General features: G+C 38.5%; 6 protein-coding genes across 7 annotated transcripts in view; 2 read left to right on the top strand and 4 right to left on the bottom strand.

Annotated features, from left to right (window-relative positions):
* Nucleotides 1–31,108, top strand: part of n4bp3 (NEDD4 binding protein 3) — a 38,105-nt gene extending 6,997 nt beyond the window's left edge. Inside the window, exons 1-6 of one of the 2 annotated variants that reach the window (XM_053485213.1) lie at nucleotides 12,613–12,757; nucleotides 26,922–27,368; nucleotides 28,020–28,541; nucleotides 28,718–28,981; nucleotides 29,960–30,157; nucleotides 30,265–31,108. In XM_053485213.1, coding sequence (XP_053341188.1) covers nucleotides 26,958–27,368; nucleotides 28,020–28,541; nucleotides 28,718–28,981; nucleotides 29,960–30,157; nucleotides 30,265–30,624 — 1,755 coding nt within the window. In that variant the 5' untranslated portion in view covers nucleotides 12,613–12,757; nucleotides 26,922–26,957 and the 3' untranslated portion in view covers nucleotides 30,625–31,108. Of the gene's footprint in view, nucleotides 1–12,612; nucleotides 12,758–26,921; nucleotides 27,369–28,019; nucleotides 28,542–28,717; nucleotides 28,982–29,959; nucleotides 30,158–30,264 lie in introns of those variants that run through there. The other variant, XM_053485221.1, reaches the window with a different exon arrangement.
* Nucleotides 31,109–43,174: 12,066 nt separating this feature from the next.
* rmnd5b (required for meiotic nuclear division 5 homolog B) lies at nucleotides 43,175–56,661 on the bottom strand. Its single transcript, XM_053487869.1, has 10 exons — nucleotides 56,569–56,661; nucleotides 55,086–55,288; nucleotides 53,616–53,758; nucleotides 52,709–52,846; nucleotides 52,517–52,617; nucleotides 52,162–52,328; nucleotides 50,614–50,779; nucleotides 50,426–50,528; nucleotides 48,338–48,492; nucleotides 43,175–47,144 (listed from the first exon to the last, which is right to left on the bottom strand). Exons 2-10 carry the CDS (start codon nucleotides 55,222–55,224, stop codon nucleotides 47,081–47,083), a joined length of 1,176 nt encoding a protein of 391 aa, XP_053343844.1. The 5' UTR covers nucleotides 55,225–55,288; nucleotides 56,569–56,661; the 3' UTR covers nucleotides 43,175–47,080.
* A 3,443-nt stretch (nucleotides 56,662–60,104) lies between these two features.
* Nucleotides 60,105–96,093, bottom strand: nsd1a (nuclear receptor binding SET domain protein 1a). The gene is made up of 24 exons (XM_053478352.1): nucleotides 95,656–96,093; nucleotides 93,442–94,259; nucleotides 90,374–90,515; nucleotides 90,017–90,189; nucleotides 88,036–89,851; nucleotides 81,215–81,327; nucleotides 77,330–77,543; nucleotides 77,142–77,233; nucleotides 76,972–77,037; nucleotides 76,775–76,823; nucleotides 76,502–76,659; nucleotides 74,785–74,916; nucleotides 74,500–74,623; nucleotides 73,372–73,572; nucleotides 72,885–73,064; nucleotides 72,015–72,171; nucleotides 71,690–71,895; nucleotides 71,430–71,542; nucleotides 70,651–70,920; nucleotides 69,803–69,919; nucleotides 69,541–69,682; nucleotides 68,155–68,261; nucleotides 64,388–64,589; nucleotides 60,105–64,194 (listed from the first exon to the last, which is right to left on the bottom strand). Exons 2-24 carry the CDS (start codon nucleotides 94,240–94,242, stop codon nucleotides 63,548–63,550), a joined length of 6,222 nt encoding a protein of 2,073 aa, XP_053334327.1. The 5' UTR covers nucleotides 94,243–94,259; nucleotides 95,656–96,093; the 3' UTR covers nucleotides 60,105–63,547.
* A 2,041-nt stretch (nucleotides 96,094–98,134) lies between these two features.
* On the bottom strand, nucleotides 98,135–101,967 carry si:ch1073-44g3.1 (uncharacterized protein LOC797133 homolog). Its single transcript, XM_053476395.1, has 2 exons — nucleotides 101,714–101,967; nucleotides 98,135–100,053 (listed from the first exon to the last, which is right to left on the bottom strand). The coding sequence occupies exons 1-2, from the start codon at nucleotides 101,716–101,718 to the stop codon at nucleotides 99,447–99,449; spliced, it is 612 nt and encodes a 203-aa protein (XP_053332370.1). The 5' UTR covers nucleotides 101,719–101,967; the 3' UTR covers nucleotides 98,135–99,446.
* Nucleotides 101,968–107,259: 5,292 nt separating this feature from the next.
* ppp2caa (protein phosphatase 2 catalytic subunit alpha a) lies at nucleotides 107,260–116,033 on the top strand. Its single transcript, XM_053476394.1, has 7 exons — nucleotides 107,260–107,670; nucleotides 109,860–110,069; nucleotides 110,153–110,326; nucleotides 111,794–111,883; nucleotides 113,291–113,452; nucleotides 114,822–114,940; nucleotides 115,800–116,033. The coding sequence occupies exons 1-7, from the start codon at nucleotides 107,569–107,571 to the stop codon at nucleotides 115,870–115,872; spliced, it is 930 nt and encodes a 309-aa protein (XP_053332369.1). The 5' UTR covers nucleotides 107,260–107,568; the 3' UTR covers nucleotides 115,873–116,033.
* A 2,528-nt stretch (nucleotides 116,034–118,561) lies between these two features.
* snrpg (small nuclear ribonucleoprotein polypeptide G) lies at nucleotides 118,562–121,615 on the bottom strand. The gene is made up of 4 exons (XM_053484531.1): nucleotides 121,464–121,615; nucleotides 121,208–121,230; nucleotides 120,127–120,251; nucleotides 118,562–118,732 (listed from the first exon to the last, which is right to left on the bottom strand). Exons 1-4 carry the CDS (start codon nucleotides 121,493–121,495, stop codon nucleotides 118,682–118,684), a joined length of 231 nt encoding a protein of 76 aa, XP_053340506.1. The 5' UTR covers nucleotides 121,496–121,615; the 3' UTR covers nucleotides 118,562–118,681.
* Nucleotides 121,616–121,896: the final 281 nt, after the last annotated feature.

Below are 121,896 nucleotides of genomic sequence, written 5' to 3' on the forward strand. Positions count from 1 at the left end.
TTCATGCAGTTAGCAAGATATCAGGTAACAACTAGCAAATAGCTAGCATGCAGCTAAAGGAGTTTAAAGGAAGAAAGAAATATCTTCACAACAATGTTCCAATGCTCTTCGTTCTACAAGTGTGAGGTGGTTGATACATGAGCCAGGCTACAATTAAAAAATGTACAAACTCATATACTGGATTACATCACTTCCTGGTTCGCCTTCAGAGTTTGTGGACCTGCTTTAGCTAGCTACTTTATTGAGTCATTATTTTTACCTTATCTTTTTTTTTAAAGATATTAATATTTTTCACTTTTTGTATGTGTGTGTTTAACTTATGTTTAAGATACCTTCATTTTAATTTATCATCTAAACTATTAAAAGTTTATTAGGTAATGAATGACCCTGTAGGTAATATTAATACACATTTAAGTAGATAAATTTATGAATATTAATAAATAAGATTGTTTCTTAGAGTAGAGAGATAGTATGCTAAATACTGGAACATGGCAACCCAGTCTTAACAAATTTCAGCATCTAATAAATCCTCAGTTTTAAAGGGCACCTATTATGCAAGAATCACTTTTTGCCCATTTTTAGACATTCAGATAGACATGAGGGAAAAAAAATAATACCTGCATTTTTATTATTTTTTTCCATTGTTGATTTGCCAGGATTTAAACAAACCAATTAGATGTGACCTCATATACCGTAAAAAATTAACTGACACTTTAGCGGAGCCCTGAGATCTGAGTTAACTTGGTAAAGACATAGTACAAGACATAGATGTTCATATCAAACCGAAACTTGTGATGTAATTTCTCTGGACTTCAAGCACAGTACGGTGATGAGACTCTTAGCCGCAGTAAAACGTTTAAACAGGGCCGACATTTTAAAGAGGGCCAGAAGGCTGTGAATGATGATTCTGGACGAGGTGGCTCTGAGCCCACTGCAGTCGTTCATGTGTATGTCTAGGGAGCGGAACGTCTGATCCTTGAAAACTGACAGATAACTCGTCACCGGCTTAAGCAAGAGACACATCTGTCTGTGAAAACTGTACACACAATCATTCAACAACTCCGCTTACACATTACAGGAACTCAGGCGGTAGTTATTGCCATGTCCTGACCTCACACCAAGATATTTTCACAAGTTTGAGACATTAAAGGAGTTTTAGGGAGGCCAGCGTTTTAGACGAGAAGCGGGCAGGCCGATCATGTGAAGAAAACTTTCTACCTTTATGGTATCCAAGCACTAGTGAAGCGCTGGGATACGTGCATAAGTGTAGCCGGGGGTTATATAGAGAAATAAAGTGGGTTCTGTTATTCTGCGCAATCAAAAGTCCTGGTTTGACTTGAACACCCCTTGTAAAATTTGGGACCATTAAGGAAGAAGGAATATACTTTAGCTAAGGTGTTTTTGCTTCACTTGACACTCCAGATACTCCTCCAGGATGTGAGGAAAGTTGACAAGGCTGTGTTTAAAAGGGTGTGTTGACATGGGTGTGATAAAAAAAAAACGAAAATCCTTGGTGACTTGTCGGTTTCTCATATATAGCATCATCATGCAGCATACATTTTCTCACAGAAGCATTTCCTCACCGATGAATAAATTCATCATATAAATACTACGTGAGCAGGAGTGTCAGCAGGAAGAAGTATCGCGTGTTTAGTTCATGCCCTCAGGGATTTAATACACGCACCTTTCTGGACTTGATGACATTCCTCTGTGCTACATCACTATGTGTACTTAACTAGTGTGATAATTAGTTCTAGGCCAAGGCCAATACTAAGATATGTTACCAGCTCTGGGAAACGTGTTGTGTCTTATTAGATATAATTAAGAAAATAGCACCCCTGTGCTTCAAGTATCAGCTGATATACAACACCGATCCAATACCGATCCTCTTAGTCACAGAGTGACTCTCTGTAACCCTCTAGCAACTTATGTCTAACATCAGAGGCGTGATTGATGTTGAGCTGTGTCCTGTGTTGACTGACAAGACTGTAAGCGCTTGCATGTGAACACAACATGCTCTTGGCATGAAATCACTGAATGAGATGATGTCTCCAAGTGCTACCTATATTGTAAAATGGCAGCATTGTTAATAAAACTAATACCAACAATGTATGTATGTATACATGGATAAAATACAATATACATGTATATACAATAAAAAAATTATATTTAATATATGATATATAGTAATATATATATATTTTTTGTATAATTATAATTAGTACAATTGTATAAAATTATAATTGAGAAAAGACAGGAGGCAGAGTTGGAGGTAGCAGAGCTGAAGATGTTGAGGTTCTAATTGGGAGTGACAAGGATGGATAGGATCAAGAATGAGTTCATCAGAGGGACAATTAATGTTAGATGTTTTGGAGATAAAGTCAGAGAGGCCAGATTGAGGTGGTTTGGACATGTTCAGAGGAGAGATGGTGAATATATCGGTAGAAGGATGCTGAGGTTTGAACTGCCAAAACTGGAGATTTATGGATGCAGTGAGAGAGGACATGAAGTTAGTTGGTGTGAGAGAGGAGGATGCAGAGGATAGGGTTAGATGGAGGCAGATGATTTGCTGTGGCGACCCCTGAAAGGGAACAGCCGAAAGACAAAAAAGAAGGAGTATAAAATTATAATTGAATTGAAATTGGAATAAACACAAGTATTTTGTAGTAAAGTGATAATGGATAAACGACCCGATAATGGGTCCTTGAAGCGTTCGTAGTCTGATCTTTACTTCCAACCTAAAACTACTTCCCATTTACTGTTTGCCACAGTAAAAAAAAAAAAAACTCAGAACCATTGGTTTATTTACTCCAGTCATCCATAAGCTCTCATTAAAGATGAGATGCCAATGGCCAATGCCAATGGTTAAGGAATTGGACTACGGTTCGGAAGGTCCCAGGTTCAAATCCTGTCAAGGCTGGCAAATGCCTAAATGAAAATCTATGAAGAACATCGCTTGGAAGGAAGAACTGGAGTGTGTTAATGTATCTGTTGAATGTATGTATGCCTAAACCAGGCACCCAATTTACACACTGATTAGTGCGGTACTTAATTTGTTCTTCAATTATTTAGCTTTAAAATCTACACTATATGGCCAAAATTATAGCATTGGAAACATGAAAAACACCCATACTGTAGTGCTGGGCGATATGATGATATATATCATGGGGACGATAGAAAAGTGTCTATCGTCCTAGTTCTCTTCTATCGTTTCTAACCTAATTTTATCAATTACTAAAGAAAATATTGCATTAAATTGGCTATGACAAATGTATGATAATGTCTTGTCGCTATGCAATGCATACTCTACCCTTTATATAAGTGATAATCAAGAGTAAAAATGAAATTTTTCGAAAAAGAAACTCCGTCTTATGGATTTGCGACATAACTCTTTAAGTTGTTGCGACATACTTTACGACATGCTTTACGCTAGTTAACTCATGAGTGGATAAAGATGGAGACGCAAGAGGTTGAAGATGAATGCCTGGAGTCGCAACAAACTAAACCTGCTATGCAGGCAGCAGCCCAATAAGTACTTTTACCGAAACGTGGGGGTACGTCAGTGATTTGGTTGCATTTTGGCTTCAAGAGCTCTGACACGGAGCAGAAGACAGTCATGTGCAAACTCTGCCAAAAGACTGTTGCCGCGCCCGACGCTAACACAACAAACCTCTTTTACCACTTGAAGAAGGTCCACGAAAAAGAATACGGGAGAATCGAAGAAATGCGACGTAAAGAAAGTTGTGAAACAGCCCGGGCAAGTGGCGAGAAAAAAGATAGCCAGCCTAAATTTAAAGATTCTTTCATAAAAAGCACACCGTATGAAAAAACGTCCCAGCGCCATAAAAAAGTCACATGTGCCATCTTGCATTACATTTGTAAAGGCATGACCCCCGTGTATGTAGTTGAGAAGGATAGCTTCCGAGACCTCGTCAAAGTCCTTGACCCTTGATGGGTGATATACCGTGATATGTCTCGTTATCGTAATATAAAATAATTCATATCGTGATATATGATTTTTCCATATCGCCCAGCACTACCATACTGTATGTGGTGGTTTTCCAAACTGTTCCCCCAACATTGGAATCACACAGTTATATTGATGCTCCATGAAGACATGGTGTGTTAAGGATGGATTGAAAGACTTTGAGTGTGCAGAGCCTTCGTGTTTTATACCCTTACTTAATGGATCAAAGAAATCATTCTATTGGCCACACCCACACTTGAAAAGAGTATTTTTTTTCCATTAGGCTTTTTCTCTTCCTCTGGGATTCCCAATCAAATCATTCAAGCCAGAAGTTTTTGGTGCAGGGTATAAGCCAAATTCTCTTCATGTCTTCAGGCTTGGGACTGGCACTGAGGATGCCTTGCATTGGCATAGGGTTCAGGGCCTTGCCCAAGGCCCCAACAATGGTGGTGGTGGTGGAGCTGGAGCTCTGCTACCTCCCTGCTCTCTTATATCACATAAATGAGGATGTGTTCCCTCTTGAGTCTGGCTCCTCTCAAGGTTTCTTCATTTCATTAGGAACAAACTTATCATTATAATTTATACATAATTCCTTATACTTTTTTTAAACTCATTTCCATAGATTTTTTATTCTATTAAGCTGCTTTGCGACAATGACCATTGTTAAAAGTGGTAAATAAATCAAATTTCATTGACTTGGGGTTTGAACCCATGGCGCTCCAATTAGCAACCCGTAGCCTCAACTGCTTGAACCAGCACCACTTCACCCACAATAAGAGTTGCTCATTTTTTGTTGCTTCAAAAGCAGAAGTTTCCCAATGGTACAGTTAAAGTTGCCTTATTATAGACCTTAAGTTAGACTTTTACTGTTCTGCACAACCTGAACTCTAAGTCTGGCCTGGATTTTGATCATCCAGATCGCAAGGAGCCACACTTAATAGCCGAGACGAAGGTCTCTTCTGTAAAAGATTAGGATTACATGGATTTGTCTCCCAGGACATCACAAATAAACACAATGACACACACTGGTACTACATTTAGATAATCTCATCTGTTGAGACAAACATCTGACACTGGAATTAAAGACTCAGAGGATAAGCCTGGCATTTTGATCATGAACCTTTGATCATTCAACACGTATACTTAGCATTCAGTTTCTAAAATTACAAGATATTCAGCGAGATATTGTTCCATGTGTGGTCTCGCAATAGTCAGGTGACGCAGGAATGTATACTCTGGAAAGCGAGCCATTCTTTGTTCCAATCTCAGCTATCATAAAAAACATGCATATTCCCAAAATAGATTGACTACCATTGTTTGGGGAGAGGCGGCACGGTGGTGTAGTGGTTAGCACTGTCGCCTTGCACCTCCAGGCCTCCAAACCTCCTTTTCTCCCACCGTCCAAAGATATGCAGATTTAGCTAATTGGCGTTCCCAAATTGCCTGTAGTGTGTGAGTGTGTGTGTGTGTGTGTGTGCCCCGCGATGGATTGGCACCCTGTCCAGGGTGTACCCCGCCTTGTGCCATAAGTCTCCTGGGGTAGGCTAAAGCGGTATAGACAATGAGTGAGTGGGTGAGTGAGTGTTTGGGGAGAGACCTGCTGTAACGGCTGTTTGTTTCAGAGACTATTGTTCATTGAAAAAGGTAAAATAGGCCCAGTTGTAGTTTAACCTTCCTATATAAACCTGGAGTCGGGTGACATTTTCGTAACCTTGACTGTTGTTTATCTCCTCAAGTCTTGAAAGTCTTACTTGCAAATACGACTTTGATATCTTTTATCCAGGGTCGTTCCTGCATCACATAATCTTCTTTGTGGCCAAACACGTTGTAATTCTGCACCCGCACAGCAACAAGTGTGTTTTTATGGCTTCAGACAAAGCCCATATTATTACTCAGGGATTTCTCTCTCAGAGCAGATTTGCAGAGCACATCTTGAGGTTAAAAGGCGAACTTCAGCCCTTAAAAGCTGCTTTATATAGCCTAATAAATGGCCGCTTTTCAGTGGTCAACACCACAGCAGTATGAGTCACTATCTCTAATGTGCTGCTGACTAAAGAGTCATCAAAGTCCCTGACTGACTGACCGACTGACATACTCTGTTGTTGATCTGAACGTTACGAGAATTTCATAAAACTTTGCCATTTTGGGGAAATTTTTAATTAAATGCTTTATTTTCCATAAGTGCAGTAACTCCAAATTTACTTTATTAATATTTCAATACTACAGAATAAACCTAAACTAAACCATGTGCTTTGGAGAAGCCACATTTCCATAATTAGTTAATCAAAGATAAGTAGTTATTAACGCTAGCTAGCTAAGGTATATCTTTATATTGTCCTATAAATGTTATAACAAATCAAATAGTACACAAATGGTAATAGTCAATATAGGTTAATAGGGGTGACGCTAGTCTGTTGATTTGAATTTTAATGTACTACTGGAAAGAAGCGTACTAGCTAAAAGTACTAGCGTTTTTTTATGTACTAATATCATTACGAGTTCTACTGATAATCTAGGATTTATAAGTATTGTGTACACAGAAATATACTAGTTTATACATACTATAATTTCTATATACTAGCATTTATTTATGTTTTGGATATAATTAGTTTATTTGTGATATTCTGGTATTTATCAGTATACTGTACATGGATAAAATGTTTACTTTTGATACACTACAATTTATAGGTTTACTTCTACTGGTATGTTGAAGGTATACTTGAGGGAGACATATACTAATTTATTTTTAATACTACTCTACTTTTAATAAACTATAATTTGTAAGTGTAGTTGGACAGAATTACTACTTTCAATATACTAGAATTCATAAATATATTTGAGAGAAATGTGTATATTCAGATATACTGTAAGTATAGTAATATTGTATTTTTAAGTCTATTTGGTGAGAAATATAGTACTAGTTTTTGTTTGATGTATTAGCATTTCTAAGATTAAGGATAAAACTGTACTAGTTCACTTTTAATATACTGGCATTCCTACAGTATGTGTACTTTGAGAGAAAGATGCTTTATAATATCATAATATATATACCATTTTAAATTATATCAAAAGTAGGATATCTGGGATAAAACTGTGCTGGTTTACGTTTAATCTACCTGCATTGCTAAGTATGCTTGGAGACAAGTATATTAGATTACTTTGAGTATACTACATTAGTATTAAAAATTCTTTGCATATTTAGAGATAAGTTTACTAATATTTATAAATGTATTTGGTAAGAAATATATTAGTTTACTAATGATATACTGGCACCTATAAGATTAGGATAAAATGTTCTATATAGTTTACTTTTGATATATTAGCATTCTTAAGTATACCTGGAGAAAAGTATACTATTTTACTTTCCATATAATGGAATTTGTAAGTATACTTGGAGAGACGTATACTAGTTTGCTTTTAAAATACTAGAATTTGTGAAAAGTATACTAGATTACTTTTGATATATTATTATTAATTAATATACTTTTGATATATACAGTATGCATTTCTGTGTATGTAGATAAAAGAATAATAGTTAACTTTTTATATACTTTTAATATTTGTGTATATTTAGGTAAAGGTATAGTTGTATAATTTCGATATGCTAGTATTTATGAATATACTGTATTCTATGAGAAATATAGTAATTAAAGAGATAACATAAAATAAGAAAAATCTTTATTTATCTCGAGGGGCTCCTGACCATTAGCTTATGCAACTGACTCCTGAGTATACCAAATACCCAGATCTTCTTGTATTACCATATGTCTTAAAGTAATACAAGAAGACCTGGAAATTTGGTACACAAATGACCTAGATTAGTTTAGCATGATAAACGTGCTCATGAAATATTTTCATGAATATTTTGATTCTGACATAGACAAATTTGTATATCACGTTTGTTCACAGCAGACAATTTAAACTTGACCAGAAGCCAATAATAAAATTTATTTCCTGTTTCCTCATACTTGGCTTGATGTTGTACCATAAATCACTGTCACAGCAGCAAGATTGGACCAGCCTCTTCTTATCACAGAGTTCTTTCATTTCAAATTCCAGGTCTGCATTATTTCTAAGGAACTCTTGGTGTTTTTTTTTTTTTTAAGTAGTTTCCTGAAGAGTATTGCATTTCTAAGTGTCAATCCAGCTCTTGCTTTGACGACACGAGTCTGGCCCTGGGACTTACATAGTTTTTTTCAGTCAGGAGCGTACGATGGAGCAGGTTCAGACTCGTCTGACCCACCGCACGCTCGCACTATTTCTTTCTTTCCTTTTTTTCCCTTTTCATTGTTCCTGTCCGTTCACTCCCTCAGGTTTTCCTGTGTTCTGAATGTTCAAATGAAAAGGTTAAAGACATTTGGTTCAATCTAGATGAGTCATTATGTGGTTGAATAGGTGTGAAATTGAGCTAATGTAAACACTTTTGTTGGTGGAAGAATCTTTTTTTAGCACTCAATGCATAATGTTTGTTATTGTCAGGAAACACTTTCGAAGCAAACATGTAAGTTGAAGGTCAACTCAATTGTATCATAAGTTCCTTAACCCTCGAGTAAAGCATAAAGAAGCCAAATAGCGAAGGAATAATGTATGAACACTATTACATTTCCCTCTTTCCTTAATCTTAGGACAGAGTTATACTTGGTTATGCAGATTCGGAAGCTAGTTTTGTACATCCGGAGTGATTTTTCACACCAGATTAAACGGTGAGGACCTAAAGGCACCTCTATGGTGATCCAGGTCCTGGTGGAGTACTCTATGTTTCAGGCTGAAAAAAGTGTGTTTCATGTGTTGTTTCTAGATTTGATAATGTGGTGCTAAAATAGATGGAATATACAGATGAAATTTCAGACTACACAACAGTGGATAGTATACCGTTCGAGCCATAATTATTGACACCCTTTCTAAGAGTTTCCCTGTCAAACAATAGGAGAGACTATCTTTGCTCTCACAAACACATTAAACAAATGATTTTGTCCTCTCAAAATATATGTGCATATGTAAATATATGTGTGACACCTAAAGAAAATATTTAAAATAAAGGTAATTAAACTTTCATTTATTATTCATTTCATTTTGCTTAATTATATTGTTTCCATTGGGTTTCAGTCCTCAGTAGTTATAACCAGGTGAACAAATATGATGTTACACGTATGAAAAATTTCTTTGTTGTCCATTATCATGGGGAAAAAAACAAAAAACATTGTTATTGACCTGCACAAACCTGTAATACCCAAGGTGGGATAAGTACACAAAGGGAATGTACAAGTACTTTACAAATTTATTACTCAAAGTAAGCTAATTTTTTGGGCATCTGTCTGACTTAATTACTGAAAAACTGTACTTAAAGTATTTTAAACACAGTCATAGTTGATGCTATTGATAACATGAATGTGCAAGTAGAAGAGTCGATAGCAGCAAGATTTGACATTAAATGGCGGATAGCATTGATAGACTCAATTATTACTATGCTAGCTAGTTAATATAATTGTTATACTGCATAATCTAAATAGTCTAAACAATTTAATATGGGCATACTGCAAGCAGTCAGCATACAATACAGTTAAAGAACAAGACAAAACATTATAATTATAGGTGTATTATAAAAAGAATGACATTGTTAGCGGTGTGAAACAAAAACCAACTGTGTAAAAATTTAATCTTTAAATCTGATCTTACCTTTACAAGTGCACGTATTTAAGAGGCTTGAAAAAAGAAACCAGAAGAATCCGCAGCACAAAGTTTTTTTAGCAGATAACCATCAATGACTTTGGTGCGCTAACCAATCTGCACTTACAGTATAATGACCTGCCTGTCAACTTGGACTGCTTGGACTGGTGGAATTGTTTTGCTTCTGTTCTTTCCCCTTTTGTGGTGTAGCTCAGTCGTGATATGGTACGAGTGACGGTGTAAACACTTATGATAGATTAGAAAATAAATCCACTTTTTTCTGATCATCATCTGAAAAGTAGCGAGCCTCCTTTTATAATGTTGTAAGTAAAAGTACAGATTTTGATCATACTGTACAATGTAGTAAGTAGAAGTAAAAATTATCACAGGCAGAAAATACTCATGTAAAGTACAGATAAACCAAAAAAACTTATGTACAGTAATGAAGTACAGTAAGTCCCCTACATACGAACTTTCAAAGATATGAACAAGCATTCATGCATGTTCAATCGCAGCATACATTGTCACATGCAGGCAGCGTGCATCCCAGGATGTCGAGAGCGCTAAAAGCAGCGGCAATGAAGCTGGTACTACTAGAAGTGCCAAACAATAATGATCGAGACAAAAGTAAAAATAATTGAGGGAATGGAGCGAGGTGAAAAGATGGTAGACACTGCTCGTTCTTTTAACATAAATCATTCAAACTTCAGCATGATTCTAAAGAACACTGTATTTGTAATATACTGTGTATAGAAAATTGTGTCTATAGTATCCTTGTACCTAGACAATGACCGTTGAACTTATGAACAAATTGGACTTACAAACGAGCTCTCGGAACTGAACTCGTTTATATGTTGGGGACTTACTGTGTTTGTATTTCTTTATTTGCCAAGTTGACAAAATACACAAGCAATTACCCATAAGCACAATTAGGACTGTAAAAAAAAATGTTATATCTTTAAAACAGTTTAAACTTATGAGACTTATGAGTTAAAAAAAATTGCAGAGTTTAAGTTTATTCTTGTGGTTGTCAGGTTGAAAAATCAGCTATTAAACCCTATTTCCAAAACAGCACTCAATTTTAGTAAGCATTGCAAGAAGTTTTTTATGCTGGTGTTGTAAATCATTTTGAGGACATACATAATTAATGAATCACATGACCAGAGTGTACACATGGCAGTCACTGTGTGTAATGAAAGGCCTGGTTGGATAAGCAGGTCTAAAAGTGTTTGTCAGGACTTAGCCAGCACTAATTCCCACTGAGTGTTTGGTCCAATCTGATAATGCAGGCGACTGAAGGCATTCCAGGAGGTGTGAATGGCTCTTCAAGGCACTCCAAGTCTCACTTTTGCACAGAGACAAGAAGAACATAAGTCCACTCCATATTTATGAACTGGGGGCTCGCATTGTTATTTACTTTTCAGCATGTTTTTCAAATGGTATGATGCCCAAATAACTGCATCATCATAGCAAATGTTTTTTTTTTAATGCTGAAATTCACGACTGTACAAAAAAATCTTTTACATCAATACTGCTACTTCTACATTGCAAATCAGATGTGGACCATGAATCTCATTATTTATTCCTTTTTTTTAAATAAATATTTGTCCGAAAATATATTTTAAAATATAAAAAAAAAAATTGGGGGGGGGGGGGGAATTGGGAATTGGTGGGTCAGTGGTAGGTTTCTCACCTGCCATGTGGAAGACTTGGGTTCAATTCCCACCCAGCGCCCAAACCCCAACCACTGAATGCAGTGCCGTTCCCAAGCCTGGATAAAATGGGAAGGTTGCATCAGAAAGGAGATCCAGCATACAACCTATATGACAGGTTGCATGCAGATTGGATGGTCCTCTCTGACGACCCCTCTACTGGGGCAGCCGACAGACCTACAACATCCTAAAAAAACAAAGTCTGCTACATGAAAAAACATTACAAAGAAATAACTCATTCTGCAAAAAAGAGGCCATTTGACTGTAATTACAAATGACCAGCCAGGTTTATCTTTTACTAACTGATTTAAAGTCATTCCTAAAACTCAGCAGGCTGTGAACTTTCAATATTTTTATATGGAATAGTCATTTTAACTAGCAGATGAAGATTAGATTTTAAATTGCCCCGAACAGGGTTAGGGTCACAGCAAGTTCAAATTGTTTTTCAATAGCTTTCTTACTGTTAAGGCATACAAATTAGTTACAAGACATGTTGGCGGCAGTCGCATCCCAGTCAAGGCCACTGGCATGGAGTTCTCCTTGTTTCGACTCAGTGATTATATTCGGCTCTAAAAAAAAAAGCTCACTGTGTTGCAGTATTTCCCCCAGTGTACAGAATTGTGTGTTTATAGAAGTATGGAAATCCAATCAGACTCCAAGATTCTGGAGCTAGTGGCCAGAAAAGTGAACGAAATTATAGTATGATTTATGATGCTCTATCCACAAAGCAGAAAATCAGGAGCAAGAACTAGTGCGAGATCCTGATGGTACATCCCGTCGCAGCTTTCAGCTGTCACATTTCGTTGTACTTTGTGCATGGAAAGAATGTCCCACAAGAAAACAGGACTATCTTCCTGTTTCAAATAAAGTGTTTTTTACCAACATTGTGTCATTTGATACTGCAGATGAATAACCACGACTGAATGTAAGAGTATCACGGTTTTAAAAGTACAAGCACTGCAGCACAACAAGTCTTTACAAGAAGGCACAAAAGCTTCATAATAGTACCTTTTTCAAAGTAGTGGTCATTTTCAGTGCAGAATTATAAAGATTTGAAAAAGAAAAAAAAACCTGTATACACAAAACAAAAGCCTTGTGTCAAGTATATAATTCATTTAGAATCGCCGTCCTGTTGGTAATCCTGCATCCACGAACAAGGAGAACAGGTCCTGCCACACCGGCGCATATAATGGCATGCTTTGTAAACAAAAGGGCCAAGAAAGTTAGATAAGAGTAATCCGAGACGCTCGTCGGCACAGGGAAGGTTCTCAGAGAATTTTTTTCCAAGCCGAGGGGGACAGTAACTCTGCGAGATTAATGTGAGTGCAGAGCGTTTAGAGCACTAAAGCAGGAGCAGGTGTAAAGAAAGAGAGAGAGAGAGAGGAGCTGGATATAAAACAGTTTTTTTCAGGTAAGTCCCATATTTTATAATTTTTTTATTTTATTTTACATTTTAATCTCTCAAATACAAGCTTGCTGATTAAATCTAACATATTTTTCATAAAAAAAAAACATAATTAACAAACATAGAAGAAAAATAAGGTTGTATATTATCATGATGATTACCATTGATATGTTAGAATTTGGATATTATCATAATGGATGTTAGGTTTAGGGACATGTCATTTCCAATGTACAGTACAAGTCATACTGTATGTTGCTTTTCTGGTTTGCTGGATGCACAGAGTTTCGGAAACCTTATTTGTTTACTTCCTTTATGTTCGATTCCAAAGCAGAGAGAATAGATAAACACATATTTAAGTTCTCGTGAAGCCGATTTGCAATTGAAATACGTTCCACAAACACGGCGTCTCTGACACGGATGTCAGACTATAGCATGAAGCTTGCTCACTTGTTGACCTAAAAATAGCGTCAGAGGCAGAGTGTACAAACGCTAAACCACAGGTTTAGGTGTAATTCATGTGACAGCTAAACAAACTTATTATCACTGAGGCAGTGTGTCTATCTGGTCATGTGACCTTTCAGAAAAATGCAGACTGACATTCGTAACATGCTGTACATAGTAAATAAAATGTGCATGTAATTGCAAATAAAATGTGCATGTAATTGATTTTTATTCCAGACGAACCACTCAGTAAATACATAATAATTAAATAAATGAGAAAGTAAGGATAATAATAATTAATACATTTATTTAATTATCAAAAAATTGGTAAAACATTGCCCTCGTGCCTATGACCACATCACAGCAGCGCTGATATTTAGCATAACAGCTCAACCGCAAGTGTGATATTGCTTTTATACGACAGTTTCACAAACAGCATTTATTATCAACAGTTTAAGTTCATTCGTTTGTTTATTTAACCTTTTATTTTGCTCCGTCAGCACATAACCGCGACCAACAGTATTGTAATTAACATGGTTGAGAGTAGTTTTTCCCAGTACTATGTAGCCTAAAGTTAAGAAGAATAAACCATGGCGGTGGTGGACGGTCTCCGGATTTAGTTTATATTTCCACTTATTTCTCTTTAGAATATCAGCTAACTTCCAGGTTCTGGGGTTAAATCTTAAATAGTGTTAATTGGAAATCTAGTGTGCAAGAATGTACAATCCCTTGTTCCACACAGCAAGTAGGGCTCTTGATCAGGGGTTAGAGAGGGATTAGGGATTCAGTCTTGTGTTAGAAGCTATTTAGGCGTAAAAAAACAACAACATGGCTGCTTCAGATTCAGTTCTGAACAACTTAGAAGCAGTTATCAAGGCGACAGTGTTGTTTAAGATGACATAACGGTGTTAGATGATGCTTTCTTGCTGAAAGTGCTTTTGTGACTCATTTTGAATGCGTTTGGATCGGTTCTGGCTGACAGCTCACCTCCACTCTTCACCCAATGCCGGCGACCGAGGGTTAGAGTAATTATTAGAACAGGGAGATATATAGTTATAAGTTCCAGTGGTGTTAACGTCTTTTATCACCAGTCGTGAAATGACTTTCATCTAATCAGATTGCACAGTCAGAACGAACTGTTGTATAATACAGAATTATTGTTAGTGTTGTACGCTGTAGGAACGAAGGACTTTAGCAAATTGCTATTCGCTGTATGTAACAAATATTAACCGATAAATAAAGGGAAAGCAAAGAAACCAGCAAATACTGTAAATGGTCATATTGTAGTCTGTATTTGAAAGTTCAACTTACTAACTACATTAAGTTTTATTATCACACATAGTAATCCTAATCCATAGTTGTACTATAGTTACTGAATAATAAGGGATTACGGTTAAAAATGTCTGTGAATGGAAAATGATTAACGCTGATCCGATTTGTTTGGTCATATTAATGATTAGCGGTAGCCTCCGCATAGCAGGTCGTTTATATGGATGTAAGAGCCAGTTTGGCTGGTTTCGTTCCTCTGCTTATCTCAGCTGTACAGGTCGTATTAATGATTACCCGAGCTGTAATGCGAGGAATGCCATTTTTTCCCCCTCACTTATCTTACTCTCTGCCCATAAAGAATGCAGCTCTCCACTCAGACGCAGTGGGAAAGGGAGACAGACGTTTACTTATTTCTGTATGACGGGTAAACTGAACGAAATCAGCCTGCCAAGCTTCTCCTTACAGCATCCTGAAACTCTGAGCCAGAGTTTTGAAATTAATCTAGGCTTTGAGTTTAAATTTTAGCCTAGTATAGAAGCAACTTAGATGCTACAAGAAATTTGCCTGGTTTTGAGCAAACGAAGGTGATTTGGTTGGCTCTGAGTAACATTTACATGAATTTACATTAGAGATGGCATCTCTGACCTTAACTTTAACGCTTGTATCATTACATTCATTTGAGTCTTGTTTGACCTGTTTACTTTTGCAAAAAAATATTTACCTTGTTCTTGATTAAAGATTCAAAATGAAACAGGTAGAAAATTTGGATCTTCACAGAATGCAATGCAATGCCGAAATATCAACACAAAAGTATCTTTGATGGAACATGCTAAGAGCTGATTGGTTGGAAGTTTACTTGGGTGACCATTTTGAGATCTGTTTGGTTGTGAGTTTATTTGAGTGACCATTTTGAGATCTGATTGGATGTGAGTTTTGTTTGAGTGACCATCCTGAAATCTGATTGATTGGGAGTTTATTTAAGTGACCATTTTGAGATCTGTTTGGTTGTGAGTTTATTTGAGTGACCATTTTGATATCTGATTGGATGTGAGTTTATTTGAGTGACCATTTTGAGATCTGTTTGGTTGTGAGTTTATTTGAGTGACCATTTTGAGATCTGATTGGATGTGAGTTTTGTTTGAGTGACCATCCTGAAATCTGATTGATTGGGAGTTTACTTAAGTGACCATTTTGATATCTGTTTGGTTGTGAGTTTATTTGAGTGACCATATTGAGATGTGATTTGTTGGAAGTTTAATTGGGTCATGATACTAAGAACTGAGTTTGCTTTTCTGCTTAAGTCAAGACCTAATATGTTCAAAGTTGTTTGATTGAACATCTCGAGACGCAATTTTGTTTGGGGTTTGCTTTACTTAATATGTTGATATCTGATTGGCATGGAGGTTACTTGACTAAGTACTTGACTTAACAGTGGTTAAGAGACTGTATGACTAATATTGCAGCCTGGTTGGTTGGGGGTTTACGTGACTGAACCTGCTGAGATCCGACTGGTTAGGAGGTTGCTTGAATGCTCATTTGACTCATTTGACATGACTTAATTGGTTGAGAGTTTGCTCGACTGAACATACCTTATGCTGATTGGGAGTTCACTTGACTGAAGCTGTATGACTTCAATATCGCAGCCTGGTTGGTTTGGAGTCTGCTTGACTGAGCATAGTAAAACTTGCCACTTTTATTGTTCACATATTTTTGTAAATTGAACAATCACAGCATTAGATAAATGTAAGTTACACACATCAACCATCTCAGATGTACGTATACATATCTAGTGTGTGAAGCAAGTACAACCTAGGCCTTATTGAGAAGCATGAAAGCGTGGTTTGAAGACTCTATTCAAGACAATAGCTTGAAAGTCTTTTTACTGACAGGATGAAGTCCAGAATGATTGATTGTGTGATGAAGTTTCAAAGCCTTAACCACTTAAACTCCCAGGAGCCGTCCACAGATCCAGACTCACATGCTTGCGCTTGTTACGGCACACTGTCCCTATCAGTTTTACTGAATAATGTGTTGTAGTGTTTTATGATGAATACCTGAATAATAATTCGAGTTATCCGCCTGGGATCTGTGAACATAACACCTGGCAGGTCAGTATAACATTTATTATCACATTTGCAGTTATCTTAACAGCAGAGATATTTGAACAGCAATGATATAGTCATTAACAGACGCCGAGTGCGTGTGTGCTTTTCTCATATATGCCCTAAATCAGTTTTCTGTTTAAACATGATATAGCAGGCATGCAGTTTACACTCGGCTGTCTGGAAGACGTACTTGACAACACAATCCATTTCATCAGACTTCATTCGAACAGTGATGGATGTACCGTGTAGCTGCCAGAGCTTCACTTTGCTGAAGTGTGAGTCGATGTACAGGGAGGGATAAGTGCTCCTGCGCTTCGGCCTGCATTTGAGTAATGAAACACGTGAAAAGCTGCTCCTGGGCAGATTTCTCAGCTAATGTTAATTAGGAAAATGGCTGTGCATTTCATTAAGGAACTGTTTAGATCACCAATGTGGAGATTCGATACTTGGATCTTTGCAGTAAGAAAATAATGTATAGTTTGTACTGTGGAGCACTGGTGAGAAATTATTGGGATTTTATATATATTTTGGTGCAATTCGTGTTTATTGAGTAAAACACTGTATATCTGTGTGAGGTTGTGTGGATATAGTTTATGCTATGATCATATACTGTAACATGCAGATCTGAGAGCCATTGGTTAATACTGACTTCAGCTTAGATTGTGGTTTTGTGTGTGTGTGTGTGTGCGTGTGTGTGTGGGTTTGATTCTCCTAGGTGGGGAGTGGTGACATGGTATTAGATTTAATGTGTTGAAACAGCACCATGGTTCCTCAGGGTCATGGCGGGAGTGTGTTAGCTGTTAATAGGTTTAATGGTCTCAGGGTGGCCCTGTCACGCTTAAATCAGAACATACACAGATACACTAGTCTACCAAAGCAAGTTGTGACGAGCCAGCATCCAGGGCAGTTTCACCAACTTACCAACACCTAAACACACCTACCGAACTTGCTAATTAACAGTTTAGTTAGATCTTGTAATCATTTCAATTATGTATTATGATCAGGGAAAATATGAGCGATTAGCTCAAATTTAGCCTAATATGCATGTCTTTGGACTGTGGGAGGAAACCGAAGTACCCGGAAGAAACCCACCAAGCACGGGGAGCAACATGCAAACCCTACACACACAGACCCGGGCTGCCAGTTGGTTCATTATTTCACTATATATATATTTTATAATTCATGCGCCTTCAGGGAATATACAGTACCTTAGTCTGCGTAACATATAACCTCAGCCGAAGTGTCCCAAAAGTAGAAGATATCAGCCTTTGCATGAGCTCTCTTTTATGATAGTCAGCCCTCCTTCTTAAAGGTTATCTCATACACAATCAGCAGAAATGGTGTCGTTATCTTAGCTGTTTCAAAACTACTATGGCAGTACCAGCATTCTGTTCAGCTAATTTTAGTAACATGTGTGGGCATTTGGCGGCACGGTGGCTTAGTGGTTAGCACTGTCGCCTTGCACCTCCGGGTTCGATTCCCATGTTGGGACTGTTCACATGGAGTTTGCATGTTCTCCCTGTGCTTGGTGGGTTTCCTCCCACAGTCTAAAGACATGCAAATTAGGCTTATTGGTGGAACCAAATTGCCTGTAGTGTGTGAATGTTCACTACCATGATTGCACAAATGGGAAGAAATACAATGGCCTCCATTGTATCCAACAGGGATTCAACAGACCCTAGTTGGACTACAGAGGTTCCTAGATGGATGGATGATGAATGGTGTGGGCATTTGTTTCTTCTATTTTGTCATGGACATAATTCATGAGATTTTACGATCTGAGGATAATTATTGTTATGTGAAAATGACATATGTGCTGATACGCTGTATATCGTGTCCTGTGAGATTAGTTTGAAACACTATTTTCACCAGGCAAACATTAACCACCACTAACACTAAGCTCACACGTAGCACATGTGACTGTTCAACTTAATTTTGAAGACCCCTACAGGTCAAGTCAGATACACGTGTATGTCATAACGTCTTAGATACTTACAAGCTCGTGTTTTTTAAATAAGAAGCCCTCGGGCGGCGGACAGGATGCTGTTGTCTGGTTGTCGCATAGAGACAAAAATACCACGAAAATACTCGTCCTGAGTATCGCCATCATGACCTTGTGTTAATTCCAGGGAGGGGAAACACACACAGCAACACAATGAAACTCGACCAGACATGTAAGATTTGTTGAGACACCGTATGAGGGTAGAACACAGAGCTAAACCGTAACTCTTTCAGACTCTCACATATGGGCAGTCAGTTTAAGGCTCACCTCCAGATCACATGAAACTATTTTATATGTTAGATTACTCTAACATATAAACAAGTAAACTTTTTTTTTTTATTTAAGATTCATTCTTAGTATCAAAAACATTATGCAAACATTTTCTTCAATCTATAAATAATATATAAATAATGTAAATAAGGGTTATGGACAATTTTTTTTTTTTATACAAAAGGGGTAACAAAAACTTTTAATTGTTCTAGTATGGAACGATAAGTTAAGGTCTTTTACTATCCTATGATGTTGCACTAATTATATTGTTCTCTATTTTCCCCCAGCGTATTTGTGTTTAGTTTTTAGATGATACATAGATTTCTGATTAAACTTTTGTGTCACTCCGAATCATGATATAAGATAAATAACCAAAACTCATGATATTATCCTAAATCTATAAATTTACGGTATGTCATTTATCCATCCCTGAGTGAAGAAGCCTTCCTTTTGACCACTGTTAGATGAATGAAGGTGAGACTGTGATTCCTGTAAAATATTTTGTAAGTTTAAAGCCTTGTTAGGTTAAATATAGCTAAAGCTTCTATGAAGAATGTTAGACCAAATGGATGAACCTTTCAGTGAGAAAAAATAAGAGTATTAAGACTCCTTTCGTTGTTGTTTTTTCTGTTCAGTTGGGAATTAAGCATTTATCCTGAAATCAGTGGACAGTGGTCATTATCTAGACATTATAGATTTATAAATATTATAAATACTTTATTTACCATGGTGAGTAAACTGCCCATAAGTCATGACCCAGATAGGTTTGTCCTAAAAAAAGGGATCCATTCTACGATTCGTATCTCCGTCATGTTTTCTAGTTTGACATCAATCAATCATCTGATGCCTCATTGGCTCTGGAAAGTCTTTTCTTTCAGTGTCGGCAACCCCACTCCACATAGTTTGCCCTGTCAAACATACCACAGTCCATCAATACCTGTGGCCTTTTCCTTTCTTTGACTTGCCGAGAGTCAACAAATTAGCCCTGGATTAATCTCGGAGCTGAGTGACGAGCGCCATTTGCAAGCTCTCTCATGCATCATTTGTTCTGGGTCGTTTTGACTGAACGTATTAATCGGTAAATGTTTCACTAAGCTTGAAGCCAGATTTCAAGGGGTGTCACGGATTTCAGAAAGGAAACCTCATCATGTAAAACCACACCAGGAAATGAAAATGGTGATATTTTTAGAAGAATCCGACACCAGAAGGCTGTGAAGCGACCTCGCGGCGGCAGGTTTTAACTCGTTCTTTGGAAGCATGTTTGGAATTTGATTGGCTTCATGCACCACTTAATTTCAGGTACTTCTCGTGCAGGACATTTGGACCAAGAGAATTGGTCTGGATTTTTTTTTGTGTGTGTGTGTAATTATGGTGCTTCTCATATAGGAAGTGTATTTGAGAATATTAAGATAATGTAGTCGGATATTGAGACAAAATCTGTCGAGGCAAAAACTCATGTTGGAAAAACCTAATTTTACTTAAATCTTTTTTCAACTTAATGGGAAAAAAAACATTACCTAAGTTAATTTACCTAACGTGTACCTACAGTAAGAGCTGTTTAAAGAGATGGATGCAAAGATGGTTCTCGCAAAATCTGCCAAAGTTGATCTATTATTACATAATTAATTAATTAACTAACTAATCAATTAAATAAATAACTAAGTAGAATTATTTTCTATGCAGTTGATATATAATCAGATTTCTTTCTAAATACATAATGTGCACCTCCACAATTATCCCATGCAGTAGAATGTCATAAAAAGTCTCATTTCATGCCGTGTTTTTTTTACTGGTATATACTTAATGCTGATGCCCTGATAAGTGCTAACACTGCAGACTCCTTCCATATTAATCAAAAGACATTCTGACCAAACCAATTGAAGATTAAAACAGCATTAAAGTCTATAATGACCTGCGATCAGACATTGTGGTTTGCTCAGGTGCTCTTTAAGCTTTCTTTGGTGCGTAGCCCTTTTCCTCAAAGCAGGTACACAATGGGGTGTGGGGAGTGGTAGAGAAGTTTGTCTGGGTTATAAATCAAACCTCAGCCACTGGCAACTCTAAAGAGTCTGCAGCATTTACAACTAGATGCAGCATTTTTGAAGTCATGAAAGATTTGTGGCAGCTCTTTAAAAGGCTCCCCTCCTCGCTCAGATCTCTTAGCTCCAGCCACAGACTGAGACATTTACACTTTCCAAAGAGCCTTAGAGTTTCAGTCTGCGGGAATTTAATCTGACCGGTCCTGATTCCACCACCTCAATATGTGAGTCAAAACAAAAGACAACATCAAACAACATTTTGATTTTCAAGTTGATAAGTTCAAAAGGCGTTTTGGCAACACATGGCTTCATTGTAGTTTTACAAAAGTTTTGATAAAACTGTAAATGCAGATGTTACTTTAACATTGAGTAAGATATAAACTTGATTTTTTTTTTTTTACACCTCTTGGCTTTAGGGAATAACACATTTTAAAAAGTTCAGATTTACCCGGTGTTCATTGATTTTACAGAATGACAGAACACAGTTATGAGAGAAAAAACTCCCTTTTATTTTTCTGCATAATCCGCTGCTACACTAATACACTGATCCCAGAGTTTCACTAGTGCTTGGATCCCATCAAGTTAGAAAGTTTTCTCAGTACGCTCGAGCCATGATTGGACTGCCAGCTTTACATCTGAAACGCTGGCCTCCTAGGAACTCCTTAAATATCCCGAACATTTGGAAATGGCTTGGAGCGAAGTCAAGACAGTAATGTGCAAGTGGTGTTGTTGACGAGTTACTGTATCCGTCTCTGAGTTTCAAGGATCAGGTGTTCCACTGGCTGAATGTTCAGGGAACGACTGCAGTGCACCGAACCACCTCGGTTGGAATCATCATTCATGGATGTACGGGCTTCATCAAAACTTTGCACCATTCAAATAGTTTACTGCAGCTAAGAGTCTCATTGCCGCACTGCGCTTGAAGTCTTCTGTAAATGTCAATTGGTTTTACAGCTATGTTCAACAGAAATGTCATCAAGTTCCACCGGTTTGACTTTGCATTAGACTTTTAATTTTGTATTGGAAGTTACCTTCTTAGATGTGTGGGGTGGCCTGGGAAATCTTTTCACTTTTAACATATTATCACAAATTTAGTAATAAATAGGGAACATTTTTTATTATTTTTAATGGTTGTGTGTAGAAAAGGGGAAAATGATTTTCCTAAATAATAAACAGGTTGACTATATAATATACAGGTTGAATAATGTTATATTTTTATGGGTATAAATCGGAAGTGTCTTCACATGTGTCAGAAATGCAAGAAGCATTAGTTTGACAGTAACCTAACCAGTAAAGACGCACTCTCCCTCCATCACACACACTTACTGTTTACTCACCCTCGCTCTCATAAACATCGAGCAAAACCTGAGTCACTTTATATCAGTCATGTCTATCAATACTGACGCCGTCTCGTCACTGTATCTCTTCAGCTAGACACGCTCTACTTCTAACAGTGTCACCGTACAGCCACGTCCTCTTACTTGTCAACACTTTCTCCGCACTGCAAGTACAGACCTGAAGAACCATCCATGTCCAGAATGAAGTGCACAGTTTCACACAGAGTCATTGCCTAGAGTTCTCTCAGGAATTAAATCATTAGGTGTACGTGCTTTCCCTGGAGCTGTTTGTAAGGAGAGTATGTTCCACATGCTGCACATGATCATTGCATTGGCCTTGGTTATGAAAATACAAAATAACATAATCAGTAATCCTTATCTGAATTGAAATATTGCCAACATGGTTGCACAACAGACTGGTTCTCACTCGTTACTGCCATATTGTTGGCCGTGTGACACTGGTCTGTTGGGTATGTAAGGCTGCAGTGAGCAAACAGTGTTAGACATTACTTAAAACATTAACCAGGGAATGATACCAGTGATCCCAACCCCTTCTCGCCTTTCGAACCCATCTGACACATACTGGTGCCCCGGTTCTAGTTGGGGTTCTAGGATAGCCCCATGTGGTGACCGTGATGATGTGTGCTGACTGAGGACGGTTCTCCTTACATGAAGATGGTCTTGGACTTTGCACAGTTTTTCTGTGATTCCTTGTGACTGCAGTTGCACAATAGTTTAGTAACTATATATAACTTTCCTGTTATATCAAACTTTCAACCATATTGCACAAATGCACTAGTTATGGACAAAAGTATTTGGCCAAACCTGCAATAGCGTTGTATCCAAATACACACACCTCAATATGGAGTCTGTCTTTTTTCTGTGGGAATTCATGCCCAGTCATTCTGTAGAGCATTTATGAGGTCAGGCACTGATGTTGGATGAGAAGGCCTGGCTCACAATCTCCATTTCTAGTTCATCGTGAAGTTGCTAGATGGGGTTGAGGTCAGGGCTGTGTGTTAGGGCCAGTCAAGTTCTTCCACACTGAACTCATCAAACCATGTCTGTATAGTCCTTACTTTGTGCACTGGGACGCAGTCATGTTGAATTGAAAACGGTCTTCCCCAAACTAATGCCACAAATTTGGTAGCATAGCATTGTCCAAGATGTCTTGGTATGTGGAAGCATTAAAATTGCCCCTTACTGGGGATAAGGGCACTGATTGAAACACCTGGTAACAGGTTTAGCCAAATACTTTTGTCCAGATAGATGTATATATATACCAAGGACTGATTTGTAGTCCTACTATCCGATATAGGCTAATGAGGATGCGTTCCGTGTTGAGTCTGGTTCTTCTCAAGGCTTCTTTTCCTATTTCCATCTCACTAAGTCCTTGCCACCGTCATTCTAATTTTACATATTTTTTTTCTAATTTATATCCATAATTAGTTGTTAATCTATAAAGTAACTTTGTATTAACATACATTGGTACGAGCTCTATATAAATAAAATCGAGTGGCATTAAATTGAATTAGGTTGCATTATCTGGCATCAGCACATTAGGTACTTAGCTGACATTATGCAGATAACACTAATGTACCTCTCTTACAGAGACAAGAAAAAAAAGTTGATTGAGTTATGTATCATGCTTCTTTGTTGTGGCAGTTCATACATCGGCAAACTGTCTCCAAAATCTTCAAAGTTCCTCTAAAATAAAAATCTATAAATAAATCTTTTCATGCTGTGCATGCGGTGTGGTAAAAGTGAATTATTTGCCTAGAACGTAGGTAATGTGATAATATCGTATTGGGTGACCCCTGGTGATTCTCAACCTCACTATCTAGCCTTAGCTCATTAGCTAGTGAAAGTTACATATCTGACAATAGCTAAAGAGCGGAACTCAGCTGAGATTAGCTAAAGAATGGTACATATTGACATCAACTAGAGAAACTCGGTAGCTATGTGTGATTAGGTAGAGAAAGTTGCCTATCCGACATCAGCTAAACACCTTACCTTTGTGACATTAGCTAAAAGACATTACCTCTCTGACATTAGCTAGAGAATCGTACATACCAATTCAGGATCATTATGTCTCCTCAACCTCTAAAAGCCTGCCTAAATGAAGTCATTCGACTTTGTTTCAGACTTCCGGATGCTTTAATGTCCTAAACACATGTCCCAAATCCAAATGAAAAGCAGTCATTATTTTCTGCTGACTCACTGCAGGTCCAAAAACCTGCTCAGTCTATGACGATGAAGCTTAATCACCCAGCTCTAACAGTAAGCGCTTGTTTTAAATAGTGTAAATGTAAGAACCCCTACAGCAGATGGTCAGGATGCCACCCGGCTCTCCGAGGGCAAATGAAAATGTTTTAGGGTTGGAACAGATTCAGGTCATGTTCTGCAGAATCAGCTAAGCGCTGTCTCAAAACGAGTCTTACAGACCTGCTCAAACGAGGGCATTATATTATTTATGAACACATTTGCAGGGGTGGAAAAAAGGATTGAGGAATGATACTTAAGTTGAGGGATAGATACTGAGTCAAACCCTTACTCGGTTAGAAGTGGAAGTATTCAGCCTGGAACTGATGCTAGCATAAGCAAGGAAACCGAGCTGAAAGATTAGATGCTAAACTGAATGATTAGATACTTAAGAGGAATGATTGGACACTTGGGGGAGGTGATTGGATGCTGTCCTGAAACAATTGAACGCTGAGCAGAAATGATTGGACACCTATAAGAAATGATTGGATAATAAGCTGATATGATTGAAAGCAAAACTTAAGATGATTAGGCTGAAATGATTATCTGCTAAAGGGAAATGATTAGATACTAAAAGGAAATGATTAGATGCTAAAGGAAAATGAGTAAATACTAAAGGTAAATGAGTAAATGCTGAGCTCAAATGAGCTTTTACAGGAACAAACACTTTATTTATGTATGTATAAATATATTGCTTTTATGGCCTTGCAGAGGCATTAGACTATATTTATAGAGCAGAGGAGAAGAGAGCGATCAAAGTGAAATCAATACATGGCCATAATGAGGTGCTCGGTGAAAATGTGTGGGTGTGAGAGAGAAAGTGAGAGAGGGGTAGAAAGGGAATGTAGGGTTCGAACTCCTATATGGGATATATAGCAGTATGAGGATACATGGACTGTCCATCTCTGAGTTCTCATCAGTAATTATGAAGAGTTTCCTGATTGTGAATGAAAGAGAAACTCGGACTACACCCGAGCGGCAGTACACATATTGAAGCTGTCCTTGTACAGGCAGATCCTCTGGTGTACTTGTGGGTTTGTTTCTGTTTCAGGTTCTGGGTTTAAGTGGGTGCTTAGCTTATGGCATAGATAACACTTAAGTTTCTGCTGTTCATGGAGAAATAATGAAGTCCAGGGTGGTGATGCGGGTCGGCGCAATGCAGAGTCATCGTCTCCACCAGGAAGTTTATTATTTCATTACGTCATGTATTCTTCTATTATGGCAAAACAACTTGTCAAAGATTTCACTTATCTTTGCAGCAACTTATCACCAACTTATCAATAATTGTATTTTTTCGTTTAATATAGTTACTTGAAAACATGAAAACATTTATTCGTAGGAATAAACAGGATTATACAAAATAAAAATAAAAAGTTGTATCTTGTTTTCTGCCAAATGGGCTGTTTAAATTTTTCACTAAATAACTAGCTAATAACTGTGTTCAAGTGATCTGTCTTCTTACTACCAAAGAAGTGTTTTATTTCTTGTTCAATTCAGAACACAGGACGGTGACTTAATGATAGATGACCGAGGTTTGTTATGTGATGATGATGATGATAGCATTCACGCAGCCCACGCAAGTTAAAAGCTCAGAGTAAAACAGGATGAAAATGCCATCCTCTCCATGGCAGGAATTTCAATGAACAACTCGAAATAAAGAATAAAAGGGACAAGAGGTAAGACAGTGGGTGGGCTTAGATAGCTTCCAGCCATAAAATCTCTCTCATCACGAATGTGTGGGAGACGTGTTTGCTCTCGGGTTCAAACATTTTAGCGCCGTGCCGATCGGGCCACTTTTTTTCTCCCGTCTGGGTGGGATTTTGATGTATAGTTGCGAGTAATCTAGGAGTGCAAGCAGCGGCATGTACACGTACACGTGGCCTTGCCGTTTTGTTTTTCTCTCGTTATGTGGGTGCCACTGCAGCGCTCTTCATTTCAGAGGTCTTTACTGCCTACACAGATGTGGTAGATCAAATCCACCTACATGCTGCCCAGGTTTTCGATTACCTAATAATTACTTTTATTTGTGTAGCACCTTGCTCGCACCCAAGGACGTGTTACTGTATAACACAGAAAGGCATTTCCAAGAAATAAATCGTGGGATAAAGTACAAACTGATACAATATAATTTTGTTCTGTAATCATAGTTTGTGCTTTTTTGATCTGTTTAAATCTGTTCATTCATTTAAATGATTCATTTGAACCTCTGGGAACGAGTATACAGACTTGAGGTGCCTTTGATGTAAAAGATTGCGATCATTAACCTTCCAAAAGGGCTGATTTTAAATGCATGCTTTCCATTTTTGCGGTTAGTATGCACTTCGTTGGGGACGTGCTCATCTTCTTGTCTTACTAAGTCAAGACTGAATTTGTGGTTTTTAAACATTCCACCACACATCCAAGAAGAACCAGTTCCTCATAACCCTTTACATTTTTTGATTTCAGACCTCCCACTGTTGGAGCCACCTGATCCTGTAACCAATGGCAACAGTCCAGGCGCTGCCTTTGACCCACGATCTCAGCAAGAGCCTCAGTGCCATTTACCCAGCATCCTCCCTGGCATCTTCTGACTGTGTCATGGGTAGCGTGGGCAGTCTGATCGAGAAGCACGACGTGTCAGCCCCCAGAGGAAACAAAGCCGTTCCTCAGGTCCCGCAGCGCCAGAACAACGGGCAGAACAGAAAGCACTTCAGCCAGAGAGAGTTGCTGAACTACCTGAACATCACCAAGAAAGAGCAGAAAGCGGGCAAGCACATCGTCTGCAGCAACTCGTCCATCAAGAGGGAGCATTCCAGAGAGGAGGAGAACCTCTACGCCAAGGTTTATCAAAAAAACGGCAAAGAGGTGGACCTGGGGAAGAACTCGCTCCCAACAGGGGGCAAGTTTGACAAGGTATGAAAGGGATAAATAGATGCTTTAATTAATGGTCTTCTCTTCTTAATAGGTGAAGAGTCTTTACGTGATGCTAGCTCTACCAATTAATGGGAATGTTTGTACTGCAAAGCTTTTAGGACTTATTAGATTGTAATAAAGACATACAGTGTAGCCTTAGGAGTATGCACAGGAATTGTGCTTCCAGTCACGTACACTCCCAATTTCATCCACCTGCTCAGTCAGTAAAGAATGCTTCTTTAAGCGGGAAGGTGACACAACTGGCACTTTCGTTATAGTCGCTTCCAGAGGTTGTAAATGAAATGTCCAATCTAACTGCATAAAAGCATGAAAATGCTTCTGAGGGGAGTCCTGTTTATAGCTGCTACAGCAGCTACCACATCCTGCATCAAATGCTTGTAAATCATGTAAGGTCTGTGCAGCCAGTATGGCAAGGGTTTGATTAAATTTAGCCTGCAGTCGAACACCGTCACAGATTTATTAAGTGTCCAATGCGCAGTAAATAAAGAAATATACTGTACTGTACATGAAGAAGATAAGCTATAATGTCTGTAATGTCATTCGGCACAATTTTAGGAGGTGATCTCTTGACATAATCACTGTTGAGAAAGAAATATTCTCAAACATTAATGGCTTTATTTTTCTCCAAAGCCTCGTTTAAGGTCGTCCGCCTTTAAGCCAGTGACGCCAAAGAGCTTTAGCTCCGTGCAGAACCTTTTCCCATCTAAATCTGAGGACCTGGTGAATAACAAGCACACATTCTATTCCAAGATGACATCCAAATCTCTATCCACTTCCTCCTCGTCCTCTTCACCTTCGCGAGTGGGTACCAGTGCCAACAAAGGCGTCCTGGCAGTGCCCCATGAAGAGGAGACAGCCTCGGATTCAGGCCATAACTCTATGAGCAGCCTGCCACCATACCGCCCTCCGTTCCGCCCCCAACTGGGGAACATCAGCGCCTCCATGGGTCATATTGAGCACATCGGTTCCCTCGAGCGCACCTCCGCAGGCACAGTTGGCTTCGGTGGCCTTAGTATGGCTGCCGAGTCGTATGAGCTCTCGCACTCTTTGGAGGACGTGGTAAAGGACCTGGAGGAGCGACTACAGGAAAAAGAGCACGAACTGTGGCAGATGAGGAGGAACCTGGATGAGAGCGAGGATGCGATTGCACAGGTTAGCACGCACTTTCCGGAGGTCCGATACAGTTTTGTAATATATCATAATATATAGACAGTAAATGTGACTGGATACTGTATTGTGTAAAGACTTATGAACTTGATTGATTGATTGATTGATTGATTGATTGAATGATTGATTGATTTTAATCCCTTGTATGATCGTGTGTGTAGGTGTTTGAGGGAAAGCAGCGGCTTTGGAAGAAGGAGGTATCTGAGCTAAAGCAGCTCTACACCACTAAGCTGCGTCAGGTATCCCAGCAGTCCCAGCGCTCCCAGCGTGCCCTGCAGCTGCAGCTCTACAAGGCTCAGCACGAGTGCAGTCGAGTACAAGACGAACTGAACACATTGCAGCGCAAATACCAGAGCTTGCAAAAACAGGGGGGAGCCGGGCAAAGCCACGAGCTTCAACCACAGCTTGAGGAGAGCCAATGGGAGGTACATGCTGAAATCTGAACACCAGAAAATACAAACTAAATCAATTTTTTTAATAAACTGATTTCTGAACTAAAATTATTTGGCCCAAGCAGGGGCTTGATAAATTTACATTAAGCTTACCTAAGTGTAGTTGTCAATGCCTTCCTGGATTGCAGAAAACATGTACAGGATGAACTTTAGGGATGGGAATCACCAAAGAACACTCAATACGGTATTATCACGATACATAGGTGTCGATTCGATTTGATTTTATAAATATCCAAATTTAATATTATTTAATTTAGATTTTGTTGATGATGTGCTGCCTGCCATTCTACAAGTACGGTAGTTTAGGGTGCCCCCCCCTGCAGGACTATAGAGGAATGGCAATAATTTTTTTTATTACACTACCGCTCAAAAGTTTAGGATCACTTGCAAATTCCTTAGTTTTTCAAAGAAAAACACATTTCTATGCAATTTACTAAAAAAAAGATCTATTTCACAAACAAATAAAGTCCCAGAATCACAGCACAGTCTCCGAATCAGAACTCTATTAAGCTGTTGTGGGAGCAGCTTGACCGTATGGTACGGAGGAAGACTCCATCAAGCCAATCCATCTTGTGGGAGATGCTCCAGGAAGCATGGGGTGAAATCTCATCAGATTATCTTGGACAGCTAGAATGCCTTTGGTCTGCCAGGCTATAATATCTGCAAAAGGTGTTTTTTTTTTATGATGTCAAAGTTTGAAGAACACATTGAGCATTTCTATCAAAATTATTATTTTTAACTCTGACAACGTCAGCATGTCTTGTTCTTTTGCTATATTTTTCTATTCAGATAAATTTCCTGTGTTTCCTTGAAAACAGTAACATTTTTAAGTGATCCCAAATTTTGATGGGGTAGTGAATAAATGTAAAAAAAAATATTTATTTATTAATTTTGCTGATACACAAATTGCTGCAAAAAAAATCTCTAATGAACCTGTTTGTGTCCATAAAGGTGTGTCAGAAAGCAGGGGAGATCTCCCTGCTGAAGCAGCAGCTCAAAGACTCCCAGGCCGAGGTGACCCAGAAGCTCAGTGAGATCTTCCTGCTGAAGACGCAGCTGCGTGAGACGCGCCAAGAGCTCTGCACCAAAGACGGTCAAGTTGAAATGCTGCAACTGGCCCTGCAGGCCGCGCGCCAGAAATGTGCCCTGGTAAGAGTGGTTTGGAATGATGATGACGCTCAGGATACCATGATGACGATGTAGAGGACATGAAATGGTGGTTTCCCCTCTCTGAATCTCAGATCTCACTTTTGCAGGGGAAGTCGGTGCAGAACCTGTCCACCCACCAGACTCCGGCTGAGGACAGCGGGGCGAGCGGCACAACAGAGGAGCGTCTCCGAGCTGAACTGCTGTTGGAGCGGCGTCAGAGCGAAGCCCAGGCTTCGGCCTTCGACGCAGAGCGTAGCACGTGGCAGCTGGAGAAGGAGAAGGTGCTTCGCTATCAGAGAGAGCTGCAGGCCAGCTACCTGGAAATGTTCCATAAAAACGAAATCCTGGAAAGAGAACTGCAGCAGCTCCGAGGAGGCGAAGGTGGAGGTGGAGCCGGTGCGGGCAGGTCTCCAGCCGAGCCCTCGGGTCTTCCCTGGATTGAACGGATTGAGTCTTCTGAAATCTGAAAATATGTATACGATATATGTGTATATGTGAATAACAGACTAAATGTACAAAGCTATAAGACTTTAAAATAAGCCAAAGGATAAAAGCAATGCTTTTCTTGATTTTCTTAAAATGTTTCTATGAATGTAAATGAATCAGTTTTGATTTGTGACCCAATATGAGAATGAATATCCCACAACATTGTGTGTTCCAGATGGATTCTGCTTTTTGAAAAAAGATTTTGATCTCATTAACTTCTTGGAAGAATTAAGACTTAAAACTTCCACTGACGCAATGGTTTATTAGATACATTGCACCATACCGTAAAGTACCATTAGAGTTGGGATTGTTTTTCTCCAGAGGAGGTTTAATGCACATTTTGTGATTTGAAAGTGATTCACCTTGACAAACCAGTTGGAATAACACGCAATTTACCCCATATTCCCACCACCAACACGTCATGTGGCAGATGTCAACGAATGAATAAAACATGAATAAGCATGACTGTCTGTTACTACATTTATCTATTAATATTTAATTACCTTATCTGGTTCTTTACTTTGTCATTATCTCCGAAGTGTGTAAAATAAATGGGTTATGGTAGAACCCTGTAAGGAAGTGAATAAATCTCTTTGGAAAAGAAGGAAGGCATGTCAAAACATGACTTTTGTTTTTATACCAAGTGGTAAATCAGAACCTTATAAGTGGTTCAACCTGTACATTTCTAGGAAAATTCATAGAGAATGACACTGTAGTTTGTCAGTCTGTGTCTAATGTCACAAGGTTTGGCATTTTAGATTTTAGAACCTTCAACAAGGATTCAGCAACTCTCAAAACATTCTACAACATTTTCCCAATAGGTTTCAGAACCTTCTTCAAGCTTCCCCAGCATTCTAGAACCAAAACATACTGAAATATTTCTCATAGACAGAGAACTTACTTCAGACAAACAGATATTCAAGAGTCATCTTCAAGACATTCTAGAAACTTTTTCCAAAACATTCTGGAACCTTCCTAATGAGACTTAGAACCTTTTTTCTTCATCAAGGAACATCAAGGAACATGTCCAACATATTCTAGAACCTTCCTAGCAACTTTGAGAACCTTTGTATAAAAAAAATGAGAAAAAATGGAAACATTAAAACATTACAGATCGTTCCTCGTAGATTCATCTGTCATCTTCAAACATTCTAGGATGTTTAATAAATAAATAAATAAATCAGGGGGAAAACTCCAAAACATTCTAGAACTTTCCTCTTAGATTTATGTGTGATCTTTGCGACCTTCAAGACATTCCAGACACTTTATATATATATATATATATATATATATATATATATATACAGTGGTGTGAAAAACTATTTGCCCCCTTCCTGATTTCTTATTCTTTTGCATGTTTGTCACACAAAATGTTTCTGATCATCAAACACATTTAACTTTTAGTCAAAGATAACACAAGTAAACACAAAATGCAGTTTTTAAATGATGGTTTTTATTATTTAGGGAGAAAAAAAATCCAAACCTACATGGCCCTGTGTGAAAAAGTAATTGCCCCCTGAACCTAATAACTGGTTGGGCCACCCTTAGCAGCAATAACTGCAATCAAGCGTTTGCGATAACTTGCAACGAGTCTTTTACAGCGTTCTGGAGGAATTTTGGCCCACTCATCTTTGCAGAATTGTTGTAATTCAGCTTTATTTGAGGGTTTTCTAGCATGAACCGCCTTTTTAAGGTCATCCCAAAACATCTCAATAGGATTCAGTTCAGGACTTTGACTAGGCCACTCCAAAGTCTTCATTTTGTTTTTCTTCAGCCATTCAGAGGTGGATTTGCTGGTGTGTTTTGGGTCATTGTCCTGCTGCAGCACCCAAGATCGCTTCAGCTTGAGTTGATGAACAGATGGCCGGACTAAAACCTAAAAACCTAAAACCTTCCTCATCGATTCAGGAGCTTCCTATGAATCATTCTGAAATTTTCTTTAAAACATTATGCAAAATGCCTTATAAATTCAAGAGCTGCCCTTTTCCCCTTAAATTGTGGAGCCTTTTTCATCCTTCTACATAAAAGATTCTGTAACCTTCTTTAAAGATACTGGAAAAGTCCAGGACAAAGATTCTGTAACATTTTTTAAAGAAGTATGTCTAGTACATTTATTCAGTGCACAACTAAGTGTCATCAATATTGATTCCCCTGACTCAGCAATCCACAGACAGCATTTAGGAGGATATGCCTGCGTGCACCAGAGTGACTTATAGCCTGAAAAATACATCACATAACGTTGTGTCTATTAAGGTGAGATATAGTTAATGAATAGGGTATAATAAATAAAATGCTTGTAAACAGAATTTAGTATCCATGTCGCATCACTGCATTCAGGCTTCATCTTTATACCTTGTGTTTTCATAATGATTGAAAAAAAACTCTCAAGGGGAAAAAACCCTCTAAATATTGATTTTTATTTAATAGTTCAGGAAAGTGCAGCGTTGAAAAGTGATGCATCATGTTTGGAATGTCACATGACTGGAAACCATAACGGTTATAGAGCAGCACTGGGACTTTAGGGTTGTCTCTAGACGCAGTTTATTTTTAGTCATATCAAATGATTTACCCAAAATCTGTGCAAATGAGAGTTAAATGAAGTTGTGTAATAGCATAATGCATTATACATAAAGAGTTGTTTAGATCTTCCCAGACTAGCTGTATTAACATTTTCGCCTGAAGGGCTCCTTTTAATGCAATGAGTTGGAGCAAAGAATGTAGGAATCCATCACTTCTACTGTATTTTCCTGTAACAGCGCACCTGCGAGTGATTTATTCTGCTTATTGGTTTAATGTGTAGAAATATATTTAAATATGGTTTCAGGAAACTAACGCAGAGATGTAAACCAGTATGAGCACAGGGTATTGTTCGAGACACTTGAATGGAGAAATCCTGATTGTACAGCTCTGCAAAACGTGTGATCTTAGAAAGGGAGCATATCTGGAATCCTGTTAAGTGTATCTAAAATTCCTTAAAACCAAATATGCGAATTTCCACTTGAACATGAAAATGATCCTGGATCCTACTGATGCAGACAGTTTTCCTCTGATGACTCTTGACTGTTCAATAGTTCAGTGATAAATTCCAGCAGTTTTGTACCCAAGCCTCCAATAACAAAAGTGGACTCCATATTAAATTAAATTAAACACCTTGTCTATCATACTAAACTTCCAGCTTTATAGCATGTAATATGACTGCAAATCAATAACCGCTACAAAACCATTCATAACCTTTAATCATTACCACGTTTTGTCACATCACATCACAAATGATATATGGTTTTAAATTTTTTTTGGCAAATTAAATCTAAAGTATGGGGTGCATTTTTCTTCTCCCCCTTTACTCCTAACTAAAATCCAGTGGAATCAACTGTGACTTACAAATATAAATACAGCTGTTCTGTGAAGCCCTCAGGTGTTTGTTGGGGAACATTAGTGAACAGAAGAGCATTGTGAAGCCCAAGGAAATCACCAGACAGATCAGGGATAAAGCTCCACAACTCAGGTGGGAGAATCTATAACTATTCGTCATGCTCTAGTATAATTTATATATAAATTTTCTCACATCTTTTTTTAAAGTTTTATTTACATACTAGTTTTATTTTCCCAATTTTTCTATTGTTGTAAAACTGCTTTGCGACAGCGACCATTGTTAAAAGTGCTATATAAAAAAAGTTTCATTTAATTTTCTGGTAAAAAAAGAAAAATTCTTGTTCTCTTGACCAATTATTTTGCCTTTTTTCAATAAATAAATAAATAAATGGCTAACATTAAAAAATATATATATCTCACACTTAGAAATTCAGTACAATTTGTCTATAAATATGTTAATAATCTAATAGTTGGTTAGTTGTAAAAGGAAATATCAAGAAAATAAAGTTTGACTTAATTAAAGGTACGATCACTTGCTAAGATCTCTCTCTCTTTGTAGTGAGCCTTCTGAATCCGAACTCAGGACTAATTTTTTAAGTATTTAGTTGAGCCTTCATGTACCTTCTGACCCGGTAGTGCACACTAACTATGACAGAATACAGACTCATAACGTACTTGGAAAGGAATTTACTCTACGCAGCATGCTTTCTGACTAAACTTTAACTGTTTACTAATTGGTCTGTCGGTTATGTTAAAAATCTGCCACAAGAATCTAGGATATGGTGGCTATACACTGGGAAAAATCTTAGCAAGTAAAATAGTCTGTAATCTAGAAAAATATATGTAATATATAATTCCATAAAATAAGTTTACAACAAATTAAATATACCATTAATTACGCTTATTCCTTGTCAAATGTTACTAAAAGTGCAAGGGAAAAATGTTTTGTTCTATTGGCAGAAAATTTTGCTAGTTTTTAGAAATTGAAGGAACCAATTCTTTCCATTTTAGTAACATTTGAGTGGAAATTAGCTCAATTATCCTATATTTGTCTTATTTTAAGAAATTATACACAGTTTGTCTAGACTAAAGAACATTTACTTGCTAAGATGGTTTTCAATATAGATATTTTTCTATTGGTTGTTGTAAATTCTTATAATTCCCGTTATTCCAGTTTTTTCAACAGAAGCTTTATTTCGATTGTGCATTTATGCCTTGATATACTGTAAGTGGTATGTACAAAAAGGCAAGGGTTGATATCATCAAATCATAAATTACACCAATTGTACACTAAGTGTAGCGATCGACTATGGGACACATATCGTGATTGATACCTTTTTTGTTTTGTCATTTTACCCCTTAAACTTTACATCGCCTTCATCGGCCATTTTGCCAGCATACTTAGTGGTAAGGAATCAAAAGTGGCTTTTTTGTTGTTTTTTTAAAGTAGCCTTGACCAAATTAAAGGATTTGCAGGAAAATGCATGATCAAAGCAAAAAAATTATTAATTAACTTAATTAATTTTATATCATGAAACAAAAGCATTGATTAAAATAGCATAGACCTTGTCTCATAATACTGCCCAGTTTTTAAGGGGAAAATTGGTATTAATACAAAGTTGATAATTCTGCCTGGCATCTCCAAATAAAAACTACAGTCAGTAATTAGATAGCTCAGAACTAAGAAAAGCTACTACTATAGCTACGGCTAACGGCTGGGATACACAAGAGTTCACTTTTCCGTTTTTAAAACATCAAATACAAACAATAAACCAATTTCAGCTTCTCATCACCATCCATAACTTCATCTTTCGTGATCAGGTGATGACAACGTAAATTATCTGGAAACCTGACATACATGCACGTAGATATTTTCTCTCAGTCTTTCAGGCGTCCTCACATGAACACTTCATTTAGACCGTTTTGTCCTCCATTTAAAGCCTGAATTTTTTTGTTCAGCCTATGAGGCTCCACTTAGCTCAGGTTTTTTTTTTGAGGCAGGAACTGAGGGCATCTTAAGCCCCACATACACACCTGCACATTAGCTTAAGCCTCTCTGGAGGATCTTTGTGCTGGGTAGATCAGGACGCGACGCTCTCAGGAGGACAATGAAACCCCTTATTGGGTCTCAGAAGGAGGCGTCTCGGTTTTCTTTACAATAGTGAATGAAGAAAAGCTGCACCTCTAGTGACTCCCCTTCTATAGTCAGGACTTTGGTGAACTGCTTTGTTGCAAGTAACAGATTCCAGAAACAGGTTTAACTTTATCTTCAGAGTAGCTACAACCTTAGTATAAAGATAGGAAGCAAGCGTTTACAATAAAGGTAGCATTAAAGTAGTAAATACCATATATTGTTATTAATATATAACTATTAATATTGCTGTAGCACAAAGGTTGTGAATTTCTCATGATATCTTGAAGCGATTCTTAAAGGCTGATACAAACGCACCATATCATAGCAATATTTATCATGTCTAATTTGACATCAGTGCACATGATTTAATTGGGTGTTTGGTTTCTCCCTAAAGCAAAGGAGAAGAATTCTGGGCGCTTGAGTGATGTATAGAAAAGCATTCATGCTCTTCAAGTTTGAATCCTGGTGATGCAGCCCTCCATGGCTAGAACAGTAAACTGGTTATATTCTCTCTCTCTCTTTCCCGCTCTCCCGCTCAATGACACTAGCCAATCCGGGATGTTAGAGCTCATGTATGCAAACAAGGTGGATAGCAAAGTTTCATCCCTCTACTGCGGCTCCCTGTGGTTTTGGGATATAAATAATGCGTATTTAATTTAAAATAGTTTGTTAGTTTTTTAAAAAAGTAATTCTAAATTTGAAGATCATGGTAATCTTTATTAAAATAAAACGTGTTACATTTTTTGTCATTCAAAATATGCCAGTGCGACACCCGCCGGCACGCGATTTACCTAAATAGTCCTTTTTTATTCAGGTTGACTGCTAACTGCACGCTCCAGGACACGTGATAAAAGCATGGCGGCACACAGAAGCAGACAACATTTTTGGTTTGCTGCAGGAGGATAAGTTAAGTTTGACTTTTTATTTCATAAATACGAGGAGGACTCAAATATACTGCATTACAAATTATTATGCAAATGATATATTTTTCTGATTTTCAGAATTAGTCAATGCAAATTACAGTTAGTGTAATTTTCGAGGCATCAACCATTAGGGTATAATTCAAATTGTATTGAACAAACCTCCTAATGATAACAATATTTATTTCAAAAATAAAAACACACTGTTCCAAATTATGTACAACAGAGTTAAAACATTTTATAGGTTGTAAAGAACTGAAAATAGGCTTTTGTTGAATTTGCAGCATTGATAGGGAGGTCATATTTACTGAAATCAAAAGCTATTTAAATCAAAAACATCCTAACAGGGCATGTTACATCCTAACATAGGACCCCTTCTTTGATATCACCTTCACAATTCTTGCATCCATTGAACTTGTGAGTTTTTGGACAGTTTCTGCTTGAATTTCTTCTTTCCTCCCAGAGCTGCTGTTTTGATGTGAACTTCCTCCCACCCTAGATCTTTTGCTTGAGGATGCTCCAAAGGTTCTCAATGGGGTTGACGTCAGAGGAGGATGGTGGTCACACCATGAGTTCTTTATCTTTTATGCCCATAGCAGCCAATGACACAGAGGTATTCTTCGCAGCATGAGATGGTGTATTGTCATGCATGAAGATGATTTTGCTACAATTTGTTTTTTTCAAAACTGATTTTGCTAGAAAGTCAAAAACTCTATATACTTGGCCAAGGTGATTTTCACACCTTCAGGGCCTACCAGCTCTCTTCCCATGATTCCGGCCAAAAACATGTCTCCGCCACCTCCTTGTTGACGTCGCAGCCTTGTTGGAACATGGTGGCCACCCACCAACCATCCACTACTCCATCCACCTGGACCATCCAGGGTTGCACAACACAAGACTAGTCTTCATGTATGCCTGGGCCCACTGCAACCGTTTCTGCTTGTGGGCATTGATTAGGGGTGGCCAAAAGTCTCTGAGGGATCCTACACCTTGAGGTTGACGGGACTCCAGAGGCACCAGCAGCTTCAAATACCTGTTTGATTTTAGCAGCTGCTCTCTTAATCTGATAAATTTGTTTGGTAGAAACCTTCCTCATTCTGCCTTCATCTGCACGAACCTGTCTGTGCTCTTAATCAGCCACAAATGTCTTCACAGTACGATGATCATGCTTAAGTTTTTCCTGAAATATCTAATGTTTTTCTACCTTGTCCATGGTATTGCACTATTTGATGCTTTTCGGGAGCAGAGAGATCCTTTTACTTTTCCATATTGCTTGAATTCTGTGGCCTGCTTAATAATGTGGAACAACATTTTTCAGTACTTTTTCTTTAATTGGGCTTATCTGGCAAACTAATTATCACAGGTGTCTGAGACACAATACCATCCATCCAATAATTTGGAACGCTGTGTAGACATTGTGTTTTATTTGAAAGTAACCTTCAACCGAGCGTTTTTTTATTTTTTCTAAATTTCAAAATGTTTTTGTTGCATGCAGAAATAAGATTTCATTTTCTCTGTTGCAGTTCATTAATTTTATAAATGCAACACACTATAGTTTAGGGAAAAATATTATATATGCAGTTTTATCTCCATTTTGGATGTCAAAAGTATTTTGTGGCTCCTGGTGTTTTCTTTTCTGTGGAAACTCTTGATGGCTCTTTGAGCGTTTAAGGTTGCCGACCCCTGGGTTAGTGTCGTAGAGGAAGCTATTGTGTTCCAAGTGAAAAATAAGCTCCATTAGAACGTCAGATAGTGCAAGGGTATTTCAAGAAGGAAATGGATAAGAAAATGAGATTAACCATCTAATTTATAATCCATGTTTAAAAATAAAACTAGAAAAAAATCTATTAAATAAAATTTCTAATTTATTAAATAAAAATAATAACTGTCTCAAACATCATGGAATTTTTTTTAACTGTTTAAAATAGTGTAAAAATGTATTAAATAAACATATAAAAAAATACATGTGAAAGATCATTTATAAAATACTGTATATATTTTTATAAAATGTTTAACATGCACCTGTCTAAATTTAAGTAATACATAGTAATCTATATAATAGATACTATATAAATATAATCCTGCGCATGCATCAAACTGTGTCTTAAATCGACTACGGGACAGAATTTAATGGAATTTTTGCAGCACTTCTGCCTGAAGTTTAACCTGCACCATAAGTGAAATCAAAATGTTGAGTAAAGCGATGTTAATGCTTAATGTAAACAAGTACCAGTATATATTAAATAGAATAGATAGGTAGATGAAGCTACACTGAATATTTTTACTTTGATTAGTTCATGATTTCATTTGGCTGAAATAACAGCGCTGAAGTGAAATAAGTGAATTTTAACATGCTGGAGTCATTTTAGGACAAAACTTCATTTTTATCCGATCTACTGTTTCCATTTCTCATCTGTGATTCTGTCTCCCATTACCGAACAGGGAGTGTATTTGTCTGACCACCAAAGAAGTTCAACTTAGTGTAAACAAGGCGTAAGATACTCAACCTTACAAAATGTGATTTCTTTGTATTAATTATTATTATTAATCATAGATGCCCCGTGGAATGCGTCTGGTGTCTGGGGACGGTTTCACTCTACCATAAAGACGGTTCTGGCCTCGACTGTTGTTGACAGCTGTTTCTCTGAGGACTTGACTTGGCTGCGGTTGATCGATAGTTCAAGATTGCATTTGTTTCCAATAACTACCTGGACTCCATATTTACATCAATTAACATCAACTGCCACCTAACACACTGTATAATCAATCCCTGCTTTCTGTTTCACCCAGATGAGGATGGGTTCCCTGTTGATGGGTTCTGGTTCCTCTCAAGGTTTCTTCCCATTACCATCTCAGGGAGTTTTTCCTTGCCACTGTCGCCCACGGCTTGCTCACCAGGGACGATCTGCTCATCTTGATTCATGCACACTTACATTCCATACAGACTTAAATAATTCTTTTAATTGTGTAAAGCTGCTTTGCGACAATGAATTGAATAGAATTTTTCGATTTAACGTTTTAACTATTTCTACAAACTTTTTAACCATCAATGACAAATACTAGCGCTAGTTCAGCTATTTAAAAAAAAAAAACACAAATAAATCTAGAACCAAGTTGCCCCCCCACCAAAAAAACAGAAATTCTCAGCTTTAGAACCTCATTAGCGAACCAAAAACCTCACCCTAATCATGAATTAGAACTTCTCCAACATCTCCAACATGGTGGTGTTTCATCGCTTCCCTGAATCCAGCCCTGTGCACTCATTCTTTCACGGCTCCTAATTCACTTTAGAATGCAGGGTCAAAGGTCATGTAACTCCTCACAGGAGGGTTTCTGTAATGGCAGGAGGAACAGGCTTTTCCATAGAGAGAGGGTGATGGTAAGTTGTGGAGTCAGGTGTACAACACAGAAAGAGCATACAAACCAGTTTGGAAGAACTTCTTGTGGAGGATTTTAGCTCAAGACAAATGGAAAAAAGCTAAGAATAACTTCAAATGTAATGTGAAATGTACAAATTCTGATGCTGACGGGAAATCAGAAAGACCTTTAATAGTATCGGCAAAAATGTTGAAATGTTGAAATGTTCGGCAACTTGATGATGATTGTCGGAAAACAATCCACAACATTGCTGCCATTGTTGGTGTGTCCTACGGAAAAGTCCAGGCAATCCTCATGTGTAATTTGAACAATCACCTTGTTGCTGCCAAGTTCGCCCTCAGGCTGCTGATTCAGAAACAGATGGAACATCACGTTGAAGTCTGCCAAAAAACCATGCCGTAGATCATTACCGGTGACTAAAACTTGAGTCTATGGGTACAACCCAGGGATGAAGCAACAGCCTTGCCTTGTCTCCACAACCGAAAAAGGCAAGGCATGTCGGCAACTTGATCAAGTGCATGGTCATCGTATTTTTCGACATTCGATGCATTGTGCATCGGGAATTCATCCCCAGACTGTTAATAGCGAATTCGATGGCAAAAAAAAAAATTTCAAGCCTTTTTGATACCCTATTGTGGCAGCTATAAATTGCAGTTTCTCCACTACAAGTCTTTTTGACGCTCTTTGAAAAGTTAATAAGGCACTGAACCAGGGGTTATTACAAACCTCAAGCAAGAATGTGTTGTTTTTTTCCTCCTTTCCATCATTATCAAAAGCAATTTAGTACATGAACAGCATCATCACCTTGGCCTCAGAACCGTTAACACGAGCACAAGGTCTAACACACCGATCCTCTGTTTATAGCTTTACATACACGTCATGAGGATAGCTTTATGTAAGGCAGTACTTGACGGGATGAGAGCAGTTATTATGATCATGTGTGAATGTACAGCAATCAGTAGCACGTCTGTTTATACTTCGAGTGCTTTCCATTTACCGAGGCGTGTTGTGTAACATAAACATGAACAATAAGAGCACATTTGCACAGGGAAGTCGCACAGATCTGCTGGTGTAGGAGGGATAAAATGGAGCGAGGTATAGATCACTGTGCTAAATAGCATCAGGTAGAAAACCTGTGAATGTGAAAGCTCAGGTAGGAAGTGTTGATTTGAACCGAAATAATGAGTTTTTTTTTTAATGAAACTTAAGATCAGGGTTCTTTAACTCCAGTCATGGAGAGCCGCATTCCAGGTCAGTTTGTAATTCACCAACACCTGGTGTAGATGATGATCAGCTAACATGATTAACAAAACCAGGGTGACAAGCATATCTAAAGGGCGACAGCATGAATAAAAGGGGAAAATCTATAAGCTGTTAAAGGCCCCATATAGTCTCATAAAGTGTGTCTGCTCCCGCTGAAATACCCCTAACGTACGTCATACTCCCACCGTTTCAGCATCTATGTAAATGATCTACTGCTTAACCTGCACGCCCTACCAGAGAACAGCAGAGTTGAGCAACCTGCTAAGGCAGGTTTCCCTTAAATTAGGTCATATTACAGGTAAAATCTGATTAGCTTGTTTAAAACCCAGCCAAAACAAAAATTAGGAAAAAATAAAAGTACAAAAAAAACAGCAAATAATATGTTGCAGACACCCATCAGCATGATTGAAAAGTGAAGTTTGCATAATAGATGGCTTTGTGTAACATGAAAAATGTATATAAACTTAGACTATGATCTTAATGATCGGAATGGTATGGTTATAATACATTACCACCGCTTCACACAAGACTTAAGATTAAAAAAAAAAAAGGTTTCTTATATCTTCCAAAAACGGTGGCGATAATAAGAAAAAGCAGTGCAGAGCTTTTTGTGAAGAGCCACCATGAGATAAAACGCAGGTTGTTAGACCAAACACATCTAAACATTAATTTACAGCCCAGCAGCGTACAAATAAAGATTCCCTAAAGATTAATTAAAGACTGCTGTTTGTATTTCATACAAATATAAGGAAATGTACATGGCCATAAAAGTTCAAACTGTCCACATGTTTAAAACGCAGTTACTGAAAACTGACAGCTGCTCATTTTATGTATAATTACAATGACTTTTAAACATTAAATTTGGTCTCCGGCTCACTGACCGGACTTTCAAAGAGGACGTCCAGCTGTAACAGTAATGCACCAGTATGGTGTCCTAAAACAAATTTAAGGTATATTTGTTTACAGGAACTAGTGTGTCTTTTAGATGTCCTACAGCTTTAGATGTTTAACTGTTTAACTATACACTAAAATAAAACTAATCATAATTATTGGGAAGTTGTAAAATGCTTAGTTAGTTAAGAAAATCTGTAATATACATATATAGGCTATGTATTTGTAAACAAATGGGACAAAAGCTCCACTACAACTTACCCCGCTCTACTCTACTGTATAGGTGCATTTTTGTACCCAAGCAATAGTGGACAATCAGTGGTCTGTCCAGTTCTCTCATTAAACACACATTTTATAAAAACAACACTGCATGTAGTAACACTGCAAGTGTATTACACTAAATATTCAGGAGATAGCTTGAAAGTAAAGGACTCAACATTAACAACACTGCCCCTTGGTGTACAGATGAAGAATTAGATTGAGTCATAAATAATAATACAAAATAAATAAATAAGAGAACACATTTGTTTTTGGAGAAACACAATTTAGAGGCTTACAATGAAACAGTAGAGCTGTGTATAAACATCATTTTTATTCTGTTTTTAATTTTAGATGCAGGTTTAATAAACATACTGTGATGATAGAAGATAACTATTTACAATAGAAGTAGCAGGAAATGCAGATTTGTATTTTTTTTTATATATTTATATAATATATTGCTAAAACCGAAATGAAGCTTGAAGGCTGCGACTCCCTGATGCCTCTGTGATGCGTCTCAAGCCAGAATTAGAGGGGATTTTCTTAAAGGGTCGAGAGACACCCGTGTGTTTTGGTGATGACTAGGTTTAGTTTAAAGTCGGGGTTAAGATTATCTAGGTCAGATTAGCACACTGAGCCGCCGCTTTATCAGACACACACCAGCTGTTAAGGTTATGCAGGAGGTGTAACAGACAACCAGTGTAGCACAGGGGGAGCAAAATCATTTAAGGTAACAAAGTTTGGTTCGTTAATATAAAGCTAAACATTAAGTTGTTTTTCTTTATATCTCAGATCCAAGATGGCTTCAAAACTAACAACAGAAAGTGGAACAGAATCAAACCCAACACCAATTGACTGATCTCTTCTTAGGGCTGAAACATTTAGAACTTTTCTACCTTCTTGCCTTGTCCGAGACTGTCAATTTAAGCATTTGCCTCCAATGTAAACTTCTACACACACATCTTTGACTATGGATCAAGACTTGTGGAACCCTGTATAAAATTTCCCTTAATCATATAAATATATAAACTTTTTGGGAACATCATACAAATTTAAGCTCATAGCTGTTTATTGCTCTCTTTTGCCCCCTTGTGATGTAACCGAGACTAGCATCTATTGAAGACTACTGTAGTAGCAGAAATTGAGAACAAAAAAAAAGTACATTAAAAGTAAGTAAATAAAACATCTGTACATCTACGACAAAACCTACAGTGCAGGAGTGTGTAATAAAGCGACAGCTGTACAAATACACCCCTATAGTGCGTTATAGAGGATTACAGAATCACTAAATGGTTTATTAAAAAAAAAAAAGAAAAAAGGCTTGCTTCGTATTACGCTTCGGTGAAGAGAGGTTCACAAGGAGATTTTAAAATCACCGATAAATCAAGCTCCTGAACAGTTTCTTCATCTAGAAAACACCCCTGATTTAGCACATAAATGGTTTTAGAAATCAAAACAGCTTCATTTCATCCAGCAGGGCGAAAACTGAGAGCAAAGTCGAGCTAACTTCGTGGCCTGATCTCATGCAGGCCTGTCTGACTCTGAATCTGATTGTCTACTGAAGCAGAGTAAACCAAAAGAAAAAAAGAACACACAAATGGGGAAAGACAAGGTTGTTTAACTCATGGGTTTAGGATATCTTCTTAAATCCCATCCATCAGGTTTAGCTTTGCTGGTTGTCAATCGGTTGACACGTACACAAATTTCCCTTTGATGTTAATGATCAAACATAACATCTGATGGTTTATGTACCAGGCTTTAAATAAGCCTGAGTCAGTTTTTTTTGACGGAAATCAAAGTGGTCTACAGGGATTTACACTAGTGCTGATCAGTTTTAGATCAGGTAGAAAATAATGTATATCACATTTTGACAACTTCGCATGCAATATGTTTTTGAGAGGGGTAAAAAAAAAAAAAAAGTCTATTTGTTGAGCGGATGCAGCTGGGAGCCAGGACCGAGATTGTATCCACAAGATGATATTTCAGCCAAAAGAAGAAAATATTTTCTGTGATTAGAAATAAAGATACATCTGCTCCTGAGCTAGTGATGGATCAAATCAGCACCAGGCTGCTACCAGAGGAAAGAAAAATAAATATGATGCATCATGTTACAAACGTAAAAATGGAACAGAAGGTTAAAATACCCACGTATAAAAGAAACCTGACGGGATATACTAATCATTTCTTCTATACATGTAATTTTTATGTGAAAGCTGTGGTTTCGTGCAAGTTGTTACTTCACTATGTATTTTTTGCCCTTTTAATTGCCTTACTAATAATGTAACGTTTAAAAGGGAAAGGTTTTATATATTTAAAAAAATAAAATGATTTAAAAAAACTCGCCAGTACTGTGCAAAAATTACACTAGAGCAAGGATGTCTAAAAAAAAATTAATACATTTAAACAAATACTATAAACAGCAGTAAACTGTAATTAATGAAACAAAGTGAAGATTTTTTTTTAAATCCAAAAATTTATGTTAGTCTCAGTTACAACTTTAAAGTTTTATAAGGAAATGAGCTGCTTAGTTTTAACGAACATTTTACAGAACCATAGTCCTAACGAGGACTTTATCCCAACTGCTTTTTATTTCTTTCCATGAGGCAAAACCTAGTCCTAAAAGTTTTTTGGTCTGAAGTGTTTTTACATATGCTGCTTTCTTTTCTGGCCTGCCAGATTTACATGTTTTGTTGAAATACAAGTTTTAGTCAATCGGAAATATTTTTTTTACCTCACAGTGAAGCATACATGTTTAACAAAGTTTGTATTGAAAACTAAAAAAAAAAAAAAGAAAAAAAAAAAAAAAAAAGGGTGACTTTTGCACAGCACTGTACATTTTAAGTATCTGCATTAATACTGAAAAGATTATTACTTCATACAGCAAACATGTCTTGGCTGATCATCTACATATGTGGTTAAGGGAAAATTGTGTACATGTCATTTTTGTGGAATTTGCTTCTTTTGGACACACACACACACACACACACACACACAAAAGTAGCAAACATGCACATAATCCCAGTTTAAAAGCATAAAGCAAGTTCATTAGGTTAATAACCCTGAGGGCTAAAACTGACATTTCTTCTGCATAAAAAAAAAAAAAAAATTGAGGTGCAGACCAACTCGTGAAGCATTCAGTGCAGCAACTTTAACTTCCTGATGGAGCCAGTCATCTCTTTAAGGCTTTACAACACTGCTTTGTGTCCGTAGTGGGTTGACGGAATCCCGTATTACACTGAATTACTTTATAACGGCATGCCGATGAGACGGCATGCTTAAACTATTGAGGGGGAAACAAATTTAAATAAAATAAATGAAAAGAGTCACAGTTCACAGTAGTATCATTTTTTTTTCCCTTTTAAATATTTCCTTAAATATATACACAAAGCAATACACATTATCTGTTACTCTGAGGAATCCGTGAACGTCAGATCGATCTGCTCACTTCACACATCTCCGGCGGATATTTTAACCAATAATCCGACAGGCTAAATCGAATGTCAGTTTTATTATTATTATTATTTCTTTTAAATCATTACACCATCATGAAGAGTGGCAAGATCAGGCTTTTTTTTCACTAACAAAAGCCCTCCACCAAACACCTCCTGTCCTCATTGAATACGTCTCTGTGAATATACTTGCTGAAAAGCCTTTTCTGTCATGTACACCGGCTGAAAGCCTCTATAATATAGTCATTTAAATATCTGGTAAATAAGCAACCGTGAAAAACATACGATGCAGGAAGGGCACACCTGTTCACAAGCATACATCCGGCTCTCTTAAACCATACACTGGAAATTAACTAAATTAAAATATATTAATGAGAAAGTAAGTAGGTGTGAGAGACAGAGATAGATAGAGAGAGAGATAGATAGAGAGAGAGAGAGAGAGGAGGGGGAAAAAAAAACAAAAACAAAAAAAAACACACGCATACTTATAAAAGCCTGCGAGTCATTAATGAGTGTATCATATATGAGCGGATGATCCGTGGAGCTCGGTCCTCGTAACATACACTTAACTTGACTCAAAATCTACAGGTGCGTGTCGTCATGACCACCGGCCCGCGCCAACTAAAAAAAGGGGGTTAGGGGAGCGCGGCGGCGCCACGGTTCGAGCCGCCGCAGAAGGCCGTGAACGTGGATCATTCCGACTCAGCCACTCCGAGGAGCCTCCGACACGCTGGGGAGCCTCCGCTGTGTTGATCCGCGCCACTCCGGGATGTCAGAAATAAATCTGTTTAGCGTCCGAGGGGTTCTGCTCCATCGGACAGTACGGACATTTCAACCTGCGGAGACGAAAGGCGAGAACCAGCGTCAGATCACGACCAAAGGAAATTAAACATGATGGGAATTGACCTGAATAGACTGCCTGGCCCAAAAAAAAAAAAAAAAAAAAAAAGTCAACTTTAGCCTGGATTACAGCACACAAATCTTGCGGTTTATTCGTGAGTATCATCAGAATACAAAAACTCCCTGGATGCGATAATCTGGCCATTGTGTACATTCAGGTCGTCAGCTGACTTCATGTTATTGCTGCATAATGCTGCTGAGGCTACACCTGAGCAACTGAAGCAACATATATGTTGACTCGTACAGTGGACACTATGCATGATCGCGTCATGTGCTTCCCTTCTTACCCTGACGCACACATCACTCTAAATCAGGGTCAAGCTGGACTTATCAGAATGTCATGACATCTTTTTCCATAGCGCCAAAGATCGATCTTTATTCTTCCAAGCAAACTGAAGACTTTTTTTCTAACGAATCTCACTAACAAGTGGTTTCCTTATGGCCACACAGCTGTTTAATCTGTTTATCACATGTCTATATGTGTGTGTTGCATGTGTGTATGGCAATGCCTTAACTTTCACTATTAAACGTAGCTATGGCAAAGGTTGCCCCAGACTTACAAACAAGTTCTGTTCGTAAGTCTGATTTGTTCTCAAGTCCAAAAAAGTGAGCCTTTGACATGAATATACAATGTAAGATACACAAATACACTTGGTTAAATCTAAGCAGTGCATCTGTCCCTTTTTCCTACAATGCCATCATGTGTGCAAAAATCGCAACTGCATGCAAGTCATTTTAAACATGCACTTAATCTCACACTAATTTCCAGTAATTTCAAATTTTCTTTAGTGGTTTTCTTTGCTTGATGTATAATAATTTAACACTTCTGAAATGGCAACCTTTTTTTTTTTTTTTTTTGGCCAGACCATGTACTCTTTTAATTAAAGCAGAACACTTAGAGCTCAATTCATTCCTTAATTCCAACTCCAATGGTAGACACATGTATGACGTACAAGTCTAATCTGCCCTTCCCACTTTTTTATTTTATTGACACCCCTGCACTATTTTGCACATGAATGTAACCTGTACAGTGGAAGTGACATGCATTTATTATTTGCTATAGTAGACATACGTTCTGCCAACAAACTGTGTGTCTCTATGTGTGTGTTCTCATATAAAAAGCACCTACTTCCCAGCGTTGGTGAGTTTGTTTAGGGCGTCTCTAGAGATGACGTGACCGCAGATAAGCTTCATGGGTGGGTTACTTTCGGAGGTCTGCTGCCTCAGGATGGGACACGCGAACACTGAATGATACCAGCACTTTTTTCCCAGGTCTATCTCGATCTGCGCAAACACACACAGACGAAAAATTTTATCCTTGTCCAAAATTTAATGGAATTCACGTTCAGATGGTATTATTTGTCCAAGTTCTTTTTGTTTATGCTTAATAAAACATATCAAGAAATAAAAATAAATTAATTAATTAAATTAAAAACATAGGTGCTTTCATCTCCTGTGGAACGGCACCGACTCCGAAGAGATTTTATTTAGATACATTTCAGACTTGAAAGCGGTGAAAACCAGAAAGCAGGAAAAAAAAAACAGACATGTGATTTGTAAAACAGTGGTGTATCAGGAAAGGTACATCTGACGGTTCATTTAGAAAAGAATTCCAGAATGATATTTTAATTTCCAACCATCACTTTGCACATTGTTCTGCTCATTACTGGACATTGCTTTTCCATATTTCAATTCTATTTTATATCTCGTACATAGTGCAAATCCGATTCTACAGCTAAAAGTTTTCTATATATTTGTACGATTTTTACTGTAGTTGACGTTAGTCTTTTGGCTGCTCCCATCGAGGGGTCGCCACAGCGAACCATTTGATCCGGACAACAACTTGGCACAGGTTTTACACTGGATGCCCTTCCTGACGCAAGCCTTCTATTTTATCTGGGCTTGGGGCCGGCACTGTACCCAGTGGCTGGGGTTTGGACATTGGCTGGGAATCGAACCCTTTCACATGGCAGGTGAGAAACCCACCACAAGAGGTGGGTAGAAACGAGTTGCATTTACTTGAGAAACCTTTGGAAAAAAAATAATAAAAAAATTGACTTCCATGACTAGTTTTACCGTTTTAGTAGTTTGACAGTGAAGCAAACGTGTCGCGGTTAGTTTAGCTGTTTTATTTAAATCTTAACATATATAATTAGCAAATAAACTAAAGACTAAAAAAAATACAAGTTTCTTACATTTGCTTTGCTGGACACAGTTTATGGTAAAGTGAGTCTTGTGCACATACTCTATGTTCTACTGTTATTCAAATCTGCTGAGTCATTCGGAGGGCGACTACGTATGTACAGTTTATCTTACACAGGAAATAGTTTACACTGTTAACACATGTATGTTACCTACACAGCAGATATTTATTTTAAAAGCTTTATATTGTGAAAAAAGTGAGATTAGGAAATTGGTGTTTCTTGTTCGTTAATTTGCTATTACTCTTACTTGATTAAATTCTTTGGCTACGCTACCCACCACTCAGTTTTAATTATTATTATTATTCACATCTTGTATTCTTCATTTGAATATCTTTATCCTTTTTTTCTTGCTTATATTCTTTATTTAAATACTTAAATAAATTACATTTTACAAGCATTTCACCTCATATCATATTCATATTTGTATGACTGTGTAAGTGACAAATATAATTTTTATTTAAATACCTAGTAGTAGTCTTATTAGTCTTATTCATGAAGTGTTTGTTTGCTTGACTGTTTTTGTATTTAATACACTTTGGACAAAACTGTCACCTCTGATTCTTTCCATCAATCAATTAAATCATTCATGAGCATTTAGGCAACATACTTTTTCTTCTACTAAATAACTGGGAACACATGCGGTCATCATTGCACTGGGAGGAGGCGGTTGGGTCAAAACACTTGTGCCGTTGTTAGGGCAGATTAATACACTGATTGTCTTGGGACCACCAAATTAAAACTCTTATGATGTATTACAACCAAATTGCTGACAAAAACATGAAAAATTCTATCATTTCTATAAACTCTATCTAAAAAAAAAAATAAATAAATAAATAAATCGCTGTGCTCGCTGTTAGATCCTGATATAAAACACACACAGAACTGCCTGAGCACCATTTCGACAGTTTTGCTGAGGTGCAGCTTGACCTGAGATAAAGACCGAGCAGAGAGCATCATGAGGGTTTAAACCAAAAACAAAACCAAAGTACACAAAGCGAGAGAGAGAGACTCACAGGCAGCTCGTCCTTATGTGTCCAGACACCGCTACACTGCCTCTGCTCGATGACCTGCTTAATGTTCATCAACACAGGCAGGGCCATGCACCCCGACGCAAAACTGAGGGACACACACACACGATTTATAATAAAAGTTGGCTAAGTTAATCTTGAGAGTGTGACAGAACTCGACAGGAGTGTCTGACCTGACGCTGAGCGGAGACTCTACGGACAGGCCAAGCAGGGCGCAGGCGTCCCGAGTGAAGATGTTACAGATCTCGGCCCACTGGTTGGTCTCGAGCAGGCTGCGGTACGGAGAGTTCTCGATGCCATTGCGCAGGTAAACCAGGCTGCCCATCAACACCTGGATATCTACAAGAGATACACATCACACTCACAAACAGATCCATCACAGCTAAAGCTCAAGGTTAGATCTAATACTCTAGCAGCACCAAGGTAAAGAAAATACAAGTTTCAGTTTAATACCTAAACTGCTGTTGCAATTATCCAAACATTTTTTTTTTTTATCATTAATACGTTACTAATATCTGGATCAGCCGTTACAAACAAAGTAGTTTTGGCTGTAACAGGTTTATACGGAGGTAAAAAAAAAAAAAAAAAAAATCCTGTACTCTGGTTGTACAATTTATTTTAAATACCTTTAAAAAAAAGAGAAACGTAATTTTTTAACATTTTGTCCACCTGTCAACAAGATTTCATGTTTCCTCGTTAAAAGAATGTGTTGAGGTGAGCTGCGAGTCACAACTGCGCTGCCGTCTTCACTCTTTCATCAGAAGTGAATTTTCAAATATAAAGAGTACCAATCCACTGTGAATCTTCAAATGTAAAACGTACCAATCCACTTGACTAAATCTGTCCCCCTTTACTCACACTACGATTATGTGGCTGTAAACCGTAACCGTGCCTTCAGAAAAAATTCTCGCATGTCAAATGTAATGGTTTTGGCTCTGCACCTTTAAATCACCAGGCGAATCCTGGATGTCATTTTTGTCTCGAGGCTGTTTTCCACTGTATTGGACTGTGTATAGGAGACCAAACAGGCGAAAGTCTGATGGAGCGAGATCAGGACTATATGGAGGATGCTTTAACAACAGTGTGGGCAGAAGTGTGCAAACGTGCATCGTCACGTGAGATCACGACATCCTCCGAGGCCTCCTCAGTCCTCTGTGTTTAATCCGAAGTTTAGGCTTCTGCTCTTCAACAAGTGTCTCACTTGTATTTGATGATTGTTAAACCTTTTTCCTGATAATGTTCCAATACTTCTGGCTCTTGAGATGAGAATCACAGAAAACTGTAAGCGCTGATGAATTTTCCAGCTGATGGTTTTGACTTTTGAATTTTTCCCTGATTGAGGATGTTTCCCATCTGTTTACTCCCAGAAACATAGTGTTGAATCCGTGTCTCGTCACCGCTAACGATTCTCTTTAAGAAAACATTCACCTTCTTTAGAGTATTGCTACACATTTTCTTTAGAGAGATCCAAACGCTTCAGTTTATGCTCTTCTGAGAGTTGTTTCAGCAATAAGTACACAGACAGAGCACAAAAAAGGCACATTTTTGACTCACCCTCGTACTGAGCAACTTCTACTAACAATTGAAGCCTAACAACAAATGGAGCTTTAAAAAAATACTGCATGCATACTGCATCACCGTTGTAATTATTTATTTATTTTATTTTACGATACTAGGTGGGTGTGTGTGTAACATTTATGGACGGAGTCTCCGTCTCGGACCTCTCTGATGCTGCGCGGCGAATGGCTGGAAGTGCCGAGCGTAGTGTAGCGCCTCTAACTGGTTCTCCACACCTCCGTTCAGCAGGCTGATGAAGTAGAGTCGGTGCAGCTTGAACTCCAGACTGCTGTTCAGATCCAGGAGCCTCTGTCGGTTTGTGACGGCCCATCTGAAAAAGACAAAACACACACAAACACAGCATCAAAGCTGAACCTGAGTCGAACTTTGCACTCTCAATAGCAAATGATGATTCTCTGCTTTTCCCACACACACATACATACACACATATACACATAATGTCTGTAGTTCTCTGTTGTCAGGAAAATTATATTAGATTAATACAAGGTCTCTACGCACTCCAGCGCAGGTCGGAGGTCCTGCATTCGTAAAGCCTCAAGAATGCGGTTCAGTTCCAGAAACGGCTGCTTCATGCTCATGTCGATGACCACGCCCGACTCCTGCCCGACCATAGAGAGAGCAGAATAAAGCACTTTTAACAATTAACGCAACAGATGGAGTTCTGTATAAAACCATTTTGTACAGCCGAACCTGACAGAGGTCCTCGGCGACGCTCAGCATGCCCTGTCGATACAGGTGCTCCACGATGGTCTCGCTCAGGTTCCTCTGCTTCTCGGAGGAGTCCCACACCGTCTCTGCTACCACGGCGCTCACCTCCGCGTCGAAGTTCTGCACAGAAAAAAAAAGCCTTGTCAAACAGAAGTAGTGTAGAGTCAGAGACGAGGTACTGCACTCGATTGACCTGCATTAGAACGCAACAGAATTAAGACTTATAAAAGAGCGCTCTGACCAAGCCTCACTGTTCACGGCAGCTCAAAACAATTCGCAATCGTACTACTGGTATCAAAACTATTAAAAAAAAAAAAAAATCTGTTTAATTACAGATCCCTTGAAACTTAGGAGAAAAGTTACTTATTACATCAACATGATCAACAGTTAAATGTTCTTTTCAAAATGCAGACATCCCCGAAAAATAAATAAATGAAAGAGACAAATAAAACGGGCAGAAGAAACAATTGCAAAGTAATTAGGAAGAGGGGGAAAAAAAACTAAAAGATAAACAGCTTACAGACAAAATTAGAAAACAGAATGACCAAAAAAGACAAAGAAAGACAGCCAGAAAAACAGCAGAGAAAGGCAGAGAAATAAAAGACGATATGCTTATACAAGTATAAAATTAAAATAATTATTAACTGTACAGCATGTATAAAGAAATGCACAAAATGATGGGAGAATAGAAAAAAGGATAGAAAAAGAAAGAAAATAGCAAAAAAAAAAAAACTTTTAAGACAAAAAAATAAATAAAATAAATAATTCTCAACTAAACTTATAAAGGAAGAAAGAAATAATGAAAAAAGAAAGACCTGTATAATCTAAAAATAAAAAAAAACAACCAAAAAAAAACCCCAACAGACGAAGCGATGGCGGAGTGACCCACTCTGTCGATGGCTTTGCCCACTTTGGACACGCTGCCGTGAATGTCCTTGTGGCGAGACGCGAGCATCTGCACCGTCTCCTTGATCTCCTTACAGCACTGCACCATGGTCTGAGAAAGCACGGATAAATCTGTGTCCTGTACACCTGCGAGGAGAAAATAAGGTTAAATTAGATTAAAACTCCAAGCACCATCGATACTAGAAAAGTGTTAATTACATCAGCGTCTGAGAAAAAAAATTAAAAATAAACATCTGGTTTGGAAACATGTATGAAAAGTTGGTCAGATTTACTTTAACTAGATATGGGGTTTTCTCTCATAGTGGCGCTTCACATTACTGCTTTTTATTATCGCCATGGTCTCAGAAACGTGACAGACTACGAGACAGACTAGTTTTAAACTTCCCAGCAAAAAGAATAAACGTACATCGATCTGATCATTCATCCCTGAAGGTTCAGTTTTCATAGGCTACTTTATTTTTCTTAAAGTAAGCCATGCCGGGTCACGCTTTATCTTATGTTTCTTCCTTACACGGCAAACAATCATGTTTATTGTCTTTATTAAGTAACAAATATAGCCATGCCCACTCAAGGGGAAAAAAGAAAAAGAAAAAAAAGCGCTACATTACTGGTATATTAATTATTTTCGTTTATCAAAAGAAAGCATCAGGGTCCGGATAGCACAGTCACTTAGTCGGGATCCAGTCAGTGATGTCTACGGTAGATTATTGTTTAAGCCAGTATTTTCCTACATCTTCTAGTTGTTAGTCCAAATCTCCAGGAGTTTTTACATTTCTAAAGCACTACATCTCAGTCCTTGGACTGCATCCCAACACACACATCATATGCGATTCACGTCCAACAGTGGAGTTGATTTAGAGTCAAACAGCCGTCAGCATATGAACGCTCGTCTGTGAGTCACTCTCGGATCTCGGTCTCTGCATTTGGACGATAAAAATCTCTGACTCCACCTTTTTAAATTTTTAAAAAAAAAAAATAACATTAAGGGCAGTTTGCATGTTTAGCTCCCCTTTTTGGAAATTCTGTGAGAAGCAATGCCAAAAAAAACTCCACCCATCCCTTCCTGTACCGTACTGTGCCCGGCACAAATCTCAGTAACAGCCTGGAAATCAGCAATAAATAAATAAGTAAACAAATCTTTCTGGTAGGACAAACTGACAACATCTGTAAAACATCTGATTTATGTAAACACTGGGGACATGCGTGCACCCGTTGTAGCTTCAGACTCGTGTTCTTGGACAGAAGTTGAACCTGAGGGAATTAATTAAATTTTTATTTTTTTTTTACACATCTTACATGTGACCAGCTCAAGAATGCTTTTAAACTCCTCACTTTGCTCCCAAGTTATGCTTCAGAAATCATCAAAACCAGCCCACATAATCTCAACAACAAACGGTGTTCCTGTTAAAGTGGCCAGCAAGCGTATGCTGGCCGCTTTGTTCCGGTCGCTCACCGAAGGCGACCAGCTGGCTGCGCAGCTCGCACACGCTCCTTAGCAGCTCGTCGAGGCGCTCCTCCGACTGGTGTCCGTAGGTCATGAACCTGTGCAGGACCTTCTCCAGCTCGCGCTCCACACACGCACACTGCTCCATGGCTCTGTCACTCGGTATCGATTGCACTATCGCGCATACGGCAAGGAGCGACAAACACCGGCACCTACAACAAAACACAAACATACAAAGTGATCATGACATTGACAATGTAATCATTAGTTCAATTTCTCCAATACTTAAATTCCTTTAATTATACACTCGCACGTTTATAAATGCCGCTCAAGTCAAACCGGGATTTCTGGTGACCATAGGTGTAAAACCGGTGATTGACATTTACTCTTATCACCTCAGTAAAACATTTGAATGCTGGAAAAACATTTTAAAGAAGTCTGTATGTCCGCACTTGCACATTACAGAAAATTCGTCTGGGAGTCCTTGACACATCACCGGTATACAGTCCTGACCCCGCTCCAAGTCATTTCCTGAGTTCCTGGGAGGCCGGGGTTTTCAGACGTGAATGAGACAGAGAGTCCGATTACGGCCCTGGCATACCAAGAAAACTTTCTACCTCGATGGTATCCAAGCACAAAGTTAAAGCGCAGGGAATTATAAAGAGAAATGGAGAGAGTTTTAACATCATACAAGCACAAGTCCCTGTTTGACTCGAACGCCCCTTAAATGTTTTTAGACAGCACAAACACTAAATATATAGCCTTTTTTTTTCATTAAAAAAAAAATGCCACACAAGTCAGTATATTTACTATATAGCATTTGTTTATTAAATATTATATCAAGCTATACTTACTTGTCTTAATTAGGTTTATTTATCTTAAAAGTCTAACCATGGTGGCTGGTGACTACTTAAATCCTATGTATTTATTTATTTTTATTATTTATTAATTACAGCAATACATTTTTATTGATTTATTAATTGTTTGCCTGTCATAGGTTGGAAGTTGAACAGCTGTTCTCTCTCTCTCTCCCACACACACACACACACTGAATTTAATAAATAATAAACACAGGCCAGCTTAGCAGATTAGCCAGTCACCAACCATTAGCACCTGATTTTTCTTCTTTCTTTAACCATAGAGGAGAAACAAAAATCTGGTTTGTTTAATAATAAGTCATTTTAAAATTATGAGACTATAATTAGAAAGAAAAAAAAGAAAAAAAAACTAAACAAACAAACAAAGAGAGCTGAACACCCAGAGAGAGAGAGAGAGAGAGGAGCAGTGAGCTGTGCTAGCTAGCATGCTAATCAGGACAAACAGCAACTCGCTAGTTAAAGGACTTCAGGGGGGAAAACAGGCTTGTTATAAAACATTACACGCTGACACCGGGTGTGGAAGACTTCTGTAAAAACAAAACAACCATTCCTAACTCATTTACACCATAAACGTGTGAAAAAAATAAAATAAATAAACAAAAACCTGTACTCGCCTGTTGTTGTAGCAGCAGCACTCCTCCACCAGACGTCCCCTGGAAACAGGAAGGTCCTTTTCTACTCGGGCTGCGTCCCAATCCAAGGCAAATCGAACTACTGGGGCACTAGGTAGTGCGCGCGCGTGCTCGTAGGTCCCGACGCAGACGGAGGGCGGCACTGTAAGGAGCAAAGATTAATTTGGCCACATGTTTCTGGGCTTTTACTGCACTGACTGCCTTCTACTGAGCAGGAGGAGGAACAGCCGGTGTTCTTCTAAGGAATAAAACAGTGTGTTAGGAATGCAATCATTTTTTTACACAAGCATTTTTTAATTTAAGTGCTAGACTGAACACTGCATATAATACATGTAATGCATGTACTATAATTTGATTGCTTTTATTCAAGTCAAGTCCTTGTATAAGACAACCAAGTCCGAATACTTATGGACCTGACTGTACTGCAGATATTTGCCAGTCCTATTATCATAAGTAAATAAATTTAAACAGTGTCTGCAAAGTGCCTAAATGTAAACATATAAATGTAATTTTACTTATACACTAGTACATACAAGGGCCGTCCAAGTCAAGCTGGGACTTTTGATTGTGCAGAATAACAGAACACAGTTATAAAAGTGTAAAAACTCCCCTTTTTTTCTCTATATAATCCGCTGCTATATTAATGCATCTATCCTAGTGTCTCACTAACGCTTGGACACCATCAAGGTAGAAGGTTTTCTCAGTACACCGGAGCCACGCATCACATCTGAAACACTGGCCTCTTCGGAACTCCTTCAATGGACCAAACATGTGGAAATGGCTCAGTGTGAGATCAGGACTGTACGGGGAATGTGACAATAACTCCTGGCCGAGTTCCTGGTGCAGTGGACCTCCACGTCCCCCATAAAGTTCTGACCTCGCTCCAAGCTCACATCCACATGTTTAAGCCATTAAAGGAGTTCCTGAGAGGCCAGCGTTTCAGACGTGATTCACACGCAGCCTCATGACTGTGGTGTACTGAGTAAACTTTCCGCCTTGATGATATCCAAGAACTAGTGAAATGATGTGATGAGTGCACTAGTGTAGCAGGGGATTATTATAAAGAAATAAAGGCAGTTTTTTTCTCTAAGGACTGTCTTGTTTTTATCTGCACATTCAAAAGTCCTGGTTTGACTCGAACACCCCGGTATGTACTAGCATATGAATGAATTTACAATTGTTTTTAAAGATCTGTCAGGAATACGACTAAAAATTATTGTCAGCTTCCCCTACACAGTATGATCCATAAGTGTTTGGACAAGCCTCCCCATAAAATGTGGAAATGACTCGAGCAAGGTCAGGATTGTATGGAGGATGTGGCAATAACTCCCAGCCAAGTTTTTGTAATGTGCAATCAATGTGTGTTAAAGTGTAAACTTTAAAGAGTATCTTTAATTCAAGGAGTTTGACACAAATACTTTATTAACCACTTAGGATTTAAAGCCATTCTTTACAAAGTCCCTTTATTTTCTATTTTCCCTTTGTATCTATCCTCATTATAAACATTATTTTTAATATTTGAGTGCAAAAACATTGCAGCCAGTGACAGCATAACAACTGAATTCCAAGTCATTATTAAATGCTTTAAACCCATCCTTAAATCCATCTGCACTGTGCTATCAATAATGCAGCATTTGACTAAATCTGAATTCATCCTGTTACTTCTATCCATGTTCGTCTTTTCACATCATCCCAGTATAAGTCAATTTTGTTCCAGAACCACCCAGGCTTTTTTTTCTTCCTTTTAGATGCCTTCTGGCAAAGCCTTAGTCTTCTTAAGTGTTCCCAGTGGTTTCCACCTTGGGAGAACCCATCTGTTTTTACACTCATGGAGGCATCTCTCGTTTGAAACGATACACCTACATCCTTCAGAGTATCACTGACCTGCTTAGATCTTATGAAGGAGTTTTTCTTTAACAAAGAAAGAGTCCTGCATCTTCTCATCATCATCTTCAGCTCTATTCAGTAGCATTCAAGGCCTTTTAGTGTTCTTTTTAAAGAATGAACCAGATTGCTGATTTGGCCATGTCTATTGTTTTTGCTACTGCTCTAATAGGGCTGTTCAATTTTTTTTTTCAGTCTAAGGACTTACATCATTCACTGACATCAGCCTGTCTTTGTGCTTTATATCGAGAGTTCCTATAAAAAGCTACCAAATGCAAATTAACTACTTGGAACCTACTCCGGACTTTTCATCACCTTCATATATCATGAAATAACTTAAATATAGGTCACAACTGATCATCAAACCGCTCATTAGTCAGTTTTCCAGTTACTTGTGAGACAAGTGGAAAACATTTCTATATTTCCTAAACAGTTAAAGAAATATCTTATTGAATCTTAAATTAAAGTTAAAAGAAAAATATCCTGCGTTATTTCAAATCCATTATGCTGGTACACAGAGGTAAACACATATTTGAATTTCAAACTACACTATTGAATCCGTAACATTATTGAAACGAGAGCATTAGAATAGGCATGCGATAAACACACTACTAGCAGAGCTTGTGTGACAGTAAATTAATCAGCAATCAGATTGTTGTAAAATGGAGTAAATACATTTTCGGTAAATTTAATAAAGAGTGCCACAAATTTCTGAGTTTAACACCCGTCCACCCGCATCCTTTATACTATTTACATTTACGGCATTTGGCACAGCAACTTATCCAGCATAGCTTACATTTTATCTCATTATACATCTGAGCAGGTGAGGGTTAAGGGCCTTGCTCAAGGGCCCAACAGTGGCAACCTAGGACCTTCCGGTTAGCAGTCCAATGCCTTAAACACTGAGCCGTTTATTTCGTTCTGATAGTGCGTTAGTTATTTTTATGCCTGTCACCAAGTAGTGGATGTCTCATGTTTTCAGGTTGCGTGTCTTTATCTGTCTGAGATTCTCATTAGTGCCGTATCTCAGAGACGATCAGTGGACATGGAGGAACGCTTGTACCCTGATAATGAACTGATTAGATGTTGAAAATCATCCAAACAGAGTCAAGTCACAGGAAGGGATCGATGTCTAAGATTTCTAACAGCTTCCTTCCTGTTTGAAGTGTACTTTGGAGAAATACAAGTTAATAACGAGAAAGACTAGCATCGAGTTCTGTCTGTTCTTCGGGATTTGCTCCAATTTATATTTTGATTTTATAGGAATGTTTTATAGGAACATTTTGCTTTCATTATAAAAAATGAACAGAATTAGAGAAACTGTGTGAACAACTGATTTTGCTCAAACAACAGTTTTCTAAAAGTATTTCTGCATTATATATAATCCACATAAACTTGCCTTCCCCCCATCCAAATAAAATGTAGGCAGATGGACTGTCTCAAACTGAAATTGTGTGTCCCACCTCAGATCTGGCATTCCCAGGCCTGGTTCCGCACACAACAATATCACAAAATCATTATTTTTTGTTTTCCTTGGATATAGCATGCTATAGTCATTTTAAAGAGAAACAACAGTGTTTTCTGAAAATCCAATAGAAAAAAAGAACATTTCAACTGACAGAAACACTCGTCTCTACTGTAAAACTTTACTTATAACATTTTTTCATATACACAAAGGAGTACAGTACAATTGAAGAGGGTTCTAACATGGCAGCGACAACTTTGCCCCACTTTCCCCAGACCAAACCGGTGTGTGTTTCGTCTCGTCTTGCAGCACCAAAGCACACTCGGATTCGGCAACTAACACGCCTTACAAAAACACGCACGCGCAGACACACACACGCATATACACTCACATTCACACACACAGAAATGTACAACAAAAGTGTAAGACAGTGAGAACTGATTCTACAAAGTCCATAAATATGAAGAGACTAAAGGAAAAACAAAGCATGCTTCTTTTGACAAGAGACGACTGTTGTAAAGTTTACAACGAAAAGAACAAAAGAAAAAGAAAAAAAAACACGTGGGGCAGGAACTTTAACATTCAGTGGATATCAAAAGAGAATGATTGTAAGGCCAACACATTGTTTAAACAATACTAAAAATGAGTGTCCTTCATTTGGAACAGCAGTCTTCAGTCTTTACTCAGATGTCCAGATCAAACCTTTTAGCATTTTCCGTATTTTCATTATGTCGGATTGAATTTAGGAAAATACCTCACATATCCAATATACAAACCAAATTTTTTAAATTATTCAACATTTGGCAAAGAAGAAAAAAAAACAAGCAAGAAAAGATTGAGAATCTCCACAAGGACCCTTGAGGTACACCTTCTAAGCTAAAAATTAAAAAGGCACAAATCTGATATCGTCTAGTGCGCGTATTCCTACGCCGGATTCACGGGTTATCAAAATACCTGACAAGGCTATCGCTAATGTTCTAATGTTGAAAATCCACAGATAGAACTTTCCCGCTAGATTTCACTGTGTTGGCAGTCTGCATCTCAGATTTCTGAAGTATTTCCTTTTAAAAAAATAAAAATTAAAAACCTCACTACTCTGTATTAAACGCACACTGATGGCATAAAGTACTGCCTCGTCCATATTTTACCTCAGGATAGGGGTGAGGCTGGTTACCGACGTCTGGACAGACATTTTTTTATTAGATTTTTTTGTCAAACAACAAAGTGAGGAAAGAATTAACGTGAGCTAGCTGGGATTTGTTTTTCTATACAAATTTTTTGTCTGTCAAAAAAATCTTTCAAAGTTGACTTTTGGAAAAGACAATTCTATAATCATTCAAAAAAAGCCCCCGTGCAGAGAAAAAAAAAAAAAAAAAACACCTCATGGGTTTTACAGTGTCTTAAAAATACGTTTTAATTCCCAACTTGCGCGTTAACGTCTTTCTGCGTTTGACTATACAGATCTTTTTCTGTTTGTTTTGCAAAACCATTAAAATCCTCTGAAAAAATAGTTTTGGAGAATATTTCTTGAAATGTTTTTTTCCCCCACAGGATCTCTGATTACACATGGTCATAAGTTTACCATTACAGTATCACCATTCAACTCATTGAATATGATATGGAAATAAGAGAGAGTTGTAGAATCGAAGCGCAGTACAGTATGTTTGGTTTGCTTTCACGAGCCGAGGTGTGCGAGGGTGGTGTTGGCGACAGCGGGTTAAGTAATAGCTTAGATAAAGGTGTACACGCGAATGAACAGAAACGTGCCTCTTGCAGTTTGTCTGCACCGAGGTCGTACCCAATGCCTGGAATGTCATAATAAACCTTGAAAATAAAACTGGTCATTTCGGGTTTGCTGTCGTCTCCACCACACAAGCCAGGGCTTTAGCAACTCTCAACTCAAGCTCGTAAAAAACAAACAAACAAAAAGATTCAAAATTCATGGCTGGGTCACTGAAAATCATTGAGTACCCTTGATTCTTTTTCAGTCTGCTTTGTTTCTATACTGTTACATACAGAGTTTATTAAATTCTGAATGAGATACAAGGACAAGCCAACTGATTCATCCGAAATCGGTCAATATCCAAAAGTGCGTCGGCGAGATCAGGGGGTCTTGTTAGAAATTCGCCCATGTGACTGGAATTACACTGATCTAATGATCTGATGATATCATCAATGGGTAAAATTCATCACGTTAATGATTATGGCACCTGTCAAGGAATGGGATTTATTCTAGGAAGCAAGTGAACAATTAGCTTTTAAACTTGGAAGCGTTGGAAGATGGAAAAATGACCAAGCGTGAGAATCTGATTGGTTGGTTCCCGGTATGCAGTGGTTTGCACCTACAAAATCTGGCAAAAGGAAGTACATTCCTGACCCATCTCCTTTGATTTCACATAAGAGCTCCTGTAGCTACTGTTGCACAGCCCATGCTGACCCCTGTCTATCAATAAAAGTGCCTACAATGGGCATGAGAGCATCAGAATTGCACCATGGAGCAATGGAAAAACATGGCCTGGTCTTTTATATCATGTGATTCTGGGAAACATTGGATCCGTGGATATTACTTTGACAGTAACTTAAACGTTGTGACTGACCAAAGGTGTTTTTAAAAATGGCAGTGGACTCTTTCAGCAGGATAATGCCAAACTGACCTTAGAGGACCTAAAGGATCTACTCCTAATGTCTTATTAAAAACACTTTTAGAGGTCTTGTGGAGTCTACACCATGTATATATATATATATATATATATTATGTGTGATCAGTGTATAATTTAGCACAGGCTGGTAAGTGGTAGGGTTACAGGAAAGAAATAAGAGGCGATTCTGATCAAATCTCTCACGCAATGACTTCCACTATTTCTTTATCACTAATATTACTTTCCTGGATCTAAACATGTCCTGGTAGCTACTGGTAACCTTAAATATCCACATCTAGGCCAAGGCTCACTTTCATAGAATCTGTTTTTTTTCTGCTTTGCAAATATATAAAATATATAGGTAACTAAACACCAATCTATGTAGTCAGAACCAGAACCAGTGTTTACCATTTAAGAGTCCATTTCTTTATGTGTTCTTTAAGACATGGTGTCGTCTTGACGAGTGTTGCTGCCCCACTTTGAGCTTACCAGATGTCTTCCTGTTCATGGTTTGCCAAGGATAAAAATGTAAACAGTAGGTGGAGATGGTGAAAACGAAACAAAACGAAAACAAACAAAAAAAAAGAACCACAAAGAAGCACCAGACGGTAACTTTACACCCAGGACTTCTGACTGGACAGCCAAAAGGTCCACAGCACCACTTTATTTTGCCAGTCCCCTTTGTCAAAGGACTTGGGTAAGGAAGGCAAGCTGACTGCTTACTCAAACTCAGCACTTTGCCCACATCTCTTAGAGTCAAAAAGAGTTGCTTTGCATTCCACTGAGTGCGCGTTAGCTGATCTCGGAGTGCTGATCTGAGATCAGTTTCCCTGCTTCGTTCCTACAGGCTACAAAGTGTAACTAACATTGAAACGGCACTTTGCCGCCCAGATGGCCGGGGCCATCTAGTGACCGACCACGTGACTGATATACAGATGGATGAATGGATGGATGGAAAGTAAACGCAAATTGCTCACTTCCCCCTATACGACTCGTCCTCTAAACCTTCAGCGTCATAGTCTTCCTCCACGCAACTCCTGTTATACCAGTCGTCATCTTCCCACTCCTCGTTGTCCTCGTCTTCAAATGTGTCGTAGTCCATCTCTCCCTCCTCATCTTCTTCTTCGTCTTCTTCTTCTTCCTCTATGACCTCCATTCCCACCTCCTCGCCTCCGATCAGCCCTTCCACCACTTCTCCGTCCTCTACCTCGGCCATGACGTCAACTTTCAGCCCCTTAGAGGGAGAAGAGGTAGGAAGCAGGTCCTCCTCCACCACTACGTCCTCCTCGAAGGGCACCGTGCGCCGGTTTCCGTGGAGCGCTTTCCTGGAAGAGGGAGGGATGTAGACCTCGGTGGTGGGCGGGGTTACCCTGCACTTGGGTGCATTCGGTGGTGGTGACAAGACAGGCATTCCTGGGATGTACTCTCGAATCTCTCCGGGTTCCAGGGGGTCGGGGCCACAGGGGTCGTGCTCGCTGCACGAAAGCTTGCCGTCCAGCTTGGAGATGAAGAGCATGCCGTCGCAATGCTGCTGGCAGTACGAGCTGGGGCACATTTCACAGAACGAAGCCGCCTCCTTGCCGCACTCGTTACACTGGTGCCACGGGCATTCCCAGCGACCTAACAGCGCACACACAAACACACACTTAGCTTCACATGTTCTAATGCATAAGGATTAATTCTAATCCTTTCATCTAGACAAAATCAAACAGAATCTTGGATGCGAGCATAACACCACACAAATCAAACATTTTATGTCTTAAACACTGCACACACACACACACACAAAGAAGAAGCAGATCTCTGTTCTCACCTGCGGGTCTCTTGGACAGGTTCAGACAGTCGGCGTGGTACACTTTGGGGCAGCCGGGCTTCTTACAGGAGATGATTTGACCACCGTCTCCGCAGTAGAAACATTCGTCCTCGCGCTCCTTCACCGCCTGCAGCTGGCTCTTCCTCTTTGCAGACATTTTCTTCTTCCCTTTCCGAACCTTGTCCTCTGATGGAGGCTGGTTCTGTAACGGCAGCACATGTAGACTTGTAACAGTACTTTAGAGTATTTTCCCCCCTGCGTGTGGTAAAAACAGAGCAACAGCATTCAGTCTGGAGCAAAACAACTGGTCTGAGAAGCGATGGTCTCTGTTCCCTACCAAGTGAACTCTGGTTTAAGTTAAACTGCAGCAAAAATGAGAGGAAGTGAAACCAAACGAGCCACGTTTCCATGGAGTTTTTTTTGTTTGTTTTTGTACACGCAAGCTGTTAAACTAAACTGTGATATATATAAAGGCAGAGGTGCTACAGAAATGCTGACATTTGGACTAAAAAAAAAATAATTGACACCGGATACTAGGGGTGGGAATCACTAATCATCATCTGATATGATAGTAACACCATATCTATGTGCAATTTGATTTAAATTGCAAATAATATTAATAATAATAATAATAATTTTTATTTATATAGCGCCTTTCCAGGGCTCAAAGACGCTTCACAATAAATGTAAACAAAAGTAGATAATACAGACACTGAAGCACTGAAATAGAGAAACAATTAAGTCAACAAACAGGAAAGAAAAAAAAAAAAGGAAATTCAAAAAAAAGACCTAATAGACAGACATGCAGAGGACTGGTGGATTAAGCCAAAGGGGTTCAATTTAACGAATCGGAGGTGTAACATTCGGAAAACAAGTGAGTTTTGAGTAATGATTTAAATACTAAGATGTTATTAACAGAACAGAGAGAGTGTGGTAGTGAATTCCAAAGTTTGGGTGCAATAACACTAAATGATCTGCGGCCCATTGAAGAAACGCGGTACCGAGGGACAGCAAAAAAGCCAGAACCGGAGGAAAGTAGGGGGCAAGCAGATTGAAAAGATAAGAGGGAGCTAAGCCATTTATAGATTTAAAAACAAGGAGAAGAATTTTGAATTTAATATGGTAGGCAAATATGGAGATCAAAAAAAATGGAGATCATACAAGATTGGGGTTATATAAGCAGAGCGTTTGGTATGAGTAAGTATTCTAGCCACAGAGTTTTAAATAGATTGTAATCTGGAGATTGAGCTGGCAGGTAAACCAATTAAAAGGGCATTACAGAAATCAATGCGTGATGAGACGAATGCATGGATGACAGTTTTAGCATCTTTGGTACTGATGAATAGACGCAGTTGGGCAATGCGGCGTAAATGAAAGAATGCAGATTTAGTGAGATTTAATGTGAGGCTGAAAGGAGAGTGTGAAGTCGAAGATTACTCCTAAATTTTTGACAGAAGTAGATGTTTTGATATGAGAGCCAGCAATCTCACAGGTGAAATTGGTGGGAATTTTGCTGGTGAGTGTTGGAGTTCTGATGAAATATCGGTGAGTGTTGGAGTCCATATTAAGTTTCAGAAAGTTTAAGTTAAGCTAATCTCTAATGTCCTTTACACAAGCAGAGATTTTTTTAATTTGGGCAGATGGAGTAGATGTACAGATGGAATAAAGTTGAATGTTGCCGGCATAAGAGTAATAGTTAAGACTATTGACGTTCAAGGATCAGACCGAGTGGGATTATTTTAATTGTAAATAGTAGTGGTCCAAGACCCGATCCCTGGGGAACACCTCACTTTAAGGAGAGGGTGGGCGATCGAAAATCCTTAACAGAAATATAAAATTGTCTATCTGAGAAATGGAAAGAAAAGCCAGAAAGAGCAGTACCAGATATACCCAGACCAGAGAGACGAAAAAAAAGTAAATTATGGAAGACAGTATCTAAGGCAGAGCTAAGACCAAGTAGCAGCAGTATAGATAAGAAACCAGAATCGCCAAAAAGCAGTAGATCGTTCACTACCTTTACAAGTGCAGTTTCAGTACTATGGAGGGGGCGAAAACCAGACTGACAAGGGTCGAAGAGATTATTATCAACTAGAAAAGACTGGAGTTGGGCAGCAACAGTAGTTTCCAGTAATTTAGATATGAAAGGTAAAATAGAACTGAGGAGTCAAGGTTGGGTTTCTTAAGCACAGGCGTAACTGCAGCAGTTTTTAGTGGCAGAGCAAATGAGTGACAAAGTTTCAGGAGAGAAGTAGGAGCAGGATCAAGGTGACAGGATGAAGAGTTGGATTTCAGGATTAGGTTAAAGACAGAATCTGGGGTCCTCAGAGAAAAACAAGACAGAGACTGACTAGATAGATTTGTTGGATGGTTGAGCTCTGTATCAGTAGGGAAACATGCATAATGATTTTATAGAATTTTATCCCAATTATATATTACTTTTTTCTAATTTTGTTTTTATATTAAGACCTTGAATCTTTAAAATAATAAAAGTAGTTTCCAGAACTCTTAGCTCTATTCAACAACCTTAGAGATAGATTTAACATGAGTTAAATTAACATGTCACCTCCGCCAAAATTATATTTCCAAACAAACTTAACAAATAATTTACCCAGTATACCCAGGAATAGTTCAAAGTGCACCACCTGTAAGACTGTAAAAAAACATTGATGTTTTATCACCTCAAATGCCTCCAAAGTTTTGAGCACGTGTCGAGTGGCTGCAGGGAGACGGAGACTTCTTCGCAACTGTGTTTCGAGACTGATTAGCAGCCGTGGTGTTTTGAAACCAGCAAAAAGCACATCAGAGAAATTTTTACACGTGCGATGTTTGATAATGTAACGCGGTTAAAATGCATTTCCGTTGCGCCATTCAGAAGCTTGTGGTGGTAAATGAATCGGCACACAAAAGAATTGCAACTTATAATCCACACAAACACACAAAACATTTACACAACAGCGGTAAATCAGTTTGCAAGTAACCCGGTTTGCGAGCGTTCCGCAAGACAAGCAAAAAAATTTAACTAAACTTTGATAAACAAGCGAGTCTTGATATACGAGTACCAAATATCACCAAGTATCATGATGCATGCATGTGCTTCTTGTTTTCACTGAGCCAATGGTTCTTCTCTCTCTCTCGCGCTGCTGAATTTTAAGTAATCGTCTCCCATGCTCGATCTCAGTGTGTGCGTGTCAGTCCATGTGTGTACAGTGTATAACACTGTAATCACGTGTGTTCGCGTGTAAAGCATCTTTTATTTTGTGTTTGGGACGACTTTTACCCACACACACACACACCAGTTTACCAAACAGAGACTCACTGAGTGCTTGTGAGGGTGAGTCTCTATTCAGTGTGTGTGTGTGTGTGTGTGTGTGTGTGTGTGTGTGTCTGTGTGTGTGAAAGTCGTCCTATACAGCAGCCGCTTTGACCCCTTCCATTGTTTGCAAGCTAGTGGGTGTGTGCCCATGTGTCTGTGTGTGCGCGCACGTGCTTGGTTGAGTGAGAATCTAACGGTAAACTGGTGTGTGTGTGAAAGCTGTCCTACACAGCAGTCCCCTCCCCCACTTTCTTCCGCTGGTAAACTGCAGGTTAATTTGTTATATTTTTATTTGATATTTTTTATTAATTATTTTTAAATAAATATTTTTGGGTTGTGGAACCAATCGTCGGGTTGTGGAACGAATCGTGATTATTTCTCATAGGGAAAGTTCCCCCCCCATGATTGTCTCCCTAGTTCAAACAAAAGTTAATAACCACATTGCGTGTTGTACCTTCGGTCGCACACCCAGGAAGCCGCTGCAGTTTGGCGCTCCGCATTTACACACCGTCTTGCCGTTACCCAGACACTCCAGGTTATAGTTGAAGGTGAGCTCCACACCTGCAGAACAATCGAATGAGACCATTAAACTAAGCAGGAATAAAACAATAACTGAACTCAAAACATTCTTTAGTTTCATTAACAGAAATCAAGTTTAAGAATCTAGAAGAGTGACGAGTGCAAAGGCCAATACGGGGATGGGCTCAGGGTACATACTGCAGCGCTCAAAACACCTACGCAGTTGTAATCTTGGGTGAAAAATATTACTGCATATTTGAAGTTCTAACAAACTTCATTATTAAAAAAAAATTTAGAAAACTGTGTGGAAGTCAGTAGATCTGCACAGATCAATCTCTTCATATAGTGAATTACTAAAGATGAAAATCATCAGGGACGTCCCGATATGATATCATCACGATACCTCGGTGCCGGTTCGATTTGTATTGCACTTATATTTAATGTCACAATTTTGTAAATGTCCCGTCATAATATTAACTTTTCCCCCCCAGATTTTGCTACAGTTCTAAAACCTGCAGAATTATAACGGAACAGCAACGTTCTACAATTTGAAACAGCAACATATATACATTTATCGTCTTTATCTGGTTGCAGGAAGCCTGAAGAAAATCCCAGAAAACTTCTGGCACAAGGCGGGATGCCAATCCATTGCCGGGCACACATCACACACACTACAGGCAATTTGGGAACACCAGTAAACCTAATCTGCATGTCTTTGGACTGTGGGAGGAAAATGGAGTACCCAGAGGAAACACACCAAGCACAAGAGAACATGCCAATTCCACGTACACCGACCCGAAACAGGAATTGTATCTTCAACCCTGGAGGGGCGAGGCCACGTGGCTAACCACTAAGCCATCATGCCGCCTCCAAAATCTATCGTCGTCTCATCATCTATACCACTTTATCCAGTATACAGGGTCACGGGGGCCTGGAGTCTATCACAGGAGACCTAGGGCACGAAGCGGGGTACACCCAGGACAGGGTGCCAATCCATCGCTGGGCACACACACACATACATGCGTTCATTCACACACTACGGCCAATTTGGGAACGCCAATTAGTCTAATCTGCATGTTTTTTGGACTGTGGAGGAAACCGAAGTACCCAGAGGAAACCCACCAAGTACGGGGAGAACATGCAAACTTCATGCACACAGAGACGGGAAACAAGTCTGGCCGAGAATCGAACCCAGACCCTGGAGGTGCATGGCGACAGTGCTAACTACTATACCACCGTGCCGCCCTTCAACATATTTAAGTGTGAAGATTATTAAAAAAAAATTGTATTTAGTGTAGTAATAAAACAATGTCTTCCTCACCTGCAGGAATGTCCACTAGAGCAAAGAGGCCGACTCGCGTGTCCCCGTTGACGGTCCATTTTTGAGTCTCACAGTTGGGCTGGCAGCAGTGGTTCATAAAGCGCGCCTGGTTTCCCTTTGGCCCTGCGTCAATGATGCGGTCCTAAAAAAAAAAAAAATCACAGATCACGTTAGTGAAAAATACAAAGTAATATAAAAGTGGAAGGAGGAAGAGCGACATATAGAAGACTGAATGAGAGTGTTTTGTGTTCTGAAGACTCGCCTTATCCAGTGTGAGCATGTAGAAGTTGCTGATGTCATTCTCCTGTGCGTGTCTGATCCTTGCGCGACACTCCTCCTCGTCGATCACCTCGCCCACGTACTCGCTCACAAACGCACCCTGAAAGGATCAGAATACTCGTCAGATTTATCACGTCTGCACGTTCACCTAAAGGGGGCGTCACACTGAGCCACATTCCTACTATGTCCTCAGGAAATTGTGTGAACGCAGTAAGTCAGGAAAGCAGAATAAGCCTGTGAGGACGTAGTACTGTCCCTCTTGAAGTGAGGACGTGGTCGAAGCAAGAGGCAGGACGAACTTAGAAAGGACAGTAATGGCAACATTAGGCAGTTAACGTCATGACTAACATCTCTTAGTGACTTCTTTGACGTATAATGCCAATGGAGTTCTCACAATGACCTCTCCAGGCTTGAGTTATGACCACGGTAGGTCCACCTCACATTGCAGAAAACCAAATTACGTTAATATTACGTTCTTCTTGACAGGAAGGCTAGAAAGTAAATGCACAATTTCCCATTTTAACTCCCGCTCGTCAATATTTTTAAGACGCAGCGGGAACTTTATGGTCTTTATCAGGACGTGACGTCCCTTGTTCCTTAGGGATGTCTATAAAAGTAGAAGACAACGTGATGTGAAAAAAGGGTAGAACTGTGATTATGTTTTTAAACTGGATCTACATCCCAATTTAAGGAAACAAACTGCCAGACAATCAGATGTAGTATAAATTGCAATAACTAAAGAAGTCATCTAGTTATCCCAGTTTTGAAAAATCCACCAAATGAATAAAAAAACAGCCATTAAAAGTATGAAAGTACTCAACGCCCACTGACCTTCTTGATGTCGTTGATGCTACGGAGCCCCCAGCCACGTGACAGTGTCCTGAAGATGTCCACTGGCGTGTACTCGCGTTTGGTGAAGCACTGGTTCTGGCACCTCTGTCCTGCCGCACACACCTGCGGGTTACACTCGTACATCAGCATGCGGTTGATACACTCCGAGTCCATGCCACACGGGTTCTCGTCCGTCGCTTTGCAGTTACAGCGCGGGATCTCCGACAGGTCAGCGGTCACGATCTGCACCTTTCCTACCGGTCGGTTCACCTGAAGGAAACCAAAGTGAGGAAGAGTACGTGTATAAATAAACACATCTGACTGGTGAACTAACCAGATGGAAGATCTAAAGAAAAGAAATCTTCAGTAAACTCCTGAACTCAGATTAAGACTTGAATAAGAACACAAGTTAATGTACATGCTTTATATTTCCATTAAAATAAAAAAAATTATATTTCTCTATTTGGGGCCTTTATGGAGTTCATGTACCCCTCAGCGAATCAGTGCAAGTAGATCCATGTGTAAAGTTATTGCCCCCTCTTTTAACCCCCCAACCCGCTTACCTGTAAAGACGAGTTCTTTTTGTATTCAACAACAATTTAAACCCAAAAGAAAAAAACAAGTGGGCAATACTAATACTTCAGTTTATGGAGGTTTTGTGTATGTCCATGTGTCTTAAAAGGTCTCGCCACAGCATTTCATTTGTGTTGAGGTCTGGACTTTGACTACAATCAGATTTTATTTATTATAATTTTTTTATTTAACAGGAAGAGACTCACCTTAATGTGTTTATATGGTGGGGGTTTCTTGTCGTTCTTCCTATCTTCCTGAAGCTGCCTCATCTCTTTCTCTGCCTGTAGCTCTCGGAATCGCTCAGCAGCCTCGTTTAAAGCTGTTTCAAGTAAAAATGGATGGTATCATCCCTCAGTTCAGCTTACAAGTTAATCAAACAAGCAGGTAAAAAAAAATGCTCCACAGCTAGCTAATGAGACTCTGAGGAGCAAGACAAGCTCCAAAACCTTGCCCTATAAACTGTCACCTTTTTTATAGACAGCATCTGTGCCTTTGCCCATTTTCTCCTTGTTGTGGGCGTCACCCTCCATATAGGGAAAGCAGCGGGCCTGGTACGTCCACACGTAGTCCTTAGAGCCGAAAAAGTGTACGGGGAACTCGCCTACCTCGTGCCTCATACGCGAGATGTTATCGGGTACGTTCTTGGGTTGAGTCACCTCCGCTGGCCACCACCTGTTTGAAACACACAGGCAAGACAGAGAGAGAAGGTTAAACCGTAGAGTTGGAATGTTAAAAAGGATATAATTTGCTTTGGAAATGTTCGAACAAAGCAAACATTGCAGAACACCGACCTGTAGCGGCCCACTTTCACCCACAGGATGTCCTTGTAGTGGGGTTTCTTGCCAGCGCGACAGTCGTTGCAGTACCAGCTTTCTTTGGGCATCTCGATGTTCAGACACTCGCGATGGAAGGCAGCAGGACAGGACTCGCAGCACAGCAGACTGCCCCCTAAATCAAAGAGCATGTATTACACAAGAGCAAACTTCTTTCTAAAATTGGGTTCTGAAAAATAGATAAAATATTTTCTGCTTGAAGAAACTCTTCAGGTTTTTGGAGACACTGTAATCATAGAAAATGGCTGTTCTGATGGTGAATAATCCTAATTACGAAAAATCCTCAACACGACAGAGTTTACAATCCGGAACAGCTCTAAGACAAAATGGCATCCGTTCAGGCGCGCAGTAAACACCATGTACCATGTGTTGTCTGTCTTTCCCTCTATGTCCTTCCTGTCTGCCTGTAAACAAGGTCAACTGACCCCACTGCATCAACGGGATTCCGCCCGTGATGTAAAGTCTCAGTTTCGTAAGAGTATATTGTGGAACCAAACACCAAATGTTTTTTCGTTGTTATTCATGTCAAAAGTGTAAAAGCCTCACTTTGAACAAAATACGAACAAATCTGACTTACAAACTTGTTCCAGAAACAGAACTCATTCGTAAGTCATGGACTTACTGTAATTAGTATCTGGCAAAAACAAACCTAATGCTCTCATGGCTATGACATTATACATACTTTAGTTAAGTTTGAAGTGTTTTTTTTATTGCAATATATGATACAATGTATATGTTGCTCTATCCATCCATTATCTAATACGCTTATCCTGTGCAAATAAAATAACAAAAATGAGTATTTTATTGTTCTAATGAGTGAGGTGAGACCTTCAGAGCAGACGAAGCACCAGCTGACGTTGATGTGCTCATGGTTCTTGCAGCCTTTGCGGGGGGTGAAATGGTTGGGACAGAGGAAGCTGTTGTTGGCCAGCGGAACACTGCCGGCGGCCATACAGTAGTCATTTGCGTGGTATGCCACTGGACATCGTACACAGCGGGTCAGGCGACCTGTAGTGCACACACACACGTGCAGAGAGAATCAGACAAAGGTTGTCTTCATAGGGGTTTTGCAACAAGTGCTAGACTTTCCTGTGGCTTAAACAACTAAACTGAAAGCTTTCAGGAGGAAAGCAGGAAGTCCTGAATTGGCAAACTGAACGTAAATGTGCATATAATTCTAAAGTTCAGGATAATTTTGTTACTGAATCGATCTAATAGATTGTACATATACACTAGAACAGATAGCGATATACACTAAATACCGATACTATGCAGGATGTTATTTGATTAGACTAATCCTGACTTGGCTACTCACCCTTGGAGCTGGAGGGGTTTGTGGGATTGGCTATGTAGCAGGACAGACAGACGTGGAGAGAGCAGCGGAAGCCTCGGTTCTGTTTGGAAGTCGGGCTGAACTTCAGTATACACTCCATGTGGTAAAACTTTCCACACACCGGGATCATACAGCGCCGGACGTCCTTGCCTGGTTTCTTACACACAAAACATGTGTGCACGCCTTGAACAAAAAAAGAAACGGACATCTTATTACCATAGTATCACACAATTTCCATTTGTAGATGCAGAAGTAGCTCACAAGTATTTTACAAAAAATAGACACTGATTTGCATCAGACATACCATATGACCAATATTTACAATTATATACAATATTTTCAGTTTGTAAGTAAACAGGAAAACAAAAAAAAAACTAAAAAAAATAAAAAAAAAAAAGGATCCCAATGGTAAATAATCCTAATTTTGGAAAATCTTTAACGAGGCAGAGTTTACAGTCCAAAACAGCTTTGTGACAAAATGGCATCCGCTCAAGCGCGCAGTAAACAGGCTACCTTTAAACGAGGTCAGCTGACTCCTCTATACAACTTTTCATTGTATATTCGTGTCCAAGGTGTAAAAAGACTCACTTTTGTCGGATTTACAAACAAATCCGACTTACGAACGTGCTCCAGGAACGGAACTTGTTTGTAAGTCGTGTAGTCCAGGGCAGTAGTGCACCTTTAGGAATAAGTTGATAGCAATAACAAACGTTATGCTCTCATGGCTACAATATTATACATACTTAGTTATGTAGTTATAGTTATTGTTTGATTTAGACATGTTTTTTATTTCAGTATATGACAATTGCTCCATCCATCTATCCATTATCTAAACCGCTTATCATGTGTAGGGTTCCACTAAAGTGAAGGAATGCTGTAGGCTTGTTAATTTCCAACCTTGATCTGGGAAAAAAAAACATTTTACAAACCATAGACAAGGGAGCTCAACTAAGATAAACTATGAAAATTCATACAGCACTACAAAATGGGTTTCCCAGGAGATGTTTTAATCATCCAAGGACGTTACCTCAAGTGTAGCGAGTTGTTTAGGAAGTAGGCACGCTCGATCGATCTAAGTAAGGATGAAAAAGATTTTGTTTCTAAGCTCACCTTTAGTGCACTCCTGGCAGACAAAGCGTCCTTTCGGGGTCTCGCTGAGGCCGATACACTGTAGATGAAAAGCTCCACAGCACTGTCCCTCGCACAGCAGCAACTCACCTGTCTTTTCACACACCTGGGAAACACACACCAGTCATATAACACAACATGATTAATACCCTGCCTTAAGACACCTGGAATCGCCCCCAGACATACAGGTTTAACTTTTTTCCATTCGCATCGTAAGCGTTAAATGTAGACATATTCACAATAATCATTGATTCATACTCCATTTACCTGACACACGTTCTCCTTTAGTGATGCGCCTCCTCCCTTCTCGGATACCTTTTTACTGTTAGAGAAGCCCGTATCAGCAGTTAAGCTGTCTCTGGCCTGGACGATGCCCTCATCGGGTGCTGAACCAAACACCTGAAAAGTGAACAGGGAGCCATGAGGGATCAGAAATCACCCCTGTTGTCACCATTTGTGGCATTTTACTAAAGTAATAAGACCTTCATTCTCAATATAGGTCTGTGAAGCAAATCTAGTGTGTCTATCTTTTTTTATTTATTAAGATAATTATTAAATGCTATAAGTGGTGCTTGAGAATCAAAGCATACATTTGATTTAGGCCTTTGGCAGACGCCCTTATCCAGACCAACTTCCATTTTTATCACATTGTACATCTGAGCAGTGGAGAGTTAAGGGGCTTCCTCGAGGGCCCAACAGGGGCAACTTGGTGGTCGTGGGGTTTGAACTTGGGACCTTCCGGACCGTAGCAACTTGCATTACCTTGCAGGCTTCTTTTTCTTTTTTTTATTGTTTTTCCATACAAACTTTGCTGCGTAACTAGTCCCATACCGTTTTGTTGTAGACCCATCATGAAAGAGATGTCAACTCGTGCGACTTATTCGGGAACGGGGTTCTATGACTTTTCTAAAAAATCCAATAACATTGGGACCAACTTTGATGGATTCTGGCACAGTGCAAGAAACAATTTTGTAAAAATCTCAAATTTATCACATTTGAAGAGGCTTGCAAACTCTATCAGAACATACCTCACAAGAGGGTATAAGTTGTCCCCTTGTGGTGCAGATTTGCCTCACTGACATACAGTATTATGGTGAAGGTACCCCCCAGTGAAACAGGAAGTGCTCACAGCTGCATTCCCTTCTATGGTAACCTTTACAAGAGCTTTGAAACTGAACCTAATTGTAGATGTTGTTGTCAGAGACATGTGGGTGGTTTCATTTTACTCAGGCATTCAACAATGGTCACTGTCAGCAGCTTCACAAAATGAAATGGAAGTGTGTATGAGTAAAAACAAATGTGTTTTGATTATAATGAGATTGTCCCTGATGAGCAAGCCGAGGGCGACAGTGGCAAGGAAAAACTCCCTGAGATGGCATAAAAAGAAACCTTGAGAGGAACCGGACTCAACAGGGAACCCATCCTCATTTGGGTGATAATGGATAACATAAATTTTGCTGGAAAGGCTGCTAGAAGTTCAGTATAATAAAAGTTGTCCAGGTTATTATTGTGATAACATCATTGATCAGTGTGAAGCTGTCAAGCCACGCCTTAGCAACCCGAGCAAATCCCATAGACTGCCATCATAATAGGCCCAGAAGCTGATTTTTTAAAATTATTTATTAGAATTTATTATTATTTAAATGATTATTAATTAAATTAAATAATTTATTATTATTATTTAAAGGAGATAATGTTTAAAGGAGATTTATTATTGAATTATTATAGTTATTAGCCTGTTCATCTTATAAGTTATTAAATTCAAACCTCAATAACTTATAAACAGGAAAACTGCATATACATAATTTAAACTTGTAGTGTGTCTTCAGAAAGTTTAGAAATAAAACATGGATCCAATTAACATCAGTGTATGCGTTTAATACACACACATGCCTAATGTCTAAATATATTACCCAGAGTTCATTTCTATTCCCGTCACATGTAATACTAGGGATTGGAACACAGCCGCCTGAACGTTTCTCACCTCGGTGTTTAAAGGACCTGGGATGTCACATGGTTTCCGCTCGGCAGTTTTAGGCTCAGCTGGACTGCAGTTCTCTCCTGGCATGTGGATCTGGAAGACGCTGGGCGTTGCATGCTGCTGTAAAGGCGTCTGTGTGTCACCCGCTCTGGGTGTTATACCTTGTGACAAGAGACAAATTAAATCTGTCTGAAGGTTGCAGAAGATCAGAAACACATAACGCTAATATTATTCGTTTAGAATCGGAAAAAAAAAATCAAATTTAAAAGTGTTCACCTGATTTAGAAATGGTGTTCGACAGAGTGGTTCCAGGCACTTCATTTTTCTAAAATTTGAAAATACAAATGTCTTTAGGAGGTCAAATCATTTGCCGACACTGGATTTTCTTTTTCAAGTAAATTTTCAATATGAGTAGAAACCAATGTTTAAGAATGTTTGCTGTGCAGGTTAAAGAAAAGGTGCTAAATTAAAACCTTTAAACTTGTAGGAGCATCTTTGACCACTGCTTCCTCTGACCACTGACCCTGTTGCTTAGACTCCTGATTTGACCGAGAAAACAAGAACAAGAACGGACAACAGATATTAAATATCCAAATTACTAATCAACCCTGTTTAAAATGTTTGCAGCCGGAAAGGTCGTCACCTTCTTCTGTGTGATCCTGAGAATCTCGTCCTCAATTGCAAAGTCCAGAACTTTATGCGTGGGCTTACGTGGCCTTCTTCTCTCTGAAGATCCTGCAAGGTCGAGTGTCGGTTAATTCTCTTAATGGAGTGACGGAAAACACCAGTACATTGCACCGGCATTGAAAAAAGAATAAATGAATCTCGTACCCGTTTTCTTTTCAACCGATTCTGCCTCGAATGTGGGAGCTTTATGGGGAGTTGATAAAGGTGGTGAAGGAAGAATGTTTTCTGCCTCTTCTAGAGCGAGCCGCCGCTCGTGCTGCGACGCTTCCGGTATCCAACCCGGTGCTGAGCTCACGTCGTCAGCCAGTGGAGGTTTCAAAGTCTCCTCGCCAACATTAGTGTTATTAATCGAAGACGCCTGCAGACAAGCGTGACATGGTTTATTACAAAAAGATATCTCTACATATTTTTGAAGACAAAGTAAAGGGCTAGCATTTAAATGTTAAACAGATGTAATTTTTCTGAGATACTGAATTTTGTTTTTTCATTAAATCAAATAAAAAATTCAAATTCTAATTTTATTTGTCACATACACAGTCATACACAGTACGATATGCAGTGAAATGCTTGTACGACCGCCAGTGACCTTAAAAAGAAAATAAAAACTATAGATCAGGAATAAATATTAATAAAAAGAAATACGAAAGAAAATAAATTTAACTAGTAAAATAAACTGTACAAATAAGGGCATAATAGAAATATTACAAAATATAGAAATATTTAAAAAAGTATATATAAAAATGTTAAAGTGGCAATGGCTGTGCAAATATGCATGAAAAGTGACCTATGAAAGTGTCATGTGCAATGGTTTCAGATATATAAATATGTCTTGCATGAATGTGTCCATGATTGTCCAGTCAATGTCAATGTTTAAAAGATATTACTCCTGCGTGGTGTGTGTCATTAGCTATTAAGCCATAATCATCAAAATGAAAAACTCAAATATATATCAGTCTGTGTGTAAAGAAACTATATAATGTACGAGTTTCACTTTTTGAAAATTGAATTGAAATATTGAAATAAATCAGCTTTTCGATATTCTAATTTACTGAGATGCACATGTATATATAAAAATGTGCAATTTATTTAATGCAACATCATGAGACCTGCTCGCCTTTATTAATAGCTCATATATCCACGTAGCGGATTTGACGATCGCAACTATTAAGGCAAATTCAACAATCCCTGTGCATTCTGCAAAACTGTGAAATTTTATCCAGTCACTGCAACTTTTCCGCTACTTTGACCAGTCATCGTAGTTGACGATGAACAGAACATTACCAAATGCACTTCCTTGTTTCTTCTTTTAAAGATGCAGACATGTGACAAAAAAACATTGCAAAAGTCCATGTAAAGCAATTCCCTGATGTTCTTCATGAACACAGAGTGTAAACTCTCTTCATCGTGTAGGATGTTGTCGATTGGTACACTTTTTCACTGGATAAAGAATGAAGCTCTTCTTTACATTGTCATTGGTACTGGTGTTTTTCCGCATAAATGCTGCTCAGTGTTAAGTGTGAAGTTCTGTCCACTTTACCCTTTTAAACACCTTTGATGTTCTGAGGAAAGCATGGTGCATTGTGATGGATGTCTAAATTAAGCTATTTAGTTTTTCATGCTTCATTTAATTTGGTATTTTGTAGGGATGCACCGAAATTTCGGCCGCCGAAAATTTTCGGCCGAAATAGCATTATCGGTTTCGGCCGAAACGTAAGAAAGCGCCGAAAATAAAAGGCGAAATTGTCGCCACGCCTCTCCCATCCTCCCGTCTCGTTCGCGCTGTCATTACGCATCAAACACGGAGTATGTCGGCGGTTTGAAAGCACTTGGAAGCAAGTTTTGTTATTGTTAAACAGCCTTATTACTGTTATTTATTATCAATAAAAGTTTGATTGCTTAATTAATTTGTTTTGTTTTTTTCAATACAAACAAAAAGAAAATATTTTAAACATGTTTTTTAATGAAGCCATTTTCGGTTTCGGTATCGGTTTTTCGGCCAAGTGCATCCAAAAATTTCGGTTTCGTTTTCAGCCCAGAATTTTCATTTCGGTGCATCCCTAGTATTTTGTGCACTTTTTTTTTATTAAGTCCACTTTTTGTGTTTGATTTATTTTTAACATTATTCATTTTATTTAGTCACAGACACTGAAAAAAACACTTTGTTGTTATTAGCATCTCTCAGTGTTGTATGCACTTTGACATTTTGGAATTTTGTGCTTTGCTAATAGAGCATATTTTCTTAGAATTTTTGTGATCAAGGTTTAAAACCTTTAGATGTATAGTTCCCACTGGAGCAGCTTGCCATCATCCTTTTATTGCAAAAAAACTCTAAAAAAAACTGCAATTTGTTTAAAAAAGCTGCTGCCGCGACAATCAAAAAGTATATTACAGAAAGAAAAAAAAAATTTCTCAGTGTTTTTTTTTTTTTTTGTCTCAAATTTCTTATTTTTGTCACAATGGCAAAAAATTAAGCGTACCATAAAATTTAAGAAGAAAACATTTACATCTACTACATCTTTGATAATCTCACATCGAGGATTTCAGGATTTCATCAATCCATTAAAGAGACATATTTAATTCAATCTGACATACAGTACGTATGTATGTCACTTTTATTTTACCTATTTTATTTTGCCTTCATTCAGACCTCTGCGTTATCAGAATGTGACAAATATGATAATATGATGATGCAATAATCAAGATTATATCAAAGCAATGTTTCATTGCAGTCACATCCACAGCATTTGAATAAAGTCTGGGATTCGGCTGCAGTCAGGGTTGCCAGATTTCATAGATAAAATCCTGCCTAGGCAGTGTTGAAAATTGCCCATGAAACATAAGAGGTGACAATAAAACTTTTTAAATGTTTGTTTTTGACAGAAATCCAGAAAGTTCCCTACATACGAACATTCAAGTTACAAACCTTTAAAGAAACGAACATGTGTTTGCGCATGTTGAATCACAGAAGTTAGTGGACTTTGATTTTTTTAACATGAATTGTTTAACCATTTGTGCAATTCTAATAAACAAGAAGAAGATCATGGAACATGTTTATTTTATACTGTGTATAGCCAATTGTGTTAATATTCTGGTACCTAGAAACCGTTTGTTGGACTTACGAACAAATTGGACTTACAAACAAGCCCACGGAACGTTACTCTTTCGTTTGTAGGGGACTGTGGACTTAATGTGGATAAAAAATGCTTTGCAAAACCTCTCTTTAATCCTATTCGCTCCATTAGTTTCTCAGATTTTAATAAACTTCTTCCAATAAACTACTTGCTCAGTGTAAACAAACACCCGAACCAATAAATGTTAACTAGAAAAACTAAACTGAATATTTTTATTTGTCACTGGTAAAATATGTCTTGTTGACATGCAATGTTGTTATGTTTTATACCGGCTACTGTTTGGGACTGTTAGGATTGCCGCTTTACTTCATCTCTTTCTCTTCTTTTAAGTATACTCAGTGTATGTGACTTAACCCCAGCTACTGAATAAAAATAAAACCTACAGCATGTTCTAGTGGTTCATGCGACACGCCCCTCTAGTAAACAAGTTTAAGTTACTTCTAAATATGAAGACTTAGACCCTGTACAAATGCCTGTGCAAGTTCAGTTACTGCATGTTTAAAAAAAAACTAAAAATGTATGAATTAATTACATTTTTATAGAGATGATGTAAAGTAGCCTGATTGGGCTAAAAAAAGAAAAAAACATCCTTGCATGCCTGTTACCAAAAAAAGTGACCTGGGTTCTCCTTCAGATGTTAAGCCGAGACATTAATTTGCTGTCAGATTTATGTAAAGTAGGCCTAACGCATGTCAGAAAGGGGCTTTTACAAGTCGATTGATTTAGTCAAACACGTGCTCAGACAGCGTGAAATTTGAGCAGGTTTTTAAAATAAATGCTTAAGATCATGCTGTTTTGGGGAGTTTATCCTCAATTATTATTAACGTTTGCAAATATAGTATTAAATAACACAACTCGTTGTTTACTGTTACAAGAATAACACCCAGGTAAGGCTTACTGATTTGGAGGACTCAGGGGTTTTCTTCGTTTTCTTCTTCAAGGTGAAGTTTGACTCGTAATCCTCGCTCCACTCGAGCAGCCTCTTGCTTGGCTTCCGAAGTCTCTTGCTCTCTGTGAGATGGAAAAAAAAAATCAATATCAATCAATTAACGCCTCAGTGATGACCCAGGCATCCGACACCAAACCCACGGTGTGTAGGAAAGGCTTTACAATCAAAGCATAAAGTTAAGGTTCATCTGCATGCTCCTGACCGAATACTCTGCTGTAAAGTGAGAAAATAAAACACTTTTTCTTTCACCAGTCTTTTCCTTTTTGACCGTTACAAAGCGCTAACAATCAATATTCTACCCTGTGTGTTTTTTGTTTGTTTTTTAAATACACACCTTTTTTGTATAATCTCGGGACTCAAGACAATAAATCTTTGGGGTTCTAACAAGATATACAGCCATAGCGGTGTTTATACATCACCACATATCAAATGTTACTGCCAGCTTGCCAGCTTTTATGCTAGCATTAGTTACCTCGCTAGTTATGTAGGTTAGAAACCTTATGTAGAAAGCTTAGCTGTTTTTTTTAAACTGCGATTAGACATAATGTACATATTAAACAAAAAAACTTTTTTTATTTTTTGACCGATGCAATCTTAATTTGCTGATTAATGCTGCAGTTCTGCTATTTTGTTTCGGCACAACCTTGGCCTATTTTTAGCCTTTTCTTCTCTTCTAATATGCGTGCAGAACAAGGTGTAACAGTCTCAATATGCTGATGTAGTGGAAGCCATTTGGTCCACAAGTGCTCATTACTGCCTGTAGAAACCACCTCTTAAAGCACATGCTGGGATTAGGCTTAAAGTCATGTCCCATTTCTTAACACCCAGTTTTGCTGATGTTCATTATTTATGTCAACATAAACAGACAGCTTCTTATAAAATAAATGACTCAAACTTAAGACGAAACTACATCTTTATCTGATATCTACTTTTTCCATTTCTCCTCTGTGATTCACTCTCCGATTACCGAACAGAGAATGTACAAATTATTCATAAATAATTCTAATTATAGAATTTGATTTGTTTGTATTAATAAGTTAGACAGAAAGTTCTTCCGTACAGAAAGACAGACAGACAGACATGTACGCGGGACTAAACCTGAAATAATAATAATATCACTAATTACATTAAAGATCAGCAGATTATTTTTAGCTTTAACCTTTTAACAATTTCTACAAACATTTTATTTGTGGTACTTACACTGGTTAATAATAAAGGCATAACGCAGAAACTCCATGAAAACAACTTAAAATATTACAGTCTGTCCTACTGAAATACACACACTGCTAAAATAACCAGTTTCTTTACTTAATATTAGGGCTGTTTATTTTCGTCCTCAATTTCACCGGCAGACTTTCTCTTCTTCTTTGTCTTTCACCTCTAGCTCTGCCTCCTGTCTTTTCTTCAGTGCCATTGTCTCTAAGCCGTAGAGCATCGCTGGTCTCACCACTGTCCTGTACACCTTTCCTTTCATTCTCGCTGATACTCTTTTATCGCACAACACACCTGAAACTTTTCTCCACCAATTCCAACCTGCCTGTCCCCCCCTTTTCCCCTCCTTTCCACACTCTCCGTTGCTCTGGACTGTTGACCCTAAGTACTTAAAGTCCTGCACCTTCTTTACCTTTGCTCCCTGTATCCTCACTGTTCCTACTGGGTTCCTCTCATTCACACACATGTATTCCTCACATAGACTCCTGTCTAACCTCATCTGTCATCCTGTCCATCACCAGAGCAAACAAAAAGGGGCTTAGACCCGATCCTTGATGCAGACCCACCTCCATCTTGAACTCTTCTGTCACACCTACAGCACATCTCACCACTGTCTTACAGATCTCATACATGTCCTGCACCACTCTAACATTCTTCTCTGCCACTCCAGACTTCCTCATACAACACCACAGCTCCTCTCTCGGCACCCTGTTGTACGCCTTCTCTAAGTCGTGTTCACGAAAAAAAATTATCGGTTAGGGAACACACCGGCTTCGTGTGGACGGTGTCTAAATCTACAAAGACACAATGCAACTCTTTATTACCTTCTCTGTACTTCGCCGCCAGCATCCTCAAAGCAAATACTGCATCTGATGTACTCTTTCTAGGCATGAAACCATATTGCTGCTCATAAATGCTTACCTCTGCCCTTAACCTAGCTTCCACTCCTCATTTCCACAGCTTCATTGTTAGCTTTATGCCTCTGTAATTGCCACAGCTCTGCACATCACCCTTGTTCTTAAAAATCGGCACCAATACACTTCTCCTCCATTCCTCTGGAATCCTCTCACTCTTCAAGATCTTGTTAAACAAACTAGTTAGAAACTCTACTGCCACCTCTTCTAAGCACTTCCATACCTCCACAGGTATGTCATCAGGACCAACAGCCTTTCCACTCTTCATCCTCTTCAACGCCCTTCCACCTCACTCACTCTTCGCCAGCAGACTTTATTCCCAAAAATAAACAACCCGATCATCCAACTCTTGGTTATTCTTTACAGAAAAACTTAATATACGGTATGTAACGGCTCACCACAGCACGCACACATTCAAACAAAAACCTGGGAATCACTGCACACATATCAGTTGTGTTTCAAGAGCTTGACACAAGATTTTCCAGAGCTCATGATAACTGCTAACCTGGCAATAAGACTTTCTGAGAGGGATGTAAAGTATTTGTTATTATTCAGAGATTTCATTCAACTCAGTTTTATTTGTACAGAGCTTTGAATAACAGTTATTGTCGCAAAGCAGCTTTACACAATCAAAAGAAAAAATTAGGGAAAGGAGTTTGACATGTGATCAACTATGTATAAATCAAAATGATCAGATTGTCCCTGATTTATATGGGAAAAAATCTATTATTTTATATTGTGGTATTTTTTTTAGGTCTATTGTAGAGACAAAGTTGTGTGCATTTTACTTTTTTATTTTAAACTAATACAAATATTTATTTCTCTATAAATTCTGCCACATGTCCACTGGACTTATTTATTCTTGACACTTATTATATAATTATATAATACTTATTATATTTCTTTTTTATGTAGAGAAAATCATTACAAGGAGTCCACAGGCACGAACAGACTGTGGTTCTTCGAACATTTTTAGACGTGAAAAAATACCGGAAGTAGCTCCCGTGTACTGAAAAAAAAAAACTGACACTGCAGTTCACCAGATACAGCTGAACCTTGAATTGTGAACAACTTGGTCTGCGAGTGTATAACAAGACAAGCAAATTTTTTTGATAAATTCTAACTTGATAAACAAGTGAGGTCTTACGGAAATACGAGTAATACGTATAGGCTTTGTCTGCCAACTGTCACATGATCATAACTGAGCCAAAGGTTCTTCTGTCTTGCGCGCTGGGGAATTGTGGGTAATCATCTCCCGTGCTCAGTCTCAGTATACTCGTATACTTTGGTTTTTGTTTTGTATCCAAGTCTGTAGCAGGGAGATGAATCTGTCTTACGACGACGCAACGTCACATTTCCGCAAAATCGAGTGTCATTAAAGAGGTTCCTTGTTAAAGACGTTTTCTTTCATTAGTGTGTGTATGTGTGTCTCCTCTAGGTAAAGTGGAGGCTAATTTTTACTTTATATTCTGTATGAATTATTTTTATATGAATACTTTTGGGTTGTGGAACGAATCGTCAAAGTTTCCATTATTGAGATATTATGAAATTATTATATGGATTACTATGGATTATTGCTTTGATATACAAGCACGCTTCCAGAATGAATTATGCTCGCAATCCAAGATTTAACTGTACATGTTCGCAAGTACAGGACAGCCTGTATTTGTAAAATTTACATTTTTTATGAGAAAAAGCTTGAAAAAAAAGCCTAAATGACATAAAGGTCATAATTAATATTTACTGGCAAATTAATCAAAAGATTAATCATCCAACCATAAAATTACACAAGAGTAACTGTAAAAAAAAATAATTGTTAGACTAGTCATTCATCTTTTATACCGCTTTAATCCTTTATACAGGATCATGTGGGCCTGTAGCCTATCAGAGGAGACTTAGGGCATGAGGTGGGGTACACCCTGGACCTGGTGCCAATCCATCACAAGGCACACACACACACACACAATTTTCTTAGGAAACAGATTAGAAATTTGTTAGGAACTTGCATTCAACACAAAGATGGGTCCACCTGTCCTAATTTACACTCTTACTTTCACTTTCTCTTTTTCTCTCACATGATATTTCCCTGCATTTAAATTTTTACAAAAAAAAAAGGAAGGATCCAGCAAGACTACATCCTACAAATGTGAAAAAAGTGTGAAATTGTTTTCTAATGCTTTGAAACTGATTGCTACACCCTTCGTGCGTTTGAAGGAGTGACAAAACAATGATGTAATTAGCATTCAAATACGTCCTGATGAATGACATTGTATATAAATACATGCAGGACGACAATAACTGTCTACAGAGACAGAAAATATATTCGCTAAATATTTCAACAAACCTAAAGAATTGTATAAAACATTGTATGTGTAACATTTTTTTTCGGCAAATCGTTATTTTCTACATTAAAATTTTCCGCATTGAAAGCGGTGAGTCACACAAAATAAAAATGATGTTAGCTGAGTTTTCACAGACAGGGTCACATATAAGGGTCAAAAGTGATCTGCACGCCGGTTATATTAAAACTTGTGTTAGCCGCACTGTCTTATCAGCGCTTTCCGATCAAGGCTACTGTCTCCCCCAGTCAGATGTGAATATCGGTGAATATCAGTGATTTGCAAAAAAAAAAAACAGCGTACAGTGATTGGTCTTTTTTGTGGTCTGGGGGTGTACCTGGTGCCGAAACAACTCACAGAAGAGCATTAGATACTCTAAGGAAGGTGAAAGTTTTTTAAAAAGAACCGTTACTGGTGAAGGGACACGGATTCATCACTACATACCTGAGAGTAAATGGAATGAAAACATCCTCGATCGCTGACAGAGAAAAAGGTCAAAAGTCGACCATCAGCTAAAAAAATTCCAGAACGCTTACAGTTTTCTGTGATTCTCATCTCGAGAGCCAAAACCTCATGTTGAGGACTTTGATTCCCTTAAAGCAGCCTACGAGGACAAAGATTCACTTCTGACGAAAAAGTAAAGACAGCGGTGCATTCGTGGCTCGCAGCTTAGACGTAAAACTTTTTTCTTTTAATAAGGGAATACGAAAGCTTGTTGACAGATGGACAAATTTTATTGAAAAGCAAAATGATTATGTCGAATCTATACTTCTTGTCTTCGTACGTATGTATTTGTCTCTGTATTTATGTTAATTAAAACACATTTTACAGCCAGAGTTTGGAGAATTTTTAACTCATCCTCATATAGCTGTAACAAAAAAAAGATGACTGCATGACACCATACAGACTAAAGCGGAGGTGTCATATCTTCTCCAGGAAGGGCTCGTGTGGACGCTGCTTTTCATTTCAAACAAGCAGAAATCAAACTGGCAGTTGAGTTTGTACCAAATACACCGTAACTTTGAAACTCGATTTAGCTCACTGTGACTGCAGAAGCTTCATATGAGTCTATGAATACTTGCATTGACCTCGCCAAATTAACCCAAAAGCTACGGTAAAGTACTTATACACACCTCAGTTTATATAGAAGACAGGCTTATCAGAAAAACTTCGAACTATCCCATTAAGATATTGGGACATAATACAACAACACTGTCTCTACCTGTATTTGAACTGTTTCATGCTAGAAAATATCTGTAATCTGTAGTGCTGAACAGCAGGCATGGCTTAAACCTCAAATGTGTCCTGTGTTTGCTTTTCAACTAAATAAAAGTTGACTTGAAATCCCACAACCACTAAGACCCCCCAAAAAAGCACCGTTAAAACCCCGGTCGTAGAAATATTAACACTGTCAGCGGCGTGCTGTGTGAACTCTGGCTCTGCAAGTTCCTCAACCTCGACTACATCACTCCAGTTCATAAAAAGTGCAAGAATGTTTGTTCGTGTTTTTTTCCCGAAACATTTTAACAAAAAATAAAACATAAAAAATGAGCCAGACCAGGCAGATACTACGAAAAAAATTAACTAATTAATCCATTTCTTTGTCCTGCAAGCTTCACATCTTAAAGGGACTTTCAAATGGTTTTCCAATGTGCATGTACAAACAAACAAAACAAAAACATTCCCTGCTTTTTGTCTTTCATTCAGTTTTGTATTGGTTTAAACAAGCTAATTGGACCCCCAATAATGTGACCTCATATAAGAAGATACCCCTCCCCCAGCTTGTTACTCAACTCCACCCAGTCTTATAAGGGGGCGTGGCTCCGCAGTAGCTTATTTACACGGACAATGAAAAGACATGTTCGGAAGACGAGGGGTATTTCAGCTGGAGCATAAATACCCCCACAGTTCAAGGAGCTCTGAGACCTGTGATAAGTTATTAAAGAAACAGCGAAGTACAGGACCTTTAATGCTTGCTTACACCTAAAAGAAGGAAAACTTGCTTTTTTTGCATCATACAGTCCTAAGACATACCTCTAATCTTAATATGGTGCCCTTAAAAATTTTTTTTTCATCTTTCTATTTGTTAAACTGTTCATTCTTAATAATCTATTCAGGCAGTAATTAACAAGTGCACCATCTCCACAAGATCCAGAACCTTTACCCAAGCGTCTCGTCCCAGATCTGAGAATCGTAGGACAGCAGTGACATCGTTCTTACTACAAGACCACCACTTATGCTACTTTTTTTTCTTATTTCTTTTTTTTTTTTAAGAAAAGCAAAAATTTGGCTGATTTTTACTTACCAGAGTTATCCTTTCTCTCCACAGCATTGACCTGAGGGCTTTGGTGGCTCTCCTCAAATACTCCATTGAGCCTGCCAGGAGGCATGACCCTGTCCTGCTCAAGCACGCTTCCCTGATCACTTGGCTTGGCCCTGTCCCCAATCTGAGGATCAAACGTCTGCCAGCGCTTTTTTGGCGCCACCACCACCTTCCCACTTTTATCAAGTCCAGAATCTGACCGGGACTTTGCGAGTTTCTCCGTTGGAGCTGCTCGCACGTCAACCACATCTAGCGCGTTCTGTTTCTTCAGGTCTGTAACCAGAGGAAGCAAACTATTTCCACCGTCGTGTTTAGGAGCCTCGCTTTTTCCTGTGGATTTAGGTTTAGATTTGTTTGGCTTCTGGATGCTCGTGGTTTTCCCCTGTGGCCCGTTCTGGACCCCAGGAGGCTGACCACCGTTCTTAAGAACCATGTTAGGAGTTGTGGGTTCAGGTTGGGGTTGTGTGGGGAGGAGCGAGGGTTCTTGCTTGATAAGGGCAGAAGGAGAGGCAGGAGGCAGCGTCAGTGGCCTTCCCTCTTTCTCAAGGGTGTCGTGCATGTCCTTCAACATCATAAGGTAGGTGGTGAACTTGTACTTGGCATTTTGATCGTCCAAACTAGACTCGTCTTTCGCAAGAGAATGTAAAGAAACGTCTTTACGCTCCCGGAAAGTCTCCAAGGGTGAAGGTGATGGGGATGACACAGAGGAGGAAGAGGAGGAGGAGGAGGAAAATGAAATGCTTGATTCTTTCTTAATTTTTAAATCAGTGACCGGTGAATCCAAAGGTGTGACGGAGGGAAATTTGGTTTTGAGTTGAGACCCGTTCTGAGACGGCTCCTTGCTGGACCGGATTCTTGTTAACTTGAGCAAAGTCGGGTTTGAGGATCCCGCGTATCGCTGAGACATCGGGTGTGCCGGATCGACGATGGGTTCTGTTTTCACTTGCCATTGATTTTCTGTGCTCTCTGATACATCCAGAGTGGGAGAAAATGAATCATGCTCATCAGACAGAGTCGGAGAAGATGATTGGGATTCATGGCTAGAGTCAAGATCATCCTTTTCTTCCTCGTAGTTTGCGAGGGCTCGGGTCATGAGGCCGCAACTCGCCGGCAAGTAGTGAGAGTGCATCTCAAACGTTCCGTCTGATAATCCCAGGGAAGTGCTATCTAATGTCCTGCCATTTGAAGTGGTGTACTTTTTGTTTTTGATTGTTGACTTGTTGTTTGGCTTGTGTGACACCGTTTCTTTCTCTGTCTTTCGGACCTTTTTCGTTTTTTTACTCGCACGTTCTGCCTTTGGTTCAGCACAAAGTTCTTTATCCGACTCCCCTTCGAGTCGCTCTTCTGAGCGTTTCGGGCACAGTATCCGGGGAACTAAATCAATATCCGAGTATGGGCAGTCCCTGGAGTCAGACGCCAGATCGTTTGAAGCAGCAGGTGGTTTAGAAATGTCCAGTGTGTGGCCTGACATCAGCTTGGAGAACAATTCGTCTTTGATTTCAACAGGGCTTTTCAGCAGTGAGCTGTTTTTCCTTTTAGCAGGTGATTTCTTTTTACTTCCCGCCTTCGTTTTGGGTGAAACGATGACGGGAAGATCGTGTCCGTTGGAGAAACCCGGGCTCTGTGAGGACGGGGGAAGTTCGGAGAAGGTCGGAGGGGTGGATGTCCTGTCATCCGTAACAGAAGAGTGTACTTCTCTGATTGAGGGAAGTTGTAGTTTACTCCTGAGATACTCTGGCAGAGCTGCCTCTGCCTCCTTCACGCTGGCTTTCCACAAGGGCATTATGCGCTTTGGGATCTGCAGTAATGGCAAAATATAATAATAGTTACGCGACAGGAAATAATAAAGCATTACATTATATTTGCATCACTAATAGAGAAAGTAATACATATTATTTTTACATATTTAAAAAGGAATTTTAATAAAATAGAAGAAGGACACAAAGGTAACTCCAGGCATTACTATGTATTTGTAACTCATGTCTTTTTGTCTGCCTCGTCGCCTGAGCACGGGAAGTTTCTCAAACTGCTGCCCTCCTTCAAAAGCGAACGTGGCTTTCCCAGGAACCCATGCTTGGTCCACGATCTCCCCAAACGTCCTGACGAAATACATTCGACACCGCCTGTTGTTGGGCTCTAAAACAACACATCGTAACCAGATTGAAATTTTACATCAGGTTAATTTAAACCTTGACATTGTGAAACAATCATGTGTATGAATTCAGCTCATGATACATGCATTGTCGTCCATAATATCACACTTGGAGCTAGGAGCATGGGAAGTTTAGGATGAATACGAATAATTAGTATAATCACTAACCTTTCATCCTGGTGTGACTCTCACTCTGGGGGTCAATGGAGATGCGACAGGGCCACCAAGGCCTACGATTGAACTTGGCCCACACCACATCGCCTACGGTAAACTTCACTTCTGGGAGAGGTTTCTTCTTTGGGCTGTTGGACTGTGAACGAAAAAGTGGTATATCAAGTACGACTTAAAGACCAGCCAGAAGATTCAGTCAAGCAGGTGGGACACTCAACCAGGTATTACACTATAATAAGTTTCCTATTATATTCGCTCCTACTGTCAGGGACTCTCCCAGCGAAACCATCATGTGGTGTTGCACTGTCACAGACACGGTGTATGATCAAACCGTTGCCAATGACGTTTCTGAAATATTGATTTAAATACCCAGAACCGCATGTTTTACCTAATCGACTAATTTATATAGTTCACTTTTTAATTTTGGCTCAATGAACCACTCTCTCAGCTTATTCACCTTATAAGGCATTTAAAAAAATCTTTACATCAATGAGTTAATTTGATTGTTTTTTCTCTTTAGGTTGTTGTGTTTATTATGAACAAGCATTTCATAGAATATGTGTCAAATTGTTACCTTTCATTTTCACCACTGGCTTGTGTGCCGTGCTATGGTCCTACAGTCATTTAGAATCTCTTTCTATCATCTATCTGTACTGAACAACTGTACAATGATCCATAGATGCACAGCATTAGAGGCAAAGTTTAGCTAGAAAGTCAAATTAACTACGAGTGAGGTTCAAATCAAACCGGGACTTTTGTTTGTGCATAACAACAGAACACTCCCTTTATTTCTCTATATAATCCCCTGCTACATTAATGTACTTATCCCAACGTTTTACTGATGCTTGGACCCAATCAAGATAAAAAGTATTTTTTTTAACGCTGGCCTCCCAGGAACTCCTGTAATGGTGAAAACATTTGGAAATAGCTTGGTCCAAGGTCAAGACTGTACGGTGGCAATAGCTCTCAGCCGAGTTCCTGTAATGGTCCAAGTGATGTTGGTGAATGATTGTGTGTACAGTTCGCACAGACAGATGCGTCTCTTCCACAAGTTGGCAATGAGATATCCATCGATTTCCAGGGATCAGTCATTCCACTCACTGAATATTCACGGAAATGACCCCTCGGTTAGTGTTCTTCCAGATAATGCTGTCCTTGTCAAAAAAAAAAATCCTTAAATATTCGCACCACACCATCGAAAACTGAGGTAAATGGACTATAACAGGAAGTGGAGTATGTTTTCATGCTTTGTTCTAACGTATATTTATTTCAGAATTTAGCGGTAGCATATTCCGATAGACAAATATTCATGTAAAATAATGCTCCCCATACATAATCAACAAAAGAATGAAATAGCTTGGTGTTTGTATGTAAACGCTGAACGCTGGGCTCGTCATTCATACATCATACAGCCTAAAACTAATGTTTTACTGCGGCTACGAGTCTCATCGCTGTCCTGTTCTTAAACAATCGTTTTTACTCCCCCATTCACCAATTTTTTTTTTTTTCAAATAAATGACATGTACCGGTTTGACTTAAACACTCCTCGCATAACAATGACCAAGAACACCTGATCAGTGTTCTCACTCGTTTCAGGACATTTTTTCCTGACTGTTGTTCTCAAACGGTTGGTCTTTAAATGACTCACGTCTTTGCATAAAAATATCCATTTTTAACTTAATGCATCACAGCAGATGAAACAGCCAGTCCCTGTAGAGCTGGCTGGGAGTAGGTGGCAAGGAAAGCAAGTTTTCAACCCTTTCAAACAACCCGATGAGTAACACGTTAAAGAATGTTTGCCAATACGTGTGATTAAAATGTATTTTTAAGCTGTTCTCTACTGGGCGATAATACAATATGGTATAAATAGTTTTAATATTGATTCACTGTTCTGATAGAGTGGCTGCTTACGACGATAGAGCGTTCCAAACTACAACGACTAGACAACCAATGGGCCGTTAACAGATAAACTACAGCTGCGTATTTCAGTATGTCTTCCTTGGGCTAAAATATAAACTTGGCGAGAAAATAGCTTAATTTTCCCCCCAAAAAGTAATTTTTTTCAAAATCTTTTTTTTTTTTTCAATTATCCACAAATTATAAAACAGTATATAATATTCCAGTTTTTCTACTGTGTGGGAGAAACCTGATGAACAATTGATCAAATGAATCACGGGGAATTTTCGTTTTTGCATATGACGTCAAGAAACTCCTCTGCTGCAATAATGACACTCGATTCATCATTACTGACTGAGGTGGATGCCTTACAAGATGTTGAGAGTAGACTGTAATCGATAATTGTTTTTCTACGATGCACACTAAATAAAACGCACCATGCGTCTGGATCCAGGCCCTGTATTTAGAAATGTTACAGTATAGATTACTATAATGTTTTCAATTGATAAAGTATACTAGAAAACTTTTATAATGTAAAAAAAAAAAGAGTATAAATAAACCTTATATCTGCTGCTTAATTTATTATTGGAATGAGAAATTGATTTGCAGTCTTATATGTAGCATTGAAGTTGATTAAAGTTTACTTGTAGGATCAATACCTCATCGTTAACTTTTTCAACATATCGGTAAAAAATTCTTTCATTGCTTTTCCTTAAAGTGTTAGATGTTATATGGAAATATCAACATCATAGATGTCTTTCTCAAGCCGTTTTCAGCCTGGACTAGGTTCACATTGAGACCTGAATTAATGTTATTAGTCGTTATTTATCATATAACTATTTGGTAAAAAGATTTCATTTTAAATTTCATAACTAGTTCCCAAAGTGATGACGGAATCTTCCTATAAAATAAAATGCGTAATGTGTTATGCTACCACAGTTTTAACGTTATGAGTTGCTCCACTCATATATATATATATTTTTTGTTTTGCAATACTGTATTGATTAAGACATTTTTTCTATTCAGAAATTGATTACTCACTAATAGAGATATTACACTCGCCTTCTATCCCTTAAATCTTTTTGTGTGCTAAATTTCTTTATGTTAAAGAAAGATTCCCTGATGTGACCCAAGGTTTAAACTATAATCCAGACACATGGAGTGCTTACAGGATCTGAGTAGCTGCTGCTAGGTGAACTTGGTCTTTGAGCAAGGCCTACGTTGAACATCGCTGCGCAGTTTTCAGTGCTCGGAAGGTCACAGTCGCTATCCGTGTAGCCGTCCGAACTATCAAAATCCCTTAGCATGACTTCAACAGGCAACTGAGGTGGACTAGAAGGAGGGTCTGGTGCTGGCTGAGGAGTACTTTTAGGAACCCGGTCAAAATGTTCATGTCTGTTCAGGCTTAGGTTTAGCCCTGAACCTGATAAACTCTTTGCGTTCACAGAGTTCCGTTTCAGGCGTTTTTTAGCTGAAGGTTTAAATGCTGCCACGCGCTCCTCTTCTTCATGGTCGTCCTTGCTGTCTCCACTGTCAAAGAGGCTTGATTCAAAATGCAGGAATCCATTCAGGATTGGCGAGATGTGCTCCAGGCTGTCCGAGCTCACAGGGGAAAAGCCGTTCTTGTCCAGATTTCTGTGGCTAAGCACGCTGTCGTCAGCGCCGCGACCGAACGACTGGGCCGAGTGGACAAGGCCGAGGCCAAACTCTGAGCCGTGCACATGTGCCTTAGCTCGGCCGTGAAAGGTCCTGTCGTGTAAGCTCATATCGGGCCTGCTCACCATCGCCGTCAGGTCCTGTAGCCTCCTGAGTGGACTGTAGCTGGAGGACGATTCCCGTTGGCTATATCCAAACGAGGACGCATGCTTCGCGCCATGCTGGAGCCCACAGGAAGTGGTGCCCTGCGGACACTGAGGGCCCGGGTGACATTCCGAGCCATCCTGGGCGCCCACTTTATACGACCGATTCATGTTGGCATGGCTTCGTCCTGCCAAAAAAAAAAAGAACAAAAATTCAAAGGTTGTTACTGACCAGGTTCATTTAGTAAATCTGTATATTTGATAATTCAGAACTTTGTAATGACAAACAAAAAGTATTTGGCTAGGCCTGTTAATTCTTGAATTTATGCCTATCTACATTTAAGCATTTGGCACAGACTCTTATCCAGAGCTTTAAAGTTTCCGTCATTTGATAGATCTTTACACTGGTTACTATGTTACTAACTAAGTACCATCAGTGTTGGGAAGGTTTTCAGGTGTTTCAATCATGCCCCTTATCCCAAGTGAAGGGCAATCTTAATGCTTCAGCGTACCAAGACGTCTTGGACGATGCTATGCTTCCAAGTTTGTCGCAGCAGTTAACAAGTGCTTTTCTATTCCAACATGACTGTGTCCCAGTGCGCAAAGCAAGGACATGGTTTGATGAGTTTGGTGTGGAAGAACTGGGCCTCAGTGGTGAAGGCGTTGGATGTTTTATACGCAGATAACCTGGATTAATCCGGATATTATAGTATGGCAAGGTAGTGACAAAACTGCCATGCAGTTTATTAAACTTTCTCCTTTTTAGACACCCAACATACACTTCAGTTGGAAAGTGCTGGGTTCAAACCACAGCACCGCCACTGTTGGTCCCTTGAACATGGCCCTCAACACTCAACTGCTCAGATGTATAATGAGATAAAATGTAAGTCACTCTGGATAAAGGTGTCTGCCAAACACCCTAATGTAAATGTAATGGAAGAACTTGACTGGCCCATGCGCGAAGCCCCCCTGACCTCAACCCCATCGAGCACTTTTGGGATAAACCGGAAGGCAAGGCCTTCTGGTCCAACATCGGTGCCTCCTGACCTCGTAAATGGTCTACAGAATGAATGGGCACGAATTCCAAAAATCAAGAAGAGCGGAAGCTGTTATAGCTGCACAAGGGGGAATGATGACATATTGAAGTATATGTGTTTGGATGCAATGTCATTGCCAAAGACTTTTTTTTTTGTCCATATAATGTATTACCACATTGTTATGGTGTATCATGTTTAGGTTGAAGCGCCCTGGTGTAGGCCGTCACGTCCAGACAAAAGATACCTTGAAGGAAACTAGATTCAAGAAGAAAAGCCGACAAGACAGATCAACCTAGGCAGGACGGAGATTTTTCAGCACGCGGACGCGGTTTATACGCGGATAAACTTGATCAATTGAGATATTATATTATAAGGTAGTGCGCTGCCATCCTGGGTAAGTAAGTAGTAAAGTGTACAGGAAGCTAAAGCTGCACTTTCTCTCTCCCCCCACCACCACCACCAACATGCACAGACCTGAAACACAACCTCGGACCGAATTATGAAGAAAAATAAAAGAACTGAAAGGGAAAAGTCGCCGAATTCTTACCATTTACGGCTCGGTCAAGATAAAACCATCCGGTATCCGCTCACGGGGGAAGGCGAGGAGACACTTTTTGGCGATTTGTGAAAGCCGGATCTGCAAAAAGCGGCGGCACTACGACTACTACTAACAACGCTAGGCCTGGACTCGGCTTTCATTTCTACTCTCTTGTAAAAAAAAAAAACAGAGATGAAACCAGATTAATTGGTTGACGGTAGAAAAAAATTATAAGAATTCAAAGCCTCGCTTCTTGCTTTCTTTCACCGAGCCAGCTAAATACGGTGCGGAACGTGAGCGGGTCGGAAGCACGTTTTGCATGGAAATGCATGGCTTGTTTTGATCGTGGCCCTGGTCATGTTAAAGCAAAAGCCTTGAGTGTGTGTTAGTGCGTGTGTGTGTGTGTGTGGGGAGAGAGAGAGAGAGAGAGAGAGAGACCGACCGGCAGTGCCACCCAACCCCCAGTCTACTACATACAGTACACACACACACTCTCTCTCTCTCTCTCTCTCTCTCTATAATACACATAGTAGTCTTATCCCGGGGAAAAATGTATCCACAATAACATGCTACCCCTTCCTTCATAGTTATAACCCTCTTTTTATGTTCTGTAATCAAGGAAGGTGATGGTTTTAAGGTGGTTCTTTAAGTCGTATTTCCTCATCCTGACTAACAAAAGCCGTGCAGTTTATTAACTACACTTCCTCCATTTTAGACACCCCAGTTACGACGTCCTTATAGCCTATACAAAATGATCAGAAAACATGTCATGTCACGGGTGTTGTGTATAATCTACATTGTATTTCATGGCGTTTGTCAGCTTTAAACGCCATTTTGGGCTTTAGCGTCAAAGAGAAAGAAAGACAGGCCACTGTAATCTTAACATGTCCCTGACTATCCACCACAGCCCAGGAACAAACAAACAAACAAACAAGGAATTTTATGTCATCTCTGGAAAACATTGTTTTTTTTCTTCAGGAAATAGCTATCTAAGTAAATGATAATAACGCTAGATATCGAGTATAAATCCATACATATACTTTAAAAAAACGTTTTAACGGATATGTTTTAAATCAACTGGCACAAGGAGTATTTTGATCACTTTAAATTTAAATTCCGTGCACGCGCGTCAAGCCCGAGCGTATTTAAGGGATCCATCCGGGTATTTTCCATCCATTTTTTCGATGTCTTTTTATATATTCAACTAATCTAGCTACACAAAAACGTTTTTTAAGAAAAAAAATCGTACAATTTATGCTGTATTTCATGTCGTTTGTCAGCTTTAAACGCCATTTTGTGATTCAGTGTTACAAACCAGGCCACTGTAATCCTATTATGTCCCTGATGTGGACTATCACCACAGCCCATGACTCAAACAAACAATCAAACAAATAAACAATAAACCTTATGTCATCTCAGGAAAAAAATGTTTGCCTGTTTGTTTTAGGAAATAGCTATCTATATAAATGACAATTCATCTTAATCTCGTTATAGGCCATCTATAATACGAGTATAAACCTATACATAAAGTTAAAAACGACTGTTTTAACGGATATTATTTAAATACACTGGCACGGGGAGCATTTTGATCAATTTGAATTAAAATTCTGTGCACGCGCGATACGCCCTAACGTATTTAACGCATGCATCCGAGTATTTGCCAACCATTTTCGACATAACACTACTATAGCCACACGAATTCTCGTTTTTTTTGTTTGGTTTGTCTCTGACTTGCCATCTAAGTAGGCATATTTACTCTTCGGAAACTATGAAAAGAAAGAATTCATTAATCATTATAATATGAATGAATCATAATTCATTCTACTCTATTCAAGTCTATTCATATTAATGAGAAACAGAGAATGAGGGTGAATCTGATTTTGAAATTAATCTATTTTTCCTCCTTAAATGTCAGAACAACCCTAACAAGCAGGCATTTCTTTAAGGCTTGTTTTTGTTTCACTCAGGCTGTTCTAGACAAAATTTATTTAAAAAAAAAATAATCGGTTGAATTGCTCTAGCAGGTTTCGTCAGTATGAATGAATGTCATTACCATATACACTATAATTTATTAAGCCAATCATTTTTAGTAAGGGTCGAGGATCCGGAGCCTGTCCTGGTATTCTAGGAGTACCGGGTATAAGATGGAAGAACAACATGGCTGAACCAGTTAGCATACTTAATAGCACAATAGTAAAAGCATAGTAACATCATTTGTAAGTATGCAATAATTAGTAGTTCATTTATTAAAAAAATGATTAGGTGGTTATAATGGATCCTGAGTCTATCCCAGAAATACCAAACGTGAACCGAGAACACACCATGGACGGCAAGCAACGTCGTTGTAGGGCTAGATACAACAAAGCGCATGGGCAAATTGGCGCATGGGAATGCTTGGCTTAAGATGGAAACACACCAAGAATGCAATGCTGGTTTCATAATGAATCATAGTAACATCATTGCTAAATATATAATCAAAATCAATTAATTCATTTTTTTAATAAGTGCTTTATTGTGGTCAGGGTCAATGTGGATCCTGGGAACCATCCCAGGAATACTGGGTGCGAGATGGAAATACATCATGGATGGAATGCCAGAACATCGCACAAAGTTTAGTTACCACAAAACCTTGGCTAAATACTGTAAGTAATATACATCCGAGCGGTTTCCATGCAAGAAGCATTGCTTAAGTGATATTTTTTTTATTTATTTTTTATTTTTTAAATCAGATTGGATGCTAATTGCTTACACAACACTAAACAAAAAGATTGAACCATGGCATTCCAGATTTGGAGATAAACATGAATATTTTTGTATGGAACAGTAACACTACAGGTTATACTAAGCTATCAGATCACAGTTACATTTACCAAAGAAAGGGGAAAAAAAAAGGTTTGTAAAGCGTTACACTGATTCATTTTTCTCATCTGAGCACAAACAAACAACAACAACAACAATAACAGCAAAAGAAAGAAAAGAAATTAAAGAATAAATTCAAATATTCTTTAAAAGGTCACTCGACACTACGGCACCACATTTTTTCATAAATACAAATAAAAGATAGTTCATACTGAAGACGATACAGGCAAAGCACAAATCACGTAACACTTTAGGAAAAAAGAAGGATAAATATGCATGTGATATTGATCCGTTAACGTTTTTCGAAGTGCGGAATGAAATCGGATCTCGCTACAGAGCGTTCACGTTATCAAAAGTTAGGTAACAAGATTAAAAACAACACAAAAGTGATTCTTTTTTTCCTATACATTTGCTTGAGTGAATACTATTGGCCCAAAAAAAAAAGGTCTAATATAATACATACTGTGTTATTGTTTCACAAGACTACTATCATGCACGTATGTACAGTATATATATATATATATGTGTGTGTAAAGGAGCAATACGCAGTAATTTTTTTGGATTTGCTTCTCAGTCTCTTTCTTGTTCAAGACGTAGAAAGGAAAGGTCTTTTGTCTGCGTCTGCACCGAAGTTTGCCGTTAATGTATTATTATAACATAACGCTCCGCAAATTCGTTTTCCTTAAGGTTTCATTAGGTTGCATTCTAATGAAATGTAATCTACAGTAATCTACTTATTGCTCCTTTACGGATGTGAGAGAATGATAATGCTCTTTGGATAGAGATAACACGAAAAATGATCATGACAATGGAACACTTTCACATACACAAGTGTTTAGCCTAGGTATCAAAATTTGCCTTTCTGCCTCGCAAGAGTCCTGCCTCAGTGCAACGTCACTCCAGGGATGTTATCTTTTCCTAATAAATACAAAAGCCTGCTTTCATTCGCTAGTGTTTTTCTCTTTAGCCGTGGCTTCGCAAAGTGCCCGTTTCTGCATCAGCGTATAAGGGAAGGGTGCTCCGTTGCAGGCGCTATAGTCCAGTTTGTTGAGTTTGGCCAACGTCTTGATGCTGCCTGGAGGCCTCCCGGGACTGACCTTGTACCCAGCGGCCTTGGTTGTCCCTAGCGGCCTGCCTGGGCTCGTTTTGAACCCAGCCGCCCTCGTGGTGCCAGGCGGCCGTCCTGTGCTTGTCCGATACCCAGCGGACTTGGTGGTACCTGCAGGTCTACCACGTCTTCCCGTCTTCCCAAGTCCTTTCTTCTTCTTGGAGCCTTCGGGTGCCTCGGCAGCCCTCATGCGCACAGCCTGAGGCAGAAAGTCGCTCGCAGAGTCCTGCATCTGGCATGACATGGGCTTGATCATGCTCTGGGGCAAAGGCGGCAAGTTGGGTATGGGCAGCTGAAGCGGCGGAGGTGGGCCGGACGGGTAGAATTTTCCCGACTGCGAGGCGCACAACTCGAAATGGCTGCTCGAGTGCTGGCCATCTTCGGATAGGGCGCCCAAGCCGTAATCGTTGTTGTTGCTAGCTACTTGATGCATCATTTTTCTGTGAAAACAGATTCAGAAAGGGTTTATCAGTGCGCAGCCAATACTTATATTGTCTTAGTTATTTCAAAGAAAAGTTAAAACGCATTTCGGGACAAACTACAGCTAATAATAAACTACTAAAGCTACGTCTATGGAAAAAAGTGCCTTTATATTCACTCTTCATGCTCTAAAATAAATCCAGATGGTTTTTATTTAATTGTAAATGTACGAAATAAATACGATGCACACATGTGGCATTTCCACCTACTTTCCAGGATCACCATTTTTGAAACTCTACTCTGATCAAAAAGTGTTGGGTGCCACTTTAAGACCTTATATTTATTGCAGAGTCGAACCCTAGTGATGTGACTAAGTACAACAACCATCAGAAATGTTTTTGTGGAAAGTAAAAAAAATCAAGTCTTTTTTTTATGTATGGGGTGTCATGTTGTAGAAATTGGTTTTAACTAAATAATTATTTGCATTTTTAACATTTTTGTTTAAATATTCAGCAATTAAAATGATTATAATTTATAAGACTAAGATCTCTTATAAACTAAGATGATCTGCGGCGGCTTGGTGACCTAACACTGTCGTCTTGCACCTCCAGGGTCCAGGTTCGATTCCTGCCTTGGGGTCTGAGTGCATGGAGTTTGCATGTTCTCCCTGTGCTTGGTGGGTTTCCTCCCACAGTCCTTGTTAGTTTAGGCTAACCTGCGATGAATTTTGTGTACCCCGCCTTGTGCCCGAAGTCTCCTGGGATAGGCTCGAGGCCCAGACTCCAGACTTCAAAGATGATGTACAGACGATGCCTAAGTTAATGTACGTGTTTTTTGGCATTTCCACAAACTATCACGTGATCTGCATTTTTCAATATGCTGTCCCATATACACTCTACAAAAAAAAACATGTTTGGTGCTCACTTTGTGTCTCTCTTTGAGACTTGGACACGACAAAGTACGCCTATCAGAAACGTTCTTGTAAAAAGAAAAAAAAATAATGTTCAACTTTTTTAAAATTTTAATACAGTGAAAGGGAGGTGTCAGGTTGTATAAAATAAAAAAATATTTAAATCATGGTTTAATTATCGAGACACTGAGTGTACTTTATAATTATTGAGGTAAATATATAAGTTACGTCAAATACATACAAACAAATTAAACTACTGAAATATTTGCAAATTATGCAATTTTAAATGTGAACTAAATTTTCGAAATATTGTAACATCATAAGCTGTACTTCCGTACTAATTAGCACGTCAAGTTTCCATGGCGACGTCTAAGCTCGCGCGGTTCGTTAATAAACATTACGCTTAGTACGGAACGCTACAACTGGTTGCCATGGCTACTTAATTTAAATAATACTAATAACGGTAATAGAAGCATACTAAGGAGGTATCGAAGAGTATGATCGAGCTGTACTTGTATTCTCGCGTACTCCTGAGTACTGTAGTAGGGTAATTCTCTGGGGTTTGGAGTAGGCCTTGACTTGTTAGGGCTGCACACAAAATACAAAGAGCGACCGAGAATCTCCTCATCAAAACGCACCAGGGGGGGTTTATTTTAGCGCCCCGATGATATCGATCGAATAAACAAACGAATATTGACACCGTAAAAACAGTAAACAATGCACGTGAAGCGCGTGTAGGGCGAGAAATAAAGCCGTTACTTTAACGTTACCTCATTTGGACGCGGATCTCGGAGTGCAATGGGTTAAATATGAAACAGATAGATCTTCCATCCCTGAAACCAAAGCATAACTCTATTTAACGCAAAACCGAGACATCTAGGAAGCTTCCCGGCGCCGTCCTAATGGCGGATCGCGGTGATTATGCTTTGCTGAAGGGGTATTTTTATCCTGGAGGCGAGGAGGCTTAAATCTGTAAGGCAGCCATTTTAACTGAGAAAAAAAAAATGTACAATATATGAAAGACGGGCTCAACGCGCATGCGCAGACCGATGAAAGGAACTCGCACTGTACTGTAGTGTTGCACATGTGGAATTTATACAGCTGTTCTATTTTACACTTCACAGTAAAATGCACGCACGGAGATACACATAAACACTTCCTGTTTAGTGGGGAAACAACACTACTGCACTTGCTCCTAGGTTTATATTTGGGTCAAATACAGAAAAAGTTGGGGTCATTAAAATATCCTGAAATGTATTCCTTCTTCTTCTACACCTAAAACTTCTTTATTTTCATAGCCAAGTTACAAAATGTAGAGCTTAAGGCATTTTTTTTGAAAAGTACGTACATTTAATATCTGGTATTGCTTCTCTTCCTGTTTTTTTTAGTGAAAAAAATGTATCTGTTTACAAAACGGCTGAACATGGGTTTCAGTAATCATGCACGAATTGTCTTTACTGCTTTATCCTGTATACAAGTTTGTCAGAACCTGGAGCCTATCCCAGGAGACCTTGGGCACGAGGTTGGGTACACTCTTGGATGGAATGCCAATCCATTGCATGGCACAAACACACACATACACATACACATGCTCATTCACACACTATGGGCAATTTGGGAAGCCTGTTAACCTAATCTGCATGTCTTTGGACTGTGGGAGGAGACCGGAGTGCCCAGAGGAAACCCAGCAACCACAGGGAGGACGTGCGAACTCCTTGCACACAGACCCAGAGGTGGGAATCGAACATGGAACCTGGAGTTGTGAGGCCACACAGTGTTGCCAACTTAGCGACTTTGTCACTAGATTTAGCGACTTTTCAGACCCCCTTGACGACTTTTTTTTTTCAAACAAGTGCCTAGCGACAAATCTAGCGACTTTTGGACAAACCTTAGCAACTTTCCAAATGTCGCCAGTACTGTCCTGTAAGCGCGAGGTCTTGCTTTCCCGGTACAGTTACTCATCTCCCTGTGTCTGCTCTGATCAGTTAACGCTAGCTCCGGCTGAAAGGAGCAGCATATTCCCATGACCGCACGGCAGCTGACATAGATGTGAATGAGCTGCGCATGTGCAAAGGGTGTTGCCACGAACCAATCACTTACCTGCTTCTCCTTTGCTTGAAATAAAACTATTTAATTTGACAGTTTCTTAGGATTAGGGAAAACATACAGAATGCAAATACAACGTGATTACGTCATCAATATGCAAATATACGCATGACGTCATCTAGCGACATTTGGCGACTTTCCGAGCAGACTTTAGCTACTTTCCATTAAAAATAGTTGGCAACACTGAGGCCACAGTGCTAAAAAAAAAAAAAAAAAGTAACAAAAAGCTGTCTTGTTTTAGCCACAAAAACTGAAACTTTAAGAAATACCAGGTGATTTACTTACAAAAGAACAAAAAGTGTACCCAAGAAAATGGATTTTAGTATTAAAGAAAAACTATAATTATTACTTATGTCAAGTAATTATTTTATTGCTTTTTTTACTGTTTACTGGGAATTACGATAATTTATTAAGTTCATACTACGCTTTTATTGTATTACTTTAAAAGTGCTGTATATTCACACATTTCAAATATCAGCTGCGGCTCTGGGGAGGTAGTGGATGCAGTAAAAGTTAGGAGTACTTTCTCGAGAAACAGGATGTTTCTAAATAAACAGGACGCTTTCAAAGCAAAACGCTTTTGAATACATCAGCTTTTTCCTTTGTAATCACAGACAAACTTAAAATCAAGATTTTCTGTTGCAAGAAACTGTAAATCTAGTTAGAGATCTATGCATGCTCCTTTAACTTGTTAGGTTTGTGCATTCGTACATCCAGAGTTCTAATCTGATCAGTAAGCGAAGAAGAAACAACCTTGATCATGCACCCAAGGCTGCAGGACAGGCTCAAGAGTTCAAAAGTGTGCAATGAAAAAAAAATGATATAACACATTTTGAGATAGAAAAGTTACAGTACGCATGTAAAGAACAATAAACAAAATACAGTGTCTGGCCAAAAAAAAAAAAATTAGAAAAGGTCAAATTATTAAGCTGCATCAAGAAATGAGATCATGGATAGAGATCATTTTACTGCGTATCGTACTGTGTATGACTGTGTATGTAACAAATAAAATTTGAATTTGAATTTGAATACTTAAACACTTGTTGAAGTTGCATATTTTTTAAAAGAAGCAATTTTTAGTTTAATTCTAGTGAAAGTAAGAACATTTCCACACACATACAATATGATGACCAAACTAAACAACTGTGTGTTCATAAGAAAACCACTTGTTAGTGAGACTCATCAGGAAAAAATGGCTTCAGTTTACCAGGCAGCATAAAGATTGGCCTTTGAAGCAATAAAAAGATCATGTGAAGAGTCGAGATTGACCCTATTCCAGAACAATGGGTGCATCAGGTTAAGAATAGAAGCACATGAAGTGATGCAACACAAGAGGTTCACTGTACAAGTCTCTGATGGCAGTGTTATGATCTGGGGTTGCTTCAGTTGCTCAGGTCAGGACTCAGCAACGTTATGGGACAATAAAATTAATGTGTTGTAGGTTGACGGTAGTGTACTGTAGGTTGGAGTTCTCAGCAACATAACCTAGGTCACTGTGTAATTTCATGTGTAAGCATAATATATAATATGTTTTAGAACATTAGACCAATAACGTTTGATGCATCTTGAAGTATTGTAAGTAATGTTCCTGGGGTATTTCAGCACTGAGCCTCGAGTATGTGGGGCAGCCTGTTTCAGTAATTACTGTCTTAAGTACATTACTGGATGGCAGCCCGTTTAGCTCGTGACTAGACTTGATGTGTGGTAAAGCTTAGTGCTGCACTTTGGTACTGTAACTGCATCAACAGATTAACACAGAAAACTTTTTAAAAGCTTTTTTTCCAGGTTTTTTTTTATCATTTTGATTAAGTAAAAGATTAACCTTTAAATTGTGACCAACCATTTGAGCAAAATACAAACGTTCCTTTGTATGTTAAATGATTTGGATGCTGAAGAATCTGTGTGCACGTCCTATGCGTTTAAATTTCTAATAACTTCTTATATAATATGAGGTTGGGGTTGATATGCAGAGATTTGTTCAGTGGGCTATTATTATCATCAGGCAGCAGCATCTCCTCTCCTCTCCTTTTCCCTCCACCCTCCCGACAGAAACGCCTCCTCTTACAGCAGCAGGGGTGCCTTCAATAACACTGTACCAAAGTGTTGTGAATTAGATTATGGAGCCTTGACACAGCACTGAAGAACACTATACTATTCTGCATACATTAGCAGTTTGTATAGATTTTTAATTACATGTTTTGTAGCATTATTGATAACAGTACACTCATTGTAGTATTATTGATAATAGATTTTAGCATAAAAAAATCCTAGTATTTTCTCTCTCACTTACTCAGTGTCTCTAATGCTTATCCTGTACAGGGTCACGGGAAGTCTGGAGGATATCCCAGGGGTCCGTGGTACTAGGTGGGGTACGCCCTGGATAGATGCCAATCTATTGCAGGGCACTCAAGCACTCTCACTCTCACTCAGACACTATGGGGAATTTGGGAACACCATTAGACACGCCTAATCAGCATGTTTTGGAATGTGGGAGGAACACGGCGTACCCGAACATGACCGCAAGTGGTAAGGGAGAACATGCAAACTACACACACATAGATCCGAGGTGAGAATCAAACCATTACAGTATTTTGCATATATATAATACTTTGAATAGATTGGCAAAAGGTTACACACAAAACACACACACACAAAAAAAATGCTTTTCTAAATCAGTAACTTTCTTTGTTTCTTACCCTCAGTGGTCCCCACTTTGTACCTTGAATATTTATGTGAAAATTTGGATATGTGTCCATTAAAAACATTTCAGTTACATTAAAGTCAACCTTAAAAGGTTCACAACATGATCAAATGTGTACCATAATTAGTAATGTGACATAAAAATGTACAGTTTATTACTATATTCTCAAAGAGAGCAATTGTAGGAGTTACAAGAGCATCATTTGGGCAGCAGAGAATCATTTGGGCAGCAGTGTCTCGGTAGTTTATGTCATGGTCATCATTCCCAAGGTTGTAGGTTTAAATGCCAGCACTGCCAAACCACCACTGCTGGGTCCTTGAGCAACGTACTTAACTGTTATCTGCTCTGGTGGAGCTGCATTATGTTTAGCACCGTGTTTATCTTTAGCATTATGTTTTTTTTTTTGTGTGTGTGTGTGTGGGGGGGGGGGTAATGATGAACAATATGCTAATTAAATCACGTATAATTACATACGTATTCATGAGATTGCCTTCCTGATCAATAAGAAGAAACTAGTATGTATCAGTCTGTCTGTCTGTCTATTCATCTATCTATATGGACAAAAGTATTTTGCCATATACTTCAATATGGAGTCCTGGGGAATTTGTGCCCATTCTTTCTGTAGAGCATATATGTTGGACGAGAAGGCCTGGCTTACAATCTCCGTTACAGTTCATCCCAAAGGTGCTTAATCAGTTTGAGGTCAAGGCTCTGTGTTAGGGCCAGTCAAGTTCTTCCACGTCGAACTTATCAAACCATGTCTTTATACTCCTTGATTTGTGCACTGGGACACAGACATGTTGGAATAGAACATGTTGCCTTCCCCAAACTGTTGCCACAAAGTTGGAAACATAGTATTTTCCAAGATGTCTCGGTATGCTGAAGCATTAAGATCGCCCTTCACTGGGGATAAGGGGCCCGATTCAAACTCCTGAATTAAAAAAATAGCAGGTTTGGCCAAATAGTTAGTCAGTCAGTCTGTCTGTCTGTCTATCTATCTATCATCCAGTCTTTTTGTATTAATTTATGTAAGATTTGTCATGTTATACAAATTGTTAAAGTAAATTAATAAAAAATAATTATTGTTTAAACATTTAGCTATTACAATAATTAGACATTATACAATCATTTACTAGGTTTCTTCGATGTAAAAACATAAGACAAATACATCTTTAAAGAGAAAACAAATCCAACTCGATTTTTTTCTAGTTTTTAGTTTTTATTTCCAGTATAGTTCAGCTCATTGTGCTTTATTAGCAAACATTTGCACGAATAACAAATTTTAAAATGATGCTACACACTGTTCTTACTTTTATGTTATTTACATTGCATGCAAGCCATTGTTTTAGTTTTAATGTGTATATTTAAAATGAAATTAACATCATTATATTCCTGGCATGTTAAACAGAGGGTTAAAAATAGTTAGAAATTAAAACATCCCTGCCAGGCTGCTGAATCAGAGCACTGCACGTCAGGAGGAAAAGCTTTACTGCACAACATGATGAAACGCACTTGAACGCTGCACGGCTTCCTCTCTGCTTCCTGCGCGGTTGCACGCGCTGCAGACTCGCGTTAAACGGAGTCTATTTCTGTCTTATTTTTCGTTTTCTGTTTAGTCTTTATGCTAATAATTATTTTCCGACCTTTATGCAAAGATCTGTAGAACCGACCTAATTCGTCGCTGTGAATTTTAAAGCGTTATTTTTGTACTCGGTCGACGCGAGACTCGGTTGAGCTCAATTGGCCTGTTTTCTCTCTCTCTCTCTCTCTAGACAATTCTTTACATTATTGATTTATTTTACGTTTTTATTTATCAGTATGGACGAGAAGGTGTTTACAAAAGAACTAGATCAGTGGATCGAGCAGCTGAACGAGTGCAAGCAGCTGTCGGAGAACCAGGTTAAATTTCTGTGCGAGAAAGTAAGTATAATTCCTCACAATCCGCATTTAACACTCGGTATTGAACGCTGCATGCTTTTGTTCTAGACCTGAAATAAACGGGTTACTATAGCTACTAGAGGGTCGAGTCTAAACATGGCGGCGGTGAGATCTATTTTTATTGGCTGTCAGTCCTGCCTACGTGGCTTCTCATTGGCTCGCGGGTCTTTTTCGGAGGACGCTGATTGGCTCTTTCTTAGTGCACTGCAGCTAGCAACCAGAGCTCTCGGGGTGTGTCCGCTCGAATGGCCCCCGTCGTCAGGCAGACGTTTAAACAAACTAGCAACGGATTAAGTCGCTTTTTAAAAGAATATTTGATAATTATTGTGCTTACCTTCTTTAGAGCAAATAATACGACATACAAATGTAGTTAGAACTGCAAACTGCTTGTCATTAAAACACACTCTTTGTTTACCGCTATGTGCAAAAGTTTACGCCCCCTTCATTTTTTTGTGAGGAAATGTGATGCTTAAAAATATCTATAAGCAATATGAAAACCCTGAAATTTAAGCTTTTATATAGTTCTGAGAACTACACATTTCTACTCCTAAAATGAAATATGTCTGTCTTTTTGGCAAGTTTCTCAGTCTCAGAAGTAATGTCCTGGGATTAGGAAAAGGGGGGAAAAGGTAGAACATTTAAAATAATAATAATGATAAAGCTATTACATGTATTAATTTATTATATCTCATTCCTGTTTACTTGAAAGATGTCTCAAAGGCTGTTTACCTTCCATTCATTAGTTTGATAATATAAAAACAAAAGTAATTAAAAAAATTAATCCTTTTTTAAGTATTTGTTTCCAAAACAAAATGAAAAAAAAGGATAACATCTTGCTTGGAAGGCAAATAAAAGATGAATGCTGAATTTTATACAGTATTTTTTTTTCAACTTTAGTGCCCTGGATAAATTTTTTTTTTTTTTTTTAAAGGCACAAGAAAAAGTTTAATAACTTATTGGTTTACAGCATTAGACTACGGTTCCGAAGGTCCCGGGTTCAAACCCCAACACCACCAAGTTGCCACTGTTATACCTTGAGCAAGTCCCTTAACCTTAACTGCTCAGATGTGTAAGAAAATGAAAAATTTAAGTTGCTCAGTCTGCTAAAGGTAACCCTAAACGCTGGCAGGCTGCCTCAGGAAGACGTTTCTCGATATCATTTTACGTAAGGTTTGGAGAGAAACCTTTTTTTTCCCCAACCCGTACTTTTTGCTGGATTCCAGTCTTGTTATCTTTCATGTCACTTTGTGTGTGCATATAGTATCACCAAGGTTTAATTTTTTTTTTAAACCGCTAAATGCGTAAAAGCAACGCACCCAAATACCCTCTGCAGTTTATTAATCTTGCCTGTTTAGGTGTAGCACCTAAGAAGGTTGCATGTTTTGCTTCCATAGGCTAAATGTCCCCAAAAAAATTACCATGTACCATTTAAAATTTTTTGTAATTTATCTAGCACTACAAGTGAAAATGTCTGGGTCATGCCACTTGTGTCCCAAAGAAAAAACAAAAATGGAAAGTGCGCTTTCATTATCCATTATTCTATTTTTAATTTGAAGACACAATTGTTTTTGATTGACTGTTATCTATGTATTCATTGGTTCTTGGGAACAAAAATTGTAAAAAAAAAAAAAAAGATTAGCTGGCTAGAGCAGACATCCTTAGGTCATCTGATTTACATTTATCGATTGTTAATGCATCACCTTCCAAGTTTAGGGAATTTTTCCAGTGGTATACATTGTTTAAATACCCAGTGTAGTCAGGGTTTAATTTCGCTATTTATAACTGTACAAAGTGCGCTTTAAATACACAGCATGACCAAAAAACACTCACCATTTTAAAAGGGTCAAATTATTGGCCGGCTTCAAGTACTGAAATCAATTAAGGAGATTTTGAGGAGATTACTGGAAGTGAGTAAAGAATACTTTAGTGCATTCTTAAAGCCTGGACGCACAGTGCTGAGCCATCACCTTTGTGGAAGAAAAAAATCATGAATTTAGATCATTTAAGTTCATGTGGTCTGATGAGTCTGGAGTGATGGGGGCAGTGTTATGATCTGGTTTAAACAACCTAATGCAAACGCTGTTTAATCGCTCACGTCCAGACGTCCTCCTCAATTCACTAATTAAATGATAACATTGAAACTTTTACTGTTTTATTCGTCTGGTTTTTAGGCTAAGGAGATTTTATCAAAGGAGTCCAATGTTCAGGAAGTGCGTTGTCCGGTCACTGTGTGCGGAGACGTCCATGGGCAATTCCACGACCTCATGGAGCTCTTTAAGATTGGCGGGAAATCACCGGACACCAACTATCTCTTCATGGGCGACTACGTGGACAGAGGCTATTACTCTGTAGAGACCGTCACACTTCTAGTGTGTTTGAAGGTAAAGGCTTGATCATTACTCCAGCCTCTCAGATCACAGAGACGAGTGATACGAGTAAAATTATTTTTTGGGTAATTCCTCAGGTCCGATACAGAGAGCGAATCACCATCCTTCGAGGGAACCACGAGAGCAGGCAGATCACACAGGTTTACGGTTTCTACGACGAGTGTCTGAGGAAATACGGAAACGCCAACGTTTGGAAATACTTCACCGATCTTTTTGACTACCTACCGCTCACCGCCCTGGTGGACACACAGGTAACGAACCGAGGTTTAAATCTCGACTCCCCTGCAAAACACGAGTGATGACATCAAAGTGCTGGAGTTTGAGGAATATTTCCATCAATCCTGTAACGAGTAGCAGTGCTGTCACGTGACAAGAAAGTGCGAGAGCGTAAATAAACGGGTGTGAGACGGTAAAGGAGTGAAATAATGCGCTAAAATATGAGGTGTGGTGAAATATCTGACAGCTACTGAATGATAGTGGATTTTTTTTCTCGCTGCATAATTAATCGTAATCCAACTACAATTTTGACAAGATAATTAGGATTAAATGATGATTGTGGTTCATTCCCTTTGCGCAGTCATGTTCTCGTTTTGTCTTAGAAATCCATCAGTGAGTGTGCTTTTATACCACTCACTCTCACTCAGGCTGTCGTATTTATCGGCAGACAAAAAAAGATTTATACACAAAAAGTCAGACAAAACATGTATACACACTTTAGAAAAAGAAAAATAGTTTGATGTATATTATATTTATTTAATAGAATAATATTAGTATTATTATGTATAGCAATAAATTTAATATTAACATAAGTTTTTCTTTTTCTGAAGTGGGTACAGTTTTTTCTTGGTGACTTCATATTTAAGTGGTTCAGGATTGTGCAATATAAAGTGACGTATCCTTTTTTTTCAGCACAACCTAGTCAGTATGATAAACAGAATTTTTTACATTTTACAGACTCTATAAATGTGATTGAGCAAAAAAAATAAAAACAATGGGTCACATAGGCAAAAATAAGATTATGCGTTTTTATGATAGTTTTTACTTATTTCTGTGACATAATAATAATAATGATGCACATTTTGTACGCTACCAGTTGATGGCATCGTTCTCCTGATCAGATTTTTAAAAAGTGTTCGCAAATATACTTGGCCGAACACTGCACTGTCAGAAACACCAGGTTGTTTTATTGAAAAGTTAAATAAATGCACAGCGTTTCCAAAGTCATTGAGTTTAATAGTCGTGATCTCAGTATTAACCAAAAAACAATCGTGATTATGATTTTTGCTGCAATCGAGCAGACCTACAAGAAGGTGTGTTTCTCTCACCCCCAAGAATGCAAACATCAGAAGTGACCAGAGGTGACAGGTTTTTAATTTTATTGTAGTTTGATTAGAGTTAGTCAGTAAGTCAGGTCTGCACTTGCATCTGACAGGATGAGTGAGAGACGCGCTGAAGCTGTGCGCAACTTGGTCTTTGCTGTTCATCATGCATGCTCTGAGATGAATCAATGACCGTCAGATTGATGTGAACATTAAAGACTGCACCCTGCTGTACTGAGTAATTTGTCAGTACACTACTGGGCTTATTAATATTTACTGTTAAGAAATTAATTTGTTTTACAAGATCTTGACCTTAAAATTAAAGACGAGTTCTTTTTTGTGTTTAAGGATTACTCTCTGACTCTGACTGTTTTTTTTTTTTTGTTTTTTTTCATGTAGATTTTCTGTCTCCATGGAGGACTGTCTCCATCCATCGATACTCTGGATCATATTCGAGCTCTGGACCGCATCCAGGAAGTCCCACATGAGGTCTGATGCTATCACTAAGCCTCCTTTGGAGATTTCCTAAAGCAATTTCCCTTTTTTTCTTTTTGTGGTTTACAGGTAGTCCTCGACTTACGAACATTGTCATTATGAATTTCCGCAGATAAGAATGTTTCTGTTTTCGTTTCAATTCCGGTGTTTGTCAAAGTAGCTCCATGTTTTGTACAAAAAATAGACACTGCAGTGCACCAGATACCAATATGTACAATTATATAATATGTTTTCATTTAAGTGTAAGTGAATGTATAAAATGTCTAAATGGAGTTCACATTTCCATACAGTGAAAAACTCTGAGACAAAATGGCGTCCCCTCGCGATTTAAAGGCACAGAGACAACAGTGTTGGATTAAGTACTCCTTTTTTTGTTTTTGGCTACATGATGGCAGTGAGGGGAAAGAGGACATATTTAATCAAGTGGATTGGTATGCTTTACATTGTATCTTTGTGTCAAAGGCGTATAAGACTCACTTTGTCAGACTAAAGAACAAATCGGACTTACGAACGGGCTCCCGGAACGGAACTTGTTTGTAAGTCGGGGACTACCTTACGGGTATGGGGACTGTATTCCTGTTACACACGTTAAAGGTACATGGTGTTAAAAATGCAACTGTTTTAAAATTAATGTGAATGTCTTGTTTTAGAGTATTGAAATGAAAAGTTTCTTCACAGAGTATTCGGGCATTGTCAGGATCATGCTAACTTATAAAACTAAAAAATATATTATTACCAGTTACTACAACAGAAGAAATGTCTAACTGTAAAGAAGATCTTTGTCCTTCAGGGGAGAATTAGAAAACCCTGAAAACAAGTATTTTGGAGAATGGAGAGAGAGAGAGAGAGAGAGAGAGAGAATAAGGAAGAAAGTATTTGATAAAAGAGGAATTAAACTGGCAGGAAGTTGAGGAAGGTCTAAACCAGAAGGTGGTGGTAATGCAGCGTACTGAATGCCCACCGGGATAAAACAAGAATGGACGAAAGAATTTCCAGTTAGAAATGCTTTCTAGATTTCTAAAAACGTAACAGTTAAAACTTATAGTGAATATATCCCTTACAAATAATCCAAGAATCATTTAATTTCTAAAAATCCATTTTTTAAGACACTAATAATGTGGTTTAACTCCACGTCTATCTTTTGAGACGTGCTCTAACATTTAAACAAAGTGTAGTTTAGCTTTTTAGATAAAGTATGACATAGCCTAGTTAGTAGACATCACAAACCTGACATTTTTGCATTAGTTCCAAGTGTCGTTATAGCAACAAGATCTGTGTGCAATTTTAGGATATCATGCATTAACATTAGCATTAGAATTAACGGACGATAAGGTCAGGTCGTCAAAGTTAAAATTCTTGTTTGTTAATGTTCGACGCCCTCCGTGGCTGTGTGATTGACAGGGCCCCATGTGTGACCTGTTGTGGTCGGACCCAGACGATCGCGGCGGTTGGGGGATTTCGCCCAGAGGAGCAGGCTACACTTTCGGTCAGGACATCTCAGAAACCTTCAACCACGCCAACTCCCTGACCCTGGTGTCCAGAGCTCACCAGTTAGTCATGGAGGTAAATGCAGAGGAGAACCATGATCGCAGGATAACAAGTCCAGACTGTGAGACTTACCACTAGGAGCTTAACTTTCAGCAGAACAGCATGTGGAGTGTTAACCCAGTTGGCACACACTTAATGTTCTGCTTGATTGAGAACACACACTTCTATATTTTTCCAGATTATATCTAGTTGTTTACTAAAGTGGCTACACATGCAAAAAAAAAGTAGGTCATGACGATTAATCACATGAGAAAACCTACATAAAGAGATCATGATCTGCTTAGCACATGGTCAGAGAGTGTGGTAATATTGATACACAATGTGTTGGGTGAAAAAAAAAGTTTGTGCACCCCTGACCATCACACTCGTACATGGTTTCTTTCCCCAACTGCTGCTCCAAAGCTGTGTAGAACGTACACTACTGTTCAAAAGTTTTAGAACACTTGCAAATTTCTTTGTTTTTGTTTAGTGATTTATTTACTACATTCTACAACAATACTGAAGATTTCAAAACTATAAAATAACACATATGGGATTAAGTAATTACATAACAACAAGAAAAACAACAGTTAGTTGTTATTTTAAGACACAGAGGTCAGCCTTTCTGTAATAGTTCTTGCAAGAATTGTATTGTCAAGTGCATTTGCAAAATCCGTCAAGCTCTCATGAAGGCCATCCCAGGAGGGCGAGACCAAAACCTACCTCTGCCGCAGACGAGAAGTTCATTTAGAGTTATCAGCCTGAAAAATGACCAATTAACAGCACCTCAGATTAGAGGCGTTATAAAGTCTTTACAGAGCAGAAGTAGCAGAAACATCTCACCATTAACTGTTCAAATGCATTTTTTGAATGCCTCCAGCACTCCTTTACAATGTAGAAAGAAATAAAAATCAGGAACCATCATGGAGTTAGAAAGTGTTCTTAAACTTTTGAACGGTAGTGTATTTATACACTCTAGCAATACAATTTATCTTTATTAGACCTTAACTGTGTTCCAAGATGACAATGCGCCTGTGCACAAAGCACGCACCATGATGGTAGAAGAACTCTCCTGGACCATCACCTTTGGGATGAACTGGATCTCTAGATCAGCACCTGAGCTCACCAATGCTAACTCTTGTAGCTGAATGAACTATCCAGGTTATAAAATCTTTAAAAGCGTTCCCAGAAGAGCTGCGCCTATTATAACAGGAAATTGTGACTAAATCTGAAATAGTTTAAATCTGTGATGGTCAGGTGTCCACATACTTTTGGCTGTATAGTGTATGAACAAGAATAGTCACTCAAGAATGGCTGAAAGGAATGAAAGTGAGGCAAATGTGCATATTTATTAAAATGTTTTTTAGATTTTTGTTTTTTAGAACTTTCAAATCTCTTTTTGCAGGGATACAACTGGTGTCACGAGCGGAATGTCGTCACAATCTTCAGTGCTCCGAATTATTGTTACCGCTGCGGCAATCAGGCGGCCATCATGGAGCTCGATGACACGCTCAAATATTCATTGTAAGTGTGAACAAAATTATTGTTTATAACCCTCCGCTTTAACAAACGTACATTTACGTGACAAATAATTTATTCTTAATTTTAATATACATACAATTATTATTTTTAGTAGCATTACTGATGTTCCTCGTTTTCGTGGAAGTTGGAAAATGCTTTTATTACAGTACACCCAATCTAGAGGACATGGTACAAAACAATAAATATAATTTGTACGTTTCCTCACATTTTTCTAAATTATTTGCGCTTTTTTCTTTTTTTATTCTGCAAAGTATACCACAGAAAACCGAAACTTGCATTGTCTGCGCAGTGTTTACTCTTGTTTTGCAAGAATACCTTGTTCACGTCATCCCTTTTTTTGGTGAATTACTGCCACCTGCTGGAATGGAATGTAGAGCCGAGGATTAAATGGAATGAAAGAAAAAAGATTATGGCTTTTTACAAGACATGACAATTAAACAATAAAACGCATTTTAAGGATTATTAGATACCTATATTAGTTTTTAATACTTTTAAAACTGTGAGGAATATAGCTGCTTGAGACAAACCTGACAGTAAACATTAATGTGGAGACATTAAATGGAATTAAAAAGTTGCATTGGCTAAGAATTTAATCAAATTCAATCTGTCGATGATCAATCTTACTATGATACCCAACTGTGTTGTATATTCACTAAACTAAATTCAATATATTTTTTTAATTGTATTAGGCATTTTCATAAAGGGGCTTATGAGAAAATTTGTTTCCAAAATGTGTTTAGTTTAAAAAAGTGTTTAGTTTAAGTTAACTTTAAATTAAAAAGAGGGAAATCCTGAGTGAAGGCTGCCAGCTCTAAACACGTTACGTTTGCTTTTGCCTCAGTTTGCAGTTCGACCCGGCGCCAAGAAGAGGAGAGCCTCACGTCACCCGCAGGACCCCCGACTACTTCCTGTAACGTCTCGTTGCCTGACGAAGTGTTCCTCAGCATTATCCTGATCGCAGACTGAACTGTCATCATCACCACCATCGCATCTCTCAACACATAAATTTGTCCATGGACCAAAATGTGTGCCATCAGCATAATATAGGAAAGGAGAAAAAAACAAAAAAACACAACATGCATCATGCATCCTGAACTTCTCGTCATTTTACATCTACAGCGATTGAATAAAGCTTTGGTTTTCCTTGATATGAGAGAATTTCATCCAGATTAAATATCCCACCAGTGTTCTTTTGAAACGTGTTTTATTTTTTAGATCATGATGTTAGGAGCTTTTGGCTGGACGTTGTGGTGAATTAAACAAAAACCTATGCCATGCTTAGTACCATGCCGATTCATTCTTAGACTTTCGGATGAAAGTTAATAATTTGTTTAAATATATATGAAGTTTAAAAATGCACTTTTTTTGTGGTACAATCTTTCAGTGTTATCGAATTGTAGATTATTTCCAGGCAGATTTGTTTTTGTAACTGCATTGTTCCCACTACCACCTTTGTAAAATCTTTGTTTTGTTTTTGTTAGGTTTTTTTTCCGTTAATGGAAACGGCGAGCTGTATCGCTTTTCACTATAGTAGTATAAAAAAAAATGTACACAGTGTTTTTAACGCCTCAGATCTGAGATAAAGTTGTTTTTTTCTGCCTGATGTCTGTGAGAAGTGTGTGACTGAGTGAGCATGTGTTAAAAAGTTTCCATAATAGTTTAACACACACACGCAAACAATCTATATTCACAGTTTTCTTTCCACTCTGGCTGACTGTTCACATCTTCCAAAGAGGTTTGCTTCTTCAGTTTTGTACCAGAGCTGAATTAATAGACTTCTCACCAACAAAAATCAATAAATGTCTAAATATTTCGGAACATTTCATTCACATTTACAGGGAATTCTTTCATATTGGTAATGACATAATGGCATTGCAGCCCTGATCACAATCCATTCTCAATATCAGGGTAGTAAAGGCTTTGTTATCATTAAGGGAATCCATCGATCAGTCCCTGGTTTGTACTCGTGCACATAAAGTTTAGGAGAAGCACGTCTTTTATGTTACATTAGTGCTTATTATGAGAGTACAGCATCACTAAAGGTTACAGCATTATTTTTAGATTTCTCAAGGCTAGACAGCTGTTAAGTCCCAATCCCTTGAGTCCTTCTCGCATTGTGTGTGAAAATGCTCTCACTTTCACTATCAAAGGTCTACTGTTGTCTTTATGACTTCATTTCACTAAGTGATCCCTTGTCACGCTTATTCAGGATCATTTAGATGATGGTACGCCACTATCCTTCCAGGTTTTAATAATGTGTTTTAAATTTCTTAACCCAAGCCCACTTTTAGGCCCTCTGGCAAAATAAAAAGGTGTCTGCCAAATGGATGTCCACTTGCATAAATGCTTGTCATCAGTCTAGGTTGGTGAAGGTGGTACAACCGTGTGGGAGATTATTTTCTTGGCATGCTTTTAACATCACTTAAATCACAATTCTTTCTCATTCTGATGCTAAGTTTGATCATTCTGAAGCATTGAGTCGCTGCCATGCATTTTTTCCAATTTTTTCGTGTTAGAAGTTGAACAGGTATACCTAAAGAAATGGCCAGTAAGTGCTTATGGAAACAAAAACTCAAACAGTACACAAAGTACACTACTTAAATGTATATAACCTGTGTATGTAATTTTATTTATTTACAAGCTGGACACCATTGTTCCTACAGAGATTATTATTAGACTATAATAATTAAGTCGGGCCAGGGGTAGCTCAGTGGTTAAGGCATTAGACTACAGTTTGGAAGATCCCAGGTTCAAACCCCACAACCACCAAGTTGCCACTGTTGGGCCCTTGAGCAAGGCCCTTAACTGCTCAGTTGTGTAATGAGATTGCTCTGGATAAGAGCGTCTGCCAAATGCCTAAGTATAAATGTCTTTTTATTACTAACTATTAGGTATATATGAAGATTACTTGCAAATTAGGTCATCTTTAGATCATTGGAGGGCACAAACACACACACACACACACTAATGGGCAACTTGGAAACTATCCTACACTGCATGTCTTTGGACTGTGGAAGGAAACCTACCAAGCAGGAACAACATGCAAACTCCATACACAGGTCTGAAGTTAGGATTCTGACTCTCAACACTTGGTGTGAGACCAGTTAATCACTACACGACCATGCTACCAATGAGTTACAATCACCTAAATTAAATAGGCTCCACCCCTTTAGAACTGATTGGCCAGTGTCTGATAATTTAATAGTAAATCTTAAGTTTTTTTTTTTTAAAGCAAAAAACAAGCACACTATCAACATGGCAAAAATGTGACCTAAATCACTGGCCAAATTTTTCTATTAAGTTATCCATCAAGTCCACATAATTATAGAAAAATTGGATGAATTAATAACTAAAGCGCAGTTAACAGATCAGGACAATAAGCAGTGTGTTGCTTTATAAGACACTACAATATTAAACAAAAACAAAAACAGACAACTAGGAAAAAAGAAAACCACATTCCTAATGGTGTGGCTCCTCACATTTTAGCATGGCTGGCTCCTCAATGATAATGTCACAATAATAATAATAAAAAAAAAACCTCCCACAATCAGATTATTCACCATTTATTAATGTGAAATTGCAAATATGTTAAACAATTCTAAACATTATAAAAAAAAATAAAAAAAACGGTAACTCATTCATTCATCAGAGTTTGGCAACCACGTCACTCTTTATTCACAACATGCTGTCATACAAGACGGGGTAAAGATGAAGTAAGGGTCATCATACTCTCTCCAGAGCCTCCAGCATGATAATACTGTTCCCTCTGATGACCTGTAGGAAAAAGGAAAAAAAAAGTTCGAGAAAACGCTACACAATTTACTTTCAAGAGAAAATTTGAAAATAATGTAAGAGATTTACTTCTGCTCTTATTAGAAATTTTTAAATGTGAGATTTACTTTATTTTTAAATTTCAAATAAAAGCTGATGTGTGGGATTTTATGTTTTATTTGAAAATGTGTGAGAGATCAACTTTAGTATTTACTTGAATTATAGATTTATTGATAGCCTATCCCAGGACACTGGATGGGGTGCCAATCAATCTCAGTGCACACAGACACACACTGCAGAGCAATAGGGGAACGCCAATTAGCCTAATCTGCATGTCTTTGGACTGTGGGAGGAAACCCACCAAATCATGGGGAGAACATCGAACCCTGACCCTGGGGGTGCAAATCGACAGTGCTAACAACTACGCCACCGTGCCGCTTAGGAGGAGTCGATATCACTTATGTACAAGATTTTGCATCTTAGCTCTCGTACTCACGGCACGGCCTTTCTATCCCTACATGTTTTTATGTACACCAGGTGTTCTGCCAAATTATGCTATTGTGTGAAAAAATGCTAGAATAAATTGATAGATTTACAATAATGTACTGACAAATTCTAATGATGTGGATGTACTATAACAGAAAGTGGAGGATATTTTGATGTTGTATTATATCATTGAAAGATTTAGGGCTAGCATATACTGATGGACAAATACCCCCAATCAAATGATCATGAACCTAAAAGATTTGTGTTTTAAAGTAGAAAAACCGGTATTAAATCATGTAAAATATTCCTCAGCACATCATCATAAACTGAAGTACAACAAGTGTGTTATACTTTTTGCTGCTTTAACATTTACACTACATTCAGCGTCACACTTGTGTTGAATTTAAAGACTTGCTTAAGAATGATGTTTTCCTAAGCAAAGGAAAATTATTATTAGGAGATGATTATTAATGTGTATCATATAATTCATAAAGTTTAATAAGATTAGTATTAAAAAAACTTTACGTCTCTTTAATGCATTTTATTTTTGTGGGATAACTCATGTTATATACACATTTTAATCCTTGTTTAAACAATTAATCTTTACAGGGATCATACGTTTATTGTCAGTTTTTAAAGACAAATAAGACTTTAAGACATGTTTAGTTAATATGCATAATTGTGCATTATTGTCTCTGAGATTACAGCATGGAAATACAGCACAGTTTCTGTACAGATGTCCTGAGTGACATCATATAACAATGGATTAAACCAGTGAAATTGCTTGTTTAAGGATAGCTGTCTTACACAAATAATTTGTGTAATATTTGTTTAATATAAATCCCCAATTATGGAGTTGACAGTAGATACTCATACAGTTAAATAAGAGAGAAAGAGAGCACATCACTCACCACCATGCCTATAGTGTTCTGCTGTCCACCAGCTGACATTTCAACGCAGTCATCCACCACAAGGTTCATAAACGGATCAAATCCTCGCAGGACTCCTTGGACATGGCGACCCCCATTAAGCTTCACTAAAGAGTTTCAAAAATAATGCTGTATTGAAACACATACAATATATCCCTTGACGCTGTGGATAAACAATTTGAAAAGAATCTGACTGATGTGGCTAAAAGATTATAATGAGAACCTGTAACCGGTAAATAATTGATCATCGGTTTGAGTAAACCAATAAATGCTTGATTAACAAGTTTACCTGAACAGTACAATGCTTCTTGCACTCATTGCGTTTCTCAAAAGATTAATCTCACCACCTTTCACCATTACGACACCCAGAGTACATAACCCATACGTTCATCTAATATTACTTAAGCACTGATTACTGAACATATTAACGCTACAAGCCCCACACACCTGTCAAAGCAGAAGTACGTTGTCACTGTGGGCTGACTAGTATGTACCAATGGTGGGTCACTTTTGTTATTTTTCCAAAACCAATGTAAACTTGAGGTGGGGTGGGGGAATTCAATTCAGTAATAAAATCACTATTCTTTTGTGTGCTGATTCAAGTATCATCAAACTTACTCCAAAATCGATTTTGTGTTTTATATAGTTAACATAATGCAATGATTTATTACATTTAGAATAGAGATGAATGAATCTCCCATGAATCAAAGCTGAAAGTTGAGACTTCTGTCACATCCTGACTGTTTAATTTTTAGTCAGATTTTCCTCAAAATTACATTATATGACAAATAATTAATAAATAAGAAGCCAAAGTGCTTTTCCAGGATGGAGAAATACATTACAGGACTGGAGGACCAGGTGTGTGAAAGTGTTGAAATGACAGAATGGTGGATCTTTATATCCAATCTCACAGACAGATTGTATAGTACTGGTTTATAGCACTGCATGGGAGAAAATGCTTTGGTGGATGTGATGCTACTGGTTTAATAAAACTCCAAATGCAGTTTATAATGTGAATTAAGTAAACAATATTAGTATAAAAAATACATAAAGAGATACTCACGTGAGAGTTTCTTATCCATGAACCTGTAAAAAAAAAAAAAGAAGAGAGACGAAGAGTTAACTCAAACTCTTTTAAACACTTTAACCTTTTCTTTATTTTCTCAGACGGTTAATTAAAATTATATCAATCTCATATGTTCTGGTTCTGTTCACCCGCCGGTGAAATTAGCAATGTTAGCTAACTAAAACTAGCTACAATCTCATTACTAACGCCAGCTAATGATTAAAACCGCTTCGTGTTCTCCACACACACTCACTTCTTCAGCTCCGGTGGATGCGCTTTGCTCATTTTTGTCTGTTTTGTCTGTTTTCAGCCTCCAGCGAAGATAGAAAACGATCGTAACGAGCGCGTTCCGCAAAAGACAACAAAAGGGAAACACGCGGGTTAATCCGGAAGTAAAGCGCTTCGCGGCAAATACTTGCGGAGTATCATATTAGCAGCGCCACCTGCCGGGGTGGAGGATCATCATTGCAAGCCATAAAAGTTTTTTTTTTTATTATTGTTAGAGAGCACAAATATACTGTAAACTACAGTATTAGGAAATATACTGTAAACTATTAGGAAATATACTGTAAACTATTATAAAAATATGCTGTAGCCTATTAAACAATATACTGTAGACTATTATACAAATATAACAGATACTATTATCTATATAAATAACAAAAACGTATTGTCTGTACATTGGT

The sequence above is a fragment of the Clarias gariepinus genome, chromosome 2 (genome assembly GCF_024256425.1).
Source record: "Clarias gariepinus isolate MV-2021 ecotype Netherlands chromosome 2, CGAR_prim_01v2, whole genome shotgun sequence".
In the NCBI taxonomy this organism is placed as follows: Eukaryota; Metazoa; Chordata; class Actinopteri; order Siluriformes; family Clariidae; genus Clarias; species Clarias gariepinus.

Coding starts and splice junctions, on each gene's coding strand:
- rmnd5b (XM_053487869.1), bottom strand. CDS start 55,224: ATGGAGCAGTGTGCGTGTGTGGAGCGCGAGCTGGAGAAGGTCCTGCAC. Junction 50,529..50,613: donor GAGTCTCCGCTCAGCGTCAG/GTCAGACACTCC, acceptor TGTGTCCCTCAG/TTTTGCGTCGGGGTGCATGG. Junction 48,493..50,425: donor CACATAAGGACGAGCTGCCT/GTGAGTCTCTCT, acceptor GTGTTTGCGCAG/ATCGAGATAGACCTGGGAAA.
- nsd1a (XM_053478352.1), bottom strand. CDS start 94,242: ATGAATCGGTCGTATAAAGTGGGCGCCCAGGATGGCTCGGAATGTCAC. Junction 73,065..73,371: donor AAACCCCTCCAGCTCCAAGG/GTGAGTAGCCAA, acceptor TGTGCACTACAG/GTCGCCTGACCCGCTGTGTA. Junction 64,590..68,154: donor TCCTGGGTGTGCGACCGAAG/GTACAACACGCA, acceptor CTGCCGTTACAG/AACCAGCCTCCATCAGAGGA.
- ppp2caa (XM_053476394.1), top strand. CDS start 107,569: ATGGACGAGAAGGTGTTTACAAAAGAACTAGATCAGTGGATCGAGCAG. Junction 110,070..110,152: donor CACTTCTAGTGTGTTTGAAG/GTAAAGGCTTGA, acceptor GTAATTCCTCAG/GTCCGATACAGAGAGCGAAT. Junction 113,453..114,821: donor CTCACCAGTTAGTCATGGAG/GTAAATGCAGAG, acceptor CTCTTTTTGCAG/GGATACAACTGGTGTCACGA.
- snrpg (XM_053484531.1), bottom strand. CDS start 121,495: ATGAGCAAAGCGCATCCACCGGAGCTGAAGAA. Junction 121,231..121,463: donor CATCCACCGGAGCTGAAGAA/GTGAGTGTGTGT, acceptor TTTTTTTTACAG/GTTCATGGATAAGAAACTCT. Junction 120,252..121,207: donor CATGGATAAGAAACTCTCAC/GTGAGTATCTCT, acceptor GAAACTCTTTAG/TGAAGCTTAATGGGGGTCGC.